We start from the raw sequence: 144179 nt of genomic DNA on the forward strand, positions 1-144179 counted from the left end.
ACTCCTGTGGCTCTAAGATCCCTGACTAGCATTTGTGGCCGTGGGGAGCCAGCTGGCCCCACACATACAATATTGCACACACCTTCATAAAGCTGAAAATACTGGCTTACCACTCCGGCCCCGCCCATTCCCCCACCCACCCCACCCACCCCTCCCCTTCTAACTGGATTGTCCCTGTCCCCTCCCACCCCCGCCCCCCTTCTCCAGCACACATTACAAGGCTGTCTCTTTTAAATCATTCAGATTTGGCATTCTGGACCGATTTGTTCTGTTATAAGGGTGCCCATTTGGCCCACTCTTGGCACCCAGCTGTTCAGAGTAGGAAGGCCCCTCTGTGGCACTCCGGGTCACAGAGGACACGTGCCAACCAGGGTCCATCTGACCTGGCAGCTGGAGGGCCGGCCTGCCCTTTGGTGTTGGCTCCTGCCGGATGTTACTGCTCCCACCAGAGGCCTGGCTCAGAGGGTGAATCCGAATTTCTGAGAAGGAATTTTTGGCTTGTTGAGTTGTTAAGGGCTGGAAGCGAGGGTCTGAGGAAGCCGGGTGATTTGAGGCTGAAGAGAGATGTAACAGCTTGCGCAGTGATTTTAATGGCTGGCTCTGAAAGAAAAGATGAGGGTGCATGTAGGGTTTAAGTTAGAGTAGACCTGAAAGGTGGGAGGAAATGGAGTGCAGATCTGAGACGACTGTGTGGAGTTAGGGAGGGTGCGTGTGGGGCAAGAGGGGCCAGTCCAGACTTATTTGTGCTTCTGCTCTTCTTCAGAAAAGATGGAAGTTATTTTTTCTTTAACAAAAAAGCTTAGAAATGTAGAAGGAATCTAGAGCTGGTGTGGTGAGTGATCCAAGGCTTAGGCACCTTGTATCTGGCTTCACCCATCTTTATGGGAGGAAGGGGGGAATCTCCTGCACCAACCAGCAAGAAGGGAAAGAAGGGGTATGCCTCGCCCTTTGCAGAAGACTTCCTTCCCAACAGCTCCACAGAAAGCTGCTGCTTAGGTTGCACCTGCAAAAAGTCAGCCATTTGACCATATGTAGCTGCAAGAGTCACTGAAAAAATGTAACGTTTCAACAGGCAGCAACATACTCTGCTAAAAATTGTGTGTCCCCTTTTCTTCTTATCTCCTCGATTTTCCCTTTCCCTTGGCATTGCAAAATCCCAATGGTTCCTTTCTGCACTCTAACTTTTTTTGGTTTTCACTATGTTTTGAGGGGGAGGTAAGGTATGGGCACTAAAAATGCCAAGCACAGAGAAATGAGCATCAGCCCTACAGACTCTAAAACAGTTCACTCACTGGAGGGTTTTGATTCCTAACAGCCTGTGTGTTGTGTGCTTGGGGCTGAGGCCCCAGGGGGTGCTGCACTGGGAGGGGGACTTCACGGCAGGAGGAAGGGTCCTCCTCTCCTGTTTGTCAGACTTGACAAGGTCACCACCAGAAAAGGCATGGGAAAGCACCGTGACACTCACGGCCCTCACCACAGAACCTGACAAGCGGGCCAAAGCCAAGCAGAAGGTTGATAATCTCAAGACACACTAAAGATTCGAGGGAAGATGGCACTGAAATCCAGGGGCTACTGCCTGAGCACTGACTCAAGGAGAAGTGGCTCTTGGGGAAGTGTCCTCCTCATGGCCATTCCGGAGTCTGTCCAGAAACGTTCTGTGGTGCCCATGGTAGGTGGCACCCCCCCTCCAGCCTACATACATTACAAGCAGAAAATATAAATGATTGGGCAAGTATGATTGAAATTTAGGGAGCTCTTGTCAGCAGCTCTAAGTAACAGCTTATAGTTAGAGAAAGTAAACAACAAACTTATAAAAACAGAACCTCTTCCTCCAAATCACAGACATTCATGGTCATTTATAGACACACGTAACCTTAGTGCCTCTAAAGCTCACAGTTCAGAAGAATAAGAGATTTAGAAAATATTGAATACAATCGAAAACAAGTTAGATTATGTTATTATGTAACACCAAAGATATACAATATTTTAAAATTTCCAATCAAAATAGTTTGCTTCAAGGAGATAAGACCTCAGTTACATGAAAAATTTATGGATTCAGTATCTGGCTTGTATGACAGGGAAATTATGGCATACAAGCCATATGCAGGGAAATGTGACTATACATACTGTCTAATATTCGGTTCCTAACGTGAATGTTTGCCAGTTTTCTATCAAAACTAGTATAGATTTCAGAAGCTTAAAGAGTCTTCCAAGAAAGTGTATTATGTCTGTCTTTCAAGGTGCTTGCACTACATCCTCTTACCCTCCCTCACATTTTATGGCACGCCTCACTGTTACCATGAATTATTGTTATCTGTGGATTTTCTCTCTCTCCTAGGCTGCAGAGTGTTTCTGGGCTGGAGATGTATCTTATTCAGTTCTCCCCTCCCCTCAGGTGAAAACTAATGGAAGCTCCCCTTTTTTCTCCATTAGGACATGGGTCACTGAAGCAAGATTCATCCGGACTCCTAAGATGCATCTGGCTATCACTGAGGGTATGTTCTGGGGAGACTCTCAGCTTTGCTGTAACACTGAAAGGCTAAATTTCTCAACCCTGCCCTCTCTTCAGGAGAGACCAGTCACCGCAGAGTCTGAGAGTCTAAGAGTGATGCAGGCACCACTCACTTGGGTCTGTAGATCAGAGATCTTCTCAGGACGCCACTCCTTGGGTCTGCTGCTCGGGGTGCTAGCAGAGTGAATGGCTTTCTGCAATGTCAGAAGATCAGGGCCGTCAGAATTGGGCACCTAGAGCAGAATACGGACAAGGATTCAATAAGCACACGGGTAAGCCTCATTAGGATACGCAGCCACACCCAAGAAGAGAACAAAAGCAAATCCAACCAAACCAAAACTCAATCCCCTCCCCTCCAAAGAAAAGACTCGATAAAAAAGAAATCAAAACTTTCCCAATGTTCACAATGCAAGTGATGCTAGTTAAAGTCTGCTGCCCTCTTAATAATTTTCCCTGCGGTAGGAAAAATTGGCAGATGTCATGCAGCTTTGTTAAACCTTAACCCTTCAAGCATTCCCATGCTGTTAGTTTTAGTTGCTGTAAGAGAGAGCAGTTAAATTGGGCTGTACCAGGAATTGCTGTCGTATCCTCATTCCATATTGCAGTTAGGTTATGAACCAGTTCAATAAAACAAATATGTGTTTCTGCTGGGAAAATGATCCAAACACTGTATTTGGTGGTGCCAAAGAAGTCTAGCAGGCTTTCAAGGATAGCAAAGTGAGAAAGTATGGTTTGAATCATATTCCCAAGACACTGCCCAGGAGATCTGGGTCTAGCATTATGCACTATGAAAATGCTGGAAATTTGTGCCACAAATTCCAGATAAATGCAATTGGTCCACTCGCCGACTCTAGTGAACACAGGAGAGTAACGCCAAATGCCAAGCAAAAGCCCTGGCCTTCAACTAAGTGACCAGCAAAAGCTAGAGCCAGGCAAGGAAAGAGCAAATCACCAACTAACAGAAGTTGTTTTTTCATGGAGCCTGCAAGCTCACTCAATTTGGTCAATTTAACTTGGTTTCAAAGAAACAAACTGCCAACCAAGTGTTAACAAACTTTGTGAGCCAAACGAAAAGACATTTGTTAATTGTAAATGTTAATAGAATTCTTTACAGGAAATAAGGGATTTCATGAATACTGTCTGCCAACAACTGGCTAATTAGACAACCCAAACTAGCCCTTCACTAGTTGGTTTGTTTAATAGCCCTTTATGCTTCAACCTCCTTAACTGATTCAGAAATTCCAGAATGTCAAAAAATTTATATCTCAGTGAATTTATGGAACTGGCTCAGGTACTTAACTAGCACAAAGAGAATATGACCCCATGAAAATAAAAGACATGCTGTTGTCATCAGTAAAACAAGTTTACTGGAGCAGTTTTCAGGGCTACCATACGTAAAAATGGGTACCATGGGTGGAGTGACTACAGGAAGCTTTTTCAAAGAAGAACTATGCTTTAAATGATTCTTTGAATTAAAAAGAGGAAAGAGGGATTTCTTGATGCTTGGATTCTCCCCGTTGGTGGAATCTGTCTGCAATATAAGATACAAATAAACTAATTGCCAAGGAAAAAAAAAAAAAAGGTGTTCTTATCGAAAATCCTAGCCCTTGGATGCCCTCAAATTGCTAAATATTAACAGTCACTGAAAGAATCTCTGTGCTGTGTGTGCATGTAGAGAGGCTTTGTGTCATTTCTCACCTGGACATGAAGATGCTAATAATGTAAATTCAAGACATGCAGAAACTTCTATGTGTATAAAGAACCTTTGGACAGCATCAATACCTACAGCAGGAACATCTCTAGAGACTTACACACATATATTCATATTCAGCTTATAAAACATTTAAGGATTTATTTATTATCAGAAATATTACTGTTATAAAGAATTACGTTTAAAGGGCTATTGATGAACTTCAATCTCTTCCCAATCTCCAGAGGGGACTTAAGCAACTAAATAATCTCATGTAATCCACATGCCTATTTAGGAAAAAGGAAAAGATACTGCAAACCTTTTTGAACGTGGTCAACTCTTAAACCAGAAAACATCACTTGGAAGGGGAATGTATCAATATTGCAGGATTCTACTGTTGAGGAAGAAGCCTGGCTCTACACTGTGAGAAGTATTCATGCCATGGAAAATAGCTGGCACAATGCAGAATATGCCACAAAAGTAAAGAAAAAGAAAGTTCAATCTCCAAACTGAAGCATGATTACCAGTTGAGATACTAACTAACTAGGGTACAATTACCAAGTTGGCAAAGTCACCATATGCTCTGAGGGCTTATGTAACTGTCTGAATGTGGAACTGAAGCCAGATTTCCCAAGGCGGCTTCCAGATTTGCTTGAGTCAAAGCAGGCACCTTTACAATAGTGAATGATTTTTTTGGCATGACTTTACCCTGTTTTGGATATTTCAATTGTCAGAGCACCAGAATGTCTGTGAAAGTTCAGATCATCTTTTACTGGTGTGTCTGAAAACATTCAAGAAAAATAGCCCATAAGGTTTTCCTGTTCCCAAGATAGGGATCCGTGAAGAGTTTAACTTGTGTGGCTAAGGAGGCCACAAGAGAGCCCTCAGATATGTGTATGTATGACTGATTCATTTTGCTATTACAGCAGAAAATAACACAACACTGTCAATGAACTATACTCCAATTAGAAAAAAATAATAAATAAAATAGAGAAGCAACAAGGATATTGTATAGCACAGAAAATTCTAGCCATTATCTTGTAATAACTTTTAATTCAGTATGCTGCTGCTGCTAAGCTGCATCAGTTATGTCCAACTCTGTGCGACCCCATAGATGGCAGCCCAACAGGCTTCTCTGTCCCTGGGATTCTCCAGGCAAGAACACTGGAGTGGGTTGCCATTTCCTTCTCCAATGTATGAAAGTGAAAAGTGAAAGTGAAGTCGCTCAGTAGTGTCCGACTCTTAGCGACCCCATGGACTGGAGCCTACCAGGCTCCTCCGTCCATGAGATTTTCCAGGCAAGAGTACTGGAGTGGGGTGCCATTGCCATAAACTGCAAAAATACTGAATCGCTATGCTATATACCTGAAACTAATATAATATTGTAAGTCAATTATATTTCAATTAAAAAAATTCACATTAAAAAAAGAGAGCATTCTCAAGAACAAGCAGCAGGAGGCACTCCACACCTCCTGGTGGGACCCTGGCAGGGACTGAGCTGGGCCTGCTATCCAAGAGAACCCACCTTGGGCTCTCCAAACTGACTGTGCAACTTCAGGCAGGTCACAACTTGCCTGGGCAGTTCCTATATCAGCAAAATAAGGGGGTTAAACTAGATTTAAGATCCAGAGACTTCTCTCTGTGCACTGGGTATCAAGTTTCCATTTTGTTCAATCTTGTGCAAAGGCCACAATGCTTTACGTCCTTCAAAGTTCATTTACCTAGGTTTCCTTTTGCTGAGTTCTAGTGAGTGAAGAAAAGTTGAATTTAATTCTGTTCCAATGCTCATTTGAAGGAGGCAGTTACCACAATATCAAGCTTGGCAGCCTGTGGTCTGCCAGGAAATACTACACTGAGTGCTCTTTGGAAATCTTAGTTTAGATATCAAGCCCTTTAAACATTTTCTTTTCTATTTTAATTTAAGAAATGCAGAGGTATAAACAACTTTTGGTTTGGAAGGCTTAAGTCATTGTGACCTGTGCAGAGACTATTTGCAGTTACTTTACATATCAAAAATGAAAACTATGAAACCCTGAAACAAGTAAGTTCAAGTGAAGAGTATGTTAGAGAATAGTAAATATCCTATTTACCCTAACCTACACTATTTATACATCTAAAATTCAAACCAGATCCTGAGTAACAGTCAACATGTACACACTTGACTCATGCCATAGTGAGCCACAGGTTTAATGCTGGTCTAAGGCAGACATCAAAAGCTAAATCTATACACAAAAACACCTTCAATTCCTGTGTCTTGCTACTTTCATTTAATCAACCCCACAATGGTTATGGGCCTGAGGTTAAGAAACAAAACAATCTCTAAATAATAAGTGGTTAGGAGGAGGTAATCTAAATTTAATATTCACAATGCATAAATATGTTCCACAGATAATAAAAGTTTTATTAGCACTGTACATATTTTAAGCCTCACTACTTCAAATCAGGTCTGTTTTTTCATCTGGTTTAAACAAAGTATGTAGTTAATACGTGACTAAGCGACACCTTGATTGGACCTTCTACTTTAAGTGAGTTTCAGTCAGAAATGTAGCCAGCTTTTTTTTAAAATGAACATTTCAGAAATATTATAAGCCATTAAAATGAAGATAATAAAATCTGTGTAGTAACATATATACTGTGTGTATGTGTGATAGAAACACTATTAGAAAGCCAGAATACAAAATTGTACTAGAATGACTACTATTATTTAAAGCAAACTAAAAAACCACCTTCTTTTCATAAACATATGCACCGGCTAAAAAGCTAGGAGGAAATACACCAAAATCCTAATACTAGTTGAGATAGGGTGGTAAGATTGGAAATTATCATTTTTTTCTCAATTTTTCTGACCTTTTTTTCTAATGAGCTCATATTTATATTATAATGGCATCATAAATTTAACAAACAAGAAAGATAAATGACCCCATGGACTGTAGCCTACCAGGCTCTTCCATCCATGGAATTTTCCAGGCAAGAGTACTGGAGTGGGTTGCCATTTCCTTCTCCAGGGTATCTTCCTGATCCAGGGATTGAACCTGGGTCTCCCTCATTGTAGGCAGACGCTTTACCATCTGAGCTACCAGGGAAGCCCAGTAATCTAGAAAGGCCTTTATTAAATCCTTACTTCAAATATATTCTTTGTTACTATCATCTCACCATTACTTACCATTGAGTCATAAGACTTTTCAAAATGGAACAGACCTCAGAAAAACTGAGTCTAATCTATTCATTTTAAGAGATGAAATCAATGAACTCCATCTGAGTAGGTCATTTTGATTATGTCTTTTTCCTTGTTAAGTAAGTGAGAGTCAATCACATATGAAGTAAAACTAGAAACAAAATAATTAAAAATAGCCGACACAACCCTGTCTAGACTCAAAGGTATCATAAAGCAAAGCATGCCTCGTGTGGTGAAGATGTTCTCACTGGCCTGGAGGCCTGGCTTCTCCATGTGTTCTCAAGTCACTAACCAGCAGAATCCATGCCTGGTTCAGTGATATGACATGAATGCTTTCATGCAGCCAGCCCTTGGTCCAGGTGGAAGGCTCTCAGGAGATGAGACTCATTCCATTTTCCAGTTCAATCACAAGATAAACATGTCCTCCTACTAAAGCAAGCCCTGAAATGTCAAATGCTAGCTCCTGTGACTAGGCAGCCCAGAAATGCAACATGGGAATCAGATAACCAGCCAGGGGAGAATGATGAATGATGGGTTAGTTAAGAATTCTAAGATTTAAACACAAACCAAAACCATTTCCTAAATTTTCACATATCTTTAACCCTCAGAGAGAAATAAATCCTGAAGGTTCATAACTTTTACATGAATATAAATCCATACGGATAAGGTGTTTACTGAAAGAGGGTTAAAGCATTCTCTTCCATCCAAATTAAATTTCTCCTATTCCTAGAGGTTCTGTTGAATCTAGAAAAGGCTCTGTGGGAGGAGGAAGTTGTATAGAATTTGAGAAAGAAACATATAAAGTATATGCATATCAAGTATCAGTAAGAAAATAATTCACTTTGATTGCCATGTACAAAGTGTAAAGAACCCACAGACTAATGTAGACTTGTATGCCATTGTAAATAGAAATTGGCCATTTACTTACTGTTTGAGATTTCTTCTTTTTCTTTTTCATTGACCTGAAAAAACCTTGTTTTTCCTTTTCCTTGAGTTGTTCAGAATGACTAATGTTTTCAGGACTTTTCCTAAATGGGAAGACATTTTTATCATATTGATCTTTCAATCATTCCCCTACCATTATATGACAAATATAATGAAGACTAAAAATGCATGACACCAGGTTCAAATAGCCATGAAGAATCAAGCACATAGGTAAAGAACCTCTAAAAAGCACAGAAGGAACTGAATATCATGAAGCATGGTTAATGATTAGCCTTTGGCAAAGGCTCACTTGAACTAGCAATTTGAACATTATTACAAATGATCTGTAACTATGCTACAGGACCATTTTTATGCTGTTGAAAACCTCAGGATTAGAGAGCCTGGAAAGCACACGTTTGAAGGATGCCTTTTCTGTATCCCTCCAAGGGAAACAAAAACATTTTCAGTATCTTCATTTTTCCATTTACCTTTTAAAAACCAGCTTAACAAGTTCATTATCAGTGGCTTACCAAGGTACTGAACATTAAAAAAAAAACAAAAAAAAAAAAACAATGCTGCTACAGAAACCTTACAAATAAAAGTAAAAATTGCCTGAAATTGGAAAATTCCTTTATGAAAATTTTATACCTATGTATTAAAACTAAATAAAAAGTAGATAAGGTAAGAAAAAATAGAGACAGGATAATGCATTAATACAAAGCACACTTTTGGGAAAAAAAGCTTCTGACTTGAAATAACGACTTTAAGCTTTGTATCACTGACACCACCAGGTATTTTAATACAAATAGGAGGTATTAAAAGAGAGCAAACAAGCCACTGGCCCCAAAAAGTTGACTACTTATATGTTAACAGAAGCCCTATGTTACTGAATTTAATTTATGGTCTTAAAAACAACTGCAATGGTGTCATTCTTGAAAAAGGCACATTCCATGGGCCCTTTTTTGAATCTGAACATTTAGAGGCCTGTGGAAAACCATCTTCTCAAATGACTGAATTCCTTCTATTAGCTGTTCCCTAAAATCAAGAGTAGAAACTTTAAAGGTGATGGAATTCATTCATACTTATGGTTTTAGAGTACTGAACAGTGAAGTTACTAGAACATCTAAAAAATATGAGCAAACCAGCATCCTTTACTTGATTAAATCTATGTGAAGGCAGAAAACACTTATATAATCTATTACAGATCCACATGATAGAAAATACCATGAAGCTATTTTTAAAATCACACTGTCACAGAATTTTCACTAATATGAAGGAACATTTCAACTATAATACTAAGTGAAAACAGCAGGATTGATTCAAAACTTTCTACATGAGCCCAGCTATATTTTTTAAAAGTCATATATGTGTATATATACACAAATTTTTTATAAAGCAGAGAGAAATTTTAAAAAAAACTTAGTTATTTCTGGGTAGTAGGATTATTGGTGATTTGTTGTTACTTCTTTTAAATTTCAATAACAAACATGGACTAAAAATATAACAAAAAGATTTACAGAATAGAAAATTCATTTGAAAAGCCAAGAACTCAAGATCAAAGACCACAAAGGAAACAATTTGGAGACAAACAGACAAAAAACAAGAAGTAAAAACTCTGACTGTTTGAAGGAGCAAGGGTCATTCATTCTTAAGTGTTTAGCCTAAAAGTTAACGGGAATACCAAGGAAGTAAAAACATGTACTGTAGGCTCAAGTGTTTCTGAAACTCATTAGGAACTACAATTTTAAACCTCATTGAGAGTTTCAAGCTCTGAAGTTAAAGTTTCATAATACAACACATCCAATAAAATAATTAGTATTGGGACTCTGATGCGTTAGCAATTTTGAAAGTGAGAAAACTTCAGACATGATGGAATGAGTGAGAATGAAATAGTGAAATGTTAAAGATTCCGTAAACTCAATGCTGTATTGCTGGGAAAAACACTCTCATCCTAACAACAGACTGGGCCTATTTGGTCAAAGTTTCTTATGACAAGTACTTTTGAGATTAAGGAGATGAAACCCTTGGATGGGGTCTAAAGACAGACTGCCCTTAACTAAATTCTAGGCACAGCATTCAGTTATGTGAGGGTTCTAGGAAACATAGCAGAACAGTGTAAGTAGTTGCTGGAAACACAAAAGCACCACTATTAGAACTGAAAGAGGGTAGTCTTTCCCTTCTCCAGGGGATCTTCCCAACCCAGGGACTGAACCCAGGTCTCCTGCATGGCGGGCAGATTCTTTACCAGCTGAGCCACCAGGGAAGCCCAAGAATACTGGAGTGGGTAGCCTATCCCTTCTCCAGCAGATCTTCCCAACCCAGGAATCAAACTGGGGTCTCCTGCACTGCAGGCAAAATCTACCAAACTGAGCTATCAGGGAAGCCTCAAAGAAACCTCAGAGAGCATCTAATCTAACCAGTAATACTATTTTTAACAATTTGTAACTTCCAGAAGTTAAAGCATTATATGCTTATGATACAGCTCATGTCCTTCCATACTGGGGTCTGCACATAACCTAGAAGGACAGCAGAGTATTTAGGTTAACGGGAAGAAGTTTTTACTAATCAGAATTAAAGTATAACAAAATCTCAATGGTCTGCTGAGGGTCAGCAGTTAAAGTGGTTTCTGCCAACTGAGGAAATCTTTAAGGGGGCCACATTCATCATGACCACGTCTTCAGGATGGGGACAGGTGTTACTATAAGCATGTGAATATTGGCATGAGAAGAAGTGAAGGCTTGAGACACCAGCCCTAGGAGGAAGAAGACTGTCCAATAAAATGAAGGTGAGAGTATGGGGGCGATGGGGGACAGTACTGAAAGAGAAGGAGGAGCAGGACAAAAAGCTCGGTGTTTGCAATTCCTTGTGTTCCCAAATCACAGATGATGAATCAAAGACTCTCTGCAGGGTCTCTTCAGAGGCATTGGATAAACTAGAGTCCGGGGAAAGAGGAATAATGAGGAAAGTATCCTCAAAATGGAGCCATGGAGAGGCAGTGAGGTCAAGATCCAGGTGGGAAAAGATTCCGGGGGCCAAAACAAAAAAGAAAAAGAAATTACCCTTGAATTAGAGGATGAAAGCTAGGAGTAAAGTGTTAAGTGTGCATGCATCACAAAAAGAAAGACACAAAAGGAAGTCAGAGAGAAAGAAAGAGTGCCAGTGGGGGAGGGAGGGAGACAGACAGAGAAAAGGTAGAGAGAGGGAGAAGCTACACTGAAACACACACATACAGAATTAACAGAGAAATCGAAGGAGAAAAACCTGCAAGAAAGACTCAGGGATTGAGAGAAGCTGCCAGGAACTCAGGCACCTATAACGCTGTGTGCTGCACAAATGAATGAAAAAAAGGACTTGAACATTTATAACCAGTACTGCACCCAGTGGGTAAGAGTGAGCCCTGTGACTTAATCTCACTTGTGAATTCTGGACCCTGTTATTGATTCTGCCTCATTCGGTCAACAGTTGTGTGCTGTACTGAGCAAACTGACTATACAGGCAACAGGGGAGCAACACAAGAGAAGGGCAAATGGTGATTACCTAAGTCTCAGGGACAGGAGCTCTGAGAAGGACCACTCAGCTGTCACTTGGCATGTTATCCAGGGCTGAAAACACAGTGGGGGTGGGGAGGGGTGGGGGGTGCAGCAAGCATGATGTGGGGAAGAATATATGTATATATGTGTGTGTGGGGGGAGAGGGGTGGGTAACAATAACAGTCTCCTTCCTGAATAGTCATGGCACTCAAACATTATCTAACAGAACAGCTACTATTTCCATAAGGGGTTAAAAAGAAAGAGAATTCAAAAGAAACACCTAAAAAAAGGAAGGAATGAAAACCAACTGAATCAAACCCAATCAACATTTATAGAGTACCTCTGTATGTGCCAGGATCAGTGTTAGGTGTTGGAAGTACAGAGAAAAACTAAAACAAAGGGTGTGACCTCAAGCTGCTCACAGACTCAAGGCAAGCGACCCACCAGTTAGACAGAGGGCCAGGGAGCTCCATTATAATCCCCTCAAGAGCAGTAGTGAGAAGGTGCATCAAAGAGAAGCTGACTGTGACACTTTCCCTGTCACCTCCCTTCCCCTGCCAGTATGACTAGGGGTCGGTTGGCTAATGTCTGAGGGTAGAAAGTCGGGGACTAATTCTACAGGAATAATTCTGTGCATTATAATGACAATAAAGGATACCAATGTATTCATAACTTTACAAGAAGAGAAAGCCTGGGATTGTGCAAGTGAGTGACAGCAATTCTTCACTTATCTTAACTACTGGGATTTCTAATTAATTTGGTTTATTGTTTAAATGTTAATTTTTAACCCAATTTTGACAGCAGTCTTCTAAACACTTCGTCTTTTCATGGAAAGGAAGAGCAGCCTATTTTAAAGATATATACTCTACCTGGATATCTACTCTATGTATGAAACCATAATGACCAGAAATGACTTTCCTTTTAGAGCATTAGAAAAGTCAAACTACCTCTCTTCTCTCTACAGTTACTGTTCAGGATCCTTCTCTCTCTGCACACTGTCTTGCTACCTGGGATTATTTCTTGCCTGACAACCTCAGTGCCAACTGAGAGAACTCAACATAGAAGAAGAATAAGCAGGCTCACAGGGAGGGTGGAGGTGTTTTCCCATTACTAAAGATGATCAAAGGACTGTATTAACCCTATGTTTGTTGTTCTGAAATGTTTTGGCTTATCTCCCAGTTCTTAACTGGATTCTGGACAGTTGAGATGGCCAGAATAACAGCTCTGCATATTATACTACACTATCATTTAAAAGTATGATACAGTAGCTTGACTTTCCCGTTGCAAGAAATGTGTGCCCTCTACAAATATCCCCTTCTCCAAAGAAACGTAAGTACTACTAACAAGGAGAAACAGACTGCCCTTAGGACAGTGACAATTTAGGAACAGCAATTCACTATGTCACAATGGCAAGGCTCATTCATGTTTTTGTAAAAGTTATCAAATGGCATTCTCTCAAATATAAATATGGTGAACCAATGAGAGATCTTGTTCAAGGAAAAAATCCAAGACAAGTCGAGCTTAATGGATGACTTAGACTAAGTTGGATGCGATGCATGGGGGAGAAGTATCATAGCAGCACTATCATGAGGGGCAGTAAGAACAAAAGAATATATCCAATTCCTCCCTGGAAATTCTGGAATTCTCTCAAACCTCATAACAGCAATATCAGATGACTTGATGAAGACCTGTCTAAAGTTCAGCATCCCAACTGTGCCTCTAATTCTTTTCAAAACAATTGTTTTTAGGTTTCTACACATATCCAGGTCTACTTAAACTGATTATCAAAAAGTCAGAAATAATATGCTGTTAAGACTGTGAATCCCCCATTTAGATATAGTTTTGATCTGACCTATCTAATTTTCATTCATGCTAATCTGTAATCAACACTTTTTTAAACCACCACTTCATCATGCAATGACCAAGATGAAACACAATTCCAAATCTGTATTTCTGTAGTCTCACAACTTAGACACTATTCTCACAGCTTGTCAAAACCACTTGAAAACTGTCAACGACGGTAACTGGAGTTGTACCTGTGCTCTCCAGTTAATGTGTAGATCTTATCTAAGTTATGGAGAAAGAACTCACAGAAGTTCCTCAGTAAAGTAAGTGGAGAGGAGACACCTGGTAAGTCATACTGAAGTTAGAGAACATTAATGGTAAAAATTGCTGCTGTTAACGTTAACAAGTCACAACGGTGCCAGGCACTGCTCTAGATGCTCTTGATGTTTTACTTCATTTAATGATCATATATACTGTATGAGGGAAGTGCTATTCTTAGCCTATTTTATAGACAAGGAAACTGAGGGACAGAGAGCTTAAGCTCACATGGCCAAAAGGTAACACTAGTCAAGATATCTCAGTTCCAGAGTCTAACCTCTGAGTCACTAATGTTAAAACTCTCATTCTATAAATAAGGTGATAAATATAAAATGTGCTTATAAAAGAAAAAGTATTTATAACTTTAAGAAAATAATTTTTATTATTGTAAAAATAAGTTATTTTCCCTATAGGGCATGGTAACACTGAAACCTTGATATTACCCTGCCAACAGGGTCCAAACTGTATGAATTCTGGCAATAAACAGCAGAGACAGAATCTGACAGATTGGTCTCATTCTCAATTCAGTGCATTACAGTGAGGCACCATTTTATTCTCTTGGTGGAGAACTTAATAGCCCTATGAAAAATATATAAACGCCCCTCACATCTAGATTCTGGGAAGTCTTTCTGGGCAGCTGAGACTATGAAGTCTACATTATTAAAAATACAGTCCTTACCCCCCACACAAAATATGCTAATGAGACTTGATGTGTGTTATAATTCTCTCCTTAAATTTTTATTACACATGACACAAAGATTAAAAGATATGCAAAATTGGCACATCATTTTGCCCTCTGACTACCAGTATATTTTTGTGGTACCACAAACGGTTGTTCCATTATCTCTCTTTTCACCCTGAATGAAAGTCAGGTAGTACAGAAGTAAAAGACATGAGCTTTAGAGTCAGAACCCATCTGGGTCTAGATCCCGTCTCCTCCCTGGTACTTGCTGTCCAGCACCAGGCAGGCTCCTTACCTTTTCTAAGCTGCAGTTTTCTCATCTGGAGAGGAAAGGCTACCCTACTTCAAAGGCTGATTGTGAGAACTGAGTGAGACACTGCACACCAAGGGCTAAGCAAATTGTCTCCTACATGATTCAACAGGAACAAGCGGAGAAGACGGCAAAGGATGTCAATCATGTCAGAAGACGATGGAAGACTTATGAGGTATGTACGGACCCAGGGTATTTTCTTTCTTTTACATGATATTTAACATAAATGCTGAACATTTTGAAAGAAACCATTACAAATAATGACAAATCACATTTCCCTTATGAAACAATCTCTCTCGAGAAAGAAAGGCCTAGTAGGAGAAAGAATGCTAAACTGTTAAACTGCTGTGAAATCTCAAATCCACAGTTAGAAAAAAGAAGAGTAAAAACAAGCTAAAATACCCACCATGGATCGAATGTTGGCTGTCTTTTTGAGTGGTTAGTTCCAGAACTGCTTTCTGATGGTAGGGAAGAAACTCTGGTTGACACATTATTTTCATGGAAAGAATTGTCTGGACGTGGAGATGGCACTGAATAAAGAAAAGGTAAGCCACTGATGTACTCTTTTGATTAAAGCACTTCTCATATTGTTCTATTGCATTTCTCTCACACAAACAAAATAATAAAAAGGTAAGTCAATATCCTCACTTTCCCTTCATAAAACTTTTGTGTTTTCTGAGGATGGAGGCATTCCAGGGAACATTCTCTCCCTCCCCCCTCCCCCAATCGCTTATGACAGTAACTCGCAAGGGTCAGTTAACTCAGGCAATATATTCAAGACATAAATTAATGTAACAGCTGATAAACTGGAAAACATCATAGGAGATTTCAAAGTATGAATATGATCCCCACCTCTCCATTTGACATTCACTTAAGTTGAGGCTTTCTTACATCATAGACCCAACTATGTAGAATCTATTTTTAGTCTGAAGTGATTCTTAACATTATATGTGCTGGAATATACCAACTACAGTTTAAGACTTGCCACTTGGAAGGTGACATATCAATTTTATATATTTTTTAAACTCAATTCCAAAGAAATGTGGTTATTTGCACAAAAATACTATTTTTCTCTAAGTATTCAATCCAGGAATAAACAAAAAGACAAACCGTGATGTTTGTGAGTAGATACTTTTCTGTTTTTCTTTGGTGGGGGGTAATCATCTTTTTCTGTCAATTTCTAAGCTTGGTCATAAATCAAAATATATTACAAATTTCATCACAAAAGGAATACACAGGCTGTATGTAAAGACAAATGACACCATTTCACTTGACTCTTGGCTAACAGGAACGAAAATGGGAAATATTCTAAAAACATCTGTCATTTCAATGATACCACTAGATCATCATCCAGTTAGATTTAGTGGTATCACTGAAATGAGAGATGTCTCCAAATGTTTCACCTAGTTAAATCTTTCACTTCTATTTCTGGACTTTCTAAAATAAAAATGTTCTACCTGCCAAACTCTGAAGTCAATTAGAAGGAGCTTTGCTGATAGTAATCAATTGGCAATCAAAATAAATCTGTGTTCCTTGAGGTCAGGGACTAATTAATTAAAAACTTAGTTAACATCTTAATATTAACATATACTCTCTAGACATCTATAGAATTAACATGTGTGTGATCCATTTTGGAAGTAAAACTTCCAGGGAGAGAAGAAAATACTTTTGTTTATTTGTACACTATAATACTTTTGTTTTAATTACCTTTAATCTGAATTAAAATTTTAGTCCCATAAGATTCTAAAGTAACCGTGACATCAGAAAAATAATAAATGCATCAAAAGGTATCGAATGTCTTATGCTCTTCTCCAGCGTGGGGCTAGGAGGGAACAGAGTAGCCTAATCAGTCAATATATATTTAGGTCCTGAATAAGACTTCCATGCATTTATTTAGCTCAGATTCCTAGTTAAAATGACCAAGCCATTGTCCATGTTGCCTACCAATTTCCGCCTTTCCAGCTATCCTCCCAAATGAACAGAATTATGAGAAGTTAGGCCTCGCGGACCCAGGACTTTACCTGTGCCCTGGTGGGCTTGCTGTCTGTCTCCCCACTAGGGGCTGGGGCTGCCTGGGGGGGCCCCACTCTATTACTACATAGCTCCTTAAAGGGGATGTCTTTCTCTGTCAGTCCCTCCTAAATCCATTCAGCCCCTGAAACATTTGTTACAATTGTCTGTTAAACATCAAAACACAATTTTAAGGTCATACAAGCACACTTGAAGAGTTTCTGTTATTCATTCAACAAATATTTCTGAAACTGCCAGGCAGTGTCCTAGTCAATGAGGGTAAAAGAGGAAAAGGTAAAGGGCCTTGTAACCTTGTGAGAGAAATGCAAAGAAGCCATACCACGTGGTGTGTGTTATGTTAGAAACAAAGGACCATGAGCAGAACAAAGAAGGAAACACTTCATTTTGTCTAGGTGGGCAGGGAAGCCATCACACTGCAGAGGAAATCAAAGCCGACTCTCAAAAGGGACAGAAACAAGCTGTCTGAGCATTTGGAGTAATGCATTCAGGTCAGAGGAGGGCATGATCTGTGTGAGCGGCAGGGGAAGAGCTGGAAAGAATAGCAAGGGCCAGGCACAGAAAATCTAAAATGCTATCTGAGGGAACGAACATTTTGTCCTGTTGCCAATGGGAAGCCACCAGAAGATTCTTAGCAGATGAGAGGGAGAGAGGACTGGGGCTGGGGGCGATGGATTGCCCTGTTGTATTTTTTTTCCCTGTAGCATTTACTATCTTTTACGGCTCTATGTAATTATTACATTTAGCATTGTTCTCTCCTCATGAGAATGTGAGCTCTGTGAGGGTGGAGATCTTTGGCTGTGTTGCTCACTGATGTTCTAAATTAAAAGTCTCAGGCACACAAGTGACATCGATAAATATTCTATGACTTGATCGAATGAGTGGTGTGGTTAGAACACAGCTTCATAAGGATCATTCCAGGGACCATTTTGATGGTGACTTTACAGATAGGGAGAGCTGCTGGGAGGCTATTCAAAGAAATCAAGTCAGAAGCCACAAGGGTCTGAACTAAGACAGTGGGACCCAGGGCAGGAAGACGTGGCGGAAGGCAGCAGTGCAGGTAAGAATGCCACTGACCGGAAGTCAGGGCAGTGGAATGTTAGGGGGGTGTGTGGGCTGGAGATGTAGTGAGGGGGAGAGAAGAGAGGACCCGGATGGGTGCTAGGAGCTGGGTTTACCTCGGTAGAAGCTGCCAACTCTTCTTGGAACAGGATCATTATACAGGTGTCTATTTTCCTTGGGGGCGGCGCCATCATCAGAGTGGGGGTCATGATACGCTCCACCCTGAGACAAAAGGTAAACAGCAGCAAAAAAAAAAAAGAAAAAGGTAAACAGCAGAGTGATGATGATGCAGCCTGTGTACTCAGAGCAGTACCTAACTGATCTATATTTTACTCTGGGATCTATTTAAGACAAAACTCAGAATTATGGCATGAGGAAGACTGCTTACTTTGTAAGCCAGTTCAAATTATTTGTGGGAGACTACATATGGATAAATCTTATAAGACAGACTGTAATGACTCTGAATGACCAATCTTTATAGACACATTCTATCAGGAATGGTAGCCACTCTAGAAAATTCATACCTCAGACTTCTGCCGCGCATGGAATGAAGAGGTGCCTTCTCTGGAGGACTCCTTAACAGAAGATCGTGCCACAGTCATCTCTGGAGGGAGTTGCTCTCCAGGCTGAAAGTCAAAGTTAAAAGGATTTTTGAGACTGTCCTGTTCCTAGGGATGAAAATCACCTAAATTTCCATGGGTTTTATCTGGTATAACCAGTACCTTAACTGGCTAAAATAAAAAATGTGAGTTGGCTAAAACACAAATTGTCCCATAAAAGAGTGAATCATCTGATGAATGTAAAATATGTCAAACAAATGTCAGACAGATGGAAAGTGAAATTCTCATTAAAGTTAATGTAAGCAGGGAATGAATTACTCTGAAAATAGTTCAATTAATTATTAAAAACAAAGAAAATCATCCTCCTAATATCTAGAAAGCCATGGTTCTCAGCAGCACTCAATTAGAAGAGAACCAGAGGTTCTATTAGTTAATCCAAAATACCTCTAGCAGATTTTAGGCCGAGTTCTCCAAAAAGAACTACAGATGCAAAAATATTTTTCATGAAGGACATGTATGGCAGATTCAGATGAAAACAAACGTTCTTTGGGTAGATCAAGGAATTGAATCAGCACCCTCAATAATTTCTGTCTTAAAAATCCTCTAACTATTGTAGTGTATGTACTTAATCTCCTCTATGATAACAGTACTTATACTTCATGTATTTTCTTAACAATCACGACAAGCACTCATCTCCAGAGACACTTCCTCTTTCTGTCAAGGAAGTGAATCACAAGCTAAGAGCAGCCTTGATCCATAGCAGTGTTCATTGAGGGGAAAAGTAGCATTTTCTACCTTCAGAAAGAAAGAATTATGGAATAAAATTACCAAGCCATTCAGAGGAGTTAGCTGCATTGTGTATCTTTATATCATGCACAGAAAGAGTATTATCTTGAGCCTTACACAATGTGTCAAAACAGTTTATTTAAAATTTAAAATATGATTCTTTCTCCCCCTCACTCCCCAAATGTACTACGAAAGGACTCCGGGCAGGAAATCATTCAATGTAGCCTCTCTTCTTTCTACTTTGTGACAAGATCTCATTTGAATTTTATCACCAGCATTGTTTACAAAAGCCTCTAGAAAAGTATCTTAGAAAATAAATGATTTACACCTAACCTAAACTCTAAGTTGACAGAGCCAGTCCAGTGCCCTTGCTCTTAAAGGTGACAGTACTTTTCAGGAGAGTGATTCCCATTATTCCTGGCTTCAATTACTTGTCAAGCCGTCTGCCATCTTTGTGCCTTTAAACTTGTACTTTCTTGCAGTTCAGCACTGCACCTCCCGAATTGGACTTAAAATTCAGTAACGGTTGGATCTGTTTTTAGCCTACAGTTACTGTTTCATAATGAGCTTATTTCTACCAGGGTCATGAAGCCTTTTCTCTAGCAGTCAGAGAGCCAGTCCATTTGTCCTTTCTCCAAGGTACAGTTTTTTATGTTTCTTACTTCTCTATTTACACTGTGCTTAAAGCTAACATACTTTACTGTTTTTGACCTCCATGTAAATCCATGTGGGGCTGCCAGACTGCTAGAGATCCCTTCTCTCTAGAGAGGCTCCTCCGACCACTGCTCTGACTCCAATCATGACATCTCCTGTCTCCTCTCACTGGGGCCCCAGAGCATCTTCCAACCTCATGGAGAACATCTCTGCATAAGGGCCAGGGTCACACCCCAACCTCCACATGTCAGCATGACACAGTGTGAAAAGCTCTGGCCTAGAGACCTGGACATTCCCTCAACATTCCAGCTCCACTCTGAACTAGTTGGGTAAACTTAGGCAACCCATCCAACCTCTCAGAGCCTCAGCATGCTCATCCATGCAATGGAGGGGTTGAATTAGCTGACTTCAAGTACTCTCTTCTACTCTGAAAAGCAGCTCCTACGAGAGAAACCTTGAAGGCTTCCTTTTTCCTATATTCAATCCTTCCATTCACAAGTCCCGGTTCTACTTCTGAGGAGCCTGTAAGACTCATTCTTTCTCTGTCTTTCCACTGGCACTGACTTAGATAACATATTCTCACCTCACGCTTGGGTCTAAATCTTGCATTTTCCCACTCTACACACGTGGCACAAGTTGCAATCCCACCATTCTACTTAATACTTAATGTCTCAAGTACCCTCCCCTTCTCTTCCAGATAGTCTTTTTGGCCCTCCCTTGAGCCTCTTTCCTCATGCCCACTCTACTTTCTTCCCCTGGTGAAGCTCCCAACATCTTCAAAGTTGCTACTCAGATTCCACCCCTGTCCCCTGGGGGCCTGCCTCAGTCCCCCTGCGGGGACTGTGCCACCCTCCTCTGTCCCTGCATTGCGCACAGCTCTGGCACAGCACAGGCATGCAGTCTCACAGCACTGTCCCCACCTATGTGTTGGCAAGTGTCATCTCCACCCGAGCCCATACATTCTAAGAGGACAGGGACCACATCTTGATCTTTCTAGTTAGAGCCTATCATGGTGCCTAGCTCAGTAAAGGCCTAAATACATCTTCATCCTTCAACCAAAAAACCTGTCTCCACATCTGAGCTTCAACAAGACCTCCAGTTGCTCCAAAAGCCATTTCTGATTGCTCCTGCTAACAATGATTTCTCCCCATCCTCAAGTACTTTTTATAGCCAGTGCCACAGAAATCTGGTTCGTAATTATTTCACTGTTATCATGTATAATTTAATCTTCCCTAAGAGAAGATATATTTCTCAAGAGCAAGAACCTTGCCTCAGACTCTTTTAAGTTGCCAAGAATACCCAGCATACAGAAGGTATTCAGTGTCTCAAGAACAGCCCCCCATCATCCCAGAAGCGGCAGCAACAAACTAAAACCTTTACTTTGTGCCCAGCATAGGGTACACAGTGCTTTATACACCATGTTTAATGCTCACAACAATACTCAGATGAGGAATCAAGGCACAGATAAATCCCCAAATTTAGAGTTTAAAGCACACTGCAGAACTCAGATACAAATCCAGGTCTGCCTGGCTTTCTAGTCCAAGCTTTTAGCTATTTTGCTAAACCAACTGCATAGTTATTGACAATCTCCCTCTCCCCAGCACCCATCTTGCTAGGCTTCCCACTGCAGAGGCCATTTGTATTTTCTGGAGCTTTGATACACACTGATAAGCCTATTTTTGTATCTTCTAAAAAGGGGGTACTTTTCCTACATAACACTCTTTTCTTCTTCTAACACTGTTTTTTCTCCAACTGCATGTCTTTGATGCAGGTGAATATTTTATGTCACAAAAATATAATTTTAAAAATATGTGTTCTATGAAAAGATGCTCAACATCACTCATTATCAGAGAAATGCAAATCAAAACCACAATGAGGTACCATCTCACGCTGGTCAGAATGGCTGCTATCAAAAAGTCTACAAACAATAAATGCTGGAGAGGGTACAGAGAAAAAGGAACCCTCTTACACTGTTGGTGGGAATGCAAAATAGTACAACCACGATGGAGAACAGTGTGGACATGCCTTAAAAAACTGGAAATAGAACTGCCATATAACCCAGCAGTCCCACTGCTGGGCATACACACCGAGGAAACCAGAATTGAAAGAGACACGTGTACCCCAATGTTCATTGCAGCACTGTTTATAATAGCCAGGACATGGAAGCAACCTAGATGTCCATCGGCAGACGAATGGATAAGAAAGCTGTGGTACATATACACAATGGAGTATTACTCAGCCATTAAAATGAATACATTTGAATCAGTCCTAATGAGGTGGATGAAACTGGAGCCTATTATACAGAGTGAAGTAAGCCAGAAAGAAAAACACCAATACAGTATACTAACGCATATATATGGAATTTAGAAAGATGGTAACAATAACCCTGTATATGAGACAGCAAAAGAGACACAGATGTAAAGAACAGTCTTTTGGACTCTGTGGGAGAAGGCAAGGGTGGGATGATTTGAGAGAATAGCACTGAAACATGTATATTATCATATGTGAAACAGATCGCCAGTCCAGGTTCGATGCATGAGACAGGGTGCTCAGGGCTGGTGCACTGGGATGACCCTGGGGGATGGGATGGGGAGGGAGATGGGAGGGGTTTCAGGATGGGGAACACATGTATACTCAAGGCTGATTCATGTCAATGTATGGCAAAACCCACTACAATACTGTAAAGTAGTTAGCCTCCAATTAAAATAAATAAATAAATTACAAGAATGTTACTTCTTTTAAACAGGTCAATTCTGGAGTCTGAAGATCAGTAAGATGGAAGAAGCATTATGCTAAAAACATTGAGATGTAATAACAATCTAGAAAGACTGAAAATTAACATTTATCTTGGCCTAGAGTTATATTTACCTATAGTTCTGGATAAATTTAAAACTTTTCAATTCAGTTTAGATATTGAGTAAGGTATTAGCAAAAGGGTTTGATTTAAGTAAATGTGGTTTGCAGAGATTAGAGAAAATCTCCATGAAGTTACACTGAATTTTGAGAAAATTAGCCAGATAGCTGATGAATTCTGTAAAAATTAAAATAGGATTCTCTAATGAAAATCAGAACTACAAGGTAGTATCACCTTGTGCTGGTCAGAATGGTCATCAATAACAAGTCTACAAATAACAAATACTGGGGAGAGTGTGGAGAAAAGGGAACCCCCTACAGTGCTGGGAATGTAACTTGGTGTAGCCACTGTGGAAACAGTATAGAGATTCTTCAGAAAACTAGAGTAACAATATGATCCATCAATCCAACTCCTAGACATATATCCGGACAAAACTATAATTCAAAAGGCTAGGTGCATTCTTATGTTCATTGCAGCACTGTTTACAATAGCCAAGACATGGAAGCAACCTAAATGTCCATCAACAGAGGAATGGATAAAGAAGATGTATACAGAATGGAATGTTACTCAGCCCCCAAAAAAGAATGAAACAATGCCATTTGCAGCAACATGGATGAACCTAGATATGATCATACTAAGTAAATTAAGTCAGAAAGAAAAAGACAAATATCATCTGATATCACTTATATGTGGAATCTAAAATATGACACAACTGAACCTACCTATGAAGCATCAACAGAATCAGGGACACAGAGAACAGACCGGTGCTTGTCAAGGGGGAGGGAGGTGGCAGAGGCTTGCACTAGGAGTTTGGGATTATCAGATGCAAACTGGTATATACAGGATGGATAAACAATAAGGTCCTACTGTATACTATAGTGAAGTATATTCAATATCTTGTGATAGACCATCATGGAAAAGAATATGAAAAAGAATGGATGCATACATATATATGTATAAGTGAGTCATTTAGCTGTACAGTAGTAATTAACAGAACAATGTAACTCAACTATACTTCAATAAAAATAAATGAAATAATAAACAAATGAAAACAAGAGGTTCTCTAAACAAAATATGCCAGAAAGGAACATTTAAGAAAGGAAACAGATTTTGAAAAACAAGCTTTCTGAGTTTCCTTGAGTACTCAACAACTAGCTTAAATAACTAAAAAAAATTGTTTTAAAAGATTAGTCTTTCAAATATTGCTTCCTTAAAGCACAACTGCATACTGACCCCATCACATCCCCGAACCACCTTCCCCTAAGGAGCCGACACATCTGGTCAAGGCCCTAAGTCGTACCTGAGGTGATAAGAGCTGCAGGCTGTTGGCTCTGGCCGCCATCCCTTGCCCTACACTCAAGCTTCCGTCCAAGCCCTTGGCTCTCACTTTGTCCCGGGTCACGTACATGGAATGCCTATGTGGACGCTGCTGGGAGGAGAAGGGGCTGGTGTAGCCCAGCCCATACGAAAAGGATTCATGAGGTGCCGACAGCGAATGGGAATGGCTGCTGTCCATGTGTTCAGGCAGCTTCAACTCCTCCATCGTCTTAGAATGCCTGGTTGTGGTTCGGCGTGAGTCAAGAGTGCCTTCACTTCGGTTATTTCTCCCCGAGGGGCTGAGCAAAGTTCTTGTGTCACCGTGCCTGGTAGGGGTTGGGCTGGTGGGAGAGTTCAAGTCCAAGCAGCTGGATGGGAAGTACCTACTGGTATTGGACTCTGCAATCTGGGCCCGGGCTTCAGAAAGGTTGCTCACAGACTTGGAGTCACTCAACGCCCCATGGCTTTTGGCCTTGGTCCTATAGGAAGGACTCCGAGAGGACTGGGGAATGGTGTCAATGTAGCTGTGCCGACTCTGCTTTTCACCAGGCTGCAGCGTTCCAGCTTTGCTCTGAGAACTTTCCATAAAAGAGTGCCGGTTCTGCTGAGATCTGCTGCTTGACTTGAGGTACTTTGTGCCTGGGCCATCTGAAGGCTTTGAGTCAATATTAAAATCAAACTCTGTCTTTGACTTGGCTTCTTTCGGGCTGAGAAGGTGTGGAATGTTGTTGTTGGTCAGATCTTTGCTGGTAGACCCAGGCTGGCTGCCGGCTTGGTAGGTTTTGGTGTGCATGGGACTAAGAGTAGCTCCAGCAAGGTTTCCATTCAGGAAGCTTTCATTGGCAGGAAGCCCTTCATCAGCCCGGGGCAGACCCACACCTAGGTTCTGGATATCTTTGCTGTTAGATCTGTGGTGAGACTGCAAAGCCGCACTTTTGCTGGCTTGGTTTCTGTGTCAGAAACGAAAGAAGCATATCAGTTTCCCTTAAGAGCAGACAGACAAAAAGTATTACCAAAACAAGAAAGAACACCTAAAACACCACAAAGACTAAAAACATTCTCTCTCTCAAACATGTGACTATAAATCACATGTAATCTATCATTAAGAATAAGTTGCTTAGATCAAGTCACTCTGCCACAAAGCACTGGTCCTAATGAAGTGCTTCGGCATTCTTAAATGCTCAGCTAACTTGCTGCCAACATGGCTTCTAACTGATCATCTGGGAAAAGATCCTTTTGCTATATTGGGGCTCACATGAGTGTGTGCTATAGAAAGCCTGCAAAGAACAAGAGAGCTGAGCTATACGTAAATTCTTTATAACTCTGTCTGCATGGACATCAGAAGGAGACATTTAGACTTGCAGATCACTGTGTTCCTTGAACTTCATTTTTATTTGTAAAACTCATGGCCTACCTCAGAGATTCATACAGCATAGAGACACAAGCACCTATGTCTCTTTTGTCTTTAGCCTGTATAATCAATGAATGTGAATTCTAGCAAGGTACACAAAAAAAGAAAATAATACTCTAAAAAGAAGTGGGAACTGCCTGGTGCGGTTTGCTGGAAAATATCACGATCAACATTCATGTTTTAGAGAAGTGGCAATACTTGGGGTGTGTCAGATACCTCCTGTACACTGACTAGGAGCGTGTCTCTAACTGGATCACAGGGACCTAAACACGTAATTTCTCTCCAAAAGACACCATTTATTCTCTTCTCCATTTCACACTTCATTATTTCAAATGGGCTGAGGTCTTCTTTAGGACTGAAAGCTTCACGTCCTGCTTGGTTTAAAATACAAAATATAAATCTTGAGGAAAACCCTGTCCTCTCTTTGAAAGCTGAAGCTGATATCACAGTAAGATCAGTGTGATCTACTGTAACTATTTAAAGGACCAAATTACGGTTTGAGATAGGTGAGAATGCTTTTAAATGAATAGCAATTTCATTATTTTTTTAAATAAAAAACAATTTTTACTATTCATTCCAAAAATTTTGCTGCAAATATTGCTATTGCTAAAGATGGTTTGATCTGGGAGAGTTCTGTTCTCATCGCACAGTTATTAGAGGAAAAGTCACATTTTTTCCCCCCTTTACAGTGGTAATCTGTCAAACTGTGTCTTCCCATTTTCCCTACAAGAATCCACTTGCTCAGGCATCAAAGGTAAAGGCCCTCATCCTCTCCTCCTCTCTTTCAGAGAAGTGTTAAAATGTATCTGATGGCAGGCATAACTGTAATAGTTTGGAAGGCCTCATCTCCAAAATGCACATACTAATCTCTCCCAGTTGGGTCACAGAAATTGTAGCATTAAATAAGATCACTTAAATCTGAGCTAACTAAATGGCAGACCCCCAGGTCCAGAGAGAAAATACAAAGAAAGGTAAGTTTCACTTTCTAGTAAATGATGTTAACAGAGTCTATCTCTAGATCCAGAGTTGACGGTCCCCATGTTAAGTTTTAAACTTACAACAATGTACATCTTGGAAACTAAAAATATCTCAGCAACTTCTTAAAAAACTCAAATGATGATACAGAGTCTCACCCATAAATAGATCTAAGTATGCTGGTTATTCTCCATGTGCCCAACCCCCAGTCCATTCTCCATTCCTCTCTGCTCCATCCTGGGCCTGGGGAATCCAACACTTCAGAGTGTGTCACGCAGCCTCCCTGGCCACCTAACTCACAGCTGGGCTTAGCAGTGCAAGGGTGTGGGGGCTGTCTCCCCTGCTCCTTCCTGGCAGTGGCCCCCTGACTCAGATCAAAGGTGTGTCTCTAGATTACAGCTCTCATGGGGTGGCTACCCTGCCTGGTTTCCCTGGGCTCTCACAACCTTATTTTTTCCCTTTTCTCCTTCAGGACTAGAGAGGGTAATCACAGAGATAACACATGCAGATGATGTGAAATGTCCAAAGCTCAAAAGAGTATATCCAGAAAAAGATAAGAGAACAGTGAAGATAGCTGTTAAAGCTTTTGAAACTCTTGGAAACACTGCTCTCAGTGTGGAGCACAAACCTACATATGTTAGCAAGAATATACTCATAGAAACTTAAGATGCAATTTCTAATGTGAAAAGGGAGGCTATAAAGTTAAGGTGGAAACTTGTGTCAAAGAGTTAGGTTTCCCATAAAAAGTACAAAAAGCCTAAACCGCTATTCTCAAAGTTTCTGTCTCGATATTAATCTGAAGCCACTGACCTCTACACACAATTCCTATGTAGAAAGGGCATCATATTGTCTTCAAATCAGAGCTCTGCCAAAGCATAATTTAAAAAAACCGGTACATAACTCACACAACTCAATACCAGAAAAACAAACAACCCAATCAAAAAGGGGGCAGAACACATAAATGGACATCTCTCCAAAGACGACATACAGATGGCCAATAAACACATGAAAAGATGCTCAACATTGCTCATTATTACAGAAATGCAAATCAAAGCTACATTGAGGCATAGCCTCACACCAGTCAGAATGGCCATCATCAAAAAATCTGCAAACAAACAATAAATGCTCAAGAGGATATGGAGAAAAGGGAATCCTCTTGCACTGTTGGTGGGAATGTAAATTGATACAGCCACTATGGAAGACGTATGGAGATTCCTTAAAAAGCTAGGAATAAAATTACTATATGACCCAACAATCCCACTACTGGGCATATACCCTTAGAAAACCATAACTGAAAAAGACACATATACCTCAATGTTCACCGCAGCACTATTTACAATAGCTAGGACATGGAAGCAACCTAGATGTTCACCAAGACATGAATGGATAAAGAAGCTGTGGTACATATATACAATGGAATATTAGCTATAAAAAGGAACACATTTGAGTCAGTTCTAATGAGGTGGATGAACCTAGAGCCTATTATACAGAGTGAAATAAGTCAGAAAGAAAAAAAATATCGAATATTAATGCATACATACGGAATCTAGAAAGATGGCACTGATGAACCTATTTGCAGAGCAGCAATGGAGATGCAGACACAGAGAACAGACTTGTGGGCACAAGAGGAAAGGAGATGGTGGGACAAACAGAGAGTGCAGAATGGAAACATATACACTACCACATATAAAATAGATAGCCAGTAAAAATTTGCTGTATGACTCAGGGAACTCAAACCAGAGCTCTGTAACAACATAGACGGGTGGGAGGCAGGTTCAAGAGAGGGGACACATGTATGCCTATGGTGATTCATGTTGATGTATGGCAGAAACCAAGAAAACATTGGAAACCAATTATCCTTCAATTAAAAAAAACTAGTATTACGGAAATCCCATAGATCTCTCTGACACACAACTGGAAGGAATCCGTGTTAAACCGCCAACCACTTGAGATTTTATATATTAACCCTTCTTAATGGTTGGTAGGATGGATAGATAGACGGCTAATCTCCAGTTAAAATAACTTTTCAAAGCAAACATCAAAGATACAAAACTATACTTTTATGGGGAAGACTGGCAAAGCAGGACTGGTGAGAGGGCAGTGCGTGGCAGGATGAAGCACCATCCCACCATGTCCAAGGTGAGCAGAACCTCAGAAGAGTCTGAAGGAGACTTAGGCAAGGACTAGGTAATGCAGAGTCCACTGCCTCTCCTACAGAGACAGGGTGCGTGAGGATATGTGTATGAGGATACTTGCTGTCTCAGGGACAAGGCAGGGCATCCAACACGACATGGTGCCCTGAACATCTCTACAAGGGTGCTAGGAAGTCTGACGGAGCCATGGTCTATGAAGAATTAGTGTCTACAACAAGGGCTTCCATGGAGGATATGTGGACCACGGACAAGCGGTGAGTGGAAATATTTCCAGATACATGTAAACTGAGCTAATGGTTTCTTTCCTAGATAAATCATTTAGGACTTTTTCTTTAATATATTCAATATATTGTAAAGACCTGAAAACAAATTCTTCCAGAGATTTTTATTTACTTACAATTTCTATCCTTGTCTGCTTCAAAAGGGGATTTGGTAGGACTCCTCAAAGACCACATGAACCACATCCTCATGACCACACACATCCTCCTTGACAGATCCCTAAAGAGGGCTCCCAAGGAGAGCCTTGGACCCCACTGGGTATCTCTCTCAAGTGAGTTATTAGAGGATGAAGACACAGGCCTCCTTTTATGGTATGGTTACACTGCCAACCACTATAGCACAAATCTTCATCATCAGTCTACTGAACTATCACTGAGATCCTTATTCTTTGCAAATATAAACTAGAAGAGACAGGTGACAATCAACGTAGAAGGGAGACAAAAGCACCTGAACTGGGAGTGACCTCAGGTAAGTCAAAGGCATAAATGTGATGCTCTTGAACTCAAAGGAGCAACCATATGATGAATACTGGCCCTTGCCTTAGTGCACTGATCTCATGGAAATGGACAACAAAGTGAACACCAACTTAGTGAAACAGAATTTGAATCTCCTCCTAGGCCTCCTTGAAAAAAAAAAAACAGGTAAGAATGGTTTATACGATGTGAGGGAAACAATAACCAAACCAGTCATTTTAAAGAGAGTAAACAGCTATAAAACACAATCACACCGTCGTGGTTAAGCAGAAAAAATACAGGGTAAATGGTTAGTGCTTATTTATAGCTGTACTCACAGATCTAAAAAATACCAGGTCTTAAGCTTTCAAAATTCCAGTTGGTTAAGAACAATTGTTCTATGTGGAGAGAAAGGGGGCACAAGGGGAAAAAAAATAACTTATATTAGGAAAGCGAAAGAATTATTGTTTTCTATTTCTCCAATAGTAGATAAGAGAAACAATTTCCTCCAATAGTAGACAAGAGAAACGATCTCCTATCTTCCAAATTTAAGCAATTCTAGATGACAAGACCAGCTTCCTGGAACAGGAAGGACACTGCCCCTGTAAATGCAGCCAAAGAAGTAAGGAATGTTGCTTTTGGAGAGAGAACCTGATCGCAGGGTCCAGTTCCTTGAGCCCCCTCCCCAATCTCCTACCCCGCAGGAAATACAGGGCTTTTTAAAGATTATACTGAAAATTACATCAGAAAGCATCAATTTTAATCACTACCTAGCAAACTGATTTTACTATTTATATATTCTTATTCTTATGAAAAACTAGTTTCTCAACTTAATGATTAAAAGACAAGAGCAACAAAAACGCAAGCCCCTGCTATTAAGCCAGAACTATTCAGTTCTGTTACAAAGGATGTCCTAGGTGCCTTCCCATCGTCCTGTGTTTGGCATCCTCCTCTCCCTTCAGGGATCCCTTTGCCCTCACCCATCCTTCTTCCTCTGTGGATCACCCTTGTCCCATGCACACAGGATCTTCGAGCTCATGAGGCTAGAAACTTCCCTTTGTTGCTAAATCATGCTACCTTTCCCAGGGAATGCATAGGTTTCCCCGGGGAAAATCTTGTAAAAGATAAGGTCTTTAAGACCCACACAACTTTTTAATTGTGGTTCTGAATCATGCAATAAGCATAAGGAAGATATTTTTGAATAAGGAGGGGTTTCCTTCTTTTCTCTAATTGCATCATTTGAGCAGCCACCTCCTCCACCTACTTTTAAGACCAATACTGCATCTGTATTTCCTTAAAAGGGAATATTTACCTATTAGACAAAGTGCTGCTTTCCACATGGTAAGGTTTTCTTTTTGCTGACCTTGAAGGGGAGCGATCCAAAAGCCTCTGGGTTTGGAATGTAGGGTGATTCAAACACTGTTCTGTCAAGTATCTGTCAGCTGGGTCCAACTTCAGTAAATTCTTAGGAAATAAAGTTAGGATTGGAAAGAACATCACAAAGTCAAATTTAAATTGTAATAAAAACCACGTTTCTTTTCCCTATAGAAGAAATGCATGGTCATTGCAGAATATCTAGTAAACACAGTTTAGTCTAAAAAAATTTTTTTTTAAGGACTGTCTAAATCACTCATAATCTTACCATTGCTGTCCTCTGGGAATATGCCCTTCCAGACCTTTAAAAAATATCATGTATATATTTTTTTCTTTTACAAAATCTGGCTTATATTACACACAAGCTTTGTATACTGTACTTTTCACTTCCTAATTAAGAACATTTTTACAACATAATTTAAATATTTAAAATGTATTCTTAAATTTTACTTTTGGCTGTACCACGCAGCTTGTGGAATCTTAGTTCCCTGACTAGGGATCAAACCCAAGCCCTTGGTAGTGAAAGTGCGGAGTCTTAACCACTGGATTGTCAGGGCATTCCCTAAAATATATTTTTAAATAAGCACACATTCATATCAAAAAATATACACTTTTTGTTTTTCTCTTGTCCTCCTCTCTGGAGGAGGCAGCCCATTGTACATGCGTCCTGTGAATCCTTCCACAGGTACTTTGTGCATATCTCTATCTGCTCTTTTTATTCTATTCAAACACACATACACACAATAGTCTGCACTTGAATCTTCTTTCCACTCAACAGTAGATCTTAAAGAGATCATTCCATATCAGTAATTCTATATACTATCTTAGGTCTATCGATTACCTACAGGTAATGCTACCCTAAGTAGCATTGTTTTCCTTCTTTTATTATCATGAACAATGATGCAACAAAGAACTTTACATGTTTTAAATGACTACATGGAAGTTTGTGGTATGATTTATTTAATGATTTATTGTTGGATGTCTAGATGGCTGCACTTTGCACTATTATAATTAATGCTTTGATGTACACCTGAAATCATTGCATACATCCATTATCCCTTGCATAGGACAAGTTCCCAGATATCAAACCCACAACCTCTGTATTGGAAGGTGAATATTGGCAGTGGGCTGCCAGGGAAGTCCCAATGGTAAGTATATTAAGTGAATGACAATTCAACTGTTCAACCTTCAAACTGATGTAAATGCATGACAGTTCAGATTACTGTCATATTTTTATCTGTGTTAGTATTTACCAGGTACCACATTTGACACTGGGTAATTACATTTGGTAATGATTTAACAAAAGAAGTTCAGTTATTTTTGACTAGAAGAGACAAAAGGCAGAAAACATGAAATTATATTTCAGTTCTATTTTACTCTATTTACATTTTAAGTTACCAAATAATTAAAGCCCTGATAAATAAATATTGACTGTGTGTAAGAACAGATTGACATAATCCAACTGATTTAAGAAATAATTTATGCCTAATTAATCTTAAAGAGCCTGAGGATTTTTTTTTAATAGCATCTCTCAATCTGTGTTCAGAACAACACAAGTGCTGTAGCATTTTTTTAAATGTATTTATTTAGTATTTAATTAAATTCGGGAAATACTTCTTTACTGTGAGATTTCTGAAAGCCTTTATAAGTTAATGAACATTGTGAATCTCTAAGAAAGGTTATATCCTATGTGGCCTTTTCCAAAGGCTATGTCCCCTCCCTCACCTCTGCCCCCACACCTATTTACACAGTGTTCCATGGAACACAGATTAACACAGTTTTAAAGCAGAGCAAAGTTCTGAGAGTGCTGCACAGCAACTTCCAACTGTGCTAAGTATGCCTTTAAAGGCTCTGTGCAGTGTAAACTCCTATGTTTCTGACAGTTGACTGAATTGACATAAAATAAAATTGATCCATTAACAAGTATCTTTTGAAGGTCTGCTACTATCAAATAACACTGGCTGCACTGAAAGCCGGAGAAATGTGAAAAAGCAGTTCTTACTGAAGGGGCTAACCATCTACTTGGGTAGAAAAGCTTGAATAAAAAATTGTGAGAACATTTTCAGCAGTCCAGAGCACGGAGACCTTCTGGACAGGGACACCAGCTGGAGGAGGAACATTCTGGCATGGTAGCAGCAGTGATCTTGCAGTTGTCAAATGAAGAGCCAGCGAGAGAGAAATCACCTAAGAGCAGAATTATGTTCACTGATAAAATAATCTTATGGGAGGCCTTGAATACGCAAAAAAAGTTAGAATCTTTTTTCTTTCAACATTCATTTTAAGATTTGTTTTTAAAACATGATGCCTGAGGACTTCCCTGGTGGTCCACTGGGTGAGACTACACATTCCTAATTCAGGGGGCTGGGTTCGATTCCTAGTCAGGGAATTAGATCCTACACGCTGCAACTAAGACCCAATGAAGCTAAGAAAACAAAACAAAACATTACGCCTGAATAGCTAAAATGAGGAAAAATTTTTTAATGATTTCCTTATTATTTATATTTAGATTGTTATTATTCTGTCCATTTTAGCAATCTAATTTAGGTATCTCATAGTCCTGTCTAGACAGAATGTTTTAATACCAGATACTGTTGTGATTTTAAATGAATTGCACGCCTCTTCACAGGACACAGTCCTCCACTATTCACCACTACACTACATACTACACACCTGTTAACAAAACATTTAATTCATAAAAGCAGGCTACGGTCACATATAGACACAAGAGAAATCACAAACCAAAAGACATTTTGTATAGATAACATATCAACTTGTCCCACCTTCATCAAGTCAAGTAAAACGCTGTTTAAAATTCCAAGGTATCTTCTCTCCAATGACTGAGGATGGTTAACAGCTGGAAACTGTAACATCAACATGGCAGGAGTATTAGCACACGGGGAAGGGTATGTGTGTACATGTGCTTTGAGTGTTGGGGAAGGTAGCAGAGGAGCAGAGGTAGTGCCCTAGTGCCAAAGTTAAATTTATTTCACATAAATTTTGGTGTCTATATATTGAGCTTGGGATTAACAGGTGAAGTCACTCAGTCATGTCCAACTCTTTGCAACTCCACGGACTGTAGCCTACCAGGCTCTTCCATCCATGGGATTTTCTAGGCAAGAGTACTGGAGTGGGTTGCCATAATAGGACTGAGTGTTAAATAACAGGAAAACTCACAAGTGAAACTTAAATCTAATCAGATGACACTGAAGCATGTAAAATAAAACAAAATATAAAAATGTTAACATTTGAAACTATTCAGTTTATACAGTATTGCCTTAAACAGATAATTCCATTATAATACAATTCATACAGAATTTGTCTGCTTATACAGACAATTCTTACACCTTTTTCACAAAAACATATAATTTACTTCTGAACATTAGAGAATGAAAAAGAAAAGGCTAGTACCTGAAAGGCTACAGAAGTAAAAATAATGAATTCAGACACACGTTCTATTATTGCTTTTAATATACTCTTTGAATGACCTGTTTTAAATTTCTTACTTTATGTAAGTTGGAACAGAAGGCAAACAGGCTCCTAAATTAACAAATGCATTTTTAAATGAAATGAGGGGAAAGGGTCAAGTTTATTCAGATGCTCTGTCCTTCCCTGTGCCAACTCACATTTCACAATATCTAAGTGGATGGTAAAATATTAGAGTCTAATGCCATGTATTCCCTCCCAATGGGAGGGCTAGTTTGCTTTTAATATGTATTTCCTTTATACCAATATAAGAAGATTTCAAAGCTGAAAATCTCTAGACATTCTAAATAAGTGGATGAGAGGAGTAGTAATATAGAAAAATTCAAACAAGGTATTAAGACTTCATCCCCACACAGTGTCACAGTGTTAGGTATAGCAGGAGATACAGAATATGGGTAAGACCAAAACCTTGCATGTAAACAACCCTCAGTCTTGTTGAGAAAGCAATCAGTGCAAAACTGAGTAGCCATAAATTCTAGTTGAAGCTCAGCAAAAGGAGAGGCCAAGGTGCTTTGCAGCTGTAGAAGAATCCATATATAGATAACATCTGAACTAGCTTTTGAAAGATGAGAAAAAATGTGAGGACAGAGAAAAGTAGGACAGCACCTCCTAGATAGAGGACATAGAAGGAATAACATGAACTTAACACAGACACACAGGCAATAACCTAAAACACATTTGTGAGGGAAGTGATGCTATGCAAGGCATTTCAGCAATTATTTCACCACTTATTTCAGAGATGAAGAACGTGATGATCACAAAACTCAAATAAATGGTTCAAGGCAGGTTATGTAACTAAAAAGCAGTAAAACTAGTATTTGCACTCAGTGATCCAAACCCACATTCTTTCTAAACATGGGCACCTTTCCTAAAGGAGGTACAGAGTTTCCTCTGGATGTTATTGGAGCATTAAATATTATCCCAGAGAGAGACACCTGTCATGCTGTGATAAAAGACTTTATACTAGATTTTAATTAATATTGTGCTTATGAGGTCTATCTTATGCTACCAAATATCCTCTCCTCCTTTTCTGCCAAAAGTAACATTTCATCAATAAGAAAATTAATGCCCAAAGTCAAAAGGTATTAGAAATATGATTTTTAAATGACCACATAAACTCTTAAAAAGTTAATTTATGTCTTTTGAATGAAAGACACCATTCTTGTGTGAGGTAATCTGACAAATCAAAACTCAAGCACAGAAGTTTAAAGTATATGTCAATCAGTAGTTTGTTTCTTCTTCCCTTTTTTTCTTATTCACGTGGCCAATGTGACACAATAAGAGTGCCTCTTTACTGAGCACTTACTATGCTTCAGACACTGGTCTGGGCATTTTGTTATTGTTTAGTCATGTACAACTCTACGCGACCCCATGAACTGCAGCTATAATGTCTAATCTTCATAACAATCCCACTAGGTGGTACTTCTGTTATCATAATTTTACACACGAAGAAAGACAGGCACAAGAAACTGCCCAAGGTCATTCAAATAGTAAATGTAGAGTCTGGCTTTGAACCCCAGCAGCCTAACTCCAGAGTCTACGCCCTATATTATGGGATAGCAATTGCTATTTTTTCAAAATAATGCATATTATTAGACCAACATCTTGGTGATTTTCTAATCTCTACACACTGAAGCAAAATACAAATCACACTGGACTGGTTACTGGTGAGTCCATGTTTCACAGTAGCCACCATTCACACACCCTGTATGCTTAGCTGAGAACATCTCAGACATTTTCAAGTAAACGATAAAAGAAGACTCTTCCCACAAAAGATGTGGTTAAACCTCCAAAAAGATTATACTAACTTAGTTAAAATACCACAAACACTTTCAGACTACAACACAAAAACATTAAGGTCTATAAAAATCAGTGTCAAGGAAGCAGCAATTTCTCCAAAGGATATTTACAGACAGTGCCATCATGGACTGTCTAGTATTTTACAGATAATATTATTTAGTGAGGAGGTCTGTGAACAAATAGGACCATAGACAAAGGAGGAAAAGATCTCCTTTGTTTGGCCTATCTAATCCAAATGCTATTCATTCTTCAATATATATTTCAAACTGTAAATCCTCTATAAATCATTCCAAGTGAATCCAGCCAACTTTCCAGAATCTTTAATATTCTCAAGGTCACAACTATATTTAGATGTATTAGAGAACAGTACAATGTAGTAAAGAATGCAGTATTTTATTATATACTATGCTTTATTATAAATTGTATTGTTTTCTAATTATTTTATGCACAAAAGTCTTAATTCTTCAGCTAGTTTACAAGTGGCAGATCTGTTTATACTCTCTTCAGAGAATGCAGTTTAAAGCCTCTTTAACCAGGCAAAGAATAAGGCAGCCAGAAGACCAAGCTTGATGCTCCAGTTCAAATATTTAATCATTTAATACTATTCAACCTAGTAAGAGCAACTCTAGGTGTGTTGTGAATATAATCGTGGCCATGAGAGCTCATTTCTTTAAGGAATCCATTAGTCCAGTGACGATACATATTTTCAAACAGCTTTATAAAAATTTTTTATTACAATTAAAAAAAACTGAAGTATAGTATGGATTTACAATGTTCTGTCAAATAGCTATTTAAAAGAGACTGCTATGTGTGCTACCAGAGTGCTGCAGGAGCACACAAGGGGGAGGTAACCATTCCCCCTGGAGGAGTCTACAAGACTTCATGGAAGGAGGACACTTGACCTGAATCTGGGGGAGGGAGGATGGAGAGCTTTCCAGGAAGTGGGGTCAATATTGGGAGAATTATAGGAAAATGCAGCATTGTAGAAGCAACAAGGAAATGGTGACAAGGCCAATGTGGTTGTAGGGCAGGGGGTAGGAAAAGTTGGGAGACAAGGCTGCAGGGCTAGGATCAAGGGGTTTTTAAGGCAATGGCACCCCACTCCAGTACTCTTGCCTGGAAAATCCCATGGACGGAGGAGCCTGGTAGGCTGCCGCCCATGGGGTGGCGAAGAGTTGGACACAACTGAGAGACTTCACTTTCATGCATTGGAGAAGGAAATGGCAACCCACTCCAGCATTCTTGCCTGGAGAATCCCAGGGACAGGGGAGCCTGGTGGGCTGCCGTCTCTGGAGTTGCACAGAGTTGGACATGACTGAAGCGACTTAGCAGCCCCAGCAGCAAGGAGTTAAAACCGAATAAGCTATGTGTAGAGGTTTTTAACATAAAGAAGACAGAATTAAATGTACAATTCGCAGGAAGATTCTAAAAGTAATGTGAAGACTGCAATGAAGAGAAAAACTCAGAGAAATCAGTTTGGGAGTGGCTGTTCAGGTAAAAAGTGGTACGAGTGAAAGAAGCAATTAGAGATGGAGAGAGGAAAATAGTTGAGCTTGATTGCTGATAATGCAGATTTCTGGTTCAAGAGATCATTCAAATATTCGAGTCCCTACTACATGTGCTAGACTGGGCTAGATGTTAGAAATGCAGCAATAAAACAGATGATTTCTAACAGTTAATAATTAAAAAATAAACAAAATAATTTCATTCTGTTATAAGTGCTATGATGGAAAAAGAAAAATGCTATAGGAGAGACCAAGAAGGAGGTGGGGGAAGTTTGTTGGCAGGTCAGAAAAAGGAGGTGTTCTTGGAGATGAGATTTATAAAATGAGAAGGGGCCATGCAAGGGAAGCACTTTCCTGGGAAAAGGATGCTCAAGTCCCAATCTCATGGAGCTAGAACAACTTGGGGATGTTTATGGAAGTTAAAGAAAAAGAAGGGTTAAGTGTGCTGAAAGTCTGGAAAGGGATGGGAATGGAGAGACATATGAGCTGAAGTCAGAGAGCTAGAAGGGCCCAGAATAGGCAAGGTCTGATGGGAAGGAGTTTGGATGTATTCTCATTGAGACAGGAATTTATTAGTTATGGCTCTCTTTATTTCTGTTGTTATTGTTGATAAGTCGCTAAGTCATGTCCAGCTCTGTGCAACCCCATGGACTGTAGCATGCCAGGCTCCCCTGTCCTTCACTATCTCCTGGAGTTTGCTCTAATTCATGTCCACTGAGTTGGTGATGCTGTCTAACCATCTCATCTTCTGCTGCCCCCTTTCCCAGCATCAGGATCTTTTCCAATGAGTCAGCTCTTTGGATCAGGTGGTCAGAGTATTGGAGCTTCAGCATCAGTCCTTTCAAAGAATATTCAGGATGATTTCCTTTAGGATTGACTGGTTTGATCTCCCTGCAGTCCAAGGGACTCTCAGAGTCTTCTCCAGCACCACATTTTGAAAGTATCAGTTCTTTGGTGCTCAGTCTTCTTTATGGTCCAACTCTCATATCCACACATGTTCAGTTCAGTTCAGTTCAGTTGCTCAGTCATGTCCGACTCTTTGTGACACCATAAACCACAGCACACCAGGCCTCCCTGTCCATCACCAACTCCCGGAGTCCACCCAAACCCATATCCAACCATCTCATCCTCTGTCCATACATGACTACTGGAAAAAACATAGCTTTGACTATAGGGACCTTTTTCAGCAAAGTGATGTCTCTGTTTTTGAATATGCTGTCTGGGTTTGTCATAGCTTTTCTTCCAAGGAGCAAGGGTCTGTTAATTTCATAGCTGCAGTCACCATCTGCAGTGATTTTGCTTTATTCCTGAATAGATTTTCCTTTGTGCTGGACTGAGGGCAAGTCCTATTTATTTTCGTGTTTTCAATATCTAGTAAGACAAATGTTCAATAACTGTTGTACCCTAATTAATTGTCATAATTTGGCTCTTTTTCGGCTTACAAAAGCAAAAGTAAAAGAAGAAAAGAGAAACTTGCCTGAGGTAACTCAGACAGATTTGGAAGAGAGCGAAAGCAGGAAGGGGATGAAAGAAATGTTTGCATTTCTGTTCCGTTCTTTCTTCCACACTCATTGAGCCTAGCAGGAGGGATACTGTGTTGGGCGTTCATGTGTGAGGAGAGGTGCTCTTCAAAGTGAAATGAATTGAGGCCAGAAAGTCAAAGGAAAAAAAAACAGAGTGCTCTGTAAATGTCAAGAAAACATGGTTTGAGAATTATGCATTTAAGAGAAAGAAAAGAAATGGTGGGGAGCTTATTTTATAGTTCCCACAAAGGCCACCAACTGGCATGTTGGTCCAAACAGGGTAGTTGAAAATGGAAAAAATAGCTTTGGGGGTAGATGGAACAGAGAAGCAACCTATAAGTGGCCACTCCAGTAAGATGTCCCTCACTTGTGGAAAGTTTATACTTTAAGACTCTTTTTAGCATATTTTCTGAAATCAAGTTTAGCACAAAGTTAGCAAGTCTAGAAAATGCTGCCCAAGACCAAACCCTAGTTTGAAAAGATATGATGTTTCGCTAAACAGGTCATTCTCACTAGAACAGCACCTTTAATATGAGTATTCATAATCTTCCTCAAATCACTATAAATGTTTGCTCAAATAAGCAGTAGCCATTTATACATTTCTCAATCTTTTGAGGATGCTAAATATTTTGCATAAAGAAACATTCTGAGATAACTGAAGTTTAGAATAATGCATACACTTAAAAAAGAGTTTGAAAAACTGGAACAAGTGAGAAAAATATTAACAGTTCCCACTTTCAAATTTAGACTTTTTAAAATTCACAAATACTCTATAGAATTCAAAAATAAAATATTATAATGGGGATTATAAACACCGTAATGGAAAAGGAAAAAGTATTCAATGGATAGCTTAGCATTTCATTGTGCAATGAACAATGATTTAAATACTACTGTACTGATTCCATTTGGGTTTTAGCAAAGCCTCTTACCCGGAGCCCGTGGAAGCGAGGATTACTATAGAAGAGCTTCATCTGCTCAGATGGAAGTGGTCCTAGCACCTTCTGAATGGTAAAAAGTTGGTCAATTTCACTTTCTCCAGGAAATAAAGGCTGTCCATCACTAAGCTCCCCAAGAATACAGCCAACTGACCACATATCTACGGACTTGCCATAGGGAGCTCTGAAAAGCAAAGGGAGAGATTATCTTGGCAACTGAAGGAATAAGTTTTAATAATTTCCAAACTATTTTTAACAGATTCAAGACTTAAAGCGTATTTGGGTATTTAAGGAATTTAAGAATACCACATGGACAAAAGTGAGGCTGAAAAAAAGGAATTATGGATATCAAAGTAGAAATTCAGAACACAAGTAAATAAATGTAAGCAAATAAAGCCATCAGTTTAATAACAATTTAGTTAGTATATACTGATTTGAAATCTATTTACATCCAGATATATATGTTGATTATTAATAGCTTAATAAACCCTAACAGCAGCACACACGTCTGATGAGTTAGCACTCACCTGGAGAATGAAACGCTCCCAAGAAATGTTTTTCCTAGGTAATTATCCTTTAGCTCTTTGAATGTCAACAAGTTATACTGATTCATTTTTTGAGTTCAGTCTATTAAAGTGTACAACTGACTTATGTGTCTTCTTAAACAGCAAACATTTAATATTTAACCTGTTCTGATTGCACAGAGTCATAACAGCTAAGATTATGCTAAGCTTTATTGGATTATTTACTTGAATCTATTTGTACCCTTTGTTTATGAAGCTTTATGACAGGTATCTCCCTCAAAGCATTTTTTTTCACGAATTGAGGGATTTATAGCTATCTTTCAAGGTATGAGTTTACCAGAGGGCTTTTGGAATACTACTGGTGCTAACAGGCTAGATATAAAATCTACGTATCCCCCAAAAAAGCTTTATGTATTTACCTGAATATCTACAGCCTCAAGTCAAATTACATATGACAGATTAAGAAACCATATTTTTCTTTCATTTCAAACATAAATTATCTAAATCTTAAGAAGCAAAAGCCAAAATACAATATCTGAAAAACCAAGGAAAGAAATTCTAGAATGTCATAGTACTATAGTAGTAATATAAAACTTTTAACAAACACTCTAAAGCACTTTTAACATAAAACAGAGTATGCTTCTATGATAGTAAATCATTGTATCAATAAGTCAATATTTTATTTATATCATTTCCTTTCATAAAAACTGAAGAATCATATCAGGAAACTTCATTTAGATCTTTTTGGTAGCTTGTTGGGAAGGGAAGGATACCAATCTTTCTTTCATACAAGTATGAGAGAGGAAAAACTTGTGCTAGGTGGAGAAACTTAAGGATAATCTTTACATACCCATGATAAATTATTTTTTCTTATGTTAGCTAATTTGAATAATTTATGCAGCTGTAACTATTTTGAATGTCAAGGAAAAGTCTTGAAAATGTACAAAAATCTGTAAATTCTACATGTTGACTAACTATCAACTGATTTCAATGGGATTTTTATATAAATAATATGGTTCTTCAACTAGTACTTGACAATCATTTTATTAGCAATATTCAATTTGGCTCAAATTAGTTGGAGTCCTCATCTACTTTTGGTAGCTCCCACATATCTCTAAATATAATTTCAGTTTTCCAATATGTATTATTAGGCAGCAAATACTCTCCAAAGTTTCACGTTAAGGCTGTCCTCAGAATGAACTCAAGGACATTTTATAGACAAAATTATAATGAGTCCCTCTACCATACTTGAATCCTCAGATGGAGGTCTAAGAATGATTTACTTCAAATTCATTTCTTCTTTGGCAAATCCTGCCCAGTAAATTCAAACTCCCAAGCCCTCCCCAAAGAATGGACACATGAATGGACAATGCATTCAAGTGAATCCAGACAGAGGTATACAGAAGAAACACAGAAGACACAAAAGAAAATCAATCCTAAATCCAAGTTTAAAATGAACACAGAAATTCTAAAATCTGTCCACCCAAGGAGGGATAATAAAGTGACTAGCCACCATTGATTTCACGGATGAAGCACAAGCTTTTGATTTAAAAATAAATAGTAAAGCTTTCAGTAACTGACACCAATAATTCTTACAGGCTCTAGGTCTGCAATGAAATACGAAGTGACACCAAATAGCCACTGGGAAATCAACTGTTAACTTCCAAATAATCTTTCAGTGAGTAACTTAAATATATAATCATCATGATCTTCAGAAGAAACAGACATATATATTTCTATTATATAAAAAGTATCTTTATTTACTGATTAAAAATTTTTTATTGAAGCAGAGTTGATTTACAATGTTGTAAAAATTATCTTTAAAAAATTAAATTTATCATGTCCCCTAGATACATATATGGCACACTAAAGAAAAGAGATGACACCTATAATTAATGCAATGGTTATCATTACCACCATGTCTAATTTTATTTGTAGAGAGTGTCTTCTACCTCAATTTTTTGATGGTCAAACAGAAGAAAATACAATCTAGGATAAATAAGAAAATACTGCAACTACAATAAGTAGAGGATTATTAGTGAGAATATGTGATGGAGACCAAGACTACAGGCCCCTTCTTAGTCTCTAAAGTTTAAACTTCTTAAGAGGAAGAATTTTATCAGATAATGCTTTTCTGCTGTTGATGGGTGAATGAAATAGCTGCCCTGATAGATATAGCACTGAAAGTGGAAAGGCGGCACAAAGTGGATGGATATGGCAGTGTTGCTGAGAAAATCATCAATGGACTAGTTTGAATAGCCATTTATCATCAAACAGGATTTACACTGCTTGGAAGAAAAATGGCAGTTGGTTAATATTTACAGCAAAGTGGCTAGGCATAAGAGATATTCCAGAAATATTTGCTGAATGCATGAATGAATGAATGTATGAACAAACAGATAAGCCGGAATGTCAAACTCTGTGGATATCCACATTTTTAATGTGCAAGACCATTAAACAAAGGTGGCAGCAGTAATTCCCCTTATTTCTGTATACCTGCCACTTTGTAATGTGACTCTGCCACTCCTCCCATCAAGTTTATTCCTCCACCCCATGAATCAGAGCACAGACAAGTAACATGCTTTGGCCAATGAGGCAAAAGTCATGCAAAGAGGCTTGAAAAAACACTTTTGCTTTTGGGCTTGCCCTCTGCTCCGGGAATTCTACTGCTATTTTGCGAAGAAACTTGGAACTAACCTACTGGAGGATGAGTCCCCATGCAACAGAGATGGTTTGTCCCAGATGAGGCTCCCTAAAACCAAACAGCCTCCAGATGACTTGCTGACTGATTGTAGCTACATGAGCAATTCCAATTGAGACCAGCAGAAGAATCAGCCAGTTGAACTCAAATAGCTGATACCCCCAATCCGTTTGCTCCCAGAATCATGAGCAAATAAAATGGTGCTTGTTTTATGCCATTAAGTTTTTAGGTTTGCTATACTGCAACAGGTAACTGGCATTTAATTAACTCAAGTTCTCATCTTCCACAGATAATCTCAAAGTTAACAAGAGAGGATCAACAAATACGTAGATGTTATTCTCTTCTAAAAGGTAACTCACCCAAGTAAGAGTTCTGGGGACCGATACCACCTGGTGGCCACATATTCTGTATAATTAGCATTATTTCCTTCTGATAGATTCCGAGCAAAACCTGAAAGACAGCAAAACCCAAAAGTGTAATTTTGAAAGAGAGTTAATTTCATGCTGACAAAATATTTCAGTGCTACATTAATATCTTAAAGGAACATCAAAAGAATATAATGATTGTTATTGAATGGGCTGTTTATTAACATGCCCTTATTATTTTAAAAAGTTAGTCCATTGTTCATATGTGAACTAAAATATAGAATGTAGTCACTACAAAACCAGTCTCTTCTCTCTAATAAAGAAATCCATGTTTTCAAAGTCTTTGCATGCTTCAGAGCATACTTTTAAACCAGCTTTTCCAATAAATGCAAATCTTACAAAATGAAGACTCCATAAGAGCCAAAAGTCAAAGTTACATTAGCATGTTGCAGATAAGTCATTAATTCAGCTATGTGGGACTTAGATAGTATTTCTGTATCTACTGGGGCTGATCAGCTCCGACCATTATGTAAACAACAACAGTTAGGGTTGGCAACGATGGAAACGAAGCAGGCCAAAATGATTTTCTCCTAATGTAACTGAGAAGCATATTAGGGATATCTTAATTACCTTACAGACTCTGTTGCTCCCCCACCTCCCCAAGTAACAATCCTCTCAAAAGGTTTTGCGGCCACAAAATAAACTGGAAGGTAGGTTAGTTACCCATCTAACTCACTGAAAGCAATATAGGTTCACTGTAAATAGTTACAGAGAACCAGAATATTAAAATTAAAGGTGAAAGTTAAGGCATATATATATGTATGGCTGAGTCCCTTTGCTGTTCACCTGAAACTATCACAATGCTGTTTATCAGCTATGTGCACATGCGTGCGTGTGTGCTCAGCTGTATCTGACTCTTTGTGACCCCCTGGACTATAGCCTGCCAGGCTCCTCTGTCCACAGAATCTTCCAAGAATACTGGACTGGGTTGCCATTTCCTACTCCAAGAGATCTTTCTGACCCAGCGATCGAACCCACATCTCCTGCTTTGGCAAGCAGATTTTTTACCACTGTGCCACCCGGCTATATCCCAATATGAAATAAAAAGTTTTTTAAAAAAGTTTCAAGAATTAGAAAATACTGTTTTTTAAAGTAGAACAGTAAAAAAATAAAAATAATCACAGCACCAAAACAAAACCCCTAACTTCAGTTAATCAATACTTCTTTATAAGACACATTTGGAAGAAATATTTATATTTTTTATTGGGATTTTTCAAGCCAGACAAAGGAGCTACATGCTCTGGGAGGGAAAACAATTAGGAGGATTTTGTTGGGGATGCATAGGACACACAATGCCACATGTGGTGCTGCCATGCAGAACTTCCTGACAATGTAAAATAAAATGGTCTTTTAAGAAATGATGCTAAACTATGGATACTCTTTTACCATTATTAACTATTCTACACACACCTCTTTTTTAACTTGCTTCACCAATTTCAGCTCCTAAGTACTTCTTAACACGTTTATGTATAGCAGGACTCTTCTTTGCAATATTCCTTATCATAAAATACTAAGAAAATTAAGTCCTACAAAACATTTTTCCTCAAGCAGACAGGTTCATAATAGTCAAACTCTTAAAAATCAATAAGTGAAAACAGTTATACAGGCTTCTAATTGCTGCACTAGCCAAAACTGGTCATTCTACAAAGTGAATTTTTAGAATGCTTCTATTTTTCTCACCTGTGCAATCCATATTCTAAGTACTAATCTAACTTCTCCTTATACAGGGAGATAAAGATACAAGGAGATAAATAAGAAACCTCCTCATTTATATATATTCACACTGTATTTGTGATCATATTTAAATATATAAAAAATAACATTTTTTAAAAGTTATTTTTTAGCACATGGATTAGGCAAAAATGTAAAATTTTTTAAATTTTAAATCATTTTTAAAAATAAAGTGATCCATGATGTAAAACCTAATCTATAATTTTAAAACTTTTCTGAATTATTTTAACTTAAATTTTAATAGCACATAATACAGTTTTATATATATAAAAAACAATATACAATTTTGTACTGTGATACAGTATGACTCAAAACTTCCTTATACACTCAACCAGGAGCTGGAATATCATAATCAATTAGTAATACCTTGACTGAACATTTAAAGGAGATAAATGGAATCATTCTAAAAATGTCTTCTAACCTTACAGATTATAACTATCACATATATATAATACATATATATTTACAGTTATTTTTCAGTGTTTATGATTGTGCCCTCAATAATTTCTATTAATATTTAAAATATTAAATTTTTTTTTTATCCTACTCAAGCCAGAAGGTCATGATAGTATTTTCTAGAAAATTCTTTCTCTGGAGTCATTAAATACTGGGCTTATGAGTATACACCAATTTAAGTCAAAAGATAAAAAATACTTTTAAAACACCTGTAAAAGCTACCTTGTGTTATATTAAATTAATTTTGTACTTACAGGACTAAATTTCTTTTTAACTTACCAAAGTCACACAGTTTCAAAACGTCATTGTGGCTGATTAAGAGATTTTCTGGTTTTATATCTGGAGTATCAAGATTAAAAAACAATTATTAAAAAATGGACCATGTATTACTGATTGACACTGTTAGATCACTGTAATGGCACTTAATTAAAAATAGAGTAATCTGAACAGAAAACTGGTAGTAAAAAGCAGAGTAACACATTTTATAACAGTACACAAAAGTTTCAATTAATTTCGTTTTGAGAAACATGCAGACCACAATTTCAAAAATAGTTTTTCCCCTTAAATCTTAAAGGAATTGACTGGATCTCTGAAAGGAATTTAAGGATGACTGAATCTAGGTTACCACATTTCAAGGAGCTATTTTTACTTTATAAAATACTAATAATACAAATTTTTGGAGATAAGTATAAAATGTTCACACCCATAAGATACTTTAAAAACACATACAAGACTAAGTAGATAGCATTATATTTCCTGGAGGAGAAATACACAGAAGATATATTCTGTCATGATTTTCTATATAATTTCTATTATTTATATATCTGTTTAGCTTCTCTGTGTGGTTCATGATCATAAATATCTAGTGCTGAAGCTATGCTGGATGAGTCAAGATAAGGTTTCTCATTTTTTCCATGGAACTTCTGCAGATGTGGTGGGAGTTAAGGAGTAGAAATACACAGAAGATGCAGTTTAATTCACCCCTTTGGAGGCATCTCACAATTCTATTCTTAGAGTACTCATCATCTATATTATATGGTAGAAGTGAAAATGGAGAAAGGGAAGAGGTAGGGGTGAGATCTGTAGATTGCAGAACCATCTGAACCATTTCAGATCAGATTTCAGAATTTGTAGATTTGTTTCTACTGCTAATTCACAACCATTAATTCACTATACACTTAACCAAATTACAGCATCACTATGGAAATGCAGCTAAATCAGTTCCTTATTAATATCCTCAAACTGTAGCAGAGACTGTTATTAGAATCATTATCCTAGACACTAGATGTCCAGGTGACCAGGCCACCTCTCCATGCTGCCAACAACTTTCGTAAAGTAACTGCTATGAAAGACAAATGGAAGACAGATAACAAATTGTCTCTTTCCAGAAATAATAGGAGTTGGCATTCTTCACATGACCTTTAAGCTATTCTTAATGTGAAACTATTTTTAAAATGATATCCTTTTGTGTCTGTTTAGAAACACTAAAATGTAGTATTCATTTGCCTGATAATTCAAAGATAAGAAATGGATACTGCAACATTTTCTGACAAACATTTTTTAGCTTCATTATTGTTCAATGCGTGACTCTTGAATGCAAGAGATTATCAGGAGAAGATAAACAGTGTAGAGTTAAAGATGGTGCTGAGCAAGTAATTTCTCTTTTATTGCTACAAACCATCCACCTCATGGCAATAAACAACAAAATAAAACAGTTTATGGAAGTATAATCATGGCCTTTACGCAAGGCTGATCATGCCTAAAACCTGAAAACAATGGGCACTTTCCAGTAACAGGCAGGGAAAATCAGGAGGTAAAGGTACATACTAGAGATCTTGGTTGAACAGAGAATGAAAAGTGATTGTCAACGGGGGCCAGTCACTTAGCATCACCTCTAAGTCTGATTCTGGCTTGTTTCACATTACCAGGTCTATCTGCAGGACCAAAAGGCAATGGAGAAGGTCGTTGCCCTCGCCAAGCAAGCTGCTAAGTTTGCATTTGTTGAGTTCCTTTTATCACTAGGTACTTGTACTGTTGAAACCAGATCTGGTTATACAAACATGGAGATCTCACCATAATATCCAAATAAATGTGCAGTCCATCCTTTTGATGATATGAAAGGAGACCTGGAGCACAAATATTCTATACCTTCAAAATGTATTTAATTTAAACAGAATGTCAATGCCTATGTGAAATATTTTGTTAATTTTATTTGCTATTTTAATATTTTCCATTTTGAAAATTCCATACTTACCTCGATGAACAATATCATTCTTATGGCACCAGTGAATAGCTTTGATTAGCTGATAGATATAACTTTTTACTTTTTCAGGTGGAACTCCATTTGGCATTTCTTCCAGCAATTCAAGCATATTCTAAAAATTAAATAAAGAGCCATTGATCTCCAAAATTAGGTAGGCCCAGAAATTATGTATTAAAAATTTTAAAAGCATCTTGGATGATAATTCATCTAATACACAGAATATATATATTTTTAAATTGCTTTGCTTTTCATCTATAATCTTTTTCATGCTAAAGCAGGATACTGTATTAAATCAAGGCTCTCTTTTTAAAAGAAGTTCAGTTTTTGCTACTCCCCAATGCTGTCTCCAATAATAATCCTGTGCACTCTTCACTCTCTGAAACCTATCAGGCATCATTTTAGCCTAATTTTGAGGGAAAAGCAACACAAAGTAGGGAAAAGACACTGTAATATATAGAGGAGAGGGGAAACAGTCATTTTAACATAGTGCACTGTGCATCTCTGATAGAACTTTACAGTAAGATCAAGCCTTGAAATATTTCTGGGAGACCTGGAAAATATTCTTAAATGATCCCTAAGATTACCAGTAGTCAATATAATCAGAACAAATATTTTAAAAGGCTACAAAATACTGTTGAAATAAAAATTCACGGACTCCAAACAAATCAATATGCAAAAATCTTAGTCTGGAGTCAGAGACCATTCTAAAATTCATGCTCATTGTTTAAGTAGCTGCTGCTAAGAAACTTCAGTTGTGTCCAACTCTGTGCGACCCCACAGACGGCAGCCCACCAGGCTCCCCTGTCCCTGGGATTCTCCAGGCAACAACACTGGAGTGGGTTGCCATTGCCTTCTCCAATGCATGAAAGTGAAAAGTGAAAGTGAAGTCGCTCAGTCGTGTCCAACTCTTAGCAACCCCATGGACTGCAGCCCACCAGGCTCCTCCGTCCATGGGATTTTCCAGGCAAGAGTACTGGAGTGGGGTGCCATTGCCTTCTCCGTGTTTAAGTAGAAATTCCACTTAATCAATTTCCAGTAAATTTCCAGATTAACTAAATATCCTCCATTTCCTCTGTAAAGCACAAGATTAAGGTCTATAGAATGATTAGAGTTTACTGTTTGTAGATGACCATCTAGGACACCAGTTCTCAAAGTGTAATGTGTGGATCTCCGGGAGTGGTGCTGTCTCAGAGGACCCATGAAGTCAAAACTATATTCACAACAGTACTCAGCTGTTTGCCTTTTTCACTGTGTTGGCATTTACACTGGTGGCACCTTAGCATGAATCAAAGCATTAGATTCTTCAATGCCATACTCTTACATTTGAAAAAAAAAGGAAAAGGTCAATTTCAGTAAAGGATGTCTTTGATGAAGCAGTAAAAATTATCATGTTTATTCAGTTACAGTTCTTGAGTACTTTGTCTTTTTAGGAATCTACATGATAAAATGAGGAATACAACTAAACGACTTCTGCTGCATATCAAAGTATGCTAGCTGTCTTGGGGAAAAGCACTTGGGTAATCAACTTATAAATTGAACTAGTCATTTTTCTTGAGGCATACCATTTTTTACTTGAAAGAGTGACTGATACACAAACATTTATGTTAACATGCAATGGGTTTATTATTGTTGTTTCAAATGAATCAATAAATATTTTTATATTCTTCAGTTTTGACTTCTAATATGATAAATATTAATAGATAAAACCCACATAAATACAAAGCTCTTAGGGTTCCCAATAATGTTAAGAATGTAAAGGAGTCCTAAGACCAAAAAGTTGCTCTAAAATTTTGCCCCCGCCAGTCAAGTTGCATACATATAACCAATCAGCTGCCTGTTTATAATACTCTCATACCTATTTATAACAAATACATGTTATCTTAATATAATTATGTATCATATAAGCCAACTAAATAATGTTTTTAAAAAAGAGGTTTGCTGTTTATAAGAAAGTGAAGTTTAATAATTTGGAAAGACTTAAAGGAAAGCCACTACACATAACGCTATCTAATCAAATGTAAATGCAACTAGAAAACACTGGCAAGGGACAGTGGTGGTGGTAGGATTCTGCACTGAGACTACTTTGCAATGTTTTTAAGTTTTCACTTCACTTTAAAGAAGCTGACACAGGATATCACTGATGCATTAAGGGTAGGATGTATGTAAGAAAGCCCATCAGAAATCCAACCAGAAGATCAATACCCACTTCTAAAGAGAATGTGGAAAATGAATGTATATTGATAAGTCCTAAGATGAAATAAAATGTTTAAAACATATATGTATCAATTTTTAGGGATTCTCCCCTGGAATTATCTTTTTTAATTAACAAATGCACATGAGGAGTAAAAGGGCTTTGTAATAAAGAACATAAATTGTATGTCTCATTTACTATTCAACTCTAAATTCCTCACTTATAGAGAGAAATGTCCCCCAAAATCCATTCTTCCCTTACTAGAGCAATAAATATATCTTATAAGTAGATGCATAAATGCCCAGAAAGAAGAGTACATTTTTCTCTGCCTCGCAGCTAGTATGGCCATGCAACTAAGTCCTGGCCAATGGGATGTGATAGCTGAAGCTCCATCCTGACCTTGAGGACAAGGGCCACTTCTGAGGGGTGGCAGACCACAAAGGCGGAAGCCACCTGGGATCTCCTGCAGCTGTAGAGCAGAGGTACCATATCCATCTACCTTTGTATTTGTACTTGAGACAGAAACTTCTATTTTGTTTAAGCCACTGTAATCTTGCGTCTCTGCTACAACTCCCTACCCCTAAGAGCATCTTTCTCCTTGCCCTCTTGAGACTCACTGTCAATCATTAGGCACTGCTACTGATGGGAGGGTGATGGTCACCTTCCACTGAAAAACCGTAAGGCCAGCACAAGAATCCCAGGCTTAGAGGTCAGAAGACTGGAGTTCTGGTAGCAGCTCTGCCACTTACCAGCAGAGAGACTGCAGACATTACATACTGTCTGATACACATAGATGATTTCTCCAATTGTTCATATGAAATTGTAAACAATCACCATGAGTAGAATTAGAAATAAAAAAGATAACGAAAATAGATCTGGCTGAATTTTATTATTTGGCAGGACAATTGTAGACCACATGATTATTTTTGACAACTAAAAAATAAGCGTCTAATTCTACAGCAATCCTTTTTTATAACTTTTTAAAAAATATCAAATTTCAGGGGGGTTTTCCCCAGTGGGAAGGATCCCTTAGGAAAATGCCTAAATTAACACACAAAAAAGAAGCCTTTAAACAGATTCTGGAAAAGCAACATAAAACAGTGTTTTAAGGCAACAAAGTTTATATTTTTTTCAAGTTTTGCTTGTAATGAAATTACTATATACATATATATTTAATTAGGAAAATAATTTATAAAGGCTGAATTAATTGAAAAGCCATATTACTGGTTAGCTGTCTTGGCAACTCTGCTTTCCATTTCATGATGATGATGCTGGTGGTGATACCCTGTCATTTATGACACAGAAAGCACCTGAGATTTGACCTAAAGCAAAGATAAACCTCTCCAGTCTTAATTTTAGATAAGAACACAGGAGATCAGCAGTAGCCACCTATTTACTCAGTAAGGAAACCGCTGAAAGGTCTGTCTGGCTCCAGTTTATTCTATTCTTGTGAAAGCACTTATTTCAGTTCTTGACAATAACCAACTGATGTAAGTCAGTTGCTGTTCAAGAAATTCACAGGTATACAATATTGTTTATGGCATTGGACATTCCCCCTCAGGTCATATGATTAAAACTGTCACTAACAGTTAATAACAATTATAAAAATATTAAAGCAAGTACAGAGACAACTCGAACAATATGTGCTTTATCTTCTTTTCTCCCACGCTTCTAATTCCTTACTTGTGGTCTCATCTACCTCCTCAAGCTTTACCTTCTGGCTCCTGGCACATCTTCTTCCCTCAAATAAAGCTACAACACTGGCAATTCAAAAAGGCTGCTTCATGAGCCCACTCATTAGCCATCTAGGTCTGATTCAGACACCCTGTGCCTGTGCAGTATCTTACACATACTTCTATCATCCTGTACCGTCACTGTCAATTTATGTGCCTCTCCCTCAGAGGCCTTGCTTAAGTTTAATTAAAACAAACCAAGTCTAAAAATTACTTGTTGAAGATAGAGTCTAAGACTTCAGAAGCCAAATCAATACACTGTTTAAATTTAAGATTATCTCTGTATGGTTAAAGCGTACAAAATCCTTCAATATTTTTTCAGGATTTCTAATGACTGTGGGTAATACTTTCATTTTTACAGTCAGATTAAGGGCACAATGACAAGTCACATTCAACAATAATACTTTAATAGCATCAGAAACAGCGCTAAATAAAAGAATGAGGCAGATCTCTACTATGTCAGTGACTTACTTTTTCAACATATTCAAACACCAAGTACAATTTCCCCCTCCGACGAAAGGCTTCCTTCAACTCCACAATGTTTTCCTGTTTGAGAGTACGAAGCATTTTAAGCTCTCGTAAAGTCGTTTCCTTGACTTCTTCATTTTCTAGAATGTAAACAATGGTGAATAGAGTAAAATTAAAGCTTTCAAACCACTATTCAGGAAATTCTAAGAACACTGAAAACATACTAATTTCACTTTCCACTTTGAGTACTTCTGCATAAGAAGTCCAAGGATGGAATATCAAATATCAGATTTTCCTGTTGAAAGGATCAAGAATAAGAAACTTATAGAAGAAAAGGCTTACTTGACCAGCATGAACCTAACTTTCTGCTTGTATTTTCCTGTACTCTTTACTGCAAAGTGTATACATAAAACAGACTTACAGATACAACATAGGAATCCACTGTCGTGTTAACCCTACCCCTACATACAGAGGAAAGAGGAGTTTAAAAGGGTAAAAAGGAATCAGTCATATCACTGTGCAGAGGAGCTTCCATGCAGCATCTGTAGCAGTTGAAATTTTCAAGTTGGGCCTGAAGCTTTGGCTTAAAAGAGCATTTTATTCCCCAGGCTGCACGCAAGTCACCTCTGTGAGCAGAGGTCATGTGCCCTGCACGCATCCACAGTGCAGCTCATAGTCAACCTGCAGGAAACTCTAAGGGTGACTGATCTCTCTGAACAGCGGCTGCTGCCAGTTCCTGCTGTCCTCCTGTGGCATGTCTATCTGTCCACCCCCAGGGAGTGTAGTGTACTGGAATGGAGAACTTATGCTGAACCAATATACCCTTTTGTATCATCAACTCCACTCATGGTGAACCCTCAGACACAGAGGAAGGACAGAAGTCACATTAACTCTAATGGATCAATTGGCAGGGGAGCAAGTAAGGTACTATTTCATGTTAAAGGAATTTTTATAATAGCTTTAGATCTAGTTGGGACATCCTAACTGCCACGGTTACATATGTATATACAAAGAAGGATACAGGGTCTTAATCTCTGATCAGCATTCTGAAAACCAAAAACATCAGTCTAAAAACTGATATATATATTTTTTTCTAACTTTAAGGAAAATCTCTTTAGGAGCAAAACCTGAACTAACATGAAACCACTTATAAGTCTTTGTTTAACCTAGTTAGTATAAATAATTCTTACGTTTTGCTTTAGAAATAACACCTGATCACAGGATCCTAAAGTGACATGCCATATTTCCATTCTAAAATCTAAGTTATGAATTCTAAAATACATATGACCCTAAGGTTTTGGGTAATGGTCAGAATCCTAGCTTGAAAGTCTAAGCTGTGTGACCCTCACATTCAGGCATGTCTGAGAAGGAAGAAAATAGGGTTAGGGACAGAGATGAGAAAGATGAAGATGCCTTCAAGAAAGAAATGCTTCCTAAGCAAAGTACACTAGAGAAAGGCCCTAAATGGGACCAAAGAGGGAAGGGAGATCCTAAATGCAGGGCCAGCAGTATCTCTGAGATTATGGTCACCCCACACAGCTCAGATCTTAGTTCCTGGACCAGGGAATGAATCCAGGACCTGGCAGTGAAAATGCCAAGTCATAACCACTGGACGACCAGGGAATTCCCCTACCCCACCTCCCTTCAAACTGAGTTTAAAGAAAAAAGACTATAATAAAACCATGGGCTTTATAGTAGCCCCTGGAGTATCTGTAATAAACAGGAAACAAAGTCAACGCTCCTTTGTGAACTGGTTACACAAGTGAAATACTCTCCTTACTTCAAGAAAACTGTTGGAGAATCCTGGAACAGGAATTCTGCCTATCAGAAGGCAGGAAGCAGCAGTAGCAAAGGTGGACAGTGGCACAGGCAGTAGAGCAATCCACCCACATCAGGGGGTTAACTGGAAACCAGGTCCTCAAGGGCCCATGTCAGAGCATGAAACGGGGCCACCTGGCAGTAGGGGCAATGTTTGTGACGTGATTAGAGGGCTTTCCAAAGTAGCTTAGAGGCTTGTGGTGTGGGCAGATGTCCAGCTGTTCTGCAAACCAGGGCTGGGCCAGAGAACTGGTGTTTTGTAACTGTCAGAAGCGCTAAAGACTAGGGAGGCTAAATGCCTCCAATCTTTTGAAGAAGGCCAACCTGTTTCTCTGCTGTCCCATCTGAGTTACTCCCAAGGTTGAGGTAATCAAACTAAAATCCACCTATCTCTAAGACACAGACTGCCACACACATGGTCTTCTAATAAGGAAGTAATTCAGCAAGAGACAACTGTACTACTCACGACCTGATCCTTGTTTGCGTTTCCACCCCCATCTCATGCCCTTCTCTCCCTACCTTTATGTTAGTCTTTCGGTTCCCAAAAGAGCACCAAACTTTATTTTTTAACCTTAGGGCCTTTGAGCTTGTTCCCTCTGCTGAGAATCCTCATTATACTACCAGACTCTTTACAGGGCTAGCTCCTTCAGGCTTTAGTTTAAATGTCACTCGATCACTCAGCCAAAGCAAGCCTCCATCCCCATTAGTCCTCATCTCAATACTCTGACTTTTCATTCACAAACCTTTCCACCATCTTTATTGGTGTATTTGTTTGCTTACTGGTTTACCATCTATGTGGCCACTGTTGCTAATCCGAGAGCTCTAGGACGACGGGTCTAAGTTCTGCTTGGTATTCAATAACACACACCCAACCACCTAGGACTGGACCTGGTACAGAGGAGATCAATAAATACTTCCTACACAAATGCTTTTGATGGTGCTATGAGGAAATCTTTGCCCATATGTGGCTAGCTCTTATTCCCATAAAACATGGGAAGCAGCAATATGATATCAAACAAAAGGCACTTCGCCTTCCTGGTTTTGAGGACAGTGTTTTCAAGTTTCTGTCTCTAGAACTTTGAAAGGGCCATTTTTCAGACAGTAAGACAAAATGAATTTATTTTCCCTATTCACCTCTCCCCCTAGTAGTCTACAATATGTGATTATGAAAAATGAAGGTTCCAGAAAACTGACAGCACCAAGGGTCAAGAACACACATGTATTTGGTTATTAGAACATCCCTAAGCTATGCTGGAGCTGGTTACAATAAATGGTGCAACAAAGTAAAAGGTAAATAAAGCTGGAATACCTTTTCTAATCAAAAGCTTGGGGAATTCTTGGCACTGAAAAACAGGTACCTTTGTATCATTACCAACTTGCGGCAGTTTCACTTTGCTAACAAAGCCAAAAGGCCAAAGCAACATGGCTATCATAGAAGGAACACTGAAGTAGGATCCAGGAGACCTAGATTTTGGACCCTTTTAACCAACTAACAATGTAACATGTGACTCTGGGCAAGCCATTTAACTTTTCATTCATAAAATAACTAAATGGACACTCCTCCACACCCACACAGTACCCTAAAAAGTCCCATGGCCTTTTCCAAATCTAATAATCCATGATTTCTTTTCATTAAGATCTCATTGATTATGAGCCTAAACTCCACTGAATTTTGGTACTTTGTTATATATGTATTTATCATTCGAATCTATACTAACTTTGCTAAACAATGGCTAAAGAGAAAAGAAAAACAAATCATCAAAAAGAAGGTCACAAAATCACTTAGTATGCAGAGATACCTCATTTAACCAGCTCATCTTGTTTAGGAAGTGAAGGTTCTTCTAATTTATGTCACTCAGTTATTAAAAGTTGAGGTAAGCACTTCAGCACTAAGATTATAATGAATGGGAACAGGAAGAAAGTGGAGTTATTAATTCTGTAAGTGAAAGTAAAAATGCACACTCTTCATTATCTGGAAATTCCATTATTCTTGTTCCTATGAGTACTTTTAAAGGTTCCTGGCCTACTCCATGTACTTCATGATGAAAATTGTGGCACTAAATGATTAGATGATGGGGAAAAGGAATGCACATTCCACTTATACATGCTTCTCTCCTCAGAGGTTCAGAAAGTAGCAAGGCTGTTGAGTAAGGCAGATTTTTAAAGGTAGATGCATAGCCCACTGAAGTGGGCACAACTCCCCCTGCCTTCCAGATGAAATAATCTCATGGCTTTTTATTTAGGTTGTGTGTGTGTGTGTGTGTGTGTGTGTGTGTGTGTGTGTGTGTTAGTCACATCTGACTCTTTGCAACCCTACTGACTGTAGCCCACCAGGCCACCTCTACCCATGGAATTCTCCAGGCACGAATACTGGAGTGGGTTGCCATTTCCTTCTCCAGGGGAACTTCCCAAGCTAGGGATCCAACCCGGGTCTCCCACATTGCAGGCAGATTCTTTACCATCTGAGCTACCAGGGAAGCCCCTGGTGGCTCAGACGGTAAAGCGTCTGCCTGTAATGCGGGAGACCAGGGTTCGATTCCTGGGTCGGGAAGATCCCCTGGAGAAGGAAATGGCAACCCACTCCAGCATTCTTGCCTGGAAAATCCCATGGATGGAGGAGCCTGATGGGCTACAGTCCATGGGGTCACAAAGAGTCAGACACGACTGAGCGACTTCACTTTCACTCCAGTTCACAAATGAAGAAACCAAGTCTAGAAATAATAACTTTCTCAGGGCAAGTGAAAGGAATGTCATACCACGTAGAACACAGGGACAGAGGTGACATGGTGTAAAGGCAGTGGGTGAGCTTTGGAGAGTGAGTCGGAACACCCAAATTCAGGCCTAGACTGTTTCTGCTTCATTACATGTCAAAGCAGCACAGTGTCAGTGGAAGAAAAGCTCAATGAAGATCCTGGGGTCTGTGTCTTAGTCTCAGTTAATCAAATAATAGCTGTGGTTCCTCAGCAGTAAACTAGTATTAGCATTCTACTAGATGCTGCTGAACGCCCTTCCATGTGATTCCTGCTTATATGCATGCTGATAGACCTGGACATCAATTACCATGGAGGGTGTTTAGCTTAGTACAGGTAGTGCTTCTGACAAAGTTCTGTAAATTCTACTGAGTGATGACTAAATAGTAGGGTCAGAAAAAGGACATTAAAAAAACCCTACAAACTAACTAACCTATTTCTAAACTTGCCAGCAAGGCTGAAAGTTAACACACGTAAAAATCAAGAAGGGAGATACAAAGTAAAAGAAAACAATTTTTAAGAAGAAAGATCACAGGAACAAAAGAAATGCAAAGATAAATGATGAAAAGAGAAAAATCTAAAGATGAGCAGAAACTCTTCTGTAACTCTATTTTTAAAGAACTGTGGGCTTGGAAAAGAAGTCCAGAAATAACTATAACCTACTTTATGAAATCACAAACTTGACACTTTTGTATAGCCAAAGAGGCACCCCAAAATGGACTTTAAACACGTACTCTGTGGGGAAAAGTCAAGCCATCATGGTACAAAACCATAATGGTGCCATTTTGAGTCTGGATGCCCTGACTGAAGAGGTAACATCAACAGGAGGCAAGAAAAATGGCCAGGGGGGTTTGAATGGTGGTGCTGCTGTCATATATACCAAAAATGATGAGAACTCTTAAATCTTCAGAGATGAAGGCCAGATAAAGCACAATGGAAATGGATTAAAACATGAAAGGTACAAAATGGTCACCAAATCCAAGAAGAATCCCTGAAGTTTGAAAGAGATCCATTTTGGTCATTAAAAATAATTGTGGTGAAATCATGACTAGCTCAAACTTAGTGAACTGATTCATCTGTTTCACCAAGGGTTGGAAAGTCTGTCTCAAGGCCTCTCTTACAGAGAAACCAGATTTTTGAATTTAAAGATTATGAACCCTTGTTTTGTACAAGTATACAAAATAAGAGGCCAGAGTTCCCTTGATTCTGAGATCAGAATAGAACTTTCTAGTGTCTGAGTAAAAATAAGGATGACATAAACTAGAGGAAAGAATGATCAATTAAACATTTTCTTATGGTTAAGAACAACTATGTCCATTCCAAGGTAAAATATTTATCTATAGAAACCATAAACAGGAGCAAGATATGAAATGCAAGCAATTTTGATAGAAAAGCAAAGACACAGCCTAAATCCTATCTTAACCATAGACTACTACACAACTCCCTCAAATAGACTACTACACAACTCCCTCAAAGTCAGCCTCCTTGTCATGTATGGAGGCCCAATGACAAGTGAGGAGGATCTCTCTTCACCCTATCACCTGTACATTCAGGAAGGGCTGAAAAGTTCGAATAAACAAAAGGTACTATCACATCAGATGATTCAAAAGTTTGTCAAAAATAAACTTTAGACCACAGGACTTCTTTAATTAAAGGTTGAACAGTGTTTTTAATTCTTGCTGGTCCAAAGCTATCTAAATTAGTGCTCTTGGATTATTTAAAGAATTGAGCATGGTAGACACTGGCACATAAGAGAATGCTGATCCAAAAGTGATGGAAGATTATCATCTGAACATCAAATATCAATGTACAAGATTGGAATTATAGGAAGGGTAGGAGGATTAGCCTCAATTTATCATTATACATAGCCTGAAAAGTGTCTTTTAACTAAATAATCTCTAGTATCTTTTTGGTCTCTGATCATTTTTCTCTTCTCAGAAAAATACAAATACATACCGAGCAGAATTAATTCTGTGGAGACTTCTGGTTGGTTAGGTATTTATTAGTTAAGTGTTTCTCTGTGGAAACTTATATTAATAGACAAATTTATAATACTAACATTCAGGGTTATCATCAAGAATTCACTATCTGAGACTCCACATTTATGATGATGAATAAAGAAACAAAAGTCATCAAAATAGAAAATATTAACAAATGAAAGGATCTCAAATAAAAATGTCTTCACTCAAGCATTCCTTCCTTTTAACAGGAGTTTTTAATTCCCACCAGTGTGTCAAAGTTTTTCAGGGAGAATCATAGCAAAGACACTGATAAATGACCTGATGGAGTTATACAAGTTAACTGGAGAGGAAAAAAAAAAAACTGACAGGATGAAGACAAGAAAAAAAAAACAGGAAAATACTGAAAAAGAAGTGACAAAACCTTTTGTATAATTTTAATGACCTTTTTATTGTGAAAGTCACTCATTGACCTAGCTTATAGTTTTACTGTAAAAATTGCCCCACCCTGCCAAAAGATAACACTTGATTCTTTTCTCTAAGAAACAGTACATAGTTGCTATTATAATCTAAATTGTGTTAACTATAAGATAAAGTAAACTTATTTTCATAATTTTAATTTCTTTTAACTTAAAACTCTCAATTTAACTTTTTATTTACTATAAAATTTTGGTTTCCCTTTTAAATAATAACCTAGGATAATAACAACTTCTTAAACTAAACAGCAGTCTACCTTAAAATGATGCTCAAAAAATGGTTTATGTAAATTCGTGGATACATATGAATTTAACAAGAAAAGAGGACATTATCATAATCTTTTAAAGCTAACAGAGGATAATATACACTCAAAAAATATTCCTTGATACCATCAGCATGAGAATACTTGATTGGCTTGAATGTGGGTCAGACCAGGTTCAGATCCCATTTCAGTTTAATATGTTTTTGCAGAATTATTTCATTACCTTCACAAAGATTTTTGAATACTGGATTTAGAAAAGTCAGTATAATATCAAAAGAATATATTCAGGATAACTAATAAAGGAAACCATGGGAGCTATATGACAATAAGGGCAATATTATCATGAAATGATATTTTTAATTATAATTAGCTTGACTAAAATTTAAGATGATAAACTGATACAGAATTAAGTGGTTTACATAGGGGTTGAATGGACATCTTCACCAACACTAGACTATCTATGTACACTTCACACTCCAAAAGGGTATGAACTGCACATGTTCCCTTGCTTTCCATTAAGCACGGTAATATTCTGGCAGGAGGAAAAGGGTAAAGACAGAAAAGATTGTGTTAGGTCTCCCAGGGAGAACTGGAAATAATAGGAAAGTGTGCCTAGGATAGGCCTGGAACTGAGAAGTTAGGAATAATTGGATACGTTTTCATATTCTATCACTGAAATATTTAGGAAGTATCCCTCCAGAAGTATGTACAGGCATGCCTACAAAGTGTCCAGGTGCAAGGTGGGTGAATGATGGGGCTGCATGCTTCTGATAGTAACTGATAATGGCCCAGCAGAGATGAGGGCAGAGTGGATTTGTGTTTTGTCAGCTCAGTGAAATAAGAGCTGATCAAATGTTTCCCATAATGTTTAAACTACCAATACAGTCCTGGGATGCCACAACTAGAAATAATCTCTCTTACCTCAAAATTATGCAAAGTGATTCAGGCACTGACTGCTTTCTACTCTTTTACTGCTTTTTATTTACATGTCTTAATTCTAATTGATCAGAAGCTTCTTGAAAGTATCCAGACCTGATTTACCTTCATAGATCTTACAGCACCTGGTTCAGTACTCAGTGAATTTTTTTATTTTTTGGCAACACCATCCAGCATGGTGCTGTTAGTTCTCTGACCAGGGATCAAACCCAAGGCCCCTACAGTGGAAGTGCAGTGTCTTAACCACTGGACCACCAAGGAAGTCCCCAGTGCTCAATGAATTTCAACAGATACACTACTGATTGCCAATCTGAAGGTACTCTAATGTGGGGTCAAATATATCACTTAATTGAAGCTAAGAATTGGTATTCTATAGGATAGAGGTTGTAAAGAATTGGGTATTTATTTTTTTTAAAGCAATGACATATGTGGCCTAGATTGCACTGCTTTTCAAAAATTTGATGACACATTATTTCTGGTGGTAACTGATGGTCGACAATGTGCCTTACAAGATGAATGCACAGTCAGAAGTTTTTATATGCAGGCAAAGGTTATGCTTTGATCTACTGTTGCAACCACTCTTTTTGGTAGAACACCATTTGTCTCTTGGCCACCTGTGGTTAGCCCAAAGCCACTGCTCAAAGAGCTCACTTCTAATGGTCTCCCAGTGGGTTGGCCTGGGGCTACTGCTTCCTATTAGACTACAGGTATATCATTTGAAGTAGGGCTTTTTAGGGTTTTGTTTTTAAAGAATAAGCTAAAAGTACTTTTTTTTTTTTGGCCTACTCTTTAAGGCTGCCAAGACAAGGCTAAAATTCCCAGCTGACGTGCATGTGCTCCACATAACCAGCACATCAGAGCTGGGTTACATCAAATACTACTGTCTCTACCCTAGGAATTGTTAGTGAGGCCCATTTGTTATTTAATGTTTGCTAAGTCTCTAAGGTAGGGGTGGTGAATGTTCACAAATACAGAGGCTGGTATCTGACAGTACACAGTCGCTGTGTGCTGATGAAGGTAGGCTATGAATGCTATTGTCGCACTTCCAACTAGATATGATCAGTTGATGCTATGGTGGGATCTCTCACTCTTGCAGCACTAGTTTTCAAATGGCAGGCTGTGACTCATTAATGGTGAAATCAAAATATCTGATGCCAAAATAGGTACTTGTATGAATTTATATGAGCAAGAAAGAACAGAAAATGAAGAACCTCACATTAATTAATAAAATAACCTTGTGAAACTTTTCCTTCAGTTATATATGTATGATATTATGTATGAGAACACTGTATTAGGAGGTAAAAAATATTTCTGCTTGGAGTCTCTGTCAAAAAAAACTGAAAAAAATGCTACCTGGATCTTCTTAGAGGCCATGTCTGTCTTTGGAGTCAGTTTTACTACTTGGCTGTATTTGTATGGCCAATAATAGTCTGGATTTAAAACCTAATGGCCTAATGAAATGCTTTATTTTTTCTCCTGTGCATTACTTTCACTGGGTACACTATTTTTGTTGTTGTTGTTGTTGTTAACTTTTATTTTAAACCTTCTTGCCCAGTATAGGGCAAATTTAATATTCCATTTGAAATGGTCTGTATGTGTGACCAAAGCCTCCAAGTATGGTATTTCTTCTTGAAAAGCTTTTCTTTTCCTAATGAGTTATTCTAAATATAAAACCATTCCCTCTGTACTGTCTACATACTACTTATCTTTGTATTTCTATCTGACTAGGAAGCAGAGATCACAGTAACCAATACCAAAGCCTTTAACACAGCACTCACTACTTGGATGAACCCAGAAGTATTTATTTCAAATAAGTTTTCTCATTTTAAACTGTTAGTATGTGGAAACAGTGTAAATAGCATGTCTTCTGTCCAGCATTTGAAGCAAGATTTCCAATGCTGTCTCTTTAAAACACAAAGTGAATTTTCTGATATCATGAGATTTGAAAATATTCACACAAGATGAACTAGATGTTTCAAAGCAAAGCATGATGATCAATAAGATATATTTATTATACTTTCTGATATTGAGACTCTAAAATCTAAGGAACAGAGTCTAATCAGCTAGATTTCATCTCTTCCATATTCAATTCACAAAAACCAAATACAGAAAGAAAAAAAAAATATATATATACCTTCACTGTCCTTGAATTTCTTGATTGCCACAATTTCATGCGTTTCCTGCAAAGGAAAAGAGGCAGAAGAAAAGTCATTCTCTGGTGTTTTTCAAACTGGGAATCCCAACTGTCTGGAGGTATATTCTGAAACAGAGTAGCAAGAACTTAGAGAATAAAAAATAAATCCTCCTTGTCCCCAGTCCCTCATTTCTCAGTTCCAAAATTATCTTTCTTACTACCCTGCAGGCATTGTCAGGGAAGGAAAAGGAGAATGGGAAGAGGCTAGGGGACCAAGGGCTGATCTGGCTGAACATGAATGAACCAGCAGCACCAATGTCTTGAGGCAATGCAAAAGCAGCAGGATGGATGACAATGGACAACGTCTATATTGCCCTCTGAAACCCAGGAAGTGAAGTCGCTCAGTTGTATCTGACTCTTAGCAACTCCATGGACTGCAGCCCACCAGGCTCCCCCGCCTCTGGGATTCTCCAGGCAAGAACACTGGAGTGGGTTGCCATTTCCTTCTTCAATGCCTGAAAGTGAAAAGTGAAAGTGAAGTTGCTCAGTTGTATCTGACTCTTAGCGACCCCATGGACTGCAGCCTACCAGGCTCCTCCGTCCACGGGATTTTCCAGGCAAGGGTACTGGAATGGGGTGCCATTGCCTTCTCCATCTGAAACCCAGGGACACATTTAATTGGGTTTCTCAGATCAGAGAAAAAAACTTCTATAATACTTGGTAGTTGCTGGTAGCAGAATACCTCTTCCAAGTCTCCTCCTTTCACTTATGTCTTCCTAACAAATCTATCTTCCTAATCTATCTAGTTATTCACCAGCTCCTCCCCATTGACACCCATTTCAAATTCAAAGTGGATAAATATTTGCCACCAAATATCAATCATTAACATCCCCCTGCCTTTATTTAGCCCTCCTGAATTAACAGAAGTAGTTGGTGAGAAGAACCCTACTTTCAACTGAAACATCACAAGTTCTTTTTTTTTGGTCTTTTTTGGCTGGAAGAGAAGAAAAAGGCTAGAAAGGAAATGGAAATGCTAAGCGTATAACTATGCTAAATAATTCATGTCTAATATTCTAGCCTATAAAAGGAATAAAAAAGCTTTTGGCAAAATAATATATAGATTCTTCAAAGTCAACATGTCATATAAAAAGGTCTGGGTAATTCAGGCCTGCTCTTTTCTACTCTAAGTAGGGATACTTTCAGATCTGTAAGAGCAAACCTTTTATAAAACTTTGTCCCTGCATCAAATCAAAAACAGACACAATATGAGGCAATAACCAGAAGGGTACAAAATTATTAACTTATCCAAAATACATGCTTTTCTCCTAGGTTCCTTATAAAGGCAAAGGGAATCATAAAAGTAGGGAGAAAAAAATAAATTTCAAAAAAGTGACCATTATGGTAAAAAACAAACCCTGAGCCATAACCATGTCTGTAAATCAAACCCTGTTTCTCACCTGCCAGTTGAAAACAGTAGAAAATACCAGCTTTCATATTTGTGTTACAGGGGGAAAATTATCTGAAAGTACTATAGGCTACTGAGGAAAAAGATTCTTATTAAGGTTATTGTGTTTTTGTTTTTTTACAGGAGAAACAGAATGTAGAGTACAGAGAGCTTTGGGGATACAATTTATTTGTATATCGGCAGACCTGATTTAAACTCAGTTGTCCAGGTACTTTTTGATACTGTAATGGTTTCATTATTGAGAAAGAAAAACTGCAAAGTCAAAAGTGATGTGGGGGATGATCACCTAGAATATTAACAGAGGTACCAGGTAACTCTGCTAGGTATGCTGCTCTCTCTTAATACACCAACATTGTTTTCTTACCCTGCTCCTTTTCAAATGGCTCCAGCTAGCAACCCACCTACAGCCTAAGGGAAAGTACAAAACCCTACGAGAAAACTGCTCACAGCACAAAGAAAGGGGCAGCAGGATGGCATCCAGGAAGAGAGGCCAACTGCCCACATTTCAACTGAGTGTAGCATTTCATCCTATAGTGCACACGTTTTTGTTGCGTCTTAAGTGTTAAAGCTTTGTTTGATTTTATAAAAGGTCTCGCTTAGTTCAAAACTGCCCACTGATATGACTACATATTTAAATTTATGACTGCCACCATCTTGAAGAAAGAAATTCATCAGATTTTCCCCCTGGTAATCTCATAAGTAGAATTTACAGTATAAAACAGTTGCCTGAGGGGGGGGGGGGTCAAATAAAATGAAATGTCTCTTCTTTTATTTATGCTTTCATCAATACCACAAAAATCCTCTTTCGCCTCAACACACACACACACACACACACACACACACACACACTCAATATGGGTTTTGTATTTACTTAAAGAACAAAGTCAAACAAATGGAAGTTTTCTACATAAAGTCAATTCAATGTATGGTGGAAAACACACACAATTAAGAGAAGATGCTGGAAAAATTTAACATTTTTATTCATACTACTTATAAAACTAATATGAACTCATATAGAAGAATATAAAGGGATATGAGTATAAAAAGAAATAAAAAACTATATAACCCTTCCTAATAATACTTAATAATATTTTCTTTCAGTAAATTTTTCTCAAACTGGAAGAACCTGAGCACACATATACTGTGTTGTATGTTGCTTTTAATTCACTTGATATTATACATGGAATATTCTGACCTGTCATTACTTGTTAAAACCATTATTTTTAATAGATGGTTATTTAACCAGTCTACCAATGAACATACTTCAACATCTGCATCTTCATTTCCATAAAGCAAATTCTGTAACTGATAATTCTATAACTGATAGGTCAAGGGGTATGAACTGATATATCCAAAAATATATTATTTTACAGTTCTTTTCAGCAGCATGAGAACCCACTCTACAACCACAGCCAACACTAAATACAATCATTAAAAAATCTTTAGGTACCAATGAGATCAGAGGTTTGTTTCTGAACTAATATTACCTGGAAATAAAAGAACTTAGAAAAGTTTTCTTCTAACAACCTCAAATATTGTTTCTACTCCTATATGTCTAAAGTTTCCATTAGAAACCTTGTAACTTTAAGGCTGAACTTTTCGTAATTGCTTTATGTGTTTCATTCACTATTGCATCCTAAGTGTCTAGAATGGCAGGCACATAGTAGGTTTCAATAAATATTTCATGAATGACTATTTCATGAGTGAATTAATCAAAACTGCCCTATTGGTTTTGTTCTTTTCTTTCTTTTGGGTTTCTCATCGGTCCTTATTTCGCCAACATCTGCACTTTTTGCCTCATGTCAGCTCATTGCCACGATAGAGGCCATATCTTCCTGGCTCTCCTTTAGGAGACAACTTCACCTGCTTGTTACCAAAAACATTATCTTCAGAACTATGTGTTGCTCTTAAATCTTCAGAGCAGTATTTTATCTATTCATGACTTTTCATAAGCCACAGCCTCACTCCCATTTATAACTCATCCTCACTAAGACAGGAAGAGATCCACCAGGCTTGGTGTCAGGCAGCAAAAAAGGTAGTTGGACTTTTTAGCAACCTGCATTTCAAAGGCAGATTGATGTACCTGAGCCCAATTTGAAACCTGGATTCTTAGTATACATTCTTTGTGTTGGGTTGGCTGGTCTGAGGCTGGGCCACTTGGGCAAAGTTCTCTGAATAAGCTGTTTGCTGAGCCCACACTTCCTAGCACATCCTACTCCTACTAATTCACCTTCACCACACCTTGTCATGGGGTCTGTGCATCCTAGGATACAAAATGCTGCTTCAAATCCATCTCTACCTCTTGCCCTTCTGTATTTGAGGCATTTTGTCTCAGAAAAGATCTGGCACTATACATGCTGATGTGGAAAAGACTGGCAATATAGGTGCTGATGATGATCCAAGTCTTTTCCTATTCCTTTTGGATACTTTGCCATATTCTGGTTCAGAAAATAGAATAGATAGAATGTATTTTTCAAACAATCTCCCTGGACTTTGCTAATGATCTTTGATGTTTAGTTTCTTAATTTACAGAACTTTTACAAGTTTATGGTTTTGTTTTTAAATATCTTCATGCCACCACCTTGAGATGTTACATATAACATAGATGTAGACAAAGAAAAAATATGTGAAAACTCTGAAGAACTGTGTTTTAAATTCAATCTATTCAAAAAAGCAAGGCATTGCCCCCACAACATCTGCAAGAGAATGTCACCAGCTGTAGTTAGTAAGATAGGCATAATCTGCTACTTGTTTCAACGTCTTTTTTGTTTAAACAAGGAGTTACTTAAGAGCTCATATTTTAAACAACAAACTAAGGATATCATAAAATATGTAAGTAAACACTAATGATCATTCCATGCCTCACCCTTAATTTTGTCTCAAAATTGAAATTATATTACTTTGGAATGCAGAAAGATAGAGGCTCCTGAATTGTACCACTATCTTCATGAGTAAACAAGCTAAATGAAGCCATTTAACATTTTTCAGAATAAATTTCCACAACTGGAAAAAAAGAGAATGAAAAATAAATTTTTAAAATAGTAACAAATTAAAAAAAATACCTCTAGCGCTTATATTTCTTCCTGTATTCTCATGATCTTCCACCCCATAAAAATCATGCATCCATCAGTGAACAACCATACTGAACACAGAAACTTGTAATCAAAACTCACTTCTGCTACTGACTGTCTAAAGCTCCTGAGTCATTGGTTTATTTCCAGAATCAATTGTCCCTTCTTAAGATGTTGGCAAAGTAACTGATTGGTATTAATGATCATAAATTTACTAAGTTATTTTAAATGCAGTTACATAACTTGATTTAATTATGCTTTGGAACAGTAAATTCTCTAAACCAATCATACAGTTATAAGGAAGTAGCAGGAGTCATCTTTTTAAATGTTTTGCTCTAGTTTAAAATATCCAACATGCATTATGAAACAGAACAGAAAAAAATAATGATTTTATTTTACTCTACTATTCATGGATTAAACCATTCCAAAGGTTATACTCTAAAATTCATTCTCTATTCTCTGAGGAAGCCCTTCCTTGGGAGAAATTACAACTTGACAAGTATTTTAAAATATTTCACTCTGTATTTGGTATGCAAAGACCACACTAAGTGCTTTCAAACACTGATGTGATCCTTCAGCAGAAGCAAAATCCTATAAACATAAATATTATCACCTTATAGATAGATATGGTAACTTTAAAAAGTCAGCTTTATTTTACTATTCTTAAGAACTTTTGTGCCAAGCCCTGTGTTTCCCATGTATTAACTCATTTAATTTTCAAATTAAATCAAGATTCTCTGAAGAGAATCTTACCAACATGTTCATTGTACAGATAAAAATGTACTGAATTTTATGAGGTGCCATAATTTGCCCCAAGATCATACAACTAAGAAGTAATAAGGCTAAAATTTTAAACCTAGGAAGATTGATTCTGGAGGCCATTTCTCATCTATGGCAATGCTATTTGCCACTGCAAGTCATATATATAAATTCTATTGTTGAAAAGAATATGTTCTGAAACATACACACACATGCTCTCTCTCACACTTCTAGGGAGGTATGCTTATTTCTCTTCTGTATTTTCTCAAAATGCTAGCATCAACAAAACTTTTCAAATAGTTGTCTAAAGTCTGTTCTAATATTTATAGATCTAAAAGTATGTGCAAATATTTCATATATTTCCATCTTTATCTATATTCAGACTTTTATTTAACAGAATCTTAACTTAGACAAATTATTTAAGTTACTTTCACATTATGAGCAAAATTATAAAATGGCAGTAAATTCATGCACAGGATACATTCCATGGCAAGTAGATACAATGGAGCATTTAACAGAAATACAAAACATTATCCAGGATATGCAATGATAAAAATCAGACTGTTCTCCAAGGAATCCCTCAGAGATCTTTGCTTGACTTGTATTTATTATTAATACGTATAAACTACCATAGTCTGCCAATACTAAAAGTTAGATTAACTACTAAATTTAAGTATTTCAGACGTAATCAAGAAAGATTAATACTCAGGTGTGTATTTTAGTCAGCTAAGAACTGTTCGTTGGGCCCCAACTTTATGTGAGGTTTTTTTTAATGTGGCATCCTAAGTTTAACATGAGTGAGTAAGTGAAGCATCTCATTTGTACAAACGCTTACATCCTAGTGTGTAATAATGCATGACAGTAAGTAAAAATTTTTGACAAAAGAAGTACAGTGAATGTTATATGATATGCCACAGAAGTTTAAAATGGTTGATCATGTAAATATAAAGAAAAAATGTATTCTCCTTTTGAGATTTAAGTTTATAATATGTTGGTTTAATTTGCTTTGCTCTCTTTCTGAAATGTGAAATATCATAAATCTTTGTTCATGCCCATTCCTTCTCTCCCCAGAGGTAACTGCCATCCTAAAGTTGGTATGTACCATTCCCAGACACATTTTTATTACTACCAATGAATTCATCCATAAGCAAATTTACCTATTTTGTACATTAAAAATCATAACTGGCATGTTATTTTACACACCCTTTTGTAACAGTTCTTTTTTTAAGTACAACATGGTATAGTTGAGATTTAAACATAAATCTAGCCACCTGGGGATAATTGTGCCCCAAGGGGACATCTGGCAATGTCTGGAGACACTTCTGGTTGTCACAACAGGGTAGGGGATTGTCCTTGTTGTTCAGTTGCTACATTGTGTCTGATTCTTTGCAACCCCATGGGCTGCAGCATACACTTCCTATTAGCATCTAGCGGTTAAAAGCTACAGATTCTGCTAAACACCCTACAATGCACAGGACAGTCTCCACCACAAAGAATTACCTGGCCCCAAACGTCAAAAGTACTGATGTTGAGAAACCTTGCTTTAGTTTTATTCATTGTAATGGTTTTGTGATAGTCCACTATAAGCATTTCCCTTAAAAAAGAGCCTGACTACTTGCTGAGATCTGGTAAATCTTTGAAAAAGACTAATACACTGTGAAAAGAAATTTTAGTTGAAAATGGGATGATTAAAAGATTAATTCTTCAAAAATTATTAAAGCTATTAATCAAGGTACTAAAATGTCTACATTCATTTCATTTTCATAAAACAACAATTACTTTTATAATAACTTTTGCAATATGGTTCCATTAAACATCATATAGTGAACTATCAAAAGATAAATAAAAACATTATTTTTTGTTGCTAAGAACTCTTACATTTTAAAAAGCATTACAAGGAAAACTCCCATGCTCAGGCTCTAAAAAGAGGAGAGTCTTATGAAGATATGAATACATCATCAAGAACATGAGAAAGCATGCAGCCAAGAAAGGAAGATGTGGGAAGTGGGATCTTACAAAGAAAAAGTCTTCTATAAAACAACTGCCTTCAAGTCAAGTCAGTAATAAAATTCCTACATAACAAAATCTATTATCTCATTTGTTTCCAATAAAACATCAAATCCCTTCTACCCGCTATGGGCTGGGGGTATTTTATTTATGCCCCCTATAAATCTTTATTGAGATGTAAAATGAGAATAAATGCATGTAAGACATTTAGACAGCATGCCTAGCCATGCCCTCATCTTCCCTCGGAACCTGGCCCCGCCTCCTGCTCCATGTCCCAGTGAACCCTAGCCAGAAATTAAGGCCCACTCTTTCCATCTCCCTTGTCTGCAATCCCCAGTGCATCCAGGTCATCACCAAGTCCTGCTGATTTTTGTTTCCTAAATCTTTTTCAAATTGGTCCACTGTTCTTCTCTTCTTCTCTACCTGAACACTCCCATCCTAGTTGGAGCCTTTGGAATTCCCACCCAGGGTACTGCCTAACTTCCTAACATTTTTAATATGTCTGCCACTCAACAACAGGCTCTTCATTTGCAAAGGAAAATCTGATTAACTGCCCTTAAAAGACTCTTCCCAAACTCCTGTGCCCTAAGGACCACATCAAAGCTCTTTTACCTGGTCAGCAGGGAATGGTCCCCAACCTCTTCTTCTTTGGTCTCCCTTTCTTGCTGAGCCCTCGCCATCCTTACCACAATCTCTCCTGCTATTGAGGCTGTTCCCTTTCCTCCTAAAACCTTGGCCCTCCCTGTGCCTTTCAACCCTATCCCTTAGGCCTTAGCTCAATTATCACTTCCTTAAGGAAGTCTTCCTATAGCCCCGTGACTACATCTGAAGCCCCAAATGCTCTCTGAGTAGACACCTCTCCTTCGTAACTTGTATTAAAGTGACACCTTCACATATTTATCTGATTCTACCACAGGACTGCAAGTGTGTAGGTGACAAATAAATGTATGACTGGTCTAAAAGTATGCTGAGCAAGAGAGAAAGATCCAGTGCAAATGTCGTACTGCATAATGTATTTAAACCTCACATCTTGCTGGCCCATGTCATCCATCTATTTGGACATCATTTACTAATTTCACTACAGCTTAACAGAGAAGAACACCTTTTCCTACCATAATTATAAAAAGAATAAAAGATATTCCTTGATATACAAGGAACTCAAGCAACAAACCTAAAAACAAAGAATACAAATATACATGTTTATGCTTTTTAAGGACAGTGTATCCCTGGGAGACTTTTTAAGATATATCTGTTTCCTTCTTTCTTCAGAAAGTTTTTAAAAATGAGGATAATGAAAGAACATAGAGCCTTCAAAATTTTATCTGGCTCTGTCCAGAAGTCCTTCAGCAGGCAAGAACTGAAACAAGCTCTTTAAGTTCAGAATTATACTGTCTTGATTAAAAATCTCTTTTGCTATTTGGCTACTCTGGCCTCCTACAGATCTTGAAAAGGCACTGCAAAACCAATATCACTTTCTTTTGTTAAAAAAATTCTTCCACAGCATTGCTATAAAATTACTGCAGTTACTAGGTTGCCAATATTTATCAAGTTACATCAGAAGGTTTACTAAATTAAAATGTTATTATTTATTGATTCATTTATCCACCTGCAACAAGGATTGCTATCCTTCACCATCACCTCTATTCCATTTTGTGACTAAACTAGTAAGCTTTCCTCTAGCCCGGCAAAATATAATATGGAAACAGATATGTCACATAATTACTAATATCTAACATGTGTATTGTGAGATACTCTGAGTGAAGGAAATTATCACAGACCCAGAACTAGCTAATATACCACTCACAGTCGTATATAGTAACAAGGTCCCCAAATCCTCAGGGCACATGTGCTACAAATGCTGCCAGTCATTCTATATTAGTGGAGTTCCAGGAAATGAAGGAAGAGGGGTAAAGCCTGGGCCGATGTGGAACAGAGAAGAGAAGAGTCTCTCGAGGTGAGATATAGCAACATGAGGTTAGTGGGAAGAGAAAATGGTGAGGCTCTCTTGAAAAGGTAAGCCACATTCTTAAGGAGAACACTAGAATTCCCACAGTCAAGTCCTGAACTGTTTTTACTTGAACATTACAAGTGAACGTACCAGTAAGGCTATGAGACTTGGAGCCACCTAGATGGCTGAGGTTTGAATGTCTCAAATATAAGAATAAAAAACAAAAACCTAGGACCATTTAGCTGATAAATGTAAACAAGCCCACATACCTAGAAAGCCTTTATAAATACTTCTAATATGGTCCAGTATAAGTGTTAGTGGATCAATATCAACCTGAAAGCACACTGGTTGATAATGTCTAAGGATGTAACCATGAGGAACTGAGGAAACTAGTTCACACGGAATTGTACACTTAAAATAGCTACCTCTTCCTGTATATAGGGTACATTCTTTATATGTAAATTTTACCTCAATAGAGTTGATTTTAAATGCATCATTTAAAAATAATTCACCTCATAGTTATAGACTAATATAAATTGACTGCCCTACTTATTATGATAGATTAGGTAATTAATAAAATGTTATCAAGATGAAAAATGAGGCACCCACAGAACAATTTTCACTAATCCCTCTAGCACAGCAAACAGCAACTCTCTTCACTAGAAAGGGATAAGTAAACTTTCAAACAATTTAGCTCCCTATTTATAGATTATGCAAAATCTGAGATGTACTTGATTTCATACAGCCCACACTTACAGACATTATATACAGATGCTCTCAAACCACCTTGGCTACACCAAACTCAGACTTGGTATTGTCAGCAAATGAATGGAAATTTCAAAAAGTACACTGTAATGATGCTTGCCAGACAGCATTTCAGTTTAGAAATATTAACCATCATGTACATACTGTAGTTACTGTACAATTGTGTTACATTTTATTTCATTTTGTGCTCATTTTATAACAATGATTAGATAATGAGAAAATGAAAATTCTACTTCTAGTGATCAAATAATCAAAAATAGCATTAATTAGGTATGCCAAATGTAGGCAATCTACAACCTCAATCAGACAATCACTGGATTTAAGCTGTGTTCAATAGTGGGCAAAATTTAAATTTAAATGACAAAAATAAATCCTCTAAGACTAAATCTAAGATGTGCCAAGAAAACGTGGCTCTTCAATTTTCTACAACTGATTTAATCTTGCTTTTCAAGCTCTGACCTTGACTTTAACTTGCATTTTATAGTAGCTCAGTCCTTTTTGATTTATAGTTGTTGTTGGTTTAGTCGCTAAGTCATGTCCTACTCTTTGTGACCCCACGGACTGCAGTATGCCAGGCTTCCCTGTCCTTCACTATCTCCCAGAGTTTGCTCAAACTCACAACCATTGAGTTGGTGATGTCATCCAACCATCTCATCCTCTGTCACCCCCTTCTCCTCCTGCCCTTAATCTTTCTCAGCATCACAGTATTTTCCAATGAGTCAGCTCTTCCCATCAGGTGGCCAAGTACTAGAGCTTCAGCTTCAGCATCAGTCCTTCCAAAGAATATTCAGGGTTGATCTCCTTTAGGATGGACTGGTTTGATCTCCTTGCTGTCCAAGGGACTCTCAAGAGTTCTCTCCAGGACAATTCAAAAGCATCAGTTCTTCAGTGCTCAGCCTTCTTGTTAGTCTGTCTCTCACATCCATACCTGACTAAAGGAAAAACCACAGCTTTGACTATATGGACCTTTGTCAGCAAAGTAACGTCTCTGCTTTTTAATACACTGTCTAGGTTTGTCATAGCTTTCCTTCCAAGGAGCAAGCATCTTTTAATTTCATGGCTGCAATCACTGTCCGCAGGAATTATGGAGCACAAGAAAATACAATCTGTCATTGTTTCTACTTTTTCCCCTGCTGTTTGCCATGAAGTGATAGGACCAGATGCCATGATCTTCGTTTTTTATGTTGAGTTTTAAGCCAGCTTTTTCACTCTCCTCTTTCACTTTTATCAAGAGGCTCTTTAGTTCATCTTCACTTTCTGCCATAAGGGTGGTGTCATCTGCATATCTGAAGTTATTGATGTTTCTCCCGGCAATCCTGATTCCAGCTTGTGCTTCATCCAGCTCGGCATGTCACATGATGTACTCTGCATATAAGTTAAATAAGCAAGGTGACAATATACAGCCTTGACGTACTCCTTTCCCAATTTGGAACCAGTTCATTGTTCTACGTCTGGTTCTAACTGTTGCTTCTTGACCTGAATACAGGTTTCTCAGGGAACAGGTAAGGTGGGTCATAGTTTTCTTCAGGTAAACACTCAGTTTCTCTGTTCAGATTTTCTCCCTGCTTCTACGAAGATGGCAGCTGGGTATATGGACGTGGACGGGGTTTTGTAACTTGACTGTGGTAAAGGAAAGACTCACAGATACACATGTACTGGCCCTTGTGCTGTCCCCTGGGGCTCTATGGTCCCCAAGACAAGGTTCCTTATATGTCTGGACCCCATACACTGGCCAGACGCTAATGCTGGACCCCATGCAGGCTGTGGGCTCAGGGATGTGCTCTTGGCTTAGAGCCCAGGGGTCTGGCCTGGTTGGTTGTCTCTTTCTCAGCTTTAATAGGTAAAGCCGTCTATACTCTGCAATCTCATGTGTGACTGCTACCTGGCCAACAACTAGAGTGCTGATATCAGCCTGCCCCTCAACACTGCATCCCCACTGACAGGTTTGCTAACTCTCAATCTAGTTACCTGGGGTGGGTGATACCCTTGGGATTCCTCAGAAGACACTCACAAGCTGAGGAGGCCCAGGCATCCTCTCTCCACCTAACCACATCATGCCACAATTTACTCTGCTGTCACTGCTTCTATTGTGTTGAGGCAATCTTGCAAGGCAGTTTCCTCCCTGAGTTTCAAGAGGGAAATGGGGGCATAAGCATCCTTCACTTTTGGCTTCACCTGCAACTCAGTGTCCCCCAAACCCAGAATTCCAGACCCCCATGGTAGTGGGAAGGGCTTCCTTGATATCTCAGTTGGTAAAGAATCTGCCCGCAATGCAGGAGACCTGGGTTCGGTCCGTGGGTTGGGAAGATCCTCTGGAGAAGGGAAAGGCTACCCACTCCAGTATTCTGGCCTGGAGAATTCCATGGGCTGTACAGTCCATGGGGTCACAAAGAGTCGGACCGGACTGAGTAACTTTCACTTTTATGCTGGTGGGAGGAGTGTGGGGAAGAGAATGTCAGGACTTGCCTGCCTTAACTTTGCTCTTCAATCCACATTTCTTTGGCACCTGGAAGGGCTGTCTTTTGTTTCCCTTTTAAGTCTCAAAGGAATATCCCCTCTGAAGAGGCTTTTACCCTACTCTCTTATCTGGAACCATGATAAGAAAAGATTAGGAGAGAAAAACCAATTTATTGACCAAAGATACATCACCAGCTACTCCAGAAAGATTATCTCCGTTAAATACATAAACATTCAGCTATAATGATAGAAAAATAACCAAAGAAAGGTTTAAAGTTAAAATGGACTAATGATCAACATACAAATATACGATCCAAATGAAGGCAAACAGCTTGCTATAGATTCCTTGACTGAGAGAAGAACTGACTGTGCCTAACTTCCTCATGGCCAATTTTCCCAGTAAATTATGTAGATGCCATTGAAGTCAACATACTTAAATTTTTTAGATACTGGTGGGTAAACAAGATACAGGGAGTTTCCAAGGAAGTGATGTTATAGCTGCTATTTAAATGACAAGACGCCAACTCTGTATTTCTAGTTAATTCTTTCTTTCCTCCTTCAAAACCCTCCTTTGGGAAGCACTGCATGATCCCCCAGCTTATTCTGGGTGCTCCTCTCCTAAGGTCCTTAGCACACTAACCACATCTCCTACCAAGCTCTTACCACAACTACCCTGGAATCTTTGGTTTGCAACTCTGCCTCAAGGCCTACCTCAAATTACAGTTAATAAGATCCATGAGTGTAGGCACTACAAATAACTCTCGCCCCTAAGACCTAGCAGAAAGGCGTACAAATAGCTCAGCACAGTGAATTAAGCAGTTCAACTGCTCTAAGTACTTCTTAAGAATCTTACAGGGACCAAGAAGAAATAAGGCAATAGACACACAGGGCATAGAAATGGAATATGTAAATTTCATCACAACTAAAAACATCACAGAAAATAAAGGCTGAAATATTATTTCTCTTAAACAAACCAATCCCCTGAGTTTTGAAATAAATTGTTTTTGGACATTTTCATTCTCTGTTGGTCCTGCTGCTGCTGCTGCTAAGTCGCTTCAGTTGTGTCCCGATTCTGTGGGACCCCACAGATGGCAGCCCACCAGGCTCCCCTGTCCCTGGGATTCTCCAGGCAAGAACACTGGAGTGGGTTGCCATTTCTTTCTCCAATGCATGAAAGTGAAAAGTGAAAGTGAAGTCGCTCAGTCGTGTCCGACTCTTAGCGACCCCATGGACTGCAGCCTACCAGGCTCCTCCCATGGGATTTTCCAGGTAAGAGTACTGGAGTGGGTTGCCATTACCTTCTCCCCTGTTGGTCCTAGAACTCCTCAAGGGCAGAGAACACATCCCAATCATTATGCTGTCATGAGTTTTGCCCCTTCCAGAATGCGGGTTGTCTACAATCACTAATCATGTCCTTCTTGTTGTTTATTCCAGACATCCAGCAGGACTCACTACAGCAGGTGTTTTAACAGATGTCGGCTTAATAAATTAAATTTAAAGTTTCAAAGCTCTCTCCTGTGGTTCCTCTTGAGCCAGAACTAACAAAGAATCTTTATATATCAACAAAGAATGTATTTAAACAGCATGGATGATAAATCAATACAATTTTGAAAAAGGTATCTGAATAAATAAATATAAATCGCATAGTGATTCAGATAAATCACATAGTGAGAAAGTGCCTGTAGAAATCTCAAAACCAATGATATCAAAAAACAGAAATTAATGGATCACCTCAAGAGAAATTATGTATTATTCTCTAACAAAACATGGCAGAAATTTTATATTTTATACTATCAGGTACATAGAATATACATGTAAATAAACTTGTTTCTACATTTTAAATGAATGGAACAATTTATATATTTTCACTAAAAAATCAAGTTAAAGGACAAATCTTTTCTGAACAAAGGAACTTGGCTACATTATAACAGCTTTATAATAAGCCCTTAAAGTAGAATTTAAATCTAAGGGCATGTGTAATATTTATATAATGATTTATGAATCACATCCTTCTAGTTATACTACTACGTGTATTTTTGTTCAAAAAGGCACTTCTAAAGTAATAGAAAATGTTACCACCATATAATGAAATGTGATAAACAGATATATATTATAAAAAATAATTTGGTTAAATTTTCTCTTGAGCCCTAAACTACCAAACAGAAAGGCAGAAATTTCTAACAAACTCATCATTTCCTACTTTCAGAAACAAATAAAAAATCTGATGACTATACTCCAATTTAAAACATAAGCTATGTACAGGCTATTTTTTATACTCCAGTTGCCAGATCTATCTATATGGTTTCATAAGAAAGAAAACAAAAAGTGTTTCTAACTAGAAATGCTGTTTAATTACATTTAATTCTGTGATTAACTTTCAAAAGCCCAGAAGCACTTCTTTCAGACACAATCTTGATTTCAAACAAATAATAACAAACCAAAGTGAAAGTCAAAAGATGTCATACATCAAGAAGTGTGAGAACTTCAGATTCAGAGCCACACTGCCTGGATTTGAATTCTAGCTCCACCAGCTACTAGCCGAGTGACTTTTTGGGCCAGTTTGTTAACTTCTTGGTACCTTGATTTCCTTTGTTGCAATCTGGGTCTAATGATATCACTAACTCTTGAGACTGCTATTAGGATTAAATGAGAAGATACAAAGAAAATGCTCAGTACAGCACATAAGCTAAATGTTATTACGATTATTACCATCATCAAGTTCAAAACACTACTTCTCAGTTCAGTTCAGTTGCTCAGTCATGTCCAACTCTTTGTGACCCCACAGACTGCAGCGCACCATGCTTCCCTGTCCATCACCCACTCCTGGAGCTTGCTCAACTCTACTTCTGGGCATTCTCAAATCACCAAAGCAAGTTTCCAGAGGAAAGTCGAGAGCAAGTAATTTGTCCTCAAGGGGCTTCTCCCAACCCTGGAGAGAACTAACAGACCTTACTATATAAAGCCCAGACTCACAGTTGAACTGAACTTCCCATCCAACAGGTTAAAGAGAGGTGACATTCCTCCGGATTTTGGGGCTGTAGCTTCCACATGAGACAGAAGCATGTCCAGGACTTAGAACAGTGATGGTGTTTGGAGAGACCCCTGCCTGGAGAGGTGGGGTCAGGGAAACAATGCCCACTGGAGGGCAGCTCCTGGCAAAATGTCTAATGGTAACCTGAGTAACAAGCAACAGTAACCATGGTAACAACAAAGCACTAAGGACAACGCAGCTTTCCCCACTTGCCTGGTATGTCATAAACCAAAGGAGGCTTGTATTAGTCCACAGGAAGCAAAGGAGTGCTAGTAATACCAACAAGCCAGGTGGTGACTTAGATTTAGTTTTATTTCTAAAACAATTATATTTCTACCTGAGTGCTATGGAGCAAATTAAAATCTATTTCACAGGACTTTGAACTGCAAAAAACTGAGATCTCTGAAGGTAAAGACTAAGTCTCAATCACAGTGCCTGATACATGGTATATTTGAAGAATGAACTGATGTTCATTATCATAAAATAGGCGTTTACAGAATTTCCACACACACACATGGAAACTTCTAGTTGGTCACGACGGGGTAGCCTCATTTCTCCCAGGTGCCTCCTCTTTAAACTAAAGACCCCCGTACATAATACACAAAGATAGAAGACAGGATGGAAAGAAGGAGGACGAGTGCCTGGAGACTTGGGGACCTAAGGAACACCTCAGCACTCAGTCTCCTGGGATTCCTCACTGTTTCCCATGTATTCTCACCAGGGTGCCAGAGAAGCCTGTGACCTGGAACCCACAAGAGTCAAATATAAAAAAGTGCCAAGAATAGCCCGTTCCCGCCGCTAAAAGATCAATAAAAGGATGAGCTAACAATGGAAAATCCTTCAGGCAATACTCACCCTGCTCAAGCAAACATGAAAGGAACAACTGCACCACTATGCCACTGGGGTTTCAGTGGGGCTAAGGGGATAGACACTCTTACACACACACATGAGAAAGCAGGGACCTAATCTTCCACCCCCAGCCTGGCAGAAGCAGGGAGTGCTCCATTCACCCCTCTGTGGTGCTGGTGGGTCCAGTCCCCAAGCTGATCTTCTCTCTTCCCCTAGGCAGACGCAGACGACAATACTCTGGTGCCACTGCCAGGGTAGTGTCTTCAGGATGAAGCTGAGATAATAAGGCGAGGTGAATTAGTGGTCCACTTTTGCTGGGAGTCCCTGGTGGCTCAAAGGGTAAAACGTCTGCCTGCAATCCAGGAGACCCGGCTTTAACCCTTGGGTCTAGAAGATCCCCTGGAGAAGGAAATGGCAACCCATTCCAGTACTCTTGCCTAGAAAACTCCATGGATGGAGGAGCCTGGTGGGCTACAGTCCATGGGGTCGCAAAGAGTCGGACACAACTGAGCGACTTCACTTTCACTTTCTTTGCTGGGAAGGTCTTGGCAGGGCCAAGTGAGGAGCTGAATATCTGCTCCATCCACCTGCAAGGAGGCAGTGGGAATAAAAGCAAGATTTCTGTAGAGGTGGGGTCAGGGAGGCCTAAGGAAAAACTGAACATACACCTCCAACCCTCACACTATACTGCTACAGGAAGGCTACCTGCCCAACAAAAGAAATCAAAAAGGATCCAGACCTCATACAAATTGACCAGGATAGAATCAAAATTCACTCATCATACCAAGGACCTTTAGAGTCACAATTTGAATGAGAAGACAAGAGACTTACACCAAGATGAAATAAATGTTGGAATTATCTGACAAGGATTTTAAAGCAACTCCAATAAAACTACTTCAACAAGCAACCCTAAAATGCCTGTGACACAGACAAGAAATAGCCCCAACCAAAGCCCGCTCTCTCTCGAGCTAAAAGGCCAGTGAAGGACCAGCCTACCAAGATGGAAAACTTTTAAACAATAACCACTCTACTCCAGCCAGACTTAACAGTGAAAATTGTGACTCTATTCATACCAGCAAAGGCAGAGTGGGAAGCAGGCCCAATCCCCTGCCAGGGTAGTGCGAGTGGAGGCCACGTGGGGAGCAGTGACAAGGCACACCTGCCTCTCCTGCCCCTCCTAGCCAGGATGGTCAACAGTTAGCATATGCAAGTAAGTGCACGCACCCCATGTGCAGTGAGGTCAAATAATACTAAAACGTTGGACTTCGGAGCAGAGAACGGTTTTACTGCAGGGCCATGCATGGAGATGGGTGGGTCATGCCTTAAAAACCCTGAATTCCCGGAAAGCTTTCAGCAGAGCCCTTTTCTAGGAAAGCTGAGGGAGGGGCAAACATCTTGGTGAAAATGTGTGTGTGTGTGTAGTCGCTCAGTCGTGTCCGACTCTTTGCGACCCCATGGACTATAGCCCACCAGGCTCCTTTGTCCACAGAGTTCTCCAAAGAATACTGGAGTGGGTAGCCATTCCCTTCTCCAGGGGATCTTCTCAACCCAGGGATCGAATCCGGGTCTCCGGGACTGCAAGCAGATTCTTTAAGGTCTGAGCCACCAGGGAAGGCCCTTAATGAAAACATATTATATCAAAATATGTGGGATGTAGCTAAAGCAATGCTAAGAGAGAAATGTATAGCACTAACTGTGTATTTTAGAGACGAAAGGTCTCAAATAAATAACCTAAATTCTTACCTCAACACTAGAAAAAGAAACCCAAAGCAAGACGGAAGGAAATAATAAAGATAAAATCAGAAATCAATGACGTTTCAAGTAAGAAAACGATTGAGGGAAAAAATCAATGAAGTAAAATCTGTTTCCCCCCGAAATTGGTAAAGTTGATTAACCTCTACCAAGATTGATAGATTTTTAAAAAGATAGAAGACAAAAATTATCAATATCAGGAATGAAACAGGGGAGATGTCTATAATTCTATAGCCATTAAAAGGATAGTAAGAAGTACCACAAACTTCATACTCATAAATTTGGCAACTTAGAAAAAAAAATGGGCCAATTCCTTGAAAATCACAAGCTACCAAAGCTTAACCAAGATGAAATAAACAACAGTCAGATAATTATTAAATACAGTGAATTTGTAATTTTAGAGTTTCCAATAAATCTTCAGGCTCTGATGGGTTCACTGAAGAATTCTACCAAACATTTAAAGTCAAATCAGCATTGATTTTATATAACCTCTTCCAGAAATTAGAAGAGGAAGAAACACTTCCCAACTCATTTTATAAAGTTACTGCTATGTGGATACCAAAACCTGACAACACAAAAAACAAAAACTACTAACTGATACAGCTCATGAACTCAAAACATTAGCAAATCAAATCCAGCAATATATGGAAAGAAATATGCGCCATGACCAAGCTGGATTTATTCCAGATATTCAAGACTGATTTGACATTTGAAAATAATATCACCAGGGTAAAGAACAAAAATCATATAATAGAAGAATCTGACAAAATCCAGCATCCATTCATGACTTAAAAAAAAAAAAAAAGAAACTCTGGCAAGCTAAGAATAGAAGGTAATTTCCTTAACTTGATAAACATCATCCACAAAACTCTACAGCTAACATATTTAATGGTGAAAGACAATGCTTTTTCCCTAAGATCGCAAAAAAGACAAGAATGTCTGCTCTAATACTGCAACTTAACACAGTATTATAAGTTCTAATCAGAGTAATAAGCCACGAAAAAGAAATAAAAAGCAAACAGAGTGTAAACAAAGGAATGAAATGGACACTACTTACATATGACATATAAAATATGTCTACATATAAAATCCCAAGGAATCCACCAAAAAACTAGAACTATGAGTTTCGCGAGATTGTAGAATATAAGATAAACTAATCACATTTCTATATACAAACTACAAAAATGTGGAGACAGAAATTAGAAGCAACATAAGATTTACAATTGCTCCAAGGAAATAAAATATAAACCTAACAAAATATCTATAGGATCTGTATCCTGAAAATTATAAAATGTTAATGAAAAAATTGAAGAGAACCTAAATAGAGAAACACACTGTACTCGTGTATTATAAGACTCAACAAGATGCCAATCCTTCCCAAATGGATATATAAATTTAAAGTAATTCCTATCAAAATGCCAGCAAGTGTTCTATAGATATAGGAAAGCTTATTCTAAACTGAAAGGCACATGACCTGGAATAGCTAAAGAAATTTTGAAAAAGCAGAATAAGGTGGGAGGAATCACTATACCTGACAGTGAGGCTTGCTACAGAGCCACGTAACAGTAGTCAAGACGGCATGACACTGGCAGAAGGATAAACACTCAATCAATGGGACAGCTCAGAGAACCCAGAAATAGAGCCACACAAATATGCTCAACTGATTTTTGCCTGCAAAAGAAATTCAGTGGAGGAAGGAGAGACTGTTCAACAAGTAGTGCTAGAGCAACTGGTCATCCAGAGGCAAAACAAACAAAAAGCCTCAACCTACATCTCAAGCAACCTATGCTGATGTATAGCAAAATCAATACAATATTGTAAAGTAATTAACCTCCAATTAAAATAAATAAATTTATATTAAAAAATTAACTCAAAACAGATCATGGACTTAAATGTAAAATGCAAATTTATAAAATGTTAGAAGCAAACAAAGGAGAAAATCTTTAGGATGAATGACTAGACAAAGAGTTTTTAGACTTACCACCAAAAATACAATCTATAAAAGGAAAAATAATTAAATTACTGCATCAAAATTAAAACATTCTGCTCTGTGAAAGATCTGATTAAGCAATGAAAAGACAAGCTACAAGCTGGGAAAAAAATATTTTCAAACATATCCAACATGGATTTTAATCAAGAATATATATATATATTTCAAAAACTCCTTAAATACAACAGTAATAAAGCATTCAACTAGAAAATGGATGAATGGCACAGATATTTCACTGAAGAGAATATGGAGATCAGTCCTGGGTGTTCATTGGAGGGACTGATGTTGAAGCTGAAACTCCAATACTTTGGCCACCTGATGCGGAGAGCTGACTCATTTGGAAAGACCCTGATGCTGGGAAAGATTGAGGGCAGGAGGGGAAGGGGATGACAGAGGATGAGATGGTTGGATGGCATCACTGATACAATGGACATGGGTTTGGGTGGACTCCGTGAGTTGGTGATGGACAGGGAGGCCTGGCGTACTGCAGTTCATGGGGTCGCAAAGAGTCGGACACGACTGAGCGACTGAACTGAACTGAATATATAGAGATGTCAAACAAGCATATGAAAAGATGTTCAACATCATTAGCCATTACAGAAATGCAAATTTAAACTACAATGATGTCACCTATATATCTATTAGAATGGCTAAATAAAAAATAGTAATAATACCAAAGGTTGGTGAGCACATGGAGAATGAGATCAGTCATACATTGCTGTTGGGAAGAGACACACTGGAAAAAAAAGAGTACACCAGTAGTTTCTCACAAAACTATACACTCATTTAGCATGTAACTCAGCAATTATACTTTCCAGCATTTATTCCAGGGAAATGAAAGCTCATGTTCACAAAAAACCTGTACATGACTCTTCATAGCAGTTTTATTTGTGATAGCCAAAAACTAGAAAAAACCTGAAGGTCCTTCAATAAGTTAATAAACCATGATACCTCCACTCTATGGAATACTACTCAGCAATAAAAAAGAACAAATTATTGGTTCACACAAAAAACCTGGATGGTTCTCAAGGGGGTCATGCTGAGTGAAAAAGGCCAATCTCAAAAGGATATATACTATATCATTCCATTTAAATAGCATTCTTGAAATGACAAAATTATAGAGATGAACATACTAGTGGTTGCCAGGGTATAGGTTGAGGGGAAAGGAGGGATATAGCTATGTCAGGATGTAGCTGTGTCTATGAAAAGATTGCATAAGGAATCCTGGTTAAAAAAACAACTGTCTTCTATCTTGACTGTGGTGGCCACACAAGTCTACACAAGTGATAGAGCTACACGTACACACAAGCACACACACCACATACACACTAGTGCAAGTAAAACTGGTGAAATCTGAATACGATCCATGGATTATATCAATGTCAGTTTTCTGGTTATGATGTTCTGCTATACTTATGTAAGATACTTCTATTGGGAGAAATTAGTTGAAGTATATATGGAATCTATTATTTCTTATAATTGCATGTGAATCTATAATTATCTCAAGAGAAAAAATTAAAGAAAATCAAGTCAGCAATATACGAAAATGAATGTGAAACAGGAAGTGAGGGTGGCAATGTCCAATCTGATTCCAAGGTTTTACAGTCTCCCACAGAAGCACACATCCCATTAGAACATAATAGTGATTCTTCCTTAAGAAAGGTTTTGTGAGAAGGAAATCTGAAAGACTCTTGACTGAACCAAGCGAATGGGTTTTCCAAATGAGACCGTCAGAGCAAGACACAGTCAGATGGATTGGCAAGTTTAATGTTGTCCCCATCTCTGCCTTCCCCTGGTGCCCTGTCAGGTAGGAGGAAGCTTCTGACCAAAAGTAGATCAGTTAAAAGAAAAACAAAGAAGCTACAATTTTTGCACATCTGAAAGTAGTAAGTTTATGTATGATGCTGCTACATATAATTAAAAAAGCAAATACTAAAACCTTCTCTAACACTGTCTCCACAATTCCATTTCAAAAAATCTGTTCTAGCATATTCTGCTTAGATGAAGATGTACCAAGGAAGAATTCAAAAAGATCAGTGCACCCAGAAGCTCTCAAAGAAAGCAGTCATGCAGATTGCTCTCTTAACACTTTATTGAACAAAGAACACTCTGTAGAACATATGATGGGCTAGGTCTACACTGCGCGCAGTAAAGCTGAACATGACAATAGTTCAATGTGAAGTGTTAAACAAAATTAGGGTTCTTCATTGTACAAAACTTCTTATGTAGCTGTCATGCAAGAATAATGCATTAAATTCAGCATTTTCATCAATCATCTATCAGTTCAGTTCAGCTGCTCAGTCGTGTCCAACTTTTTGCGACTCATGGACTGCAGCATTTCTGTGGTATATATTTCAAACAAATTAGTTACACTGAAAATACTCAAACATCTTTCAGCTTCTCTTGGATGCCAAATAAAATCTTAGTACAAATATCAAAAATGCTGGTCACCCCAAAAGACAGACTACCAAACTCAAAAGAATATAAGTTCCAAAATACTGTTTATTAAGTTGGATAAAGGCAAGGACTATCAGTTATTGCAAAATTCATGTAAGAACACTTAATAGTCCAGCTATAAGCATTTCTTTTAAGCTTTTCACATTAATGAGTGCTGTTTATAGTATTAAAATTCTATCACTCAAGCATCAACGATTACATTTCAGAAAAAGGAAATCATTTGTGCCATCTTTCTACAAAAGAGAAAACATAATAATAAACAGAACTAGTATCTATAATAGGATACACTGCGGGTTGGGGGATAGTTAAGGAAAAATAGTGCTTTACTTTTATGGTAGAAATTATGTAATGTAAATATCGTTTTGGCCCTTACCAAAAAAATCCATGAGAAAAGCTCAAATTTGAACCCTGTGTGCGTTTATTTTAAAATCTATGTTCATGAGTTTATACTGCATCTGTTTATACCAATACGTGGCAAATATCTATCACTTTCACATACATTGAACCATTCTAGGGGAATATGGGGAGAAAAAGGCCTTACTTATGCATCACCTAGTACAACTTTTACTTATAAAAATGCAAGTTCTTTGAGTCAATGACTTTAAAAACCAACATGTACCTCTGTTAATTCCTCTCTCTCCACCCTCCTATCCTCACCATCTCGAAAGAACTAGTCTAATGCCTTTGTATCTGCTAAGATTTGTCAATGAGGTCGTTGAGTACCACCTCCACTGAAACAAAAGTACACTGTCTATTGCACCTTCCTTTTCTTTAACAAGTGAGCAGAACTGTAATGCTTCCAACCACCTGTCTAGATCTCTAGGTAATTTATACTGCTGCTGGCATGTCTGCTAGCTCTGCAGAACGGCTGCTTGTCTACAATGGCCAGTGTCCAGCAGCTAGATATTTTTTGGAGTTATGCTTGTTATCAGGGAAATCAGAAGTTTATGTATGTTAGAGACAGTGCTTCCTGCCTGTCCCATTCAAACTTGCTATGTGCTGCAATTAGTATGGTTTTGCTCACTTCCTTGTCTGCTGTAACTATGGCAGAAAGAACTGTTTCTGTCTCGGAACCAGTTCATGCTTGTGAGGAAACATGGTGGAAAGAGGAATAGTTGATGAGGGGCCACGGGAGGGGCTTGGCAGACCAGATGAAAGGCTCACTCTCTGGATCCTTCCAATGGTCTTTAATGCTCTTGAGTAAGACAGAGAAAAGATCAATGATATACAAGGCAAGAGACATCAAGGAAACCAGGAGCATGAAGTAGATGATGTTTTTCTCTGTGGGGCGAGAGAGGAAGCAATCCACCTGATGTGGCAGGGGTCTCGTTTGCAAGTGGAAACCACATTCAGGCTGAATCCCTAGATGTACCACTGGATCAGCAGGAAAGCCACGTCAAAGACAGACTTGATGAAGATGCAGATGGTATAGGTTTACAGCAAGCCTCCATCCCACCATCTTCACCGTGTCGTGTTCTTCAAGGCCATACTTGAACTTCCTGATTTCAATTTCCTCTAAGGGCATCTCTACAATGGCACCATTGGTTTGGGCAACTTTGAGCTCCTCCTCTTTCTTGTTCAACTTGTCCTCCTTTTGCATCACACAGGACACATGGACTAGGTACAGGAGTGTGGGGACAGATGCAACTATGATCTGTGGGACTCAGAAGTGCATGTGAGAGATTGAGAAGGACTGATCATAGCAGACATTTTCACAACCAGGTTGCCCAACATTACAACTAAAGGCAAACTACTCATCATGTCAGGCTGACTCAACTGCTGTTCCCAGTAGCAGGATTCTGAAAACCAAAGGACTGAGAGCCATACCTTCCCTATAGCTGTGAACCCTGTCAAGGAGTTGGCCTAAAGCACTCTAGTAACTCATGCTGCCTGTTCGCTGTTCTTTCCCTTAAAAGCGAAGTAGGTATGCCAAGTGACTGCACTCCTTAGAGGATGAAGTAAAATGAAAAAGCACTCAGAACTGTCTAAAACTTACAAGTCTGTTACTCTTTGGTACCTTCCTCATTTTTTCCCCTAACAAAAGGCAATTGCTGATACCTGATAACAACTGATGTGGATTCACTTTCCATACATGGTGAGTAAATATTCTTAAATAAGAATGTACATATATCAATAATGTGTCAAGTTACATAAACAGGGGAACAAAACAGACACATTTAAATGTCTCCAATTCCAGAAGGAGGCAATCTTCAAAGATTAAAACTCAAGCACAAAAACTGAATTAAAAATTTACATGCATATATTGGCTGATTCATTTTCAGGTGTATCAGGCCATCATCTCCAGATAATGATATTCATCCCAGCATTATTTATGAGTGCCTAGTAGGTGTCACATATGATAATGGGCACTGGTTCCTACTATGAGTCCTTCAGAGCTCACAATCAACTAGGGGGAACAGATCAGCAAAAGCACAGTATTTTATTGATTATCACAATTAATTGACTATAAGATAAATCATTATTTTACTTACCATTCAGAAAGCAATCAGGGCATCCAAGGTAAGATATGCCCCAATTTCAGAACTGTGGGGGGGGGGATGTATACTTAGAATCAATGAAAAAGGTTTAGTAAATGAATATGCAAGTACAAATTTAATTAAGTGTCAAGAAGAAACAAACAGGCACCGACAGAGATTAGCACGACGAAATCCAGATCAGAATGTATAGAGTCAGCCAAGCAAAGACTGGAAAAACTGCTGCGTGTGAAGAAGCAGCAGGGGCAAAAATTTGAAGAGGGAAGGACTCACTGTATTCAAGGAGCTCAAAGGCAGGCAGTATGGTTACCAGGTAGTAGAGAGAGGTAGCAGAATATGACAAAGGAGGCTACCTCAGGCATCAGCAGAGAATCCCAGAGGCAGAAAGTCAAATCACACTGTGAGGCCGGGGCAAGATTGAGGCCATCAGAGAAAGTAGTAATGGCGGTTGGGGGAGTTCTAGGGGATGGTAAGAGAGTCAAGGGAGGAAACAGGATGCAACTGAGGGATATACAAATCAGTACAGAGACAAGGGCTCTGGGTAATGGATGACCAGTGAATTCTGGTGGTGTCAAAAGATGTCAGGAATCATGGGTCTGATCCTGAGAGTCTCTGGAGAGGGGAAGACAATCTGTACCAGTGCTGTGGTCCTGAATCCTGTGGTACATAAAGGGGCATTTTACAAGGATAGCTGCCATCCCAGTCAGCAGAGAGTAGACCAGCAAGATCAGAACCAAAAAGAGGAGCTGCTACTCTCCTCATCTGGGAACTGAAGTCAGGTCTCTGCCAACAGGGGTCTCAATTTAAATACTTATCTACTGAATGTGGACCATTATCTTCCTTTCAATTGTTAGCACATGGAAGCTTTTTTGTAAAGACTACAATACTTCATTCTTTCTGGTTTCTTCTAAGATAGTGTTTTAATATATCAAGAGCTTTTAAAAGAATTTCAGGAGCAGCAATTCTGATACCACCCAACAAAGTGGTGTCAGTAGGTGGAACCTGCATGGGGCACAACATACACCTGCCAAGCCTCTACTGAAGACCTTCTATTCTTTCTCCACTTCCTCCTGACAGTCCTCTTTCTTTATAAGTAATGTCTCTGAGGAAAAAGCCTAAGGAGAAGTTTCTGCCTCTAATTCAGAACATGCCAAACAAACAGATCTTACCTTAAAATGAAGGACCACAGCTAACTGATTATCACACAGCAAAAATAATTATTTTCAACCAAATTATTTCAATATAGCACTACCTCATCATTTTTAAAACAAACTTTATTTTTGGGCTCCAAATCACTGCAGATGGTGACTGCAGCCATGAAATTAAAAGACACTTGCTCCTTGGAAGGAAAGTTATGACCAACCTAGACAGCATATTAGAAAGCATAGACATTACTTTGCCAACAAAGGTCCGTCTAGTCAAGCCTATGGTTTTCCCAGTAGTCATGTATGGATGTGGGAGTTGGACTATAAAGAAAGCTGAGCACTGAAGAATTGATGCTTTTGAACTATGGTATTGGAGAAGACTCTTTAGAGTCCCTTGGACTGCAAGGAGATCCAGTCAATCCTTAAGCAAATCAGTTCTGAATATTCAGTGGAAGGACTGATGTTGAAGCTGAAACTCCACTACTTTGGCCACCTGATGCAAAGAACTGACTCATTTGAAAAGACCTTGATGCTGGGAAAGATTGAAGGCTGGAGAAGAAGGGGACGACGGAGGATGAGATAGTTGGATGGCATCACCGACTCAATGGACATGAGTTTGAGCAAGCTCTGGGAGTTGGTGATGGACAGGGAGGCCTGGAGTGCTACAGTCCATTGGGTCACAAAGAGTCGGACACAACTGAACTGAACTTATTTAGTATATTAACATAACATTCATAATATTTATATTTTAATTCTCCCTCTTTAAAAAATTAAATAATTATGTAAATCAGAAATAAAATTGCAGATATTACTGTTTGGGAAATGGAAAAAAATTAAATAATTAAAAAATTATTCCCAAAGGTAAATGTTCATTTCAAACAATTAGAACAGAGGAAAACATTTCTTAAAGTAAACATAATATGAATTTGCCAATTAATGAGCCATCTTAAATACCATGCAGCTTACTTGTTTCTTGGTTTAATGGCTGTTCCTCACAGTAGATTCAGTGAGAAAAATAAAACTTAAAATGAAACCTAAGAAGGGGTGCAAGGTTAATGCATTTTACAATGTCAACCACTCAAAGTTGGTTACAACTGTTCTCCAAGGATAAGAACTGAAGCTTCCCAAAATGTAATTTTTTACCAAGTAATCAAATTATAAGATTTAAAAGCATACCCAGTGCTTTCTCAGTTGCTTAAATAATACATTTTAGCCAAACTGTCCTCTATCAGGCAGACTCTGGAAGTAATCCTATTAAGCTAAAATCACCAAGATGTATAGTTCATAATTGATACATTCTTCCAGGTTAATTGAAAATAGACCATCCACAGCATAAAAGTTGGTCATTTATTCTCATTAGTTTTTCAAATTTAACCAATGCTTAGTCCCAAAGATTTCAAAATGCCTTTAAAAATTGAGTTACTTCTTCAAAAACAAGTGGGGTAAAGAAACAACAAATGAAGGTTAAAGAAAATAATCCCTGAAACTGCTTTAGCATGGTTTATAGAAGGTATCTGATAGAACAAAAAACAGTGCTGGGGTGGGAGCAGGTGCAAAAAATAAAAACTTCTAGTTAATTTAGGATGAAGTTATTGGGAATTTTCTAGAACATGAAGTTCTTAATTTTTACAAATCTTTGGCTCTGAAAAAGTTCTTACTAATCACTTTTAAAAATACACAGATCGGAGATTCAAAGGATGAAAATAACAGAGAATGAATCATCTAGCTAAGCAAATGGCTCATACGGAAGTTAAAAGCCTCTTGTTGAACATTATTTTAAAACTGGACCACGTGTTTCTAATTTGAAAATACAAATACAAAACTTTAGGTTTTAGCTCCAATACATAAAGTGCTTGGGTATTGTCATTCCTATCCTTACAACAAGAAAAAATCTGAATAAACTGCCAATCAACAACTTTTATTAGACTTATCAGAGACTTGACGACACAGGGCAAACTGAACTACTGAAATCTGGAGAGACAGGCAAATGCAGAGAATCACATCCAAGATCAGCTTACCTGGAACAGAAGGTGTTGGAGTAATACACTGGTAAGAAAATTTAAATTGTAATTTTGACAAAAGATTATGCATGAGAACTCTTGGAGGCCCAATCTTAGGAAAGCCTCTATATTCTAATGGTTTTACCTCCAGGAACCTTACCAAGTTCTGAGTGTAAAGATCCAACAACAATCTCCTCCCCTTTTGGGTAAGAGGAAGAGAGAAGTAACCATTTTGAAATGCACCCATGGGAAAGGTAACAGTTTTGAAAAAAGCCTAGAAGGTTCTCCTTAACAAAAGCCAACATGCCAAGGGAAAATTTACCCAAGCCTTTTATACTGTCCTGGGAGAGGGGGAATTAGCCAAATACAGACTCCTCTAGTCTCAGTTCAATTCAGTCCCTCAGTCATGTCCCACTCTTTGCGACCCCATGGACTGCAGCATGCCAGGCCTCCCTGTCCATCATTAACTCCTGGAGTTCACCCAAACCCATGTCCATTGAATCGGTGATGCCATCCAACCATCTCATCCTCGGTCATCCCCTTCTCCTCCTGCCCTCAATCTTTCCCAGCATCAGGGTCTTTTCAAATGAGTCAGCTCTCCGCATCAGGTGGCCAAAGTAGTGGAGTTTCAGCTTCAACATCAGTGCTTCCAATGAACACCCAGGACTGATCTCCTTTAGGATGGACTGGTTGGATCTCCTTGCAGTCCAAGGGACTCTCAAGAGTCTTCTCCAACATCATAGTTCAAAAGCATCAATTCTTCAGTGCTCAGCTTTCTTTATAGTCCAACTCTCACATCCATACATGACTACTGGAAAAACCATAGCCTTGACTAGACGGACCTTTGTTGGCAAAGTAACGTCTCTGCTTTTTAATATGCTGCCTAGGTTGGTCATAACTTTCCTTCCAAGGAGTAAGCGTCTTTTAATTTCTGCAGTGATTTTGGAGCCCCCAAAAAATAAAGTCAGCCACTGTTTCCCCAACTATTTGCCATGAAGTGATGGGACCAGATGCCATGATATGAGTTTCCTGAATGTTGAGCTTTAAGCCAACTTTTTCACTCTCCTCTTTCACTTTTATCAAGAGGCTCTTTAATTCTTCTTCACTCTCTGCCATAAGGGTGGTGTCATCTGCATACTGCTAGCCTTGTCTCACCTAAAAGGAAGAAGGTTGCAGTCCGGGGCTCAGGCCCACCAAAAGACTAACATTTGGTTCTAAGATCATAAAACACTTCCCCTTCCCCACATTCTATCACCATGTCACCAAAGTGCCAGTACACTAACAACAGATTACAACAGAAAGAGTTGCAAGAAACAGATTCTATTTAAAAAGGACTTCTCAGAGAAACCCTAAGATAATGGGGGAGAAAAATTTTAAAAACAAAGAAACTAGAGGAAACTGAAAGGGAAAGGGAAAGGGAAGTCGCTTAGTAGTGTCTGACTCTTCGCAATCCCATGGACTGCAGCCTACCAGGCTCCTCCATCCACGCAATTCTCCAGGCAAGAGTACTGGAGTGGGGAGCCATCGCCTTCTCCGAGAGGAAACTGAAGCCTCTGGCATACACACATATAACATTAAACACAGCCTAACTCCTACCCAAATTAACATGAAACCTTACACTACGGGCATATTTACCTCTGTTTCTATTATCCAATATGTCCTACCTGGCTTTTAAAAAACAGTAAAAAGTATGCTAGAAGGCAAGAGAAAACACTGAGGAGATTAAGCATCAGAACAAGACTTACACTGGTCACAGATTTGGGGAATAATTTCAGATAACAGCTATCATTATTGTCATAAGCACGCAAATGGAAAAGGGAGACAACATGCAAGAATAGATGACTAATGTAAGAATATACAACTTTAAGGAAAAAGTAAAAGGAAATGCTAACAATCAAAAACACCATAACAAAAATGAATAATACTTTTAATGGACTCATCAGTAGACTGGACACGGCCAAGGAAGCAATCAGTGAGTTTAAAGATATGTCAGAGAAATTTCCCAAACTAAAATGCAAACAGAAAAAAGAATTTTAAAAAGGAGAAAAGAATATCCAAGAACTACGTGACAATTACAAAAGGTGTCACTGAAATACCAGAAGAAGGAGACAAAAGATAAGAACTATTTGAAGGAATAACTGCTGAGAATCTTCCAAAATCAGAGTCTTCCAAATCAAAGACACCAAATGATATATCCAAGAAGCTTGGAGCACATCAAGTAAAATAAATACCTGAAAACTCTACACCTAAACATACTGTATTCAAACTACACAAAATCAAATGCAAAGAGAAAATTATGAAAGAAGTGAGAGGGAGAAAAAAACACCTTCCTTATAAAAAACAAGTACATTTGACTTCTTCTCAGAAGCCAGAAAGTGAAATATTTAGTGGTGAAAGAAAAAAAAATAAACGAATCTAGAAAGCATTCAGTGAAATTATCCTTCGAAAGTGAAGGAGAAATACTTTCTCAGATAAACAAAAACTGAGGGAATTTGTCACTAGTGGACCTGCCTAATAGAAACTGTCTTTAAAAAGTTCTTCAGAGAAAGAAAACGACATAGATCAGAAAGTCAGATCCGCACAAAGAAAGAAGGAAAGAAATCATTGGAGAAGGCATAAATGAAGTTAAAAAAATCTATTTTTCTTTTTCTTAATAGATACTTGTTCTAAGTAACAATGTGTGTGCGAGCTCAGTCGTGTAAGTAACAATGTGTGTGCGAGCTCAGTCGTGTCCGTCTCTTTTCAACCCCGTAGACAGTAGTCCACCAGGCTCCTCTGTCCATGGGATTCTCCAGGCAAGAATAATGGAGTGGGCAGCCATTTCTTACTCCTCTAAGTAATCAGAGTAATAGTGTATTTGCTGATTATAGCAAATGGATATGTAAAATGAAAGGTACCTCTACTATCTGAAAAGCAGATAAAGAGTTATCTGACAGTAGACTTAGACAAGTTGTAAATATACACTGTTAACTCTAGAGTAACAACTAAAAACCCTTTTAAAAAGAAATATACTGTATATGCTGAGAGGAGATAAAGTAGAATCATACAAAATGGTCAACTGAAATCAGGGAAGGAAGAAAAAGGGGACCAATTAGTGACTTTAGAAAAAGGAGTATAACAAATAGAAAAGTAATAAACATGGTTCATATTAATCCAAGTATATATATATATATATATATATATATATAAAATACTCACTTTAAATGTGAATGACCAAAATACACCAATTAAAAGAGACTGTCAGAGTAGATTTTTAAAACTCATATTAAATACAAAGATACATCTAGGTTAAAAGCAAAAGGGTGAAGAAAGATATACCCTGTTATTGTAGTATTAATCAAAAGAAAGCTGAAGTAGCTGTATCAGTTTTAGACAAAGGCTTTAGAACAAGAAAAATTAACAGGATAAAGAGGGACATTAGAAAATGATATACTCTCCAAGAAGGCACAACAATCCTTAATATGTATGCACCAAACAAGCATCAAAATATATGATGCAAAAGACAGAACTGCAAAGAGAAATAAATCCACTATTATAGTTGGATACTTCAACATCCCCATTAGGTAACTGACAGATCTAGCAGGCCAAAAATAAAGAAAAAAATGAATAAAGATAGGTGAATTGAACAGTACCATCAATCAACCAGATCTACCTGCTATTTATGTAACACTTCATCCAACAACAGCAGAATATATATTATTCTCAAGTCACATGGAATATTCATCAATATAGACCAAATTCTGCACCACAAAACACAACTTCACAAAATTCAAAGAATAAAAATCATACAGAGTATACTCTCACAGCACAATGGAATTAAACTAGAAATCAGTAACAAATAGATAGCTGGAAAATCTCAAAATATTTAACTATTAAACAATACACTTCTAAATATACATAGGTCAAAGAAGAAATCTAAAGAGGATTTTTTAAATATTTTTAACTAAATGAAAATCAAAATCTATATAATGCAGCAAAAGCAGGCCTTAGAGAAAAGTTTATAGTATTATACACATATATTCTAAAAGAACACAGGCTTAAAATCGATAACCTACACTTCTACCTTAGGAAATAAGGCAAAGAAGGACAACTTAAGACTAAAGCAAATGAATAAGAGAGTAGAACAGTAAAAATTACAGCAGTAATCAAAATTGAAAACAGGAACTCAACAGTGAAAAACGAGTGGAGACAATAGATGGTTCTTTGAAAACACTGATAAAATTGATAAACCTTTGACAAGATAACCAAGAAAAAAAAGAGAGAAGACAACAAATTATTAATAACAGAAATGAAAGAAGAGTCATCATTACAAATCACATGGACATTAAAAGGATAATAAAGGAATATTATACATAAATCTATGCCTACATTTTTGATAACTTAGATAAGTGAACCAATTCCTTGAAAAAAACAAACTATCAACATTTATACAAGGAAAAATAATAGATGATGTGAATAGGCCTATATCTAAGAAAGGAAGAAATTCTCTACGATCTCTTCCAGAAAACAAAAGTAGAAAAATACTTCAAAGAGAACTCTATGAGGCCACATTAGGGTATTACCAATCCTGAAACCAGATAAAGACATTAAAAGGCAAATTATATGAACTAGGGGCTTCCCTTGTGGCTCAGCTGGTAAAGAATCTGCCTGCAATGTGGGAGACCTGTGTTCAATCCCTGGGTTGGGAAGACCCCCTGGAGAAGGGAACAGCTACCCACTCCAGTATTCTGGCCTGGAGAATTCCATGGACTGTATAGTCCATGGGGTCGCAAAGAGTCAGACAGGACTGAGCAACTTTCACTTTCACACACATGGACTAGACATAGAAATCTGCAACCAATATTATCAAATCAAATTCAGCAATGTACAAAAAGAAATACACATCTCAACCAAATGGGATTTATCTCAGATGTGCAAGGCTGGTTCAACATCCTAAAATTAATTCATAATCAGCAGATGAAAGTCAAACTACATGATTATATCAAATGATGTAGAAAAGCATTTGACAAAACCCAATATCCATTCAGGATACATACTCTTAGCAATCTTAGAGAGAACTTCCTCAACTTGATAAAGGACATCTAAAACAAACCTACAAGCTAAAAACATCATATTTAATGGTGAGAAACTGCATGCCTTCCCACTAAGCTCAGAAAAAGACAAGAATGTCTCTTCTCACCATTTGTATTAAACACTGTACTGGAATTCATAACTAATACAAAACAAGTAAAGGAAATAAAAGGTATACAGATTGGGAAAGAAGAAAGAAAACTATTTTGTTTGCAGATGACATGACTGATTATGAAGAAAATCCCAAAGAATCTACCTGCCCCCCCCCAAAAAAAATAACACTGAAACTAATAAGCAATTCTAGCAAGTTCATATGATACAAAGCTAATATACAAAGTCAATTGCTTTCCTATATACTAGCAATGAACTGGAATTTAAAAACTAAAAACAGGACTTCCTTGGTGGTACAGTGGATAAGAATCTGCCTGCTAATGCAGGGGACACAAGTTTGATCCCTGGCCCAGGAAGATTCCACATGCCGTGGACAACTAAAGCCCGTGCACCACACCAACAGAGTACACACTCTAGGGGCTGCAAGCCACAATTAATGAGCTCTCAAGCCTAGAGCCTGTGCTCCCAACAAGAGAACCCACCACAACGAGAAGCCTGTGCACCATAACAAAGGGTAGCCCCTGCTCATCAGAACTAGAGAAAGCTTGAGTGCAGCAAAAACCTAGCACAGCCAAAAATAATGTTTTTTAAAAAATTAAAAACTATACCATCTATATCATCACCAAAAGAAAAAAATACTTAGCAATAAATCTAACAAAACAATTATAAGATATGCATGTAAAAAACTGTTGAAAAATTAAAATGAGAAAAATGCAGAGATATTCTGTACTCATTGATTAGAAGACACAATATTGTTAAGATGTCAATTCTCAACTCAACCTACAGATTTAATGAGATCCCAGTCCAAGCAAGCTATTTTGTGGATATCCACAAACTGATTTAAAAGATAATACAGAAAGGAAAAAGACCTGGCATAGCCAATACAATACTGAAAAAGAACAACGAAATTGAAAGACTGACACCACCTGACTTTAAGACTTACTGTAAAGCTGCAGTAAATCAAGACAGTATAATATTGGTGAAGAATAGACATATAGATCAATGAAACAAAACACAGATCCCAAAAACAGACTCAACACAAACACAGCTGATCTTTGATAAATAAGCAGTGACAATCCAATGGAGACAGAAGTCCTTTCAACAAATGGTTGAAATAACCTAATCAAAAATGGGCCAAGGACGTGACTTTTCTCCAAAGACTTACAAATAGCCAAGAGCACATGAAAAGATGTCCAACATCACTAATCATTAGTGTCATGCAAATCAAAACCATAATATGACACCACTATAGACTAGGATGGCTGCAGTAAAAATAATAATAGTAGTAAGGAAACACGTATTGGTGAAGATGTGGAGAAACTGGGACCTTTGTACAGTGCTGGCAGAAATGTAAAGTGGTATAGCCACTGTAGAAAAGTTATGCGATTCCTCAAAAATGTTAAACACAGAATTCTCATATTACCTAGCATTTTCACTTCTTGGTATATAACCCCAAAGAACTGAAAACCAAACAAAACTCAAACAAAACTCAATCACAAAAGTTCACAGCAACACTATTCACAATAATCAAAAGGTGAAAACAACCTAAACGTTCATCTACAGATAAATGGATAAACAAAATGTGGTATGGCCACACAACGGAATATTACTCAGTCATAAAAAAAAGGAATGAAGTAATGATACAGGCTACACGGATGAATCTCAAAAACATTACACTAAGTGAAAGAAGTCAAATTCAAATGGCCACAAATTGTATGTGATTCCCTTTATATAAAATATCCAGAATAGGTAAATCTGTAGAGACAGAAAGCAGATTCATGTTTGCCAAAGACAGAGAAAGTGAGAAACAGTGAGTACTTAATGGGTATAGAGTTTTTCTAGGGGGTGATAAAGTGTTTTGAAACTTGATAGAGGTAGTGATTGTACGATATTGTGAATATACTGAATGCTACTGAGCTGTGCACTTTAAAATGGTTGGTTTTATATTATGTGAATTTTACTTCCATTTTTAAAAAGGCCACAACACTGTAAATCAACTGTACGTCAATTAAAAAATATAAGGGCCTATGTGGTTTACTTCCTGGCTCAAGCACTTACTAACTTGCATGGTTTTTAGGAAATTAACATATTTTAGCATCAGTTTCCTCCATTTTAAAGGAAGGTAATTCTTTCTAACTTTTATAGCTGTTATGAGGATCTAAAGAGTAATGAAAATAAAACACCAAGCCCAGCACAACGCCTGGAAGTTAAGAGATACTTGAAACAGATTATTACTATTGCTTCTTCTCATTTATGGTCACTTGAATTATACAATATTAGGAAGTTATCTCAATTTTCTTTGCCTGTAAAGAATTTTCCTCTTCATATTTGTGAGAATGTCCGTCTCATGAACTCAAGTTACCTTTCATAGTCTTGGTGAAGACTGTTTTCTTCTTTGTATTCACCTCTGAATGAAAAGAGAGCTATTCAGGCCAGTGATGAAACAGTCAGAGTGAAGAGACTGCATGTGTCTCTGTATGCCCAGTTCCTAGAAAGTCCAATTCTCCATTCTGATACTTGATCATGAAAGAGGGAACCAATATAAAACTTCCTACTTAACCAGCCAAAAGATTTACTCAAGCTCAGCTCAAGGGAAAAATAATTTTCAGTGGAAGTTCCACACTTTATTAACTCTATTCCTCAGACTCCAAGAGCACCAAGGGCAAAGAGACAAACAGAAATGGAGATTGTTGGCCCACTGAGGCCACTGTTCTGCTTCCACTGTATTCTCCTAGTTAGGGCTTGCTCAGCATGACAGTCAGCAAACTTCTGTTCAGGAAGGGTCACAAAATAAATACACTATTTTAGACTTTGTATGTCATATGGTCTCTGTTGAAACTGCTCTGTCATTTTAGTGCAAAAGCATCCATAGAAAAAACGTAAGTGAATGAGTGTGGCTAGGTTCCATAAAATAAGTGGCAGGCCAGGTTTGGCCCACAGGCACTCAATAGATTTTTCCTAAAAAGATATTTGGTTGAATTTTACTTTACAATATCATGCCTTGAACACAGTGCTTTAAGTAGAAGTAGAAAGCTTTTTTTTTTTTAATTAAAATACTTTAACATAGGGAACAAACCTTTTTTTTTAACCTTTAAATTAAAAAATAGTAAAGCTCAAAAGCACTGTAGCATATGAACTATAGCTTCTAATATTCAGGGGTAGATTATTTTTATATAAAAATAGATTCCCATGCACTATTTTCAAGTTACTGATTCCAACAACTCATCAAGAGTTATGACGAACTATTTAAAAGTATCCACTATATGGGCATTTGTTGATCAGCTACTTTTCTTATACTGCCAATGTCTATATATTTTGGGCTTGTGTAGAAAAATGACTGACACTCATTTTTTGGTCCCTGAAGCTTTAAAGTCACATTAAAGAACCAGTTAAATCCCTTAAGCATAAACATTTATCAAAGACTAATGAAATTACTCATCTTAAGAAGGTACAGAAAGAATGTTCTCTTACAGAAGGGAATAATTATGTTTTTATGACTGGCAGAAGAGGGAACTTTAAAGTCTACCTTGTGCTCCAGCCAACTCATCCTCTAGATTGGGGGGCTGTGGATGGGAGGAGGGATGAGCATTTAGGAACTGAGTTACTATAAGAAGGATGAATGAGGTAAAGTCTTCTGTGTAGACAATGTCTACAGGGCCAGTAGTAGGGCTAGTTCCAATATGACCATTCTCTTATTTCATTTACTAAGAGCAAACAAAAAACAAAATCCAGATTAGGATGAAAAGGATAAATGCAGCCAGGAAACCTACAAAAGCCTCAGATTCTGTTTCCATAATGTCAGACTCATCTGGAAATTGACACGAGTCATTATTTGTTTTACTAAAAATAAGACGACAGAAACATGGGTAATTTTTTTTATCAATAGACTAGCAGAATTGAAAATGCAAAATATTATAGTACAAAGAAGTACAATTTTGATGACACTTTTGTCCTGTTCCAGAGACTGTTCTACAATTAACTGGATCAACAACAAAAAGCCGGTTAAGAAAGGAAACCACACAGAAGTATCTGTTCTACATGAGTGCCTCTGTAAGAAGAGGCAGATGTTTTCCCCCATCAATGATTCCTGCTATTTTTGTTCCTGACCTGAAGTCCAGTTTAACACTGACATCTCATTAATCTTCATAACCCGCAGTAAATTCACATGATTTCAGAGTACAATTATTTTTAAAAATTATGACAAAATAATCAATTAATACTGAAATATTTCCAGCTGCTTATAATCCTTCTGAAAAATCCCAAGTCTCTCTATAATCTTCTTCAAATGCTCGAAATTTTGCACACAAAAGCAAGAACCCACATGTTACTTTTATTTAAGTAAGGAGGAATAAAATGACAAAGTAATTAACATAATTAATCCCCTATATTCTGTTTCTCATGGTTGACTAAAAATTAAAAAAAAGCATTTGCTTTATTTAATGTGGGGAAAAAACCTGAAAAAATTTAATTTTGTTCCAGTAGAGAATAACTATGGTTTTAGATGGCAACTATAAATAATTTGTTAAATTGATAATGGTTCATTGACTTTTCCTCAAGCATCTTAAAACAGTTTGATTTCTAAAAAATGTAATCAGCTTTTTGATATAAAAACAAAATTAATGTGAAAAAGAAAAATGGAATCACTGATTCAAAAATACATATTGCTTGCTAAAAATCAAGGCTTATAAAAAAAGGTAAATTTACGACTATTAAGCAATAACAAATATCCAAAGAATGCCTTTCAGTAGGGGAAATATGGATATTCCTAACTAGAAAATATTTAATCAAATCTATTCTTCCTACTACTCTCAATCTCAATTTCTGAACTCTCACAAGAGAAGAATGATGCAATCCAGATCTTCTCTATCTACTCTCTCCTTAACCTCTTGCTATTTGGCATTAATGTATCATTTGACTTAGAGAAGTCATTAATAAATGGCATTGTTAAATGAAATGGATTTTCTCACCCCTCAATCCTTATCATCGTGGATCTTTTTATGAGATTTTTATACTATTAGTGAATCCCACTTTAAAAAAATATTTTTTCCTTGCTTGCAAGAGGTCTACTCCTTCTTCTTTCAGTAAGATCATTTAAACATGTCTTTTACTCTGCTCTGCGCTCCCTCTTGGAAGGCTCATATCATTTCAGTTTCATCCCAGGCACAAGGAAGCTATTTCTGGAGTCAGATCAAACCCTGGTTTTTGCCACTTGTTAGCTGCATAATCTTAGCTCTATTACCCAGCCTCTCTCTGACTCAGTTTTCTCATTTATAAAGTAGGGATGGAGAGTGGGGGTTGTGGGGATTAAATGTAAAACATCAAACAGATTGCCTACCTACCACATACGGTAGATGCTCAATATGTGGTATTTACTAATATCAGGTTTGGTACTCTGCTGACATTTTATTCTTTATTATGAAAGCCAAACTCACCTTTCCCTTCAAACTTATACACCCTTTCTAAGTTTTCCAGTCAGGTAAAACAATACCAATGCTTTTCCAGTTCACCACCAATCCTTGGGATCACCTTTAATCTCTCTGCAGGGACCCGCTACTCTGCAAAAGCTCTCTTCAGTGTCTTTCCTTTTTGGTTCCCTGGTGGCTCAGATGGTAAAGTGTCTACTTGCAGTGCGGGTGACCTGGGTTTGATCCCTGGGTCAGGAAGATCCCCTGGAGAAGGAAATGGCAACCCACTCCAGTACCCTTGCCTAGAAAATTCCATGGATGAAGGAGCCTGGCATGCTACAGTCCATGGGGTCACAGAGTGGAACATGACTAAGCGACTTCACTTTTACTTTCTCTAATTTAAGTCAAGTTTATCATTTAATACTTACAGTACCCCAATACTGGATTATTCACAGCTTTTATAACTAGTTATTCAAGAGTATATACACCTACTACTTCAAAACAAACAAAAACTTCTCATAAGTCAACTTTAGCCATAGGAAATGAACTACATGAATCAGCACTTCCGTGTCCTAGACTGGATTAGCATCAATCTCCAGCTCTCTCTATCCTCTCTCTTGCCTCAAGTTCTAATCACATCTCCCTATTTCAACTCCATTCCATTCTCCCCACTTTGTTATGAAGATGACCTCCTGGGGCTTCTGTGAAGAAAACTGTGCTCTAAAACATACCTCCCCTCTCTTGGGCACTTTAAAGCAGACACACAAATAAAAAGAAAATAAGCAACACACATTTGTATGGTAAAGGTCCAGGTCAGAACTTTTTCCAAATGCGAGTAAAATCATAAATCCCCATAAACAGCTTAACAGTCATTGCTAAGAGTGTTCATATAAAGATAACAGAAGCTGTCAAAAAGAGGGTACAATTACATTTTTCTTTTTTAATTGGGTAGCATTTATTTCAGTAAATTAAGAACTGATCTTTGGCCTGGAAAAGCCCAATATCATATTATGTTCACAAAAGACAAGATATATCTGTTTATAAACATGACCTCTAAATTTCTTGCACAGAACACAGATTAAAACAGTGATTTCTTTCATACTTGTTGAAATACACCATACACTAGAAATTATTTAACTATACATACAACCATAGCCAAGCTTCTCAAAAAGAGATCCAATTTATGCACAAGCAATCACACATACCTGTGTAAGTAATCACAGCGAACCTGGTTTATACATTTTTATAAGCATTTTATTAAAAACTTTGAAAGTATGGAAAATATATGCGCGTGATCACTTTATACATAATAGGCACCAAACAGAGGTTTATATCCTTTTTTTTTTTTAAACTATACTGTGAGATTTCATAGATATCCATTTGTTTGATCCGAAAGGGTAAATCTTATCAGAAGCATCAAATCTTTTATTTTTGGATAGCTGGGCAAAGATTTGAAGGACTGATTCTAGCTGAAACAAGGGTATACTATAACAAGTCTAATGATTAAACAACTGTAAATTCTAGAAAAAATTCTATATGACTCTGAGATAGACACTAATTTATGCTTCAAATTTTCTATCCAGTGGTATATTTTTTGGTGCATGAAAGGAAGAAACAATACTCAGAAAGCTGGTCTGCGAGCCCCTCATTTAGTGAAGGGCAGTAAAAAGAAGTATTTTTTTTTTTAAGATGCAATCTCATTTGCAGCAATCTCACATGCGTGTTTTTTTTAAAAAAATATGCACTTCTTCTAACTCTTCAGACAGACCAAGACATACAAGAGCAAGAAAACTATGGGTTATTCATCCTTAGAACTCAAAATGCCCTGCACATGGACAAAGGAATCAGAGTTCACATTTAGAGGTGGTTTCCTGAGAGCAGTGACACTAGTTCTCATCCAGTCTCACTCTGAGTCCATCTTGCCAGCACTAATAGTGTGCATATGAGAACCAGGTACAGTTAACAACCATGTCTTAACAAATGAGTAAATTAGATGAAAGTATAGGGAGAAAGGTCACAGGAAGAAGTGTAACAACTGAGAGAAAATACTGTTGGAAGATGTGCCATTATGTATCAGAAATCCCTGGGTTTTAAAATTCAAGGAGTAAGACTAAGAACTGAAGCATCCCTTGGCTATGCTGTATCAACAGAGCCACAGTATACAAAAAGGAGTATTATGTTCAAGAAAGACTCAAATTTAATTTGGACACTAATAACCTTGAGTAGTATCTATCCAAGAATATTTTTAAGGCTTCCTAAATTTAACTCAAGGCACCTCCCTAAAAGCATAGCACTTCACTAGACAGCTTTCTATTTGTTTAATTTCAAACTGCAGTGATATTTCTTAATTAGAAATTTAAGGGGCTAAATTTATTTTGACTATATTTATTATTTTAAATTCTTAATCATCCTGAATCAAGAGCTAATAGTATTCAAATAATTTTTTTAAGATTTACTGGCAGAGGTCTTAAGATAACTATTATCAACATAACATAATTCAAATACCAAATTTCAAGAATAGAAAATTCTTTGAATTAAAGAGATATGTGATGTAAAATCCAAAATACATCAGTTGTCATGAAGCCTTAAATTCAAAATGTTAAGTAATATTTTGTACAGTAGGGAAGAAAAAGCAAACATAAAAATTACATCATCTTTATGTGTGTTGTCACAGATTTGAGTTTAAATGGCTGAGACTAAACTGCTAAGCTCATCTCAAACATGAATCATATCACTATAAAATACCAAAAAAATTTAAACCTTGGTCTTAACAAATTATGCACAAAATAGTATGAGGCCGGATATTAACATTCAGACTAGCTAAGAAAAACATTTAACCTAATATTTGAAATTGTTACAGCTTCAACACTTGCCAGGTTAAAGGTAATCTCTGAGTAAAACATGCTCAATACAGCAACACCTGTGGAATCTTGAAATAACCTCCCTGAATAACTGGTGATTATTAACCATAGTCAAATAATCTATACAATAAGATTCATTTCAAAGCTGTTCAAGGGTGACCAACAACAGCTAAGAGTCATAATCATACACTATTACTTCAAGCCCTATTTCATAACCAAACACCTATCCACTACCCTTCAAAATCTGGATTCTGACCCAATAAACAATCTTAAATTATTGGTTCTACAAGAAAAATATTGACTGCATGAAACTCCTCCTTGCTCTTTAGTTCTTGACATAAATTAAATCTGCCACTACTTTGATTTCTTCTCTACCACCTTTTCTCTCTTCCCATTAGGCAGCTTTCCATCTACATATAGGTCAGTTGAAAAAAATAGCGCATGAGTATAAAGAACTAATGACTATCCAATCATGATAAAGCTTACCCAAAGCGGTCTCTTTTTTCAGGTTCTCATATTAATTCTTCTTTAAGCATCACCATCATCATAGACAGACATTTTTAATTATATGCCCACATGCACAGAATACTACATTAGTTTCAAAAATGTTAAACATACACAGATATTTTCTTTTTAAAAACCATGTACTTGCCTTATGCCTGCATTTAAGTACAACTCCATAGGCTCCTATAATAAAAAGAAGTGAACAATTAGGGACACGTATACAAAGTACAGCTCTTGGAAAAATCAAAGTTCTATTATATTTACAGTGGCTATCAAAATATGGAATAACAGTGATTCCTAAAATGATAATATTCTGCAGTGATAATGGAATGAGCCATATACAAAGAAAGCATGAACATTTATCATATATTTTTTATAAACCAAGAGTATAAGCAACTCATTTCCCCAACAAGCATGTACTTTTTAATGTTTTTCTTTTTAAGGAAAATTTTACTTGAGATGTTGAAAAATTTCTAGAGATGCACTTTGGACCTAATAACTTTAAGAGTAAATTAAAATTACCTCAAAAGATTCTAGGGAATTCAACACTTAAGAGCTAATGGTTTCACAAGGGTAGGCTCAAGCATGGAGCCTATCAAATATGTTCTCTCTCGTAGGAGACAATTAAATTCTCTTCTAGGATACTAGAATGTCTTCTCTGACTCGCAAAATAGTACAGGTCTCATCTCAGCATTCCAATTAATAACTAGTAGGAGTTGCTACATTTTTGCCATAAATACTAAGTTCAATGGCACCAGCATAAGTAGTCCAAGGATCTCTGATCATCTGTAGCTAAGTACTCCCATTTTATTTGATATATTTCAAATGAGACACATCACTACCTTTTGGGTTACTTATCCTATTAATCAGCCAATAAACTATTTCCTTAAACCCAGAACACAGGGTTGACAGCAAGGAAATTGAGGCAAAAGTTATAATGTGAAAAAATCTAATCAGGAGAATCAAAATGTAATATACAATAACTGAAGTTTGTAGAAATGATTGATGTTTACAGACAGGCAAAGCCTGTGTTTGCGTCTGAGAAGAGGACTTCAGGGAAATGAAATTGGAAAATGTGTCTGCAACAGAGACTGGGGAATCAGAATAAGTATCCTTCAATTGGTCGAGATGGATGAATCTTATTATCACAGTTAGGATGAAACCAGCCATTATAGCCATCCAATTCAACTCCACAATCACTAGGCAATCATCCAATCCTCATTTAACTGCCCATGTTAGTTTTTCCATGGGGTGAAAATGCACTGTTTAGGCTGCAGGGATGTAGAGTTTGCTTGACAGCTTTTAATTTCCTTAATGTATATGTATTTCATAGCCAAGAAGCATCTGAGGTAGTTTACAAAGAAAAAAAAAATAGCAATGATGGTTCTGACTACAACTTGAAACTAACATATTTTGATTTATATGCCAGTCTGGTAGTTGTAGACCCTGAGGGTGGGAAAGATTTAGGGCAGGAGGAGAAGAGGATGACAGAGGATGAAATGGTTGGATGGTATCATCAACTAAATGGACATGAGTCTGAGCAAACTCTGGGAGATGGTGAAGGACAGGGAAGCCTGGCATGCTGCAGTCCAGAGGGTTGCAAAGAGTCAGACATGACTGAGCAACTGAAAAACAACAATAACAACTGGTAGTTGTAGTTAATCTAAGCTAATCCCTGAGAAGAGGATCACCTATAGGCATACTAAGAAAAAGGTCATGATGCAGAAAAACTTAGGCCCAGAATCTGAAACATTCCAACTCTGTTACATCCAAGGAGCTGACCTTCTCCAGTGAGTATTTTTACAGCATAAGTCTATATAACACTTTTGAAAAACAGTAATAAATCAGGTATTATAAAATTAATAGTAAATAAGACATTGAGAATGAATTTTATCTACATAATGAATACCAATGAAAAAGACGAAAAGGAGCTAGGTGAAGAAAAAAGAATCCTTTTTTTTTTGTCTTCAAACTTCACATCTTGAAGCAAATACGTAATGATTACACAATATTTTAATTGTTTCTAGTTATTTGAAAAGGATTTAACAACTTAATATTAAAATCCAGAACTATGCTGTTGACATAGGTAAATTGTAAAACTTCTTTTGAAATTCAAAATACACTTGAAAATTCTGAAATACCAAAACTTTTGTAACAATGCTTTAAAGATATAAAGAAATCATAATTATAATAACTTATACTATTAAAAGAATCATTTATCAAAATCTCCACAAAAAGTTATCGTTAAGAGCAAAAATTACAAAAAAAGGAATTAGGAAGATTTATGAAAAAACAAATTACCATATTTCATCAGATTGATGATGTCATTGATTATAAGTATTATTTTATGTACTACTAGGAAAGAAAAAGTTCTGCCAATTAAACCATGACATGCTACTGATTGTAACACACATCCTGATTTCAGAGATGTTAAAATATGACCAAATCGTGAGGCTCAGAATTTATAAAATGTGGTTTGTCATTCTCATAGACAAATAGAAGTTATTTATTCATTTATTTCTCATGCATTAAGTAAAATTTAACTTATATAAATTTTGAGTTAGTCAAAATAACTCTAGCTGACATAATAGAATTTGAATTAATAACTTTTTTGGTGGTAGATATAATTGCACATTGCTCAAAACCTCAAAGAATGTTAAACTTACCTTCACCTACAACCCCAAGGATCTCAAATTTATTCATCACATTACCAATGTTAGGAATCTTCATGAAGACAAACTCCTCTTTAGATGCAAGCCACAGAACATGGCATCAAAGAACTTCTAAGAAAGTTGTACAGTAAGTAGAACAAAAAATGTCCGAAGGAAGAAATATTCACAGGTTGGCAGGAACTTTCACATATTTGTCCTAATGTGAATTATTAAATGATTTCCTGAAAAAACAAACACAATTAAAAGTCATAAATTTTATTTCTCAGTACTCTAATAACCTATCCAATCTTTTCGTACAGTTCTTTTAAAACCACGTTGTTTCATATGCTACTACTACTAATAATAATAATAGTAGGAGGGAAGTACCCAAAATGAAACACAATTAAAAAAATGTACTTAACTATATTTGAAATGAATACTATAACTGCACTGAACGAGCCCGGGCAGGGAAAAGAATTAACCCCAGGCAACTTTTGAAAGGGGTTCCCAGGTGGCTTAGTGGTAAAGAATACACTGCCAAAGCAGGAGATGTGAGTTCGATTCCTGGGTTGGGAAGATCCCCTGGAGGAGGAAATGGCAATCCACTCCAGTATTCTTGCCAGGAGAATTCCATGGACAGAGGATCCTGGTGGACTACAGTCCATGGGGTCGCAGAGTCAGACATTACTGAGCAAGTGAGCACACACACACAACTTTTGAAAACAGTATTTTAACTACATACTTTCCTTGAGTTAAAGAAATATAAACAAACAAACAAAAAAAGAAATATAAACAAATATTACACTCAGTTATTTTTTACAGAGATGTGAAACTTCTTTATGTATATTCTAGAATTAAGCAAATAAGTAAACATACTGTGGATAATGTGGGTTTCGTCTCATTCTCATAAAGGAAGTTACAAATATGAAAATTGGGAAAGCTTGGAATTAAGAGTTAATCATGTAAGGTCAGTTATTAATATAGAGAGATAAAGAAATAGATATAAATGTGTATGTAAATTACATATACACATACATTCTTCTAAAAGGGTAAAACATGAATCTAACCATAGGCAGCAACAGACAAGCCCAAACTGAGGAATATTCTACTCAATAACTGGCCTGTATTCTTTAAAAATGTCTATGTCATGAAACATAAGAAACGACTAAGCAACTGTTCCAGAAAAGAAGATTAAGAGTCATGATAACTAAATATAATGCATGATCTTGGACTGGATGCTAGACAAGAAAAAATATTTTTTTGCTATAAAGGGTAAATGATAAAACTTAAAAGTCTACAGATTAGATAGTGAAGTGAAAGTCGCTCAGTCGTGTCCAACTCTTTGCAACCCCATGGACTGTAATCCATGGAATTCTCCAGGCCAGAATACTGCAGTGGGTAGCCTTTCCCTTCTCCAGGGGATCTTCCCAACCCAGGGAGCGAAGCCAGGTCTCCCACATTGCAGGTGAATTCTTTACCAGCTGAACCACAAGGGAAGCCCACAGATTAGATAATACTGTATCAATTATAATTTTTTTTTGACAATAGTAAGGTGGTTACATAAAACAATCCTCTTATTTTAAGAAATGACAAGATGAGTGGTGATCCAAAGCTACAAATTTTCTGGTTATAAAATGAGCAAGTCCTAGGGATGCAATGTACAACATGGTGACTATGGTTAATAATACTCTACTGTATATTTGAAAGTGGCTAAGAGTAAATCTTGGGCTTCCCTGGTGGCTCAGAGGGTAAAGCATCTGCCCGTGATATGGAAGACCCAGGTTCGATCCCTGGGTTGGGAAGATCCCCTGGAGAAGGAAATGGCAACCCACTCCAGTATTTTTGTCTGGAGAATCCCATGGACAGAGGAGCCTGGTGGCCTACAGTCCAGGGGATCGCAAAGAGTCGGACACAACTGAGCGACTACACTAAATCTTAAGTGTTCTTCACAAGAAAGAATACCTAACTATGTGTGGTGATGGATGATAAACAGACTTATGTGATCCTTTTGTAATATATACAAATATGAAATCATTATGCTATACACTTGGAACCAATGTTATATATCAATTAAATTTTGATAAAATAAAGTACAGCCTAAATCTCTAGAACAATCTAATAAAAAGCTTAACAGAAAAAAATAAAAGGAGAATATCAAAGTTCTTAGAGATAATTTGCAAGTTACACCAATTCAGAAAAAAATACATATGTAGATACAGAGGAAGAGAAACAGAAAGAATGATAAAGTAAATATTATAAAATGTTTACATTTGGGAGATCTGGGTCAAGACTCCATGAAACAGGAAATTCTTTACATGATCTTTACAACTTAAAATCTGAAATTATTTTGAAATATTTTTTTGCTTAAAAAAAAAAATCTATACTATCTTTAAGAAGAACAGTTGTATCAACATAAAGTACTGGTTTAAAATGAAGAAATAAATCTAAACCAGTAAAGAAATTTTCTTTGCTGCTTATGAAATCTGAAACTTAATAAATTTGAGTATCCTATGTGATATAAACTACTGACACAAAAAGTGGCCGTTTTATATACTAATGGTAGGAATGTAAATCTAAAGAGAAATATGTCCATAATTAAATGTCTTTTAAATGTTCATATCTTGATACAAGTATCTGAAAAAACCTATAATATCATTCTTAAGTGTGGAATATTTAGATATAGCCCCTTTAAAAATTAAGAACATGACAAGAAATTCTGTTATTAATACTTATTAACATTACTATTAAACATTATCCTGGTGGGTTCTAGACAGCTCAGTAAGTCAAAAAAAAATAATAAAGGAATAAACTATACAGGACTGGAAAGAGAAAACCAGAATTTACAGATATTATTGTTTATATGAAACATGTATAATATCATATATGAAACGAATCACCAGTCCAGGTTCGATGCATGATACTGGATGCTTGGGGCTGGTGCACTGAGACGACCCAGAGGGATGGTACGGGGAGGGAGGAGGGTTCAGGATGGGGAACATGTGTATACCTGTGGTGGATTCATGTTGATGTATGGCAAAACCAATACAATATTGTAAAGTAATTAACCTCCAATTAAAATAAATAAATTTATATTTTAAAAAATTTAAAAAAGAAATAGCAAAACAAACAAAAAAAAAGAAAATGCAAAGGAATCTAAAAATTATTAGAATTATAAGTGTTAGCAAGCTAAATATAAACTCAGTATACAAATATCAACAGTATTTGTAAACATCAAAAAGAAACAGAAAATGTAAGTTTTAAAAATCATCTTTACAACAAAAAAGACACTTAGGACTTAACAAAAAAGATACTTAAGACCTCTATTCAAATATATATATATGTATACATATACATGTGTATATACATGTGTATACACATACATATATATACATGTGTATACATATATATACACATATGCATAAGCATACATATATCACATATATGTGTGTACTTATGTGTATATATATGTAAAGTTTATTGAAAGTCATTAAAGATTACCTAGATCAATGAAGTTTTTCCAATTTTAAGGCTAAAGGATATCAATTATCTCTATATTAATCTATATAGGTAATGCAATTTCAATCAGAATCCCAAGAGTTTTCTGAGGAATTACAGTAAGCTGATTCTAAAATATATATGGAAGAACAGAATTCCAAGTACAGCCAATACTCTTCCAAATAAGAAAAATAAGAAGGCTCAGCCTTGAGGGGAGGATCTGGCAAGATACTCTCTACCAAATATACTGAGAATTAGAACTGAGCTATAAAAATTAAGACACGGTGGTCTAGGCAGAGAGAGACAAAACAGCCAGCGGAACTGACATGAGAGCTTGGAAGTAGGCCATACTTCAATATCCCTATAGTCCACACTCACCTCTATGTTACTTCTCTGCTCAAAATCCTCCAGTGGCCTCCCATATCATTAAGAGTGAAAGTCAAAGTCCACATAAACCATCAGGTCTTAATCTCCTCTCCTCTGATGTCATCTCTGACTCTTCTTTCCCTTGATTGTTCCACTCCAGTCACACTGACCTCCTTTCCAGCTCAATATATATCAAAGTCACAGTGGTCCCTAATGCTAAATATTTGTCACTCTAACACTTTAGATCAGATTTTTTATTGTCTGACTTTTCATTCAATATTTACCAAAATCGTTTTTGAAAAAAGCCAAGAGAAAGCAAACACAACACTTATTTTAGAAAACAACTTTAATTCAATGGAACCACACATTTTTAAAGGATGACTGTGACATTTAGAGAAAATGATGTCACAATTTCAAATATTTTCAAGACATAAACATTTGTTCTATTCATTCATTTATTAAACAAAAAAATTACTGACTGTCTAACATGACTCAGAGAAAGAGTAAATAAGACAAGAGACAGTTGTGAACAAGATAGGCAAAATCCTTGCCCTCATGGTGCTTCACATTTTGCTAAGGGGGGAAAAATGCAAGATTATTATCAGATAATGATACATGTTATGAAGGGAGAAACAAGGAGTGATTACTCAAAGAGGCCCCTCTACAAAGGTGACATTTGAAGTGGAATATCACTAACAGGAAGGAGCCAACATATGAAGATCTAAGTCAGTCACTTTCCAGGTAAAAGATGTGCAGAGTGTTTCTGAGAATGAATCATTCTTTTCTATGGCTGATTTGGAAGAACACCCAGGAAACAATAAATATTCCACTCTCTGTCAAGAATGGTACAGCTCATTTTAAAGGAAACTAGGGAAAAAAATTAAGTCATTCCTATTAAGAAGACTCAGCACCCACAAAAGTTTTATATGTAAGTATATATAAAGAACATTTGGTCCCACCTATTCTCTATGCAAATCAAGTAATGTAAACCCTGGGAATCAGAATTTAAATGTGAGTAAATATGTAACACAGGTGTCAAGAACAGTCTTTTAACTCCCAATATTCAAACTGATCCACATGTTCAAGCTGGATTTAGAAAAGGCAGAGGAACCAGAGATCAAACTGCCAATATCTGCTGGATCGTAGAAAAAGCAAGAGAGTCCCAGAAAAACATCTACTTCTGCATTATTGACTACGCCAAAGCCTTTGACTGTATGGATCACAACAAACTGTGGAAAATTCTTAAAGAGATGGGAATACCAAACCACCTGAAATGCTTCCTAGAAATCTGTATGCAGGTCAAGAAGAAACAGTTAGAACTGGACATGGAACAACAGACTGGTTCCAAATTGGGAAAGGAGTACATCAAGACTGTATATTGTCAACTTGCTTATTTAACTTCTATACAGAGTATATCATGCAAAATGCTGGGGTGGATGAAGGACAAGCTGGAATCAAGATCGCTCGGAGAAATATCAATAACCTCAGATATGCAGATGACACCACCCTTATGGCAGAAAGAAAAGAAGAACTAACAAGCCTCTTGATGAAAGTGAAAGAGGAGTGAAAAAGTTGGCTTAAAACTCAACATTCCGAAAACTAAGATCATGGCATCCAGTCCCATCACTTTATGACAAATAAATAGAAGGGGAAACAATGGAAACAGTGAGAAACTTTATTTCCCTGGGCTCCAAAACCACTGCAGATGGTGACCGCAGCCACGAAATTAAAAGACACTTGCTCCTTGGAAGAAAAGGTATGACCAACCTAGACAGCATATTAAAAAGCAGAGACATTACTTTACCAACAAAGGTCCATCTAGTCAAGGCTATAGTTTTTCCAGTGGTCATGTATGGATGTGAGAGTTGGACTATAAAGAAAGCTGAGCGCCAAAGAATTGATGCTTTTGAACTGTGGTGTTGGAGAAAAGACTCTTGAGAGTCCCTTGGACTGCAAGGAATTCCAACCAGTCTATTCTAAAGGAAATCAGTCCTGAATATTCACTGGAAGGCCTGATGCTGAAGCTGAAACTCCAGTGCTTTGGCCACCTGATGCGAAGAACTGACTCAATGGAAAAGACTCTGATGCTGGAAAAGACTGAAGGCGGGAGGAGAAGGGGACCACAGAGGATGAGATGGTTGAGTGGCATCACCGACTCGATGGACATGAGTTTGAGTAAGCTCCGGGAGTCGGTGATGGACAGGGAAGCCTGGCACGCTGCAGTCCATGGGGTCACAAAGAGTCAGACACAACTGAGCGACTGAACTGAACTGAATTCAAATTGAGGGAAAAACTTAAAGCCAAATTGGATTTAACTACAATTTTATATGAATAATACTGATTAATTTTTCAAGGCCTTAAAAACTCAGACACTTCAGCTTCAAGTAACTAAATACCGTGGATGAAATGTCCTTTTGAGAACAAATACAAACGCTGGAGGGAATATTTCTAAAGAACAGCCTAAAAATCCCCAAGACTGAAGGTTATGAAGAATTACCTGGCTGATATCAAGGCAAAGGAATAGAACTCAGCGAGGTAATCCAAATCATCCAAAACAATTTTAGCTCACAGACACTTGAAGGAAGATTCAGAAAAATAGGGAGAAAAACAGGCTTGCTCTTGAAACTCATAAATCCAGGGGCAAGAAGGTCAAAGGTAAAAGTGTTTCAAAAGAAGAAAGTATGATAAGCATCACTCACTTGAAGCTGAAACCCCAAGAGCTATACTCTTAGGATAAAGGAAACCAGAAAGAAATCAGTCCCAGAACAGACCTGAATGATAGCTTTATGTCACCTGAGTGACCTAAATAAACCTCTAAGTGTCCCTTGGATTGAGGTGGTCCCACATTCAGATGGTTAGTGCCAACAGTTATCTGCTTGAAAGGGGTAGCAGTAGGTGGTAGGGTGCAGGGTGTGGGGACAGTTGGCAGCAGGGTAACAAGAATGCAGCCATCATAATATTGCTACAGATAATTTCTCATTTAGCTCATGCAATACATAATCAAAGATAACAAGATACACATGACATTAACAAGAACAGAAATGACCAAAACAGAAAATGCCCCAGAAAATTTATAATATCAGGATTATCAGACCTAGATTGTGAGACAACTATAGAGTTGAATGAATAAAAACCCAAGGGTTGAACATTTTGACAGAACTGGGAGGTCCACAAGGTAGAACAAACTGGGGAAAGAAATTAGAATTCCAGAACTGGAAAACAGAATACCACCAAGGGAACTCAACACAGACAGCATAAAAAGTATACATAATACTTTCATTTTTAAAACTTAAAAAATGAAAAGAACTGTAGAATATCTTTCTTCCCCCAAGCACACACAGCACATTTATAAAAACTGATAATGTGCTAGGCTGAAATGCAATTCAAAGCAAATTATAAGGATTTAGTCCGAGGATGTTCTCTCTCCACAATGCATGTACTCAACAAATTAGTCACAGAAGAAATAATTAAGAAATATTCATATGTTTGCTCAGACAGTAAAGAATCCACCTGCAATGCAGGAGACCCAGATTCAATCCCTCAGTCTGGAAAATCCCCTGGAGAAGGTAATGGCTACCCACTCCAGTATTCTTGCCTGGAGAAGAACATGGATAGAGGAGCCTGGCGGGCTACAGAGGGTAAAGTTTCAAAGAGTCAGACACGACGGAGTGACTAACACTTTCACTTTTCATCCATATGTTTAGAAATCAATAAATAACATTCTTAAAATAATTCATGTCAGTCAAAGAAGAAATCATAATAAACATTTAAAAATAAAAATACAAATTCATTAGAAATTAAAACAATGCTTAGGGAGGTAATCAAACCCTTATAAATGCATATATCACAAAATATAAAAAATAAACTAAGAATCAATCTCAAGAGGTTGTTTTTTTTAAAGTACAGTAAAATAAATCCAAAGAAAATATAAAGAAAGAAATAAGAGCAGAAGTTCATGAAATAGAAAACACACAAAAATGGAGAGATCCAAAAGAGCTGGATCTCAACTTTGTAACTAATCAAGGACAAAGGAGAACTCAGCCCCAGTCAACACACTAAACTTTAGCTTTCTATCAGTATTACCTTAAGCAGAGAACCCAGCCATACCATCCCAGTCTTCTGATTTACAGAACTGTGAGGTAATATATGGGTGCTGTTTTAAGCAACTAAGCTTGTAGTTTTGTTGCTGTTGGAAAGTCACTCAGTCTGTCCAACTCTTTGCAACCCTGTGGACTGCAGCACACCAGGCTCCCCTGTCCTTCACTATCTCTTAGTTTCCTCAAATTCACATCCATTGAGTTGGTGATGCTGTCTAACCATCTCATCCTCTGCCACCCCCTTCTCCTTTTGCCCTCAATCTTTCCCAGCATCAGGGTCTTTTCCAGTGAGTGGGCTCTTCACATCAGGTGGCCAAAGGATTGGAACTTCAGCTTTAGCATCAGTCCTTCCAGTGAATATTCATGGTTGATTTCTTTAGGACAGACTGGTTTGACTCCTTTCAGTCCAAAGGCCTCTCAAGAGTTTTCTCTAGCACTAAAGTTCAAAAGCATCAACTCTTCGGCACTCAGCCTTTCTTATGGGCCAGCTCTTACATCTGTACATGACTACAGAAAAACCATAGCTTTAACTATACGGACCTCTGTCATCAAAGTGATCTGTCTGCTTTTTAATACACTAAGTTTGTCATAGCTTTCCTTCCAAGGAGCAAGTGTCTTCTCATTTCATGGCAGCAGTCACTGTCCCCAGTGATTTTGGAGCCCAAATAAATAAAATCTGTCATTTCTTCTACTTTTCCCCTTCTATTTACCATGAAGTGATGGGACTGGATGCCATGATCTTAGATTTTTGAATGTTGAGTTTTAAGCCAGCTTTTTCACTCTTCTCTTTCACCTGTATCAAGAGGCTCTTTAGTTCTTCCTTGCTTTCTGCCATTAGAGTGGCATCATCTCCATATCCTAGGTTGTTGATATTTCTCAGAGCAATCTTGATTTCATTTATACACAGTTTTATAACAGGTAAAGCTGAATTACAAACTATATCGGCTAGATATGCATATATAAGTGGTAAATCTATTTAAAAAATAAGTAATCAAAGAAGTGTCTCTTTTAAAAATGAGGATATTAATTAGCTCCAGGGAGGAGTTGAGATTGATAACATAAGAGGGCTTTCTGGGACACTGGTAATATTCTATTTCTTGACTTGAGTGATAGCTAAATATACATTAGAGTGTAAATTTGTTTTACCTACTTCTGTGTTGTATTTCACAATAAAATAAGGTTTTAACAAGTCAAAAATAATTCTGATAATGACATCATACATAAATAGTTTCATGGTATTGATATGGAGGCAAAAGATGATTTTTATCAAAGACAGAGCATTTCAATATTACATCAAAAAAAAAGTTTACTTGAACTATCTCTCTCCAGATTCCATATAATCCCATGTGTCTAGTGTTGGGTATCAACAGCAAAACCAAAAACTCCCAGTGACAGATCATCTGAATGATGACCACACTCCAAAATCACGCCAGATGAGGAGCTGGTAAGGAAACTGGGCAAGATATGCCTCAATGAGAGATGACTGGCATCCCAATGTGTGAAAACTCCTTGAAAAAGAGGGAATCAAGCAGGTGATTTGGGTTATTTCAGGGGGAATAACTAAGATCAGTGGTAGTAAAGTGGTAAAAAGCAGACATATCAGTGCAGTAGTGATTTGGACAATGATGAACCATTAATGGTTATTCATTCTATAAATATCTGTCAGACACCTACACTGGGCCAGCCCACCAGAGATGCTTCAGGAGACAAACAGCCCCTGCTCCCATAGAGACAATGAGGAGACAGACAATAAACAAACAAACATGACCATTCCAGATAGTGACAATTATTATGAAGGAAAGAAAACAGTCATATGGTAGAGAGTTTTGGAGACTGAAAGGGGCAGGGGGGTGAGCAGGTAGATAAGGTAGTCTGCGAAAGGCCTGTATGGGGAGGTGAAATTTCACTGAAATCTGCTTAATGTCAAGAAGCAAGTCATGGGAACAGGGATGTGAGAAGAGCATTCAAGGCAATACAGAGTCTTGAAGTGAAGTCACTCAGTTGTGTCTGACTCTGCTTCCGCATGGACGTAGCCTGCCAGGCTCCTCTGTCCATGGGATTTCCCAGGCGAGAATCCTGGAGTGGGTTGCCATTTCCTTCTCCAGGGGATCTTCCCAACCCAGGAATCGAACCTGGGTCTCCAGCATTGTAGGCAGATGCTTTACTGTCTGAGCCACCAGGGAAGTCACAGAGTCTTAGAGAGCTTGATAAATTCAAGAAACAGAGAAGATCTGTAATCCAAAGCACAGAAGACTAGCAGGGGACCTGCGGGGGGCAGGAAGAGGCCACTGAAAGCAGTTTAGCCTCGCCATGCCAGAAAAGTCATGTACAAGAGTTATGCACTAAATAGATGTCCTCTAAGGTCCCTTCCAATAAAAACATCATAAAATCTCTCAAAAATTGTTTGAGATTTTGATTACTATTAACTTTGTAAATAACAGAATGATTTTTTAAATGTATTTGTCTTTAGCTCAGTTGGTAAAGAACCTGCCTACAATGCAAGAGACCCGAGTTTAATTCCTGTGTTGGGAAGATCCCCTGGAGAAGGAACTGGCAACCCACTCCAGTATTCTTGCCTGGGAAATCTCATGGACAGGGAAGCCTGGTGGGCTACAGTCCATGAGGTCGCAAAGTCAGACACAACTAAGTGACTAAACCCCCATCTTGAACTAAGAAATACACCTAAAATTAAGCAATCTTGTCTCTGCATTGGCAAGTATGTACCTACAAGAACTGAGAGAAATGTAAGGCTTATAATGTACTTCACATATTACTAGTATTGAATTTAAGGGCTGCCTGAGCCTTAAATGTTTCCTTTGTTGCTGAAATTATAATCGTCATCTCAATGGGTCTTTTCTTCTGAAAGAAAGTACAAAATCAGATGAATCATGAGTTTTGTTTTCATTTCTGGCATTGTCTTTATACATACAAATGAGAGAATCATTTTGTGACTGAAACTGGACAGGAATGATGTGGTACACAACAAAACTTCTGCTATAATAAGAGAGTTCAAATGGTTTGAAATTTGAAACTCATGATCCATGTATGGAAAGAAATCGTTTCCATGGAAAGCACACCCTTATGATAAAACACCCTACTCTCTTACAGAGAATTCTCCATATTGACTATAGGTGAAGAGATAATGCACTCCTACTTAGTTTTCTTCCTAAATAGGACCATCTGACACAATAAATAGGACCTTCATTTTGCTTTATTCCTCCAATAGTGAAGAGTAATCAATCCATTCTCTGTAATTCAGTTCTCATAATTAAATCAAACTGATATTTGACTATCATGAGTAATATACACACAGTTTAATAGAATAAAAATTTCTAATTGTGAAACATGTATCTTGCCTCCCCTTTACCCTTAGGGTCTTTCCACAAGTTAGGGAATCCAATACCAAGTCAATGTATCTCTTACCCAGTTACCTGATATTTCTCCTAGTACTGCCAAGCCTGTGAAAACTCCCAGCCCTTCCTGAGAATCTGAGGACCTCAAGGTTCAGATTTTAAAAAAAGAACTAAACTGGAGTTCACACTAACATTGTACTGTTTAAGAAACACTATTGGTTTAAAAGGTTTTGAAAGCCCTTGCATGAAAATGTATCAATTTTATCATGGTTTTTACCGGTAACTTGCTCTGATCTCTAAATTTAAACAACTGAATTTAGAACAAACTTACAGAAGTTGAGAACCACTTTACTGTGTTGATGTGGATCAGAAAATGTGGTCTGTTAGTGTCCTCTACTACTACAATCATGCAAAATGCCAGGCTGGATGAATCACAAGCTGGAATCAAGACTGCCAGGACAGATATCAACAACTTCAGATATGCAGATGATACCACTCTAACGGCAGAAAGCAAAGAGGAACTAAGGAGACTCTTGATGAGGGTAAAAGAGGAGAGTGAAAAAGCTGGCTTAAAACTCAACATTCAAAAAACGCAGATCATGGAATCTGGTCCCATCACTTCATGACAAACAGAAGAGGAAAAAGTGGTAACAGTGACAGATTTTATTTTCTTGGGCTCCAAAAGCACTGTGGATGGTGACTGCAGCCACGAAATTAAGACACTTGTTCCTTGGAAGGAAAACTATGACAAACCTAGACAGTGTATTAAAAAGCAGAGACATCACTTGGTTGACAAAGCACCATATAAGCCAAAGCTATGGTTTTACTGTAGTCATGTACGGATATGAAAGTTGGACCATAAAAATGTCTGAACACTGAAGAACTGCTGCTTTGGAATTGCAGTGCTGGAGAAGCGCCTTGTGGAGAAGGCAATGGCAACCCACTCCAGTACTCTTGCCTGGAAAATCCCATGGACAGAGGAGCCTGGTAGGCTGCAGTCCACGGGGTCGCGAAGAGTTGGACACGACTGAGCGACTTCACTTTCACTTTTCACTTTCATGCATTGGAGAAGGAAATGGCAACCCATTCCAGTGTTCTTGCCTGGAGAATCCCAGGGACGGGGGAGCCTGGTGGGCTGCTGTCTACGGGGTCACACAGAGTCGGACACGACTGAAGCAACTTAGCAGCAGCAGCAGCCTCTTGAGAGTCCCTTGGACTGTAAGATCAAACCAGTCAATCCTAAAGGAAATCAACTCTGAATATTCATTGGAAGGACTGATGCTGAAGCTGAAGCTCCAATCCTTTGGCCACTTGATTGGAAGAGCAGACTCATTGGAAAAGATCCTGATGCTGGCAAAGACTGAGGGCAAAAGGAGAAGGGGGCAGCAGAGAACAATTTAGTTAGATAGCATCACTGACTCAATGGACATAAATTTGAGCAAACTGTGAGAGATAATGAAGGACAGGGGAGCCTGGTGTGCTGCAGTCCATAGGGTTGCAGAGTCAGACATGACTGAGCGACTGGAAAACAACCCCCCAAAAAATTAAAAACAAACAAACCAAAAACCCCTCACTAACCAAACCAACAAAACACACTCTCTTTCCCAGATGGAAAAAAAAAGAGAAGGAACTGAAAGCCAAAACCATTGAAGAATACCTACGGATTTCAAATGAATTCAAGACCATTGGCCTACGTACATTTCATATCTCAAATGCTTTAAGACTTTGGAGATCAGACTGTGAACCTCAGTGGTCTTGGGAAAGCCACAGGGAAAAAAAGAGAACAAAGACTGACCTAGAGCAAATATAGTCATATTTTTTCAGAAAGGGTAAATCAATATATTCTTCAAACTCCAAAGCTGAGAACTTAAAAGTAAGCAATCATTCAATATGTCTTGAGAGTTAACCATATGCCAGGCACAATGACAGACACTGAGAACATACTGGTAAAGAAAATAAAACCCCTTACGTCAGGGAGTTTATCAAAGAATCACACAGTAAGTGTAAATTGCAATATAAGTGCTATGAAAAAGAGATATAAGCTCTACAAGGGCTTGTACAAGTTTTTCTACCTAATTAGGGAGGGTTGGCTTTTCCAGAGAAAAGTTTCAGTGAGCTGAGATCTCCAGGACAATCAGACATAAACTTACAGAGGAGGGATGATTTATGCAAAAATCCCAACTGAGGAGGGAACATGGCAGACAGAAAAGACTCAAAGATAGGAAGGGTTGAGTGGTTAATAACCCAGTACAAGGTGAGGCTGGAAAAAGAGCAAGTTGTTTAAGTAGTTATATCTTTATCGTGAGACGGAGTCACTGGAGGGTTTTGAACAAGAATGGGAGGTGGGTTTGGGGGTAGAACGACAATCAGATGATTTTCATTTTGAAAAGATCACACAAGCTACAGAGTAGAGAAAGGCTCTGTGCCTCGAAAGGGAGCTATCAATTTGGGGGTGTAACAACCAGGGAGCCATTGCAACCACCCAGGTGAAAGGCTAAGGGTGGGATGGACTATAAATAGGTACCCATGAAGAGAGACAGATAGAGTCAGGATATATTCGGATAGGAAGCCAATACAGCTGGGAATGGATTAGAGAGGGGAAGTGAGGGAAAAAGAAATCAAAGGTAACTTCTTGGTTTGGCACTTGGGCTCTGAGTAGATGAAGGTTGTTGCTTCTTGATGTGAGGAAAACTAGAAGAGGAGCAGGTTAAGGGAAGGGAAGAAATTCAAGATTCCATTTTAGGCATGTTAAATTTGAGTTTACATATCCATAAAATGAAAAAGGCAAAAATCAAAGGGAAAAGAGAAATTTAAAAATGAGGGAAAGAATCTGCAACTTACATCACAAAAAGGTAAAACCATAACACATAAACGGAACCTACTGCTCGATAAGAGGAGCAGAAGCCCAATTTTTTAAATGGGCAGTGATATGAACAAATAGTTCCAGAAGAGGAAACACAAACGCCTCTTAAACATATAAAAAGTTACTTGACTTTAGATATAATAAAAACTGAAGATTCAAACTATACTGAGATACAATTTTTCAGATTAGCAAAGACCAAAACTAACATACCATGTTGATGAGAGCAGGAGGGAATTAAGCTTGCTCATATATTGCTGGTGGCAATGTATATATATGATACAATTTTTAGAAACCATTTGATACCTTTCAAAACTAAAATACATTCTAATGACACAGAAATTATATTTCTAGGAATTTATCCTCAGAAAACAGATACACATATACATGATAAAGATATTTTATTCACTGCAGCATTGTGTGTAAAAGCAGTAAGAATGGAAACTACCTAAATATCAAGAGAGGCCTGGTGAAATGAACTATGGTACATCCATTCAGTTATTTTAAGCTAGAGATGGAAGTTAAATATTTTAATATAGCATTTCAAAAATTTGAATTTTCTCAATTTATTTTCCAATAAATCAAAATTATGCTTAAAATTCTATTCTAATTAAATACCACTTGTATCTGTTTTGTACATTCTTTTACACATGATATATTTGAAAAAAGAGGTCTATAGATGTGAGAGTTGGACTGTGAAGAAAGCTGAGCACTGAAGAATTGATGCTTTTGAACCATGGTGTTGGAGAAGACTCTTGCGAGTCCCTTGGACTGCAAGGAGATCCAACCAGTCCATCCTAAAGGAGATCAGTCCTGGGTGTTCATTGGAAGGAATGATGCTGAAGCTGAAACTCCAATACTTTGGCCACCTCATGCAAAGAGTTGACTCACTGGAAAAGACTCTGATGCTGGGAGGGATTGGGGGCAGGAGGAAGAGGGGACGACAGAGGATGAGATGGCTGGATGGCATCACCTACTCGACGGACATGAGTTTGGGTAAACTCCAGGAGTTGGTGATGGACAGGGAGGCCTGGCGTGCTGTGATTCATGGGGTCGCAAAGAGTCAGACATAACTGAGCAACTGAACTGATTCCTATTTTTGGAAATTTGAAATATCTACTAATTGAAAAAGATAAAAGTACATGGCAGAGTTTATTGGTCCTGAAGACATCAAATACTTTCAAACACTGTCAATAATCTGGAAAATTCACAAAGGTTGTTTCCAGGCTAAACAATGTTATTGCTGTCACAGACTGATGTTATCAATTCTCCAGATTCATGGTAGACTGAAAATTACATCAGAAAGATTCTAAATCCTGTGTGTCTCTCACCAAGCCAAAGTACCAGCTTTATGGTTGACCTTGCTGCTGCTGCTGCTAAGTCACTTCAGTCGTGTCCGACTCTTAACGACCCCATGGACTGCAGCCTACCAGGCTCCTCCATCCATGGGATTTTCCAGGCAAGAGTACTGGAGTGGGGTGCCATTGCCTTCTCCGATGGTTGACCTTGACAACTTTCATTTCCTCAGTTAAAAACTAAGGATCCTCTGTTGGAACTCCCACAATTTCATTTCTAAACACTCAGAACCTCTCAAACTGAAAATAAGTGTGAAAATCCTCAATGAAAAATCATCAATTCATAAAGGACCAGTATAAAATATATATATCCTATCTTCTCTCTTTTCATTTTGGCTCCAAATCACCTACCAAGGTTACGTTTCAAGAGCAATTGAGTAAAATCACCTTAGAACTAGAGAAGGAATGCAGTGATTACCTTTCAAGCCTATTTCAGAAGAACTACAAAACCAGAATAAGTGGACTACTGCTGACCAAACATCTGGTGATTAAGCTATTCCTAGGAGGGTCACTTATTTTAAAGGGAAAAAACAAATAGTAACAAAGACTAGACAGCAGCAACTTTGCAAGGCGTGAAGAGGAAGTCTGGGATATTTTCCAAATGGGTTGGGAGGAAGTTATTTTTATTTACAGATATATTTGTGTCCTATCTAAAATACAGAAGGAACTAAAAAAAAAAAAAAAAAACAAGCTTAAGAGCTTGCACTTCCCCAGCTGTTTGTCCTGATAACTTTACAAGGATAAGTAACATCACTTTGGCCAAGCAAATAACAGTCAAAATTACAAGCAATTTTATCAAGGCCATTAATTGATGAAAGCATTCAATTAAGTTCAAGAGACTGGAACACATGACTAATAAATAATAAAAAACATTAATATGTTAGAAGAAAAGGAAGGTTCATCCCCTCAAGGACATTATTATTAAAAACAAAACAAGATATGGTTAAGAGGACTCTTGAATTACAGCACTCCCACGTACTAATTTAGTAATAAGCTGAGCAGTCTCTTGAAGCTTTGGTTTGCTTCCATTTGTAAACTGAGGTTAAGTCACCCTGACACCAAATATGTGGCGCCTTTCCAACACCAAATCTCTAATACCTGGGCATGTTACAATCAAACACTAACTGCCCAGAGTTAATTAACATCAGACTCCACAGATTTAACAGTTTAGTCCCACAAATTTCTGTCACTGTAGATGCCAGTCACAAGTACCTGGTCCCCAGGCCATCTGCACTTCTGTCCTACTTAGCTAAAAAAATGTGGAGGTTCCCACAAACCCTTCCTCAGGTTTGATAATTCTCTAGAATGACTCAGAACTCAAGAAATGCTTTATTTAAACCATTACTCATTTATTATAGAGGATATAACTCAGGAACAGCCAAACCGAAGAGATGCAAAGGGGGTAAAAGGGGTGAAGGGAAGAGGGGCAAAGCCTCCATGCCCTCCTAGGGCATAGCACCTTCCCAGCACTTCAATGTGTCCGCCAACCCAGAAGCTTCCCAAAGCCTGTTGTTTAAGAGGTTTTCATGGTGGTTTTATTATGTAGGCACAATTGATTCAATCACTGGCCACTGGCAATTGAACTCAATCTCTGGCCCCCTCTTCTCCCCAGAAGTGGGGGTAGGATGAGGGGGCTGAAAGTTCTAACCTAACCATGGCTAGTCCTTCTGATGACCAGGCCCCATCCTGATGTCATCTAGGGACCTCTGCAAGAACTCACCCATTAGCACACACTATTACCACTCAGGAGATTCAGGTGACATTCTTGAGACAAGAACAGAATATGAGATAGACGTAACAGTAGAGGTATTCCAGGAAAAATTCTTGCTAAAATAAGCCAAACAAACTCCAAAAAAAACAAAAACAAGGAGTGATTGTAGAACTCAAGAGATTCAGCTTCTCTGAAATCTAGGGCACAGGTCCAGGGATGACAAGGATGAGGCAGGAACTAAATCATTAAAGGTCTTGAATGCCGTGCCACAGGTATGTGTCCCTATATTTTAAGAAAAGATTCAACTGCTGCACGACATTTCAAGGCTACTGTCATAGACAATAGTAAATCGAGAAGCTTTTTAGATGTGTATTTATCAGTATTATGTTTCAGAAAAATCACCATGGAGGCAGGAAGAGGGTTAGGGCAGAGACACTAATCAGAAAGCTACTGATTGATGGAGGCCAGGCACAAAAGGATGCAAATCTGAACTGAAGCAGCAGTGAAGAGAGAAAGGTGGATACATATGAGTTATTTAGGAGGTGTACTGAAAAGACACAGTGCCAATTTAAAAATAGTTGATTAATGAGAAATGGAGAAGTCTAGATGACTACAAAATGTCTTCTGCCTTGACTAGTGGGCATATCAGGGCACTGATAACTGAGATTGGGAATACAGAGGAGCATGTGGGAAACAATACTACATGACTGACAATTACTGGGTCTTATTTAATTATCATTTATTACTGAGAAATTTTTTTTTGTTTTTTGTTTTTTTTTGTCTCTTCAATCATTTTTATTCTCTCCACAGTGCCTGATATTGTGTTCTACACACTGAATATTTTCTTTTTTTTTTAATTTATTTATTTATATATATATTTTTAATTTTAAAATCTTTAATTCTTACATGTGTTCCCAAACATGAACCCCCCTCCCACCTCCCTCCCCATAACATCTCTCTGGGTCATCCCCATGCACCAGCCCCAAGCATGCTGTATCCTGCGTCAGACATAGACTGGCATATTACTGAGAAATTTTATACTGCAAAATAGAGTGGTATCATGAAGAGCTGAATGAATACAAAGTTGAACTTCAGGTTAATAGTAAGGATTATAAGTCATACAAATTGAGAATATGAGAATCTTAAGATTTAACTTTATTTCCAACTTAAGGTAGTTTCATCAAGAATAAAACCTACCCTATGGGTTATATTCAACTGGGCCTTAAGAAGCATCACTATGAACAAAGCTAGTGGAAGTGATGGAATCCCAGGTGAGCTATTTCAAATCCTGAAAGATGATGCTGTTAAAGTGCTATGCTCAATATGTCAGCAAATTTGGAAAACTCACCAGTGGCCACAGGACTGGACAAGGTCAGTTTCATCCCAATCCCAAAGAAGGGCAATGCCAAAGAATGCTCAAACTACCACACAATTACACTCATTTCACATGCTAGCAAGGTAATGTTCAAAATCCTTTTAGCTAAACTTCACCAGAACATAAACCAAGAACTTCCAAATGTACAAGATGGATTTAGAAAGGCAGAGGAACCAGAGATCAAATTGCCAACATTCACTGTATCATAAAAAAAGCAAGAGTTCCAGAAAAACATCTACTTTTGCTTCACTGACTGCACTAAAGCCTTTGACTGTGTGGATCACAACAAACTGTGGAAAATTCTTAGAGAGATGGGAATACCATACCACCTTACCTACTTCCTGAGAAATCTGTATGCACATCAAGAAGCAGCAGTTAGAACCAGACATGGAACAACAGGCTGGTTCCAAATCAGGAAAGGAGTATGTCAAGACTGTATATTGTCACTCTGCTTATTTAACTTATATGCAGAGTACATCATGTGAAATGCCAGGCTGGATGAAGCACAAGCTGGAATCAAGATTTCGGGAGAAATATCAATAACCTCAGATATGCAGATGACACTACCCTTCTGGCAGAAAGCAAAGAACTAAAGAGCCTCTTGATGAAAGTGAAAGAGGAGAGTGAAAAAGTTGGCTTAAAACTCAACATTCAAAAAACTAAGATCATGGCATCTGATCCCATCGCTTCATGGCAAATAGATGGGGAAACAATGGAAACAGTGAGAGACTTGATTTTCTTGGGCTCCAAAACCACTTTAGACGGTGACTGCAGCCATGAAGTTAGAAGATGCTTGTTCCTTGGAAGAAAAGCTATGACAAACCTAGACAGCATATGAAAAAGCAGAGACATTTCTTTGCCAACAAAGGTCCATACAGCCAAAGCGGAAGTTTTTCAAGTAGTCATGTATGGATGTGAGAATTGAATAAAGAAGGCTGAGCACCAAAGAATTGATGATTTTGAACTGTGGTGCTGGAGAAGATTCTTGAGAGTCCCTTGGACTGCAAGAAGATCCAACCAGTTCATCCTAAGGGAAATCAGTCCTGAATATTCACTGGAAGGACTAATGCTGAATCTCCAATACTTTGGCCACCTGATGAGAAGAACTCACTCATTAGAAAAGACCCTGATGCTGGGAAAGATTGAAGACAGGAGGAGGAGGGGATGACAGAAGATGAGATGGTTGAATGACATCACCAACTCAATGGACGTAAGTTTGAGCAAGCTCCAGGAGACGAAGGGCAGGGAAGCCTGGCATGCTGCAGTCCATGGGGTCACAAAGAGTCGGACATGACTGAGCAACTGAACAGCAACAACAATTGTTATTCTTAGGCTCCATTATGAAGTCACTTTTCAGATGAATACATTATAATCACACTCTTTTAGAATCCTTAAAAAAAGATAACTTGGAAAAAGATCAGTTCATATAATCATGGCATTTCATCTACCCAAAGCCAAAAACTTCAGAACCATTAGACCAGAGGTTCTCAAACTTTTTAGAATAAAAGTCTACTTTTTTTTTAATCTCATGTAAATTATGTTGCAAAATACAGTAAAAATGTTAAATTGCTGTAAAAATTTCTAAACTCTCACATTCACTTTTTAAATATTTTTATACAAAAATACTTAACACATTTAAGACTCAATATTTTAAGTGTTAAAAGCACCCTGACAATTCATTGTCCAGACAGGGACCCACTGATTCCTATAGAAAGAAACTATTTTTTTCCTTCATTTCTTTCTCTTTTAATTGGGGTATAGTTCTTTAAAATGTTAAGTTTCTGCTGTACAGCAAAGTGAATCAGCTATAGATATACATATATCCACTCTTTTTTGGATTTCTTTCCCACTTAGGTCACCACAGGGCACCAAGCAGAGTTCCCTGTGCTATACAGCACGCTCTCATTAGTTGTCTGTTTTGTACGTAGCAGTGTATATGTGGCAATGCCAATCTCCCAGGTCATCCTACCCCCCACCCCCCTTGGTACCCATACATTTATTCTTCAAGTCTGTGTGTGTCTCCATTCCTGCTTTGCAAATAAGAAAAGCACATTTTAAAACACTAAGCACTATTTATAGGAAAAAAAACCATGACTTATTCTTTTTAGACTAAAGTTGTTATATCACTTTACTATCAACAACTGTTAATTTCCCACTGCCTATCAAAACTCCAAATTTTGAAGGCACTGATGTCAAGGGAAATAGCTAAAGACATCTCTTTCACTCACTCACTCACTCACTCATTTGCTCACTCACTTATTCATTCAACAAATATCTATGGAACACCTATTAAATAGGTGAGGGATCATCTCATCTAACCTTAATTTACAGTGGGGAAAATTTAGGCTCTGGACAGTTATGTTACTTAATCTGAAATTAACTATTACCTTTGGTAATTGCTCTCCTGTGAATTTAACTATGATTTTTGACAATCATCTACTACTCCACTTTAAGAATTCTTGGCTCCAAATCAACTACACCTACTACTCAACAGCTAGAATATGCCTTTTCACTTTCCCACTTTCATACCTTTGTTCCAGTCACGTCCCCACCCCTGGCTCCAGTCTTTGCCAACTGAAATATTAGCCATCATTTTCTTAAAAATCAAGTAAATTATTACTTCCTCTCTGTTCAGCCTAGCTAGAAGTTATCCTCTATAAATTCTATGGGGTTTTTTTTGGTTAAGATTAACTAATACATACCCATAATAAAAATTTTAAAGGCTAGTCTATAAATTCTTACCTACAACACTTACATAACATTCATTATACCCTTATTTAAACATTTATTGTTTGCATACATATCTATTTGCTTTAGATAAATCATAATCTCCTAGAAACTAGACATCACATCACGATTATATCTTGTATCTGCATTTCAACTCTTTTCTGCCTGTCAGAAAAGAGAGAGAGCTGGCCCGTGTGGCATGTGGGGTCTTAGTTCCTTGACAAGGGATGGAACCTGCATCCCTCCCATTGGAAGCATGGAGACTTGACAACTGGACCACCAGATAAGTCCCATGATCCACATTTCTAAAAGAAAGATCCAGGGGAAAGAAATGGGTTTAGGACAAACCATTTTCACAATTCTTAAATAATTAAGAATTGACTATACATATTTACGGGGCTTACAGTAACTGACAGAGGATGAGCTTGTAAACAACATTACTGTCAGTTACTATCTGTATGTGGACTATCCACAACACACTGTACTTTACAGTGCCACAGTACTAACTTACTCTTTCCAAAAATTCCATACAAATGATATGTAAAGCCCTCTGAAATACAAACTACCATCTTCTTATTCAGGGAATCACAGAATCTTGAAGGTATACGAAACCCTAGCCATTCCTTATATGAACGAGAAAACAAAGCTTATACCACAGGTCTCCAAATCAGCTTCTGAGGAGGAGCTCTGCTCTAGCTTAACTGAAGAGCCATCTCCCCATTCACAACAGAGTAGGTGGGAAAACTAGAGAGCTTCCTGGTGACCACAGTGCCTGCTCTTCCGCATGGCATTATCATTTTCCTTGAAATAACTCCCGCTTTACTTAATCTAGACACAAGATTCAGTATTTTAAAGAAATCCTCGCACATTCTGAATTTAAATAGCATCTATTACCTATTTTTAATTATGCAAACATATGAAATGACTATGTTAACGTAAGCTAGCATATCCTAATAACTTTTAAAATCAAAAGTGAATTTCCTTTCAGCTTCTACACTTTAATATGCCCTTCTCAGAAGATAAAGTATTATTTCAATAATCCAAGACCAATCAAGATGATGAACAATCAGGCCAAGTGCACTGCTTACTGGCACAAACCCTTCCTCTACCTGGAACCCTCTGTCCATCTTTCTGAGAATACTAACACATCCAGGTGTCAACCTTCATTAATCATGTGACCATGAGCAAATTATTTAGCCTCTTTAAGTCTCTTTTCTCATTCACTAAGAGTGACTAACACTACCTACTTACAGGTGAGGATTCAAGGTTATATCAGTAGAGCCTCTCATGCATAGCAGCCACTAATAAGAAAATAACTATTATTAGTAATTAAATAAGATTCATTTAAAACAACAGATGACAGAAATAAGAAGGCTAACATCTCAAGAAAGTGGGATTTATCATCTCAATTAATGAGCTTGTGCTTAAAGATATTCCCCAAATGAGACAAGTAATTTATGTCAAGAACCATATGGAATAATAGATTTATGAAATGTTACTAGCATTTTAAGAGCAATATTTTTATTGAAGTAAATAAAGTATTTTTAAAGCAAGCAATATTTCAGTCTTGCCAGTTCCGATGACAATTAAATTACCTGCATAGCACTGTTATTTTATTAAGTTAAACAATATCATTTGGAAATTTTCTACTCAGTCTAAACAATTTAGAACTATGCTACATCTAGAGCCACTTCTAAATTGTGTTACACTATCAACATTACTGATAATTTACGTCGTGTAAGTAAAGATACCTTCAACTTACTGTAGAAAGTAAGTCATCTTCTGCTGTACCAAGACAAAAACCAAGAACTAACAAATCAAAAAGCCATCTATAAGCAGAATTGCTGAGGTATACTTTTAAAGCATTTATTTGAGGTGGAAAAAAGCAAATGCACTTCAATTACCTTTAGCCCTAAAAGATTTCATGAAAGAAACCACAGAAACAAGATACACACACAAAGTATAGTCAAAGGATTACACATGGAAGTATTTTTCCTGAGCTATGGAAAATAAAATGAAGCTTCATTTTCAAAACATAAAAATCCAGAGAGAAGAGGTAAGTTACAGAGTTTAAACTCAAAAGAAAAGTGTTATCAATTAATTACTAATGTTAATAAATTAATTACATGTTAAGAAAGCATGATGGTGGCAATGATGATTATTATTTAGAACTTTCCTAGTGGTTCAGACGGCAAGAAATCTGCCTGCCAATGCAAGAGACACGGGTTTGATCCCTGGGTCAGGAAGATCCCCTGGAGAAGGAAATGGCAACCCACTCCGTTATTCTTGCCTGGAGAATCCCATAGACAGAAGAGTCTGGTGGGCTACAGTCCATTGGGTCCCAATGAGTTGGACACAACTGAGCCACTTTCAAGGAGGAGGGATAAATTGGAAGATTGGGTTTGACATACACACACTACTATATATAAAGTGAAAGTGAAGTCGCTCAGTCGTGTCCGACTCTTTGCGACCCTGTGGACTGTGTCCATGGAATTTTCCAGGCAAGAGTACTAGAGTGGGTTGCCATTTCCTTCTCCAGGGGATCTTCCTGACCCAGGGATCAAACCCAGGTCTATATATAAAATAGAAAACTAATAAGGACCTACTGTATAATACTGGAAATTCTACTCAATATTCTGCAATAAAAGAGTGGATATATGTCAATGTATGACTGATTCACTTTGCTGAACAGCAGAAACTAACACAACATTGTAAATCAACTATACTCCAATAAAAATTAATTTTAAAAAATATTCTATAACTATGTCTGAGAGGTACATCTAACTTTTCAGAATACTTCAGTCATTATTGATGAATGTTTTTCTAAGAAATTAGAAGAGATTCTCCCAACTCTAGAGAAGAAAAAAGGAAAATCAAATGGGAAAGAGACAAATGATTCCCCACCCCATTATGGACGGCAGGAAGGAGATAAATGAAAATTCTTTTCAGCACTTTCTATCTTTCATCATGTCCTTACTCCCCTACCCTGTCAGATCATTCTTTAAAGAAAAAAATCAACTAGAAAGTATATTACACGGCACTGCAGAAGCCAGAAGACAGACCTGGAGCACAAAAGGTGCAGCAAGAGTCTGAGAACAGCAAACCAGTTAATTTTGCTGGTTGAATGTATCGACCAAGCTGACGAACTTTTCAAGCTCTGTATTTCAAAGACCTAAATATTCTCAAATTAATATCTCTTGCAAAGGGTTACCTGCTTTTATTCACCATTGCTAGAGCGGAATATGGACATTTCAGAAAATCTCATGGCATACTCAGTTATTTTTAATCCCCAACCCACCAAAGACTCTATAGTTATTCATACTTAAATTTTGTACCTGTTTTCCTTTGCAAGTTTTGAACATTCTCTGACCTGTAATTCATTTATTGGGATCATAAAACTTTAATAACAAAAAGAAAAGTCAGTAGATATGGTATTTTTAGAAAGTTCCTCAGTTATATCTGACTCTTTGTGACCCCATGGACTGCAGTCTGACAGGCTCCCCTGTCCATGGATTTCCCAGGCAAGAATACTGGAGTGGGTTGCCATTTTCTTTTCCAGGGGATCGTGCTGACCCAGGGATTGAACCCGCATCTCCTGCATTAGCAGGAGGATTCTTTACCACTAAGTCACCTGGGAAGCCCGTCCCATAGTTAGCCTACCACATTGAAGGGCAAAAAACAGCTCACAATTGACAAGATATACTGCCATAAGAACCATAATTAAATACCAGACTCAGGTACTGATTGCTAAAGTGCTCCTTGTGACTGAAAAAAATTATTATATATGAAAACCCAGCTTCATAAGTACATGAAATATGCATGGAGTGGAGAAGATCAGGAGATATTCATGCTAATAAATGAACCCTTGTTTTACAAAAGGAGTCACCTCATAATTTATTTGAAGGAAAAATTCTTAAAGAGTGTTTAAAATTATTCCATCCAGGAAAACTCTGAGAAACAGACTATTTTACAAGACAGTCGATACAGATCCAAAATAGTTAAAACAGCCCTTGCTTGTTATAATTGCCTCTTGCTGGTCCATCTCTGGGCTTCCCTTGTGGCTCAGCTGGTAAAGATTCATCTCTCCAGCTTCATTTTGTTACCAATGAAATTCCACAACCAGGATGGCACAGAACTCCCCCATGGAGATGACCCTGCAGAGGTTGTCTGTTTTAAGCTGCAGTCACTTGCCTGAGACTGCTTGGCATCTGTTGCCTACCTCCCTGACAGCAGCCCACAGACTCCTCCAGCTCACAGAAGCATACTTGACATTGCCAGAGGACAAGCTGCAATGAGACTCTGATCCCTCAGCTGCAACCCACCAAGTTTTCCTCTGTGAAACACCATCTGATGCTTCCCCATACTGACACTCAAATGCCACTTCTCTCCCCACGAAGTTTCGAGAGCTCTTCCTGCAATTCATCTCCACTGGCACCACATGGCAATACCCAGACAAGCCAATGCCCTCTGCAAAGCGGAGAGCTCCTTGGGCTATCTTGGGTGGGAGGCTTCTAACAATGATGCTTAAGAAGACAGCACATCAGAGGGAAACTGTGGCTTCACTATTGACTTCACTACTGTGAGAAATTCTTTAAGCTACTGATAAGTGTAAATATATAAACCCTTGGGATACACATAAAGAGTTCTCACCAGTAAAACTAAATTTTAAACATTTAAAATAAACATTTTTATAAAATTTGTTTACACAACCTTTAGGAACATTTATGATGTCTTGTCTGAAAAGATCCTACTACCTTTCTCTGGACTTCATGGCTGTCGAAGTACCCATGGATTTGGGTTTAAATTCAAAGGTAATTTGAAAATGACAATAGAATACAGTTTTAATTTTTTTATTCAAGAAAAATTTCTGCTCCCAATAATGATACCTGGGTAACTGAGGCAAACCCTTCCATTGCACACAAGTAGAAAGGTGGACAAAAATATGATACTTGGGAATGAAGGGGAAAAAACTATTATTCACAGACTGTATATATAGGAAATCCAAAATAAGCTATGAACTATCAGAAAAACAATGAGTTTACCAAAGCTGAGGAATACAGAAGATAATATTTAAAAATCAACTGTATTTCAACATACCAGCAATAAAGTTAGAAAATGAATTTTTAATATCATTTACAATACAATATAATGCCATGGACTGCAAGGAGATCCAACCAGTCCATTCTGAAGGAGATCAGCCCTGGGTGTTCTTTGGAAGGAATGATGCTAAAGCTGAAACTCCAGTACTTTGGCCACCTCATGCGAAGAGTTGACTCATTGGAAAAGACTCTGATGCTGGGAGGGATTGGGGGCAGGAGAAGGAGACGACAGAGGATGAGATGGCTGGATGGCATCACGGACTCGATGGACGTGAGTCTGAGTGAACTCCGAGAGTTGCTGATGGACAGGGAGGCCTGGCGTGCTGCGATTCATGGGGTCGCAAAGAGTCGGACACGACTGAGTGACTGAACTGAACTGAACTAACAATACCATCAAAAATATCAAATTCCTAGAAATAGAAAGAAAAGTAGACATCCTCTACATAGAAAGCTATAGAAAACAGTATTTTAAAAAAATTAAAGGGCATCTAATATGTGAAGGGATGCTCCATGTTCTTCAGATTTAACATTGTAAAGATGTCTGCTGCTGCTGCTGCTAAGTTGCTTCAGCTGTAAAGATGTCAATTTTACCCAAATTGATCTAGAGATCCAACAAAAACCCAAACAATTCTAACAGGTATTTTAATGGAAATTTAAAGGCTGGTTCAAAAACGTATTAAGAAACGCAAATGGCCAAGGAAAACAAGACACCTGGAAGAATAACAACAGCTTTTCTCTCCGATAACAGGACTTATTATGCAGCACAGTCATTAAGACAGTGTGTTAGACAAACAGATTTGACAGGCAAGATCAGAAAGCACAGAAATAGATTATACATGTAATGAATGCTTTTTGTCCAATAAACCTGTCACTGCAGATCAGTAAGGAAAATGTGATCTTTGCAATAAATGGTGCTAAGACATTTGGAAAAGGAAAAATTAAACTTGACCTATAACTCATACCATACACAAACATTAACTTCAGATGAATTACAGATCTCAATGTAAAAGTCAAAACAATAAAGCTCCTAAAAGATAATGTAGGAATATATCTCTTTGTGCATACAACAAGCACCAACTAATAAGGAAAGGAAAGATAAATGAGATATAAAGTACATCTAACACACACATACACATTTTTTTTAATGGTCAATGCATGGTGATAACAAAAAATAAACCAACTTTTAGTCAGTAATTATACTGATTTTAAATTCTTTATACAAAATGTACTGTCTGAACTCAGGGCATAAAACACCCATTTCTCCCAGTTCTTGATATACTACTAACTTGGGGGAAAGGTGTACAGTGCTTACGTGTTCACCTGGGTCAAGTTACATAAGTGTTGGCTTTGTGACAATTCCCAGATACCCTGCATACCTTAAGTGTTTATTGTGCTTCACTATACAACAGTTTAAAAAGTCAACAGTTGCACGTGGCAAAATTTCATTCTTTTTATGGAATATGAGTAGTATTCCTCTGGTGTATATGTGTGTGTGTATCACAACTTTATCAATTCATCTGTCTGTGGACACTTAAGTTGCTTCCATCTGAGCTACTGTAAATAATGCTCTTATGAACACTGAGGTGCATGTGTCTTTTTGAATTAGTATTTTCGTTTTCTTTGGGTATATATCCTGGAACAGAATTGCTGGATTGTATGCTCAAACTGGATTTAGAAAAGAGCCGACTCATTAGAAAAGACCCTGATGCTGGGAAAGATTGAAGGCAGGAAGAGAAGGGGACAACAGAGGACGAGATGGTTGGACAGCATCACCGACTCAATGGACATGAGTGTGAGCAAGCTCCTGGAGCTGGTGAAGAACAGGGAGGCCTGGCATGCTGCAGTCCATGGGGTTGCAAAGAGTTGGATACGACTAAGTGATTGAACAACACGGTATTCTACTTTTAGTTTTTTGTTATTTTTAGTTTTTTTGTTATTTGTGGTCTTTTCGATGACGTAATTCTATCAGGTATGAGGTGATACATCACTGTGGGTTTGATTTGCATTTCTCTGATGATTAGCAATGATGAGCATCTTTGCATGGGCATGTTGGCCATCTATCTATAGGTCTTCTTTGGAGAAATGTCTATTTAGGTCATCTGCCCATTTTTTAATCAGAGTGCTTGGGTTTTCCTAAATATTAAGTTATATGAGCTGTTTATATATTGTGAATATTAACTTCTTATCAATAATATCATTTGCAAATATTTTCTCCCATTCAGTAAGTTATTTTTGTTTTGCGGATGGAAATTTTACCATTTGTAACAACATGGATGGACTTGGAGAGTATTATGCTTATTGAAGTCAGTCAGAGCAAAACAAATAGCATATGTTATCATTTATATGTGGAATCTAAAAAAAATAAATAAAATAGTGATTATACCAGAAAAGAAACAGCTTTATACATACCTGTACAGAGAACAAACGACTGGGGAGAAGGAAAGGGAAGGGGAAAGACAGAGGTAGGGAATAAAGAGATACAAACTACTACGTATAAAATAAGCAACAAGGATATACTGTACAGCACAGAGGATATAGCCAATATTTTATAATACTATAAATGGAATATAATCTTTAAAAACTGTGAATCACTATGTGTGTACATCAAAAACTAATATTGTAAATCAATTATACTCCAATTTTTAAATTGACAGAAAAAAGGTCAATGAATGAGTATGTATACCTCTTAATTTACAAAATAATAAGAGACTAAAGTTGAATTTCCTGTCAGCTACAAATTGGCACATGCCATCTACTTCTACAAGGATTAAACCATGTGCTGCTATAGCCACTGACTTTCAACACCCCCTGAGAGGAGTTCAAGGTGGAAAGCAGAAATGAGGCCCTCTGTGCTGTGGGGGGGGGGGGGGGGGGTAAGATAACTGACAGAACAGGCCTTCAGACAGATATTTTCAGGAGCCAATTTTATGAGGCCAATTCTCGTATCTCCTCATATCCAGAAAAGCACTAATATCCTTCACGGTGACAACTGCTCCTTGTGACTAGCAGAAATCTTCAGAAAAAAATAATGTGCTTGATTGCGTGCATTCCCCCTTCACCAAAATCACATATACACTGACCTTCCCCCTGCTGCTGCTGCTGCTAAGTCGCTTCAGTCATCTCCGACTCTGTGCAACCCCAGAGACGGCAGCCCACCAGGCTCCCCTGTCCCTGGGATTCTCCAGGCAAGAACACTGGAGTGGGTTGCCATTTCCTTCTCCAATGCATGAAAGTGAAAAGTGAAAGTGAAGTCGCTCAGTCATGTCCGACTCCTAGCAACCCCATGGACTTCAGCCCTCCAGGCTCCTCTGCCCATGGGATTTTCCAGGCAAGAGTACTGGAGTGGGGTGCCATTGCCTTCTCCAACCTTCCCCCTACCTCTTTTTAAAATTTAAATTTATTTATTTTAATTGGAGGCTAATTACTTTACAATATTGTATTGGTTTTGCCATACATCAACATGAATCCGCCATGGGTGTACATGTGTTCCCAATCCTGAACCCCCTTCCCACCTTCTTCCTCATACCATCCCTCTGGGTCATCCCAGTGCACCAGCCCCATGCATCCTGTATCCTGCATCGAACCTAGACTGGTGATTCGTTTCTTATATGCTATCCCCCAGGCTATAGTCCTTATCTTGCCTCAAATAAAACTTAACTCACAACTTTCACATTGTGCTTTTTTAAGTTGGCAATCCTTAATATGTTAGTATAGCAGTGGCCACAGACTGGAACAGGTCAGTTTTCATTCCAATTCCAAAGAAGGGCAATACCAAAGAATGTTCAAACTATCAAATTGTGCTCACTTCACAGGACAGCAAGGTAATGCTCAAAATCCTTCAAACCAGGCTTCAGCAGTATGTGAACCAAGAACTTTCAGATGTACAAGCTGGGTTTAGAAAATGCAGAGGAACTAGAGATTAAATTGCCAACATTCTCTGGATCACAGAGAAAGCCAAGGAATTCCAACAAATATCTACTTCTGCTTCATTGACTATGCTAAAGCCTCTGACTATGTGAATCACAACAAACTGTGGAAAATTCTCAAAGAGATGGGAATACCAGGCCATCTTACCTGCCTCCTGAGAAACCTGTATGTCCAGTTAGAACTGGACATGGAACAATGGACTGGTTCCAAATGAGGAAAGGAGTACATCAAGGCTGTATATTGTCACCCTGCTTATTTAACTTATATGCAGAGTACATCATGTGAAATGCTGGGCTGGATGAAGCACAAGCTGGAATCAAGATTGCCAGGAGAAATATCAATAACCTCAGATATGCAGATGATACCACTCTAACGGCAGAAAGTGAAGAGGAACTAAAGAGCCTATTGATGAAAGTGAAAGAGGAGAGTGAAAAAGCTGGCTTAAAACTCAACATTCAAAAAATTAAGATCATGGCATCCAGTCCCATCACTTTATGGCAAATAAATAGGGAAACAAAAGGAACAGTGACAGACTTCATTTTCTTGGGCTCCAAAATCACTGCAGATGGTGATTGCAGCCATGAAATTAGAAGACACTTGCTCCTTGGAAGGAAAGCTATGACCAACCTGGACAGCATATTCAAAAGCAGAGACATCACTTTGCTGACAAAAGTCAAAGCTATGGTTTTTCCTGTAGTCACATACAGATGTGAGAGGTGGACCATAAAGAAGGGTACAGACCCAAGAACTGATGCTTTTGAATTGCAGTGCTGGAAGACTCTTGAGAATCCCTTGGACTGCAAGGAGATCAAACCAATCAAGCCTAAAGGAAATCAACTCTGAATATTCATTGAAAGGACCAATGCTGAAGCTGAAGCTCCAGTCCTTTGGCCACCTGGATCGGCAAAGAGCCGACTCATTGGAAAAGACCCCGATGCTGGGAAAGATTGAGGGCAAAAGGAAAAGGGGTCAGCAGTGGATGAGATGGTTAGACAGCATCACCAACTCAATGGACATGAATCTGAGCAAACTCTGAGAGATAGTGAAGAACAGGGGAGTCTGGTGTGCTGCGGTCCATGGGGTTGCAGAGAGTCAGACAGAACTTAGTTACTTAGTGCTACTTAGTTCTTGCCTGGAGAATCCCAGGGACAGGGCAGCCTGGTGGGCTGCTGTCTAGGGGGTCGCACAGAGTCAGACACGAATGAAGCAACTGAGCAGCAGCAGCAGCAGCAGTGACTGAACAACAGCAAAAATGGTACTGTGATAAGAATAAGGAATATATACTTGGTTTTTGTTCCAGTTTCTAGCACAGCACTCCTAAAACTCTTGTTATTTCCTGTTATTTGTATGAGAGCAACAAAGGAGTCTCTTGTTATGGTAATGAGCTGACTTTCAGAAAGCCCATAGGTAACCAAAGGGTGGGGGTGGTCTGCCAGTAGAGCTAACCACCTGACCAGAGGGTTGGAACTTTCACACTGTACCACCAACCTCTGGAGAGGAGAGGGAGGCTGGGTGCTGGAGAAAGAATTCAATCATCAGTAATCTAATCAATCATTAGTGATCTAATCAATCATTCCTACCTAATGAAGCCTCCATAAAAACCCAAAGAGACAAGGTTCGGAGAGCTTCTGTGATGGGAAACTGGTGGAGATTTGGGGAGAGTGGCAGTCTCAGAGAAGGCATGGAAGATCACACCTCGCACCTTCCCCCATACCTTGCCCTATACATCTTCTCCATTTGGCGGGTTCCTGAATATACCCTTTTATCATAAACCGCTGGCAATGGCACCCCTCTCTAGTACTCTTGCCTGGAAAATCCCATGGACGGAGGAGCCTGGTAGGCTGTGGTCCATGGGGTTGCCAAGAGTCAGACAGGACTGAGCAACTTCACTGTGTGTGCATGTGTGTGCTCAGTTTTGCACCCATGGGCTGTAGCTTGCCAGGCTCCTCTGTCCATGGGGTTTTCCAGGCAAGAATACTGGAGTGGGTTGTCATTTTCTTCTCCAGGGGATTTTCGTGACCCAGGGATCGAACTCCTGTCTCTTGCGTCTCCTTCCCTGGCATTTGGATTCTGTACCACTGCACCACCTGGGAAGCTATCTCCAGGTGAAATTAGGTGAAGTGAAAGTTGCTCAGTCATGTCTGACTCTTTGTGACCCCACGGACTATACAGACCATGGAATCTCCAGGCCAGAATACTGGAGTGAGTAGCCATTCCCTTCTCCAGGGGATCTTCCCAAGCCAGGGATCAAACCCAGGTCTCCCGCATTGCAGGCGGATTCTTTACCAGCTGAGCCACCAGGGAAGCCCAAGAATATGGAGTGGGTAGCCTATCCCTTCTCCAGCGGGTCTTCCTGACCCAGGAATCGAACCACACCTCCTGCATTGCAGACAAATTCTTTACCAAGTGTCAAAACTGAGTTGAACTGTAAAACATCCAGCTCATGATGGAGAAATGCTTGGTGGTATAGGAAACATGAATCTTGGTTGATCATCATAAGTGGAACTGGTTCCAGAACTGTAGTAGCATCTTATAAATCAGCATAACATAAACACTCAAAGAGAACACAAAAAAGAACAGATATAAACTGGCCTTTCACAAAAGAAATACACCTGTCTAATAAATCTATGAAAACCTGTTCAATCTCACTAGTAATCAATTAAGGAGAAACAAAAAAGAGAGAGAAATCGCTTTTAAGCTATCATGCTGATAATGATTAAAGTAACTACTCTTTCTTAGGTACGGAAAAATGTGAACTCAAATTCACAGTAGGTAGGAATATAAAGGTTTCTGGAAAGTCAGCTGGTAGTAGATATCAACATTTTAAATATAGGAGTACCATTTGATTCAAAAATCCATCATACTTCTCAAGGTTTATGCTAGGGAGACCATCAGATAAATGGACAAAGATGGATGGATACTGCAAAGGTTGTATACTGAAGTGGTATTCATAATAACCAACAACAAAACACAATCTAACATTAGTCAATGTAGGATTGATAAAGTAAATGATATCACATCATATAAATGGAAAATCATAGCACTGTCCAAATTATTTAACTATATTTAGTGATATAGAAAAATAGCCATAATACAGTATTTTAAATAAAAAAAATAGTATAGAACATGGTGTATTCTGTCAATGAAAAAAGTCTTTTTCATAAAATTAAGAAATGAGCAAACTATATTCCACATTTCTGCTTGTCACTTAAGAAATTCACTGGTAGCTAGCTGCCTATTTAAAAGAATTTTAGAACTTGCTATTGTCCTGTGTATGAGATCATTTTATGTCCAATATTAATTGGTTCTTATAAGACACCAGAATAACCCTGTCATTCTAATAAAAGACACAATGTTTCACCCTTTTCATCTAAATATGGTTGGGGATCTTCTTCCCAGACTAACATTGGCATACCAGATATCTAAGACTGTTTTGCCCCAAATTTCCTCTGTAATAACTGATATGGACAGGACTTTTTATGACCATATGAAATGAAATTTCACTCTTTACCAACCTTCTATTTCTCAAATATAAAATCCATCAGTTTCGAAACACACGCCGACCTGGGTACACTCTTTCATGTGTGAAACCTTGACAGGTGTTCAAGATGAATTTGCATTAGGAATTCTGTTTTTAGAATTGTGTAATTCTATGTATAAGACACTGAGTTTAAATAAACAAATGGATACTCAAATATTTAAACAGAAAAATGTATTGCTTTTCACTGGAAACTGAGATTCAAATGATGCTGCTTTCATCTTCACCTTCCCTCCAGTGGCTGAGTTTCTTACAATGAGTCTATATCATTCTGGGCAAGAATCTTATCTTTAGAAAGAATGATCTTCCTCCATATCTCTTTTCATACCATGTGGCACCTCCACCTTCTGCCCACATGGTGTCAGCGGGCACCATCATGCTCTCCCAAAACCAGGTTCAAAGCCTGAGCTTATTCTGAGGCAGCTGCCTTTGTCTAGACACTGACCCAGGTGGCTCTCAAGGCTTATCCAGCCCAGCCACATTGCTCCTAGGCAGCGGTTTCCGTTCAATTCCCCAGGCTACTCCTCTAATTTACCTCACCACTTCCAATTATCTTCTAGTTTGAATTCATCCTATAAAAATCTGTCAGCTTACCCTTCCTAAGTAAGCCCCCAGAATGTCCCTTCCTTCACTGAAATGGTTCCCCAGCCCCTACATACTCCCAAGCTAGTATTCAAGGTCTCTTCTAATTTTGCCTTTGTATTCTCATCACTGCTTTTCTTAAATCCTACTCTTCAACCGAAGGGCAACTGACTTTTCTCCGACCAAGCAAGTGTAGATTACTGGTTCTCAAACTTGAGTGCCATTACACCACCCAGCACAGAGAAGTGTTCAACAAACATAATCTTGATAAAGTACCAGAATGTGTGTGTCTCTCCCCCACTGGTATTCTAAGAACAAGGGGCTGGATCTGTAATATTTGTATTTCTAGAACTTTTATAGTGCTTAGAATGTAATACACCCTCAATATTTGGTTTTTTAATTGGCATGAGAGTGAAAAGAATGGTGTGGCTATGAGTAACAGTTTGAGGACACCAGCAGCAAAAACTGCTAATCAGGATGTGGAATTAAAGAGAGAATTCTAACCATGAACAGAAAATGTAAAGTCTAGAAGAAGGGCTGAGAGAAGTTTAAAAGAAAGGTTCACGGCACTTACTACTCACAAAATTATATACTAGATATTCTAAGAACTGCAAAGATGCATATTGCTCTCAAGTTACAGCCCAGTAGAGGACATGTATGTATACGACTAGCGTGAAGGGGTGGGGGGAATGCTGTAAAAGGGACACTGATGAAGTGGTATCGATGTGTAGAAGAGAGAAAAGCATATTTCCAGAAGCTTGGGGCTAGGGTTAAGACAATAAAGCACCAAGGACAGAAAGAGGAAGGTGGCCAAAGGCAGAATGTTAAAGACAACAAACATACTGCAGAGGCAAAAGAGCGGAAATGGGAGAGGAAAGACTGGGAGTACGTAACAGAAAAGAAGGGAAGAAGGTTGGAAAGCGATCCTGACTATCAAATGCTATAAAGTAGTAAAGTGTAAAAAAAGAAAAAAAAAAGTAGTAAGGTGTAATAGTGAAAGTCGTGTCCGACTCTTTGCGACCCCATGGACTGTGCAGTCCAAGGAAATCTCCAGGCCAGAATACTAGAGTGGGAGACCTTTCCCTTCTCCAGGGGATCTTCCCAACCCAGGGATTGAACCCAGGTCTCCCACGTTGCAGCTGGATTCTTTACCAGCTGAGCCTCAAGGGAAGCCCATAAAGTAGTAAATACATACCCAAAAGCCTTAATTGCTGTTACCATTCACAGCCCAGTTCAGGTTCTATCTACTCTCAAACCGCTCAGATTCCTCCAGACTCCAGTTAATTTTGCCTCTCCATAAATCCCCACTATGCTATCAGGACACACATGCACAGACAAGAACCACATATTATTGTTTTTTAATTGGAGTACAGTTGATTTACAATGTTGTGTTAGTTTCTGGTGTACAACAAAGTGATGCAGTTATATATATAATAGCTTGCATTTGCTAATCCCAAACTGCCACTCCATCCCTCCCCCACCCACCTCCCACATAGCAACCACAGGTCTGTTCTTTATGTCTGTGAGTCTGCTTCATAAATAGGTTCGTTTGTGTCATATTGCAGATTCCACATATGCATGGTATCGTATAGCATTTGTCTTTATCTGAGTTACTTAGTATCATAGTCTTTAGGTCCATCCATGTTGCTGCACATGGCATTCTTCCATTCATTTTGTGGCTGAGTCATATTCCATTGTATATAAACACCACATCTTCTTTATCCACTAGTCTGCTGATGGACCTTTCGATTGTTTCCATCTCTTGGCTACTGTAAATAGTACTGCTATGAACATAGGGGTGCCTATATCTTTTTGAATTATAGCTTTGTCCAGATATATGCCCAGAAGTGGGAATGCAGAATCATGATAATTCTATTTTTAGTTTTTTAACGAACCTCCATATTTTCCATGGTGGCTGTACCAACTTAGGTTCCCACCAGTAGTGTAGGAGGGCTCCCATTTCTCCACACCCTCTCCAGCAAGAACCATGTATTATC

The 144179-nt window shown here is 38.0% G+C and overlaps 1 protein-coding gene across 1 annotated transcript; it reads right to left on the bottom strand.

Annotated features, from left to right (window-relative positions):
* Positions 1 to 213: 213 nt before the first annotated feature.
* On the bottom strand, positions 214 to 107776 carry CDKL5 (cyclin dependent kinase like 5). The gene is made up of 18 exons (XM_052663614.1): positions 107713 to 107776; positions 105195 to 105229; positions 62905 to 62950; positions 52573 to 52709; positions 48169 to 48289; positions 46194 to 46253; positions 43662 to 43752; positions 40072 to 40261; positions 33612 to 33692; positions 30770 to 30921; positions 24171 to 25137; positions 18541 to 18642; positions 18133 to 18238; positions 15333 to 15456; positions 8306 to 8405; positions 3921 to 4043; positions 2626 to 2745; positions 214 to 600 (listed from the first exon to the last, which is right to left on the bottom strand). The coding sequence occupies exons 1-18, from the start codon at positions 107774 to 107776 to the stop codon at positions 214 to 216; spliced, it is 3006 nt and encodes a 1001-aa protein (XP_052519574.1).
* Between the last annotated feature and the right edge of the window lie 36403 nt (positions 107777 to 144179).

This window comes from Budorcas taxicolor, chromosome X (genome assembly GCF_023091745.1).
Source record: "Budorcas taxicolor isolate Tak-1 chromosome X, Takin1.1, whole genome shotgun sequence".
NCBI classification, from domain to species: Eukaryota; Metazoa; Chordata; class Mammalia; order Artiodactyla; family Bovidae; genus Budorcas; species Budorcas taxicolor.

Bases quoted from the DNA above. Each gene is read 5' to 3' on its own strand.
- CDKL5 (XM_052663614.1), bottom strand. From the start codon at position 107,776: ATGAAGATTCCTAACATTGGTAATGTGATGAATAAATTTGAGATCCTT. The intron at 33,693-40,071 runs GTAAGAGGCTTT...TTGATGTTACAG, and splicing joins CTCGCTTCCACGGGCTCCGG to TTTCCAGCTGTTAACCATCC. The intron at 8,406-15,332 runs GTGGGTATTTTA...CTTCCCATTTAG, and splicing joins CAGCCAACATTCGATCCATG to GAAAAGTCCTGAAAACATTA.